At 42.0% G+C, this 144,179-nt stretch overlaps 3 protein-coding genes across 4 annotated transcripts; 2 read left to right on the top strand and 1 right to left on the bottom strand.

Moving 5' to 3' along the window:
- Positions 1 to 53,590: 53,590 nt before the first annotated feature.
- On the top strand, positions 53,591 to 96,455 carry EFCAB14 (EF-hand calcium binding domain 14). Of its 2 annotated transcripts, XM_041738564.1 has the most exons (11): positions 53,591 to 53,777; positions 55,263 to 55,411; positions 61,115 to 61,260; positions 71,724 to 71,822; positions 75,973 to 76,083; positions 78,584 to 78,688; positions 79,640 to 79,831; positions 81,268 to 81,354; positions 83,660 to 83,771; positions 84,805 to 84,930; positions 94,411 to 96,455. In XM_041738564.1, the coding sequence occupies exons 1-11, from the start codon at positions 53,596 to 53,598 to the stop codon at positions 94,584 to 94,586; spliced, it is 1,485 nt and encodes a 494-aa protein (XP_041594498.1). In that variant the 5' UTR covers positions 53,591 to 53,595; the 3' UTR covers positions 94,587 to 96,455. The 2 variants fall into 2 exon arrangements, with proteins under 2 accessions (XP_041594498.1, XP_041594499.1); XM_041738565.1 differs by lacking the exon at positions 79,640 to 79,831.
- A 3,553-nt stretch (positions 96,456 to 100,008) lies between these two features.
- TEX38 (testis expressed 38) lies at positions 100,009 to 101,084 on the bottom strand. Its single transcript, XM_041738087.1, has 2 exons — positions 101,048 to 101,084; positions 100,009 to 100,601 (listed from the first exon to the last, which is right to left on the bottom strand). Exons 1-2 carry the CDS (start codon positions 101,082 to 101,084, stop codon positions 100,009 to 100,011), a joined length of 630 nt encoding a protein of 209 aa, XP_041594021.1.
- Positions 101,085 to 105,059: 3,975 nt separating this feature from the next.
- On the top strand, positions 105,060 to 135,045 carry ATPAF1 (ATP synthase mitochondrial F1 complex assembly factor 1). The gene is made up of 9 exons (XM_041738606.1): positions 105,060 to 105,367; positions 108,386 to 108,494; positions 112,954 to 113,004; positions 113,817 to 113,879; positions 116,572 to 116,622; positions 117,774 to 117,821; positions 122,054 to 122,149; positions 124,062 to 124,169; positions 132,213 to 135,045. The coding sequence occupies exons 1-9, from the start codon at positions 105,060 to 105,062 to the stop codon at positions 132,405 to 132,407; spliced, it is 1,029 nt and encodes a 342-aa protein (XP_041594540.1). The 3' UTR covers positions 132,408 to 135,045.
- The last annotated feature ends 9,134 nt before the right edge of the window (positions 135,046 to 144,179 follow it).

Raw genomic sequence — 144,179 nt, 5'->3', positions numbered from 1 at the left:
CAGGACTATAATAGAGCCACTTAAGTTAGGGCCCCATGTCAGTAAACTAAGATTTAATACCTAACCTAACTGTAATTTTCAACCCCCTCAGAAATGTAAACTTCAATCAGCCAAACTGGGATTTCCTAGAGGCAACCCCCTCAGAGACCCTTTCCCCCTTAGGAAGGCTACCTTGCCTAAACAACGCATTCCTTGCTCACAACTTTTTTATGACTTCTCTCTGCCTTAGAAACCTTTCCTTTCCTGCAGTTCAGTTGAGCTCCCCTCTGCTTGCTGGATGGGACACTGACTGATTCACGAATCATTTAATAAAACAAATTAGATCTTCAAATTGGCTCAGTTGAATTTTGTTTATTAACAGTACATTGTTCCTGAAAACATGGGATTTAGAGGAGGGGGGTATGGAGAGTATAAATGGGGAAGGCAGGAGGGTCAGGAAGGAATATAAAGCAGCTGGGCCAAGCAGAAGTTGGTTTCTCTGCAGCCTCTGTCCTGAGCTGAGACTCTAAAGAGGATAGGGGCCTCCTTCCAAGGTGTTCTGATTACCACAAGGGGAGTTTTGCCACAAGGATGGCTAACCAAGGACATAGCATGATGGGAGAGAATGTGTCTCAGAATCCCTGCCCTTCTAGGGACACCGGATCCTAACCCTTCTACCTAGAATGGTGTGATACTTAGGTGCCAAGTAAAATGGTGAGCTGTGTAACTTCTGATGGAAGTTGGTAAGAAATGGGTCCCTGGGAAGGATAGGTACAGTCTTGGCAGATGGAAGAAGAAAGGGAGATAAGGGAACAGAACAGATAAAACCCAGCAGACCTGAGTGATAGTAAGTGAACAAAGACACATCAGTGCTCATGAAGATACACATCAAAGTGAAGATTACCTTATTCTGCAGAAAAGGGGAGAGGAGCCAGGAGTGGCACCATGTTTCTCCCATCAGTCCTCAAATTCATTCATTCATTTATCAACACATATGTATTGAGTATCTACCATAAGCCAGTGTTAGGTTGGATACTTGAAATAAAATGGTAAACAAAACAGACAAGGAGTTCACATTCTAACATTGTTCTGCCAAAAACAGACTTCTCCCTGCATTCCCAGGAGCTTGGGTCCAGAACACCGGCATTCCCCTGCCTGCCAGGTGACCCATTCCCTGAGAAGATCACTGCTATATAAGCCCAGGAAAATTAAGACATTGGGTGGTGAGCCCCAGGAAACGCATTTTTTGGTTTCTAGTCTTGTGGCCCACTAGGTGACCTCAGATGAAACCCTGCTGCTCTCAGCTCCCAGTGGCTCTGTCTGTCCCACATCAGTGGATCAGATGATGTCTAGGGGTCAACAGGGTTGTGGTAAGGGTCCTGAGAACATCAAAATGCTCTATGCTCTCCAGCATACAGACTACAGTACATCTGCTCTGGCAGCATTTTTGTCCTGTCTTACACCCTCTCTACCCACATTTTTATTCCAACCATTCCTGCAATGGCCAACTGCATGCAGGTGTAGCCTGTAGCACATCACGTTACTTCATGTCTCTTGTTTTCTGTCCTTGGACTTCTCTGCTGCTACAGGTACTATACCTGGTAGGGCCTGAGAGTTGACACCCTTGAGGCAAGTTTTGGCCAATGAAGAACAGGAACTAGTGGATCCTCTCCTCTCCCATGCCCTGGGCAAATGATTGTGAGGTGCATTCTACACAGTTCCCCAGAGGGTCTCCTTAGCTGGACTGAGCTGGTTGCCTCCAGTAGTAACCAGTTCAATAGCACACCTTGGAGCTGCGTTGCCTCCTCCCTTGTTCACTTGTCCCAGGCAGGCCCCTCCTATGTTCTGGGATCAACTACCTGCAAATGAGCCTTTCCCAATAAGCTCTGCACTTTGGGGAAACCCAGGCTAAGACATATGGCTACGTGACTTGTGGTGATACAACTCTGTGTGGGTGGAGGGTGCTGGAGCAACAGTGGTCAGAAGTGAGGGTGGGGTTTACATGTGGATGTTACATGTATGTGCTAATCCCATTTTATTGTACTTATTAGTACAGTAGACCCTGAGTCCAAGGACAGCTCTAACAATCTGGTCCTGAGGAATCATAAAGCTTAGAAACCCCCTTGTAAATACATGGGGGGAAAAGGTTATATTGACTCCTACAAATATAATTGTAAAGTGAATTTTTGCTCAAGTGTCGTTGAGAGTATACCCTGAAAATAAGGGGAATCAGTGAGCAAATCCGCCTATAATAGCAAATACTGCTCCCACTGAGAGTACATAGTGGAAGTGGGCTACAACATAATATGTATCATGAAGAACAATGTCTAGGGATGAGTTAGCTAAGACAATGCCTGTTAACCCACCTACTGTGAACAGGAAGATAAACCCTAGAGCCCATAGTGTAGTGGGAGATCATTTGATATTTCCTCCATGAAGTGTTGCTAATCAGCTAAATACTTTAACTCCTGTTGGGATAGCAATAATTATAGTAGCAGATATAAAATATGCTCGTGTGTCTACACCATCCCTACAGTAAATATATGGTGAGCCCATACAATAAAGCCTAGGAACCCAATAGATATCATTGCTCAAACCATTCCTATGTAGCCAAAGGGCTCTTTTTCCCCCGAATAATATGTAACAATATGAGAAATTATTCCAAACCCAGGCAAAATTAAAATATAGACTTCAGGGTGCCTGAAAAATCAAAATAAGTGCTGGTATAGAATGGGGTCTCCCCCTCCAGCAGGATCGAAAAATGTTGTATTCAGGTTTCGGTCCATTAGAAGTATTGTAATTCCAGCAGCTAGTACAGGTAATGACAACAGCAATAAGACTGCTGTGATTAGCACAGATCATACAAATAAAGGGGTTTGATACTGAGACATAGCTGGGGGTTTTATATTAATAATAGTAGTAATAAAGTTGATTGCCCCTAGAATAGAGGAAACTCTGGCTAGATGTAACGAAGATATTGTTAGATCTACTGATGCTCCTGTGTGGGCTAGGTTGCCGGCTAGTGTGCAGTTCATCCTGTTCCTGCATCTGCTTCTACCATAGAGGGTGCTAGCAATAGGAGAAAAGATGGAGGGAGCAGTCAGAAACTTATGTTATTTATTCGGGGGAATGCCATGTCTGGGGTGCCAATTATTAGTGGAACTAGTCAATTTCCGAATCCTCCAATTATAATGGGTATAACCATAAAGAAAATTATTACAAAAGCATGGGCAGTTACGATTACATTATAAATCTAGTCCTCTTCTAATAGGTTACCAGGTTGACCTAGTTCGGCTCGAATTAGGAGGCTTAAGGCAGTGCCTACTATACCGGCTCATGCTCCAAACAGTAAATATAAAGTACCAACGTCTTTGTGGTTAGTAGAAAATAATCATCGGTTAATGAACATAGGTAAAATGGCTGATAAAAGCATTAGACTGTAAATCTAAAGATAGAGGTTTAAGTCCTCTTTTTGCCAAGTCTGGTGGTGAACTATTCATATTGAATTGCAAATTCAAAGAAGCAGCCTAGACGCTGCCGGGTCTTCTCCCGCCTTTTTTTTTTTTTTATAAATTAATTTTTTATTGGTGTTCAATTTACCAACATACATAATAACACCCAGTGCTCATCCCATCAAGTGTCCCCCTCAGTGGCCGCCACCCACTCACCCCCACCCCCCGCCCTCCTCCCCTTCCACCACCCCTAGTTCGTTTCCCAGAGTTAGGAGTCTTTATGTTCTGTCTCCCTTTCTGATATTTCCCACACATTTCTTCTCCCTTCCCTTATATTAGAAGGTAGATTGAAGCCAGTTGCTAGGGTATTTAGCTGTTAACTAAAATTTCGTGCGGTGGAAGCCCACCAATCTAGTAAGGACTTAGCTTAATTAAAGTGTTTGATTTGCATTCAATTGATGTATGATAGATTCTTGCAGTCCTTAGTGTTGTTAGTCAGGGGTTAAGTGGATAACACTTGCTTAGAGCTTTGAAGGCTCTTGGTCTGATTTAACCTAAACTCCTAGTCCAAGACAGATAGTATGGGTGTTAGTGGGAGTAATATAGTAGAGATGATAATTAGTGGGGGTAAAAGGGTTATCTTTTTTGTACATTCAAATTGTCATTTTATTTTTATATTGTTTGTGGATGGAAACATGGTGAGTGCTGTGCTATATGTGAGTCATATGTAGAAGTATAGGTTGAGTAAGGCGGTGATGGCTATTAGTGTTGGGAGAATAATTATATTGTTTTTTGTTAGTTCTTGAATAATTATTCATTTGGGAATAAAGCCAGATAGTGGAGGAAGTCCTCCTAAAGATAATATTAAAGTTAAGATTATAGAAGTGATTAGGGGGAATTTATTTCATGTATGGGAAAGGGATAGAGTTGTGGTAGATGAGTTTAGTATGAATAGTATAAATGTTGATAGGATTATTAGGATGTATAGGGCTAAGTTTAGGATTATTATTGTAGGGTTGTAAACAATAATTGTGGTTATTCATCCTATGTGAACGATAGAGGAGTATGCTATGATTTTTCGCAGTTGAGTTTGGTTTAGTCCGCCTCAGCCTCCTACTAAGACAGATGTAAGGGCTATTAGTGTTAAGAGATTGATATTAATGGATGGTGAAATCTGATAGAGAACGGATATGGGTGTAATTTTTTGTCATGTTAATAGGATTAAGCCTGATGTGAGGGAAATTCCTTGCGTTACTTCAGGGACTCAGAAGTGGAATGGGGATAGGCCTAGTTTTATTGTTAAGGCAATGGTGATTATAATAGATGCGGCAGGGTTTGAGATTTTTGAGATTATTCATTGGCCAGAGTAAAGGTTGATGGTGACTCCTATTATTAATAGCATTGAGGCGGTGGCTTGTGTGAGGAAGCATTTTGTGGATGCCTCTATGGCTCGTGGGTTAAATTTTTTTATGAGAATGGGGATAACAGCTAGTATATTTATCTCAAATCCAATTCAGGTTAATAATCAATGTGAGCTTAATATGACGATTATAGTCCCGGTTATAACGGTTGTTAAGATGGCAATGAGAATAGGGGGCTTTATTAGTACGGGAAGGATATAAACTAACATTTTCGAGGTATGGGCCCAATAGCTTAATTTAGCTGACCTTACTGTAGAAGATGGTGTAAGTTTGGTAGCATGAAGATCTTTGAATTCTTAGGATTAGGTTCAAAGCCTATTATTCTAGAAATAAGAGGACTTAAACCTCTATTATTTACTCTATCAAAGTAACTCTTTTGTCAGACATATTTCTTATGTTTGGGGTGGAATGCTTGCAGTGATAATGGGTAGGGCGACATGTCATATACATAGGGCTAGGGTTAATGGTAGAAAGCTTTTTCATAAGAGGTGTATTAGTTGGTCATAGCAGAATCGAGGGTATGATGCTCGGATTCATAGGAAAGAAATGGTTAGGAGGAGTGTTTTAATGATGAAGTTGATGGAGTAGAGCTCTGGTATGAGTGGGTTGTGAAATGCACTGAAAAATAAGATTGTTGTAAGAATATTTATTATAATAATGTTTGCGTACTCTGCTAGAAAAAATAGAGCAAATGGGCCTGCTGCATATTCTACATTAAACCCAGAAACTAGTTCAGATTCCCCTTCGGTTAGGTTGAAGGGGGCTCGGTTTGTTTCTGCTAGGGTAGAGATAAATCATATTATGGCCAGGGGTCAGGCGGGGAAAATTAGTCATATGTGTTCTTGAGTAATGATAAGTGTGGATAGTGTGAAGGATCCATTTATTAGTAACACGGAAAGGAGGATAATTGCTAGTGTGACTTCATATGAAATTGTCTGGGCAACAGCTTGGAAGGCTCTGATTAGGGCGTATTTTGAGTTTGAAGCTCATCCTGATCAAAGAATGGAGTATACGGCGAGGCTTGACATTGCTAGCATAAATAGTACTCCTAGGTTTATATTAATAAGTGGATAAGGTATGGGAAGGGGGACTCATATGGTTAGGGCTAGTGATAGGGGTAGGATGGGTGCCAGGATAAATATAGATATGGAGGATGTGAGGGGTCATAGGGGTTCCTTTGTGAAAAGTTTTACTGCATCAGCGATGGGTTGAAGAAGACCATATGGGCCTACAATATTGGGGCCTTTTCGGAGTTGTATATAGCCTAGGACTTTTCGTTCAACAAGGGTAAGAAAGGCTACGGCGAGGAGAATTGGAACAATTAATGAGATAATATTGATAAAGAACATGATGTTAGGGAGAGGAGTTGAAACTCTGGGGATAAAGGTTTAAGTTTTATGCAATTACCGGGCTCTGCCACCCTAACAAAGCCCTCCTTTCTTGGGCTTATGGGGAGATAAACTGGTTAGATTGAGCTTAATTTCATCTATTAGTTTTAAGGCACTTTTGTAAGGTGGGCCTTATTTCTCTTGTCCTTTCGTACTGGGAGAAATTGTTAAATAAATAGAAACCGACCTGGATTACTCTGGTCTGAACTCAGATCACGTAGGACTTTAATCGTTGAACAAACGAACCGTTAATAGCTACTGCACCATTAGGATGTCCTGATCCAACATCAAGGTCGTAAACCCTATTGTCGAAATGGACTCTTGAATAGGATTGTGCTGTTATACCTAGGGTAACTTGTTCCATTGATCAAAAACTATTGGATCAATAAATGATATTATATTTTGACTGGTAAGTCTAAATTTTAATCACTCGGACGTTTTTTTATATTCCAAGGTCACCCCAACCTAAATTGTTAACCCATAATAATGGTGAAATGTTATGCCTAGTAGGTAAATATTACCCATGAATTTGGGTTAATTAATTAAAGCTCCATAGGGTCTTCTCGTCTTATTATGTTATTCCCGCCTCTTCACGGGAAGGTCAATTTCACTGATTGGAAGTAAGAGACAAAATAATAATAATAATAATAATAAGGAAGTAAGAGACAGTCAACCCCTCGTGTAGCCATTCATACAAGTCCTTATTTAGAGAACAAATGATTATTCTACCTTTGCACGGTCAGGATACCGCGGCCGTTGAACAAATGTCACTGGGAAGGCAGTGCCTCCAATACTGGGGATGCTGGAGGTGATGTTTTTGGTAAACAGGCGGGGTTTATGTTTGCCAAGTTCCTTTTACTTCTTTTAATCTTTCCTTGGGTGCATACCTGTGTTGGGTTAACAATAGAATTGATAAGTATTTTATTTTTGGGTTAATTTTATCAGGTTGTTAACTATCAGTGGTTTATCCGTTTCTGATATAAACTTATGCAGGGAGAAATAATTCTTGTTACTCATACTAGCATTATTGCTTCTATATTTAAATAGAATAACCCAGTGACATATTAGGAGTTGATTAAATATGGTTGGAATTAAGTCATGTTGTTTGTTGAGCTTGAACGCGTTCTCAATTGATGGCTGCTTTTAGGCCAACTATGGTGATATTAACATGTACTCTCTAATGAAGGTTGTATCCTTATTCTAAAAAGCTGTACCTTTTTAGATTATATTTTAAATTTACATTAGAATTTTAATTTTTTTAGGTAAATTTAAAGTTGAACTAAAATTCAGTTTATGGGTAACCAGCTATCACCAGGCTTGTTAGGCTTTTCACCGCCACCTATCAATCTTCTCACTATTTTGCTACATAGATGAGTTGATCCTTCTAGATTGTTCATAGGTAGCTCGTCTGGTTTCGGGGGACTTAGCTTAAGTTCTCTTTGTTAAGTTATTTCTGGCTAATTCATTATGCAAAAGGTAAAAGGGGTAATCTTTGCTGTTTTGTACTTTTAAAATGTCTTTCATCATTCCCTTACGGTACTATCTCTATAGCTCCAATTAGAATTTCTATCTCCTATACTTTTATGGTTTAACTGAATGTTTTATTTTGTAGAGTTATGGTACTTTGGTTTAGGGTTAGTTGGGCTAGCTTTTGTTCAAAGTGGTCATGGAGTATGAAATCTTCTGGGTGTAAGCCAGATGCTTTAATTAAGCTACACTTTGGTTAATCCAAGCACACCTTCCGTTATGCTTACCTTGTTACGACTTGTCTCCTCTTATGTTTTAGTATGGCTAATATGATTATGGGTTTAGTTTTTACTTGAGGAGGGTGATGGGTGGTGTGTGCGTGCTTCATGGCCCTATTCAATTAAGCTCTCTATTCTTAATTAACTACATAATTAACTACTAAATCCTCCTTCAGTTTTTAGTTTCATAAAAACTTTCGTGAGATATTCTTGGAATAGAAAATGTAGTCCATTTCTTTCCATCTCATAAGTTACACCTTGACCTAACTTTTTTATGCGAAATGATTGTGCTTACTATTCTTCCTTTTAAGGGTTTGCTGAAGATGGCGGTATTAGCAAGAGATGGTGAGGTTTACCAGGGTTTATCAATTATAGAACAGGCTCCTCTAGAGGGATATAAAGCACCACCAAGTCCTTTGAGTTTTAAGCTGTTGCTAATAGTTCTCTGGCGAATTATTTTGTTGTAGAATGATTTATGTTTAGGGCTAAGCATAGTGGGGTATTTAATCCCAGTTTGGATCTTAGCTATTGTGTAGTCAGAAAATTTTAAAGTCACTTTCGTAGCATATTTTATGGTAACTGTAGCTTTTTACGGCTTAGTTAAGTTTTAACTTTAGTATTGTATTATCTTAAACACGCTTTACGCTGTGGGCCTATTAGTTTGGGTCAATCGTATGACCGCAGTGCTGGCACGAAATTTACCAGCCCTCTTTAGTGTAGCTTAGTCGAACTTTCGTCCATGGCTTAATTTTTATCACTGCTGTATCCCGTGGGGGTGTGGCTTAGCAAGGTGTTATGAGCTACTTAAGAGTGTGCTTGATACCCGCTCCTTTAGATCATTAGTGATTTTAAGGGCATTCTCACTGGGGCGTGGAGGCTTGCATGTGTAAGCTTACTAAGGACTAATAGGAAGGCTAGGACCAAACCTTTGTGTTTATGGAGTCTTATGACTCATCTTGGCATTTTCAGTGCCTTGCTTTACTAATTAAGCTACATTAACAAATGTTTATGGCATTGTATGCTATATTAGGGAGTGTGTGGGTATGGGTTGTGTTATAAATAGAAGGGGTAAAGTTAAGGAAACCCTATCTATAGATAGACTGTGAGATAGGCATATAAAGTCGTTTTGTTGAATTAACTGGGGTTGTGATGTATAAAATTTAGATAAGGCTTATGGATGTTGCATAGACTTAGTCCTGTTTTTGGGGTTTGGCGGGACATAGATAAGTATATAGTAAATGACATGAGTTTATGGGGAGTAAGGGGGTCTGGATTAATTTAATGTCTCGCGTGTGTGTGTGTACGTGTGTACGTGTACGTGTGTACGTGTATACCTGTATAAAATCTGTATTTCCTGAAACCATTGACAGAATAGCACCTTGAATTGTGCACAGAGTTGATAATGATAATGAATAAGTCCAGCTACAAGTTATTTGACTGCGTCGGGGCGCGACAGGCATGTTCCCTGAGTGCAGATATATATTAGAGTTAGTGCCGTTGCGGTCATAGTTGAGTGATAGCAAGTCCCCCCCCCCCGAAAAATAAAAGATACCAAATGCATAACACCACAGTTATGTGTGATCATGGGCTGATTAGTCATTAGTCCATCGAGATGTCCCATTTGAGAGAATTAGTAGGATTGGAGTGAATGAAAGTATGGCCCTGAAGTAAGAACCAGATGCCAGATATAGTTTCAGTATAGAAACCCCCACATGAATATGGGCCCGGAGCAAGAAGAGGGATATTTCGTGCAAGGATTGATGGTTTCTCAAGGCATGGTGATTAAGCCCTTACTGGACTAAGTGACGTGCAGTCGAACACATCCTGATAGGAAATATGTGCTAGGTGTGGTAGACAATACATGTCTTTATGTAAAGGTATAATAATATGTACTTGCTTATATGCATGGGGCAAAACAGTAATGCATGATATACATAGGGGAGGGGTAAAAAGGAAATTTTGGACATACTGACATAGCACAGTAGAGTTGTTGCAATATATGAATAGAGGAGGGTTTGTTTTTTTTTTAGAGGAGGGTTTGTTATCAGGGAATAGTTTAAAAAGAATTTCAGCTTTGGGTGCTGACGGTGGGGCGTGTGCCTCTTCCTTGAGTCTTAGGGAGAATAATTAGTCTCCATTTTTGGTTTACAAGACCAATGTAATTAGTATACTACAAAGACTCTTCACTTTAGGAGATTATTTTCGATGATACTGATAGTTGGTAGCAGGACTAAGAGGATAGTAAAGTATAGGATAGAGGCGATTTGGCCGATGATGATAAAGGGGTGTTCTACTGGCTGTCCTCCGATTCAGGTTAAGGTGAGGAGGTCTGCGGTTAGGAGTCAGAATAGGCATTGACTGAGGGGTCGGAATATTATTCCGCGTTGTTTTGAGGTGTGGAGGTGAGGGATGAGTGCTAAGATTAGGATGGAGAATACTAGGGCGAGGACTCCCCCTAGCTTATTAGGGATGGACCGGAGAATAGCGTAGGCGAATAGGAAATATCACTCGGGTTTGATATGTGGAGGGGTGTTGAGAGGATTTGCAGGGGTGTAGTTGTCAGGGTCTCCTAATAGGTCTGGTGAAAATAAAACTAGTGACATCAGTACTAGAAATAGAAGTAGAGCTCCTAAGATATCTTTGATTGTGTAATAGGGATGGAATAGAAAAAAGGTTGGGGTGAAAAAGGGGAAAAAATACCCCATTTCCTAAGTTCCAAGAGAAAAAGATATGGGTATTTCTCAATTGCTTTAGAACCCACAGGGGAAAGGTGTGTGCTTGGCATATCAGAGGAAACACTGACATTCTAAAAGGACCTATTTGCTTGTCTCTCCCCCTCCCCTTCACTTCTTCCCTCTTTTTCTCTTCTCTCTTGCTAAAAGATAAACTTTGAGACATATGAAAAATTCTAAGAGTTTATTTGAGCAAAAACTGATTAAAATGGGGCTGCTAACCATCTAGCAGATGGCAAGAATCCCCAAGTATCTGTACAAAATGGAAGACTTGTATAAGTAGGAGGGGACAGGACAAGGAAGATAGGGACAAAGAGTGGATTGTTTATGGCAAGGTCACTTTCCTTAGGGGACAGTAGGGATATCTCAGGCAGATTACCTCATCAGTGCTGGCCAGTTGATTCCAAATTGACTTGTCTAAGATTCCACTCCTGGGAGAGATTGAAACTGATTTAAGTTAGGCATTAAATCTCAGTTTGGTGATGTTGGCTCAGCACAAATGACTCCATTTTGAGCCTGTTGCCCCTTTTTTTAACACTCTCCCACTAGGGATGATGACTCAGCACTTTCTCTGATTGGCTCCCCCTGGGGGATGGCTAGGCCAGTTGGCAGTGTAAGCTCAGGCAAACAGGATTTCTGTTCACCTCTGGAGGAACCCAGGTGGAAAGGTGTGTTTCCCCATAGGCAATGGTCTCCAGTATGTGGATTCTTACATCCCTCCCTTCGTGCCCTGTTCAACTCTGCCCCACTTGGTATTTCCCAAACGTAAACTTCCAATAGTTTCTGCCCTCAAGGGTCTGGCTAGGGAAAGGCCAAACCCTTACCCTGGCATTCAGGCCACTCACCATCTAAGCCATGCTGGCCCCTCTACCTCCTCATCAGACACACAAGCTGGCCAGGAGTTCCGTCATCTAGGGTTTCTGAGTGGCCTGAGGCACATATCCAGCCCTAGGAGAGTTCCTTAGCCTCTCTAGCTCTCTGGTTGCTAATCTGTAGAACAGAGGTTACAATAGTATCTATCTCATTAGATTATTTCTAAATGAGATAAAGTGTATAATACACCCAGCTCCCACATTGAGTACTCAGTAAATCCAAGCTTTATGTTCTTACAGTTTTTGGATGGATATAACCAATGAAAGGAGAATGGGTGGGACAACCTCTAGGCTTTGTCTTCAGAATGGCTTGTCCCACTGAGATAGATGTGCTTCCAAGTAATCCCAGCTGCCTTGGCTGGTGTTTAGGCCCAGGTAGGTACAAGCCCAGGGAGGCAGCTCAAAAGCTATGGAATGTGGGCAGGGCAGGATCAGGAGGCCTGGCAGCCTGCCACGTTCCATTGGGGCACTACCCATAAGAGAAGCCAGGATTCTGCCTCTGGAGTGGCCTGAAGGCCTTTGGTTGAGAATATAGGATCAGGTGCCTAGAATCATTGATTTGGAGTGCACTGGGCAGCCTTTTGGGCTAGGAAGCTGAATTCCAGGTCAATCTCTGCCATGGAATTATTGTGTAATCCTGAGCAAGTAAGTTTCCTCTTAAGTACTCAATCGGTCCATGTGTTCAATGAGAGGGTTGGACAAAGTCCCATCTTCCTCTACAACATCACAACTGAAAGACCCTGACACCTGAAAAAGAAAAGAGAGTTAGCCCCCAAGTCATGGGTGAGTCTGGAGGCAGCTGGGAGAATTCTAGAATTAGAAGAAAGAGCATGGAGGAGAAACCATTTGAGTAAGTAATAAGTGAGAATTTTCAGAACTAATGAAAGACAATCCTTAGGAACAAGAATTTTAATAAATTCTAAGTGGGATAAATGAAGAGGAAATCCACATCTCAACACATCACAGTGAGTCTGAAGATAGTATTCTCCATCTTCTGTGCTTTATTGTTGCTGTTGAAAAGAAAGTCTTGGGACGCCTGGGTGGCTCAGTGGTTGAGTACCTGCCTTCCACCCACAGTGTGATCCCGGGGTCCTGGGATCGAGTCCCACATTGGGCTCCCTGCAAGGAACCTGCTTCTCTCTCTGCCTGTCTCTGCCTCTGTGTGTGTGTGTGTGTGTGTGTCTCTCATGAATAAATAAATAAAAATTTTTTTTTAAGAAAAGAAAGTCTTTAGGGGCGCCAGGTGGCTCAGGGTTAAGCATCTGCCTTCGACTCAGAGCCTGATCCCAGGGTCCTGGGATCGAGTTCCACATGGGGCTATCTGAGGGGAGCCTGTATCTCCCTCTGCCTGTGTCTCTGCCTCTCTCTCTCTTTCTCTCTCATAAATAAAATCTTTTAAAATTAAAAAAAAGAAAGTCTTTAGTCTAATTTCCTTCCTTCATTGGTAACCACCTTCTATCTCTGCTGTTCCACAAAATATAGGAGAAAATAACCATCAACCTAGATTTGAATACCTAGAGAAATTATCTTTCAAGAATGAAGCGGAAATAAAGATATTTTCAGATAAACAAGAAAATATACTTCAAAACTAAGGAAAGTTGATCCCAGACAAAAAAGTCTGAGTTGCAGTAGTGAGTAGAGGAAGTTTACACTTACATGGGTAAAAGTAGATAAATATGGACTGTATAAAACAACAATAGTGTCTCACAGAATGTTTAAAAAAAAGATATTGCCAAATAAGCTGATAGTAATAACATTAGTGGAGGGGAGGGTAAGAGTAAAGTGTTAAAAGGTCCTTTGATTATTCAGGAGGAGATAAAGTATTAATTTTACTTTAACTTTAAACTGATGTGTTAAGGGTATATGTTAAAATTTCTAGATTACCACTTAGGAATATATTTTGACAAATTCTAAGCATGGTAGAAAATGAAAGGAAAGAAAATGTTCAATCAGTCCAAAAGAAAGCAGAGATAAAGAAATACTAAAAAGGCAGGGAAGGCCATTTTTTATAGAAATAGAAAATAGCACAAAATAAAATGGAAATAAGATGCTAGAACCCCCGTGGGGGAGGGCTGAGGAAGGGGCAGTGTTGCACCTGGCTTAGAGAGGGAGCCTAGGGAAGTCTGCAGATGCTTACTGAGAGCACTTTCCTGCCTTTGGCCCCCTGACCCCCAGGAATCCAGGTGTCCTTCAGAAACACAATGGAAGTAAAAGCAAAGCACTTGTTTATGTAAATGCAGAAAACTAGTGCTCTAAGTATTCTCTACTCCTCCCCCAGACACTTAACACCTATTCCAACTGAGTGTTCCCTGCACATTGAGGCTAAGGTTTAATTTGCATATGCAAAGAAGATGCTCCAGTCAATTTAGTGGGCCTTTCCTTGGGTTTCTCCTGAGCTACAGGACAGTGCTGAGCCAAACATAGGAGCTCATCAAAAATATAAGAGGCTTGGAGGCACCTGGCTGGCTCAGTCATTGGAGCATGCGACTTTTGATCTCAGGGATGTGAGTTCGAACCCCATCCTGAGTAGAGACTGCTTAAAAATAAAATCTTAAAAAATATATATGAGGCTTGGTATCAGATCCAATGGGGGAAAACTCTTGGACATGCAATGCAGCCCGGAGATAGGAAAAGAGAACAGGAGCTCACTGTTACTGAACTCTTAACTTTCTAGGCCCATTATACAACCAGGCACCTTTGAGCTTTGAGATGGTAAGCATCCCAAAGCTGGAAGTGAGCCAAAAGAGCTGGGATCACAGTTGGTGAGGGAGAGGAAGAAGGGCCGAGTCAGTGCCCTCAGAAGCTCCTTCCTCTCCAGCCGGGAGAACAGGGCTCCACTTTAGCGAAGCAGGCCTGTTAGTGGCCCATTCTCTGGCAGGGACAACACACAGGCTGTGGCAGGTGCAGGTCAGGGCAAGTGATCAAGTTATCAGGTTCAGGTTGCATGCAGCCCCACCCTCCTGTGGGGCCTGCCCTGTGGCAGCTCAGGTAGTTAGGCAGTGCTTAGGGCTAGGACAGCTTCCAAAAACTCTGCAAGCTTGCTGAGTACCTTTGTCTCCTTGTGTGGTCTCCAGCCCTGCCCTGGGAATGGCTGGCTCCCTTGTCTGTGGTCAACAAACATTGCCTGGCCCTCAGGCCTGCTGAGGAGAAACCCAACAGGTTTAGAAAAAGGGCTGGGCTCAGAGAAAGATCCTGTGGTCAAGTGGGAACAGGGTAGGGTTGTGCCCTGGTGACCTGGGCCAGAGCCATGTCAGGGGAAAAACACTAGGGCCAGAGTCAGAACACTGCAGATGGAGGAGTGAGTAGGGAGGGAAGAATGTGGACAGCGAGGGGCAAGGCTCAACTGAGCATGGCTGGGAAGACGCAAGGAGCACCGAAGGGTGTTTTTCTTTTAAGGTGGAGACACTTGAGCATTTTTTTTAATGGGGGAGGAAGGATGATGGAAGAGAAGAAGCTTGAGAATGCAGGGCAGGGGCTAAGAGATGGACCCACAGGCTGAGAAGGCAGGAGGACACGGGTCCTACAGTACAGAATTGGCCACGCCAGGTGGAGAAGGTGCAAAAGAGTGGGTGGGGTGAAGGGGTGACCAAATGGATGCTAGGTCCTTCTCAAGGCAGCAGCCATGTTTCAGGCAGAGGGGAGGCTAGCCTGAGTAGAAAAAATGAAAAGGAAATGGTGGCCACCCAGAGAAGCTCGGGAACAATCACAAAGGAAGGACACAGAGCAGAGCATGAGCTGGGGCCCAGCATACTGAGGGCAGCTGAAGAAGAATGGAATCTGCCTAGAGTAGGGGTGCAGAGTCTGTGGAGGCTACAGCCCCCACCCCACCACCCAGATAGAAAGCTCAGTCCTGTGGTTAGCACTGATGGGCTCTGAGGACCGACCCACACTACCCTGACTGGCTCCTCTTCAGGAGCCATCCTTCAAGCCTCAGCCTGGGAAGCCTTCCCCAGTCCACGGGCACCCAGGCAGAGTGAACCCCTCCCTCCTGAGAGTCCCCACAAGCCTCTCCCAACGATTGCAACTTCTGCGGTAATGCCTGGAGTGCTCAGTTCTTTAGATGTGTTGATTTTCTTTTTCTCTTTTTAAGATTTTATTTATTCATGAGAGACACAGAGAGAGAGAGGCAGAGACACAGGCAGAGGGAGAAGCAGGCTCCCTGCGGGAAGCTGGATGCAGGACTCAATCCCAAGACCCCACGATCATGACCTGAGCCAAAGGCAGACGCTCAACCACTGAGCCACCCAGGTGTCCCCTGATTTTATTTTCATTTAACCTCATAACACACCGCCTATCCGCAGGAATTACTGTCCTCATTTTACCTAAGGGAGAACAGAGGCTAAGAAGATCGGGACAGTTGCCAGAGGTAATTCAGCCAGGACTCTGACTTGTTCATTCTGGCCATAAAGCCCATCCTTTCCACTTTGCCAACACTCTGCCATGACTCTGCCCTGCTCTGATCTGTGGGCTCTATGAGGAAAAGAATAGGGGCAGCAGAGCCAGCATGGTGCTCAGTAATATTTGTTGAGAAGACCCCAGAAACAGATGGTCTAGCATGATCCTTTCAGACTGATAAGGAAACTGAGGTCAGGTGAGGGAGAGGGACTCACCAGGCTCGCCCAGCAAATCGTTACTCGTGCTAAGTTTGGACACAGATATGCAGACTCTGAGGCCAGAGCTAGGCCCACAGAACCCAGAATTAGATTTGGTTCCTTTTCCTGGGGCCACAATCTCACTTTTAACTAATTATTTGCCCACTAATCCTATTATATACTAGGTTAGAAACAGACTCCAGAACCTGGGAAGGCTGCCCGCCATACCTCCCTTCTCCTTCTACCCAAGGAAGCCATACCAGGAAGCAAAGCAGCCACCCTGCCCAGGAAATCTGGGCTGGGAGCTGAGCCCACAGGCCAAAGTTTAGGCTGGGGCTCCCTTGGGGACACTAGAGAAGTCACAGTTCAGAAACATCTAAGTAAAGGGGGCCAGACATGATTTAGAAAAGTAGCAACATTGTCAAGACCTTAAGGATATGGAAGAGATAGCCAAACACAGAAGGGTGAAAAGTGGAAAGAACATCACAGGTTCAGGGCGGCTGCAATGAAGTTGCCTCGAAGGACATAGTGTTCCCGAGTAAGTGGAGAGGATAGAGTGTACAAGGCTGAGGGAGGCCAGAAATGCTTCTCGAGCAAGGAAAAGAATGGCACTGGGGCCCCCAGGTAGGGAGAACGGAATGAGCAAATGCCACAAGAGGGAACAGAGAAGAAGCTGTTTCAATTACAGCACTGCTCAGTCTAGAAGCTACCAATGGGATCATACCAGTCGCCCTCAGGATGGAAACCAAATTCTTTCCCACTCAGGCCTGGCACAAGTGGATTCCTGCAGGTCACCTGGCGTCCCCCCCTTGCCTCCTGCTCCTCACACCTAGGACAAACTCCACAGCTCTGCTCATGCGGTTGCCTCTGCCTGGAATGCTCTCCTAGTTCAAATGTCACTTCCTCCAGGAAGTGACAACTGCAACCTGATTTTCCCCGATCTCTGCCACAAGGTCCCTAGTGCTGAGTCTACCACAGCTCTGTTTACACAGTTTTGTAATTATATAACAGGAGAGGGGACTTAAAAGTCATCTGCAATCTGGGCCAATTGGGCTTAAGAAGAAGGTAGAGCTGTTCTTAGGGGGGAAATGTTCTGGTTGGAGAAGGGCCCTAAGGAGGGCACTTTTGATGAGATGCCCCAGCCAGGCATTAGATGTGAGCTGAGTGGACAAGTTTAAGTGGCTTCGTGAGAAGTTTCCTTCCCGGAGCTCTGCTGTCTCCCCTCCCCTTGCAGTTAGGAAAGGGCTAGGCCTGGGCTTTTGCGATCAGATTTGGGAATTCTCGATTCCCAAATTCCAAATTCTCGATTTGGGAATTCAAACGCTGAGAACTTTAATTGGAAAAAAAAAGCACCCAGGTTTTGAACTTCAAAAGCCTAAGCCCTGTAGGATTGGAGCATCAGCTCTAGAACATAAAAACAGTAGATCTGGAGAAACACGTGATCGGAGCCACTTTCCAGCAGGGGAGACTAGAACTGAGCTGAAGGAGGGCAGCAGGGAGAGAAAAGGCTGGGTGAGGAAGAGACGAGACTCTGGTGAGTCCCTGGGAAACACAAAGGTCCTTGTGTTGTCAGTGTGGGAACTCAGGAGAGAAAAGAAGGAAAGCAGCAAAGCCAAGCGTTGCTTTGGAAAGGTGGCAAAGAGGGGGGTGGCATGGTGCTTCTGGGCTCCTGGCTCTTAGCCCCGCAGCATGGGAGCAAATGAGTGTATTCTGTGCACCCCAGGGTGGGGGGCGGCACGGGGCAACCGGGAGGGAGATGGAGCTGGAGAGGCTTGTGGTTGGGAATAAGGGAAGACCTGGCCACCCTCTCAAGCATATACAGCTCAGGACATGCCCCCAAGATCAAGCACCCCAAGCCCCAGACTCCCCACCACTGCCATGACTCCTAGACCTCGACACGCACCTGGCAGAAAGAAGGAGGAAACCCCGAAGTCACTGGAACATGTTTCTGCTGCCTGGAGGGCGGGCATCGGAAGACGAGCAAGAGTTTAAAAGTAGAGAAGTAAAATTTCATTTCTGGCAGCCCTCCCATTTATGGACTAAGAATCTAGCTGCTGGGTGGCTCTGGCTAGGAAAACAGGACTCATTGGGGCTAAGGAGAGATAGGAGGACTGAGGGTGGAGGGAGAGAGGCCCAGATGACAGCCTGGGGCCAGCAGAAATCCCCTGCGACAGCAAGTGCCTGCGAACCTCCACTGGCGTGAGTCTAACTCTCAAATTTGGGTTCCCACTTGTCTAGTCTTTCCTGCAGCTCCCCTCCCGGCCCCAAATCATCAATCTTACCCGCTGCAGACACTAGCCTTACACTGGTGTTGCTTTGTGAGGATGAAGGAGGGGCAAAGGCGTGTGTGGAACCTGAGCAGAAAGAGGACCGCCCCCCCCCCCCCCGCCACCGCCAGGACATAGAGTGGGTGCAGCCAGCCAGTGGCTGGGGCGGGGGTCTTCTCGAAGGCTCCCTCACTCGCATGCACTCACATGCCACTCCTATGTCACCTGGGATGTCAGCGGAGGCTTTTGACTAGAACACACACACACACACACACACACACGGCCTCACACATGTGGAGGCCACATGCAGAAGAGAGTTTGACAGAAGCTCTGTCATCATGTACGGTCTACACTCAGGAATCCGGCTGCATCACTTCCGCCTCATTCTGTTTTTTAAAAACACATCACTGAGGTCATCCCATACTCTAGGAGAGGAGATTAGATGCAACTTTTTGATGGGAAGAATATCACAGAATTGCAGACATGCTTAAAACCACCACAAAAACCAAAAGGTCGGGGATCCCTGGGTGGCGCAGCGGTTTAGTGCCTGCCTTTGGCCCAGGGCGCGATCCTGGAGACCCGGGATCGAATCCCACGTCAGGCTCCCGGTGCATGGAGCCTGCTTCTCCCTCTGCCTATGTCTCTGCCTCTCTCTCTCTCTCTCTCTATCATAAATAAATAAAAATAAATAAAAAAAAAAAGGTCACCAGGAGAAACACAAGACCCTGGGAATCTCTGAAAATATTGGTTGTGAGGGGGTCAGAAAAGGGTCTTAGATTATTCTATTTGATAGCAAAGGGCAGAATGACCTAAGAGGCTAGAGGACTTTAAGGAACCAAGGGCAGGGACACCAGTTTGCCTGAATGACACCCTCAGCAGCAGACAGTACATTCATTCCCTGCCCTCTGCCCTGGGCATTGGACTGTGTGGGCGAATGAGCATCCCAGGGCAACTGGAATGGCTCAGGGTTTCAGCTTCCATGGGGCATATGCTTGCTTCAAATCTGATAAACATGCAAAATGCATGATGTTCAAAGGAGCATTGCTACAAGAGAGGGTACAACACTTTCAGACACGAGAATGAGCATCTGGAATTGACTCTGGGACTAACCACAGTCTCACATCTTCTGGACACACCCAGGGGTGGGTGATGGTTCCTCCAGTGATCAAAACTCCCAAACTAAACCAGGCAGTTAAAATCAGCAGAGCTGGATTGCAAAATTAATCCCTCCACAACATGGTTAGTGTCTAATAATAAAACAAACAGACCATATGCAGCGCAAACATGTCTGTGAGTAGGAGAGGACAAGACAAGGGCAGAAAATGTGAATCAGGTTCTGCCAAAAGAAAAAAAAAAAAAGAAGAAGAAAAAGCCTGGGGCTTGCCAGCCCCCCCCCCTCCGTTGCCTCTGAGGACCCTCCCCAGGGGAGATGCAAAGGATCTTGACAGTGAATCGTTCACCTCCTTCCCTGCCACAAGTGCCGAGTGCCGATGAGGAGAAATTATGTCTGCTTACTCAGTGCTTGCCACTTCACCCAGAAGAGGAAGCCCTAGAACACAATATGTACATGCTACTCCACCTCTCCACTTTGCCCTCTCCCATCTTTAGGCTCACCTTCTCCCTTGTCCTCTCTCCTGATAAGCGACAACAGGCGATGAGTAATGTGGAGGCCAGGAGCTGCACAGAGACTTCATAAAGACTGTGGGCAGGGACACCTGGGTGGCTCAGCTGTTGAGAGCCTGCCTTCCTGCCCAGGACATGATCCTGGAGTCCTGGGATCGAGTTCCATCGGTCTCCTTGCATGGAGCCTGCTTCTCTCTCTGCCTGTGTCTCTGCCTCTCTCTCTGTGTGTGTCTCTCATGAATAAATAAATAAAATCTTAAGAAAGAAAGAAAGAAAGAAAGAAAGAAAGAAAGAAAGAAAGAAAGAAAGAAAGAAGAAAGACTGTGGGTGGAATTTCGGGGGGGGGAGTGGTTGGGGAGAAGGAAGAAGGAAATGTGCCTCCAAGTTTACACCAAGGTAGAACTCAAAGATAGGATCTGCCTGTCACCATGGTGGGTGTGGGAGGTGTGGGGAGGAGTTGGGGTGTGGGGAATGTGCCCTTATTGTGCCTGAGGAAGGGGGAGCCTGCCCAGAAGGGACACTGAAGCCAGCTCTTTCTTCATACCACATGGCACAGTTTTCCCAAAACCTCAGAAGAGTTTGGAGCAGAGAAACCTAAAGCTACAGACCTGAGCGGGGACACCATCTGAGGTCAAGTTCATACATTCAACAGACACCCACTAAGGTACTACTGCGTGCTGGACTCAGTGCTGAAGGCTGGGGACACAGTTATCTCAGACATTGCCACTGGGGTGAGTGGAAGAGGAAGACACAGAACAAATTAAGCAGTCAGGTATTTTCAGGGTGGAACCCTGGGAGGGGAAGAATTTGTTCTAGCTGCGGGGCAGAGAGAGGTCACAGGAGCCTTCCCAGGCAGAGGTCACTAGAACTGAGTCTGGAAAGAAAAACAAGCATTCCCTAGCAGAGGAAGTAACAGGGATGACCAAAGCCACAGAGGTGGGGGACCAAAGCCAAGTTAGCAAACCAATTGAACCCACGAAGGGGGTCATTGTAACTTTCGATCTATATATAGCCAATTGGTCAGAAGGTGGGGGACCAGCTGTCAGATTGAGATTGAGATTGCACTAGTTAGAGGATGGGGCACTGACGGAAGAGCCTGGAGAGGCAGGCCAGGCCCAAATCATGCCCAGCTTTGCAGAAGTCGGAGAAATTGGAACTTTACCCTGGGGACCATGGGGAGCTCTGGAAGACTTGAAGGGAAATGAGGCATCGCCAGCAGGGTGCACTCTGGCTATGATGTGAGGATCCGTGCAAGAAGGCCTGGAGAGTGGGAGATCAGTGGGGAAGCCTGACAAGAGATGGTGGAGGCTAATACCAGGGCAGGAGCTATTGAGCCCGAATGCAGGATGAGCGGCAGCAAGGCCAGGACAATTGATGAGGCCAGTGGGCAGGATCCAGCCTTGTTCAGTGCCCCAGATTCTAGCCCCAAGCACCTTTTTCCAAGCCCATCTTCAGATGGAAAGATGATGTGATATTGTGATTTATGATAAGAAATATATGTATGACTATGTCCTTTGGTTCCTGGCATAGAGCTCCTTAACACTTCTAGTAAAATCTAAGTAATAGGAGCAATGGGAGCCTCTTTTGTTCTCATCTGTTGTTTGACTCTGGTGTTTCTGACACAGGGCTCCTGAAACCCTTGTAATTCACTGGATGATAGGAGTGTCTTTTGTTCTAACCAGGCAACTCTGGGCAGATCCTGGATGGCACCTGGATGAGGGCTAATTATCAGAAAAACAAAGCCATAATTGGGAACTTAGAATTTTCAGCCTTGCCTCCTATTCTCTTGAGAAGGGTGGAGGGCTGTAAGTGGAGTTAATTATCCATCACGTCTACAAGATAAAGCCTCCATAAAATTCCAATAGTACAGGGCTCAGAGAGCTTCCAGGTAGGTGAACATATCCATACCAGGAAGACAAAAACTCTTAAGCTCAGAACCCTTTCAGACCTTGCTCTATGTTCCTCTTCACCTCGATGTCATCATATTCTTTTATAATAAATTAATAAACATAATTCAACGGCTTTTCTGAGCTTGTGAGCCAAGTTAGCAAACCAATTGAACCCACAAAGGGGGTCATTGTAACTTTCGATCTATGTATAGCCAATTGGTCAGAAGCACAGGTGAGAAACTGGACTTGTGACTGGGGTCTGGGGGCAGGGAGACTTACACAACTGAGCCCTTAACCTGTGGGCTATTTCCAGGCAGATAGTGTTAGAATTGGCTAAAATTGTAGGACACCCCACTGGGTGGGAGCTTGATGTGAAGAGAAACCTCCACACATTTGGTGACCAGAAGTGAGGTGCTCTGTGTGAGCAGTGAAGGAGACTGACTGGAAGGAAATGCACAGAAGGGAAGAACCCAGCTTTTCCTGCACAGATAAAAAGCTGACAGTTTGTCCATTTTAGAAGGATTAGGGCCAGCTTCAGAAAGAAAAGAAAGAGAGAGGAAAGCACCATGGAATACGCAGAGCAGTAACAGAATCTGGCAGGGGAGGCAGCGATCTGGGGATATGCGCTCAGCCCTGTGTGATGTTGACTTGGAACAGCAGGATGGCTGGGAGGGAGGAGGATCCTTCCTTGACTTCATTTAACAATACTTTTTTTTTAATAATAAATTTATTTCTTATTGGTGTTCAATTTGCCAACATACAGAATAACACCCAGTGCTCATCCCATCAAGTGCCCCCCTCAGTGCCCGTCACCCATTCACCCCCACCCCCCCTTCCACCACCCCTAGTTCATTTCCCAGAGTTAGGAGTCTTTATGTTCTGTCATTCAACAGGCATTTGTCCTGGGCCTGCTAAGAGAGATGCACTAATCCTCTGGAGACAGCAGACCTGCTTCACAACCCACTTACGAACTTCGTGGCCTCAGGCAAGGGACTTAATTTCTGAACCAGTTTCCCTATCTGGAAAATGGAAATGGTCATCCCTTCTATGCATAATTGATTTAAGGATTAGAAATGATAAGAATAATATTTTTGTATATTTTTTATTGGAGTTCGATTTGCCAAAACATAGTAATAATACCCACTGCTCATCCCATAATAATTTTATGGCACATCGCAGGTATTCAGTAAGTAGCAGTCATTGCTATTTGCCTAGAACTCAGGCAGAGGTTCTAGTCATGTAAAGTGAGGCCGAACCCAAACAGGTCGGGGCTTTAGAAAATCCAGTATTTCTGTGCTTCCCTCTGCCGGCCAAAAGGGGCAGACTCCACTGAGAGAATAGTAGGATGCTAATACAGAGTTTTTGGTCTCCCATCCAGAGTAGGAATCCCTTTGCACGGAGCATCCCCTGTGGGAGGACACCAGCCTCAGTGTGGTGTCACCTCCAGAGGTGACAGATGCGGTGCAATATATAGACTGCCCAGCACTGTGAAATTGGATACATCCCTTCAACCTCTCTGAGCCTGTTTCCTTGGCTACAAAATGAGGTAATATTCCCTGCCAGGTTTCACAGATTTTCTGTGAACCACAAATAAGGTTATATCCGTAGATGTTCTATAAAACACAAGCTATCCCACAAACATTAATGGTCAACACCTTCTGATGCCCCTTGCCCACCATGCTGGGTGCTGGGGGTCCCAGGAAGATGTAAGAAGCTGACCCTGCCTATGAGGAGCTCCAGTCTGCTGGGAGAGACAGCCATGCTTCAGGCAGGTATCAATACGGTAGGTTGGAGACTGTGCATGTCTAGACAAGTCAAGGTCAGTTAGTTAGTTCAGCCCTGAAAGGGCAGAGGTTAAAGCCAAATCCAGGATGACCTACAGGTTTCCAACTCTTGCATCTCTTGGCATGATCCTTCTTCCTACTCCTCAAGTCCATCTCCCCCAAAGCAGTGAACAAGGAAATGTAGAAAGAGGTCACCAGAGTCAACTGGCAAAATCACGGCTGCCTCTGAGTATAAACCCAGCTCATACTTGGGTAAGGCTCTCAAGACCTTACTGTTCTTTGTACTACCCTCTCACTGGAATTCTTGGACCAACTCTCAAGGAAGATACCCTCATATCCAAAGTTTTGTTTTGACTTCACCTCAGTGACCTTGTTAGATCACCCAAGAAATGCATTCTGGATGCCTAAATCTGTAGACACTTTTGAGGTACGGATACTGACAAAGAATCACAGGGGGAAAGTTCCAGACAGACAGACAAGGACAAATTGGCAGGGAAACAGACATATACTCGGCCCTACCTTCTTTTTTTAAGATTTTATGTATGTATTTATTTGAGAGAGAGCATTAGTGGGGGAAGGAGCAGAGGGGGAGTGAAAAGGGGAGGAAAAGAATCTCAAGCAGACGCCAGCACAAAGCCCAATACGGGGCTCAATCTCATGACCCCAAGATCATGATCTGAGCTGAAACCAAGAGTCAGATGTTTGACTTAGCCACCCATATGCCAACATTTTTTTAACTTGGCAATACTTTAGAATTTAACATCAAGAAAAAAATTTTTTTGCCTGATGAGGAAAACTATATAAATGACCATTTTCCAAACTGAGCAACTCAAACTGATTCTTTACAAGATATTAATAAATTTTCCATGAGAAAGGGACTCCATGATAAATTAAATTTGGGAAACTGTGCACAAAAAGAATTTGATTTTGTTTCAAGAGGTCTCAGAGCCTTCAATGTTTAATGCTACTAAAATTTTCAAACAGGATGTGCACTGTAGTATATGCCATGTTTCTCAGTTTATTTGACTAAGGAGCTGTTTACTAAAGGTACACTTATTAACATCTTATGAGACTCAGTTGATTTCGTGAAATGAAATGCTGATATCTGTTGTGATTCCCTTTATGCCTTGGCTTCTAGGGAGCTCAGTGCTAACCATAACACTCATGTGTAATTGCAAGAAGTATGTTGCTTAGATTTGAGACATAATTATCTCCCCCAACAATATTTCAGGACTTCTGTATAAGACATAGATGTTTTTCCATAGCAATATAACACAGATGCTACTGAAGATAATAGAATAATTCCTCTCGCCCCTGATAAGTTTGCGTTTGAATGACTTCAGTTCCTGTAGTTTGCATTTGAATGGTGTCAGTTTATGTCCACTTTTCAATTTGACCTAAGGAAGCACTACTAGGTTTTGAGTGTGCCTAAGTGTTTGAGAAGCCTAAAGTCATTAAGATAAAATCTAACATCAAAAAATCGGAAGCCAAGTAACTTGTGCAGAAGGAATACACAGAATACTTGGGGTGGTTTGGTTAGAGTATAATTAGGGGAGGGTGTGCATAAGGTAGATTTTTCTGGTTTTCAGAAATTGTAATTTTTTTTGATGTGCTATTTCAATTTTTAGTAGCAAATGTGTATGTAGAGGATCTTATTAAAATTGAGACTTATTTGAATACTTTAAAAAAAGGGGGGTGTTTAGACCATGTTCACCAACATAAGTCCCTGAATCTTAGGTCTGGCTACTCCCAGGCCTGCAAAAGCTGCACAGCCTGAGACTGAGAAGGCAGCTTCAACTGAGCTTTCCAGCAGGAAGCCTAAAAGCTAAGAATGGGCCCTTAAGGGACTGCCCCCAGGAAATTCCTAGGCTGAACACTTACAGGCCATCTGCTGCCAAAGCTGGGGACAACCAGGATACATGATGACCCCATGATCCATGAGAAATCAGAGTTATCTGGCCATCCTTTGGGACAATGGAAAAGCCTTAGCCCTCAGCGGTTTAGCACCGCCTTCAGCCCAGGATCTCTCCTGGAGACCCAGGATCGAGTCCCACGTCGGGCTCCCTGCATGGAGCCTGGTTCTCCCTCTGCCTATTTCTCTGCCTCTCTCTCTCTCTCTCTCTCTCTCTGTATGTGTGTGTGTGTCTCATTAATAAATAAATAGAATCTTAAAAATTAATAAAAAAAAGAAAAAAGAAAAGCCTTAGCCCATCTCTTGAATGGCTTGAATTGGTAAGAGTTGTCCCAGGATAGCAGCCCCTATAATATCCCTGCTAGATCCTCAACCGCTAACATATTTCTGCTCCCATGGACAGCTGGAGGGACTCTAGAATGTAAGATGGGTTTCACTATTTTATTGGGGAGACCACTAGGGCTTCCAAAGGTGACCTAGAACCAATAAGCCTCAGTGCTCAAAACTTTCCAAAGAAACACAGATCCCAAGAGACCTTCCAAAACCCCTGGACATGGAAGGAGGCACCCCAATCCTTCTTCCTACCCATTTGCTCATTAATTCACTGGGGAAGCTATAAACAATAGTGATTAAGAGGAAAGTATCAGGAATTAGACGTGAGTTCAAATCTAAGCTCACCTTTTTCTGACTATGCGGCCTTTGGTAAGTTGCTTAACCTCTCTGAGTCTCACTTTTCTCATTTAAAAATGTAGAAAATAGGAGGACCTAGGTGGCTCAGTGGTTGAGCCTCTGCCTTTGGCTCAGGTCATGATCCTAGGGTACTAGGATCAAGTCCCACATCAGGCTCCCTGCATGGAGCCTGCTTCTCCCTCTGCCTGTTTCTCTGCCTCTCTGTGTGTGTCTCTCATGAATAAATAAATAAAATGTTTTTTAAAAATGATAAAAATGTAGAAAATAATTGTACTCATCTTGTAGTGTATTGGGAGTATTAAATAAAATTATTTATGGGGTACCTGAATGGCTCAGTCAGTTAAGTATCTATCTTATGCTCAGGTCGTGATCTCAGGGTCTTGGGATTGAGCTCCATGTCAAGCTCCATGTGTGTAAGGCTCCTTGTTCAGTGGGGAGCCTGCTTCTCCCTCTACCCTTCCCCACCCCTGCCTGCTCGTGTGCTAGTGCTCAATCTTTCAAATGAATAAATAAAATCTTTAAATAAATAAATAAATAAATAAATAAATAAATAAATAAATTTGTGTAAAATACATAGCACAGTGCTCTACTATGGTTATTATTCTCAAATATTCACTCCAGGACAAGACTTGTTTGAGTACCATGGATTCAGAGACAAATCGATCTATGTCCTTAAAGAATTCTGAGGCTAATAAAGGAGACAGAGAAGTGATTGGGCAATACTAATACAATCTATCAGTGCCAAGAGTGAGGGAAGCATAGGGCTGAGAGCACAAAGGCAAAACTGCAGCCCTGATAAGTAAAAGAGACATTCAGGTACAAACAATTGAAAAGGGAGAAATAAAGCTGTTACTATGTACAGGTAATATAATTGTCTTCATAAAAGAAACAAAACAAAAAATCCACAAATTATTAAGATTATTAGGTAAGCATGGCAAGGCAACTGGATGTAATGTCAATACACAGAGATCATTGCATTTCTATACACCATCAACAAACAAATGCCATAGAAAACAATGTTTTTTTTAAAAAAAGAAAATAATATTTAAGAAAGGGGAACAAAATCATAAAGGACTTAGGCAAAATTGTAACTAGAAGTTGTATAAGATCTATATACAAAAAAACCACAATACATTATTGAGAGATACATCCTCCACCAAGTAATTAAATCTAATGTTACCAACAAATACACAAATAGCATTGTGTCTCCTGAGATGTGAAACTTAGTGACACAGTAGTCTGGCCAAAAATGGTTAACTTGAGTCTAAGCATGAGGAAACAGTCATACAAAAAATTGCTGGCAAGGGATCCCTGGGTGGCGCAGCGGTTTGGCGCCTGCCTTTGGCCCAGGGCGCGATCCTGGAGACCCGGGATCGAATCCCACATCAGGCTCCCGGTGCATGGAGCCTGCTTCTCCCTCCGCCTGTGTCTCTGCCTCTCTCTCTCTCTCTCTCTGTGACTATCATAAATAAATAAAAAAAAATTGCTGGCAAAAGTGTACGTCAGCACAATCATTTTAATCTAAATTGAAGGATTTCAATTTGCAAATCAACTAGCCTATATTTTCAAATATCATGAAAGATAAAATTCACATAAGTCAGTGACAGGCTGAAAACTGTCATTTAAAAAAAAAAGTTGGCTACAAAACACATTAAGAGAGCAATTATTCACCATGATCAAGTGGGATTTATCCCCGGGATGCAAGGCTGGTTAAACACTCATAAAGCAATCAATGTGGTAGATCATATCAACAAGAGAAAAAACAAGAACCATATGATCCTCTCAACAGATGCAGAGAAAGCATTTGACAAAATACAGCACCCATTCCTGATCAAAACTCTTCAGAGTGTAGGGATAGAGGGAACATTCCTCAGCATCTTAAAAGCTATCTATGAAAAGCCCACAGCAAATTTCATTCTCAATGGGGAAACACTAGGAGCCTTTCCCCTAAGATCAGGAACAGGACAGGGATATCCACTCTCACCAATGCTATTCAACATAGTACTGGAAGTCCTAGCCTCAGCAATCAGGCAACATAAAGAAATAAAAGGCATTCAAATTGGCAAAGAAGTCAAACTCTCCCCCTTGCAGATGACATGATACTGTACATAGAAAACCCAAAAGACTCCACCCCAAGATTGCTAGAACTCATAGAGCAATTCGGCAGTGTGGCAGGATACAAAATCAATGCCCAGAAGTCAGTGCTATTTCTATACACTAACAATGAGACTGAAGAAAGAGAAATTAAGGAGTCAATCCCATTTACAATTGCACCCAAAACATAAGATACCTAGGATTAAACCTAACCAAAGAGGTAAAGGATACCCTCAAAACTATACCTTAAAAACTACAGAACACTTCTGAAAGAAATTGAGGAAGAAACAAAGAGATGGAAAAATATTCCATGCTCATGAATTGGAAGATTTAATATTGTGAAAATGTCAATGCTACCCAGGGCAATTTACACGTTTAATGCAATCCCTATCAAAATACCATGGGCTTTATTCACAGAGTTGGAACAAATCATCTTAAGATTTGTGTGGAATCAAAAAAGACCCTGAATAGCCAGGGGAATATTAAAAGAGAAAACCAGAGCTGGGGGCATCACAATGCCAGATTTCAGGTTGTACTACAAAGCTGTGGTCATCAAGACAGTGTGGAACTGGCACAAAAACAGACACATAGATCAATGGAACAGAATAGAGAATCCAGAAATGGATCCTCAACTCTATGGTCAACTAATATTTGACAAAGCAAGAAAGACAATCCACTGGAAAAAAAGACAGTCTCTTCAATAAATGGTGCTGGGAACACTGGACAGCCACATGCAGAAGAATGAAACTAGACCATTCTCTTACACCAGAAACAAAGATAAACTCAAAATGGATAAAGATCTAAATGTGAACAAGAATCTATCCAAATCCTAGAAGAGAACACAGGTAACACCCTTTTTGAACTGGGCCACAGCAACTTCTTGCAAGATACATCTATGAAGACAAGAGAAACAAAAGCAAAAATGAATTATTGGGACTTCATCAAGATAAGAAGCTTTTGCACAGCAAAACAAACAGTCAACAAAACTAAAAGACAACCTACAGAATGGGTGAAGATATTTGAAAAATGACCTATCAGATAAAGGGCTAGTTTCCAAGATCTATAAAGAACTTATTAAACTCAACAGCAAAGAAACAAACAATCCAATCATGAAATGGGCAAAAGACATGAACAGAAATCTCACAGAGGAAGACATAGACATGGCCAACAAGCACATGAGAAAATGCTCTGCATCACTTGCCATCAGGGAAATACAAATCAGAACCACAGTGAGATCCCACCTCACGCCAGTGAGAATGGGGAAAATTAACAAGGCAGGAAACCACAAATGTTGGAGAGGAGAAAGGGGAACCCTCCTGCACTGTTGGTGGGAATGGGAACTGGTGCAACCACTCTGGAAAACTGTGTGGAGGTTCCTCAAAGAGTTAAAAATAGATCTGCCCTACGACCCAGCAATTGCACTGCTGGGGATTTACCCCAAAGATACAGATGCAATGAAACGCTGGGACACCTGCACCCCCCGATGTTTACAGCAGCAATGTCCACAATAGCCAAACTGTGGAAGGAGCCTTGGTGTCCATCGAAAGATGAATGGATAAAGAAGATGTGGTTTATGTATACAATGGAATATTACTCAGCCACTAGAAACGACAAATACCCACCATTTGCTTCGACGTGGATGGAACTGGAGGGTATTATGCTGAGTGAAATAAGTCAATCGGAGAAGGACAAACATTATATGGTCTCATTCATTTGGGGAATACAAATAATAGTGAAAGGGAATAGAGGGGAAGGGAGAAGAAATGTGTGGGAAATATCAGAAAGGGAGAAAGAACATGGAAGACTCCTAACTCTGGGAAATGAACTAGGGGTGGTGGAAGGGGAGGAGGGCGGGGAGTGGGGGTGACTAGGTGGCGGGCACTGAGGGGGGCACTTGACGGGATGAGCCCTGGGTGTTATTCTGTATGTTGGCAAATTGAACACCAATAAAAAATAAATTTATTATTTTTTAAAAAGGAATATTACTCAGCCATTAGAAATGACAAATACCCCCCATTTGCTTTGACATGAATGAAACTGGAGGATATTATGCTGAGTGAAATAAGTCAATCGGAAAAGGACAAATATTATATGATCTCATTCATTTGGGGAATATAAAAAATAGTGAAAGAGAATAAAGGGGAAAGGAGAGAAGATTAGTGGGAAATATCAGTGAGGGAGACAGAACATGAGAGACACCTAACCCTGGGAAACAAACAAGGGGTAGTGGAGAGGAAGGTGGACAGGGGGTTGGGGTGACTGGGTGTCGGGTACTGAGAGGGGCGCTTGACAGGATAAGCCCTGGGTGATATGCTATATGTTGACAAATTGAACTCCAATAAAAAAAGAGAACAATCAGAATTTTTTAATATGGACTGTATATTCAAGAATAATAATGTACTAGTGTTAATTTTCTAAATGTGATCATTATATTGTGCTCATACAGAAGAATGTCCTTATACTTGAGAGTTATATGTGGAAATATTTGGGAGTAAAAATTCCTAATTTGAATGTAAGCTACTCTCAAGCGGTTCAGAATAAAAGAACATATTAAAACTTATGTAAATATAGAGAGCTAAAGTAAATGTTGCAAGGTTACACAGCTGCTAATTTACTACTCTTGTTGATATTTTATATAACCCTGACATTGTTCCAGAATAAAAAGTTGGAAAAAAAAAAAACCTTATAAGAGCTATTTGTTTTTAAAACAAACTTTTTTTGTAAGATTTTATTTACTTATTCATGAGAGACAGAGAAAGAGGCAGAGGGAGAAGCAGGCTCCATGCAGGGAGCCTGACATGGGACTTGATCCCTGGTCTCCAGGATCAGGCCCTGGGCTGAAGATGGCAGCAGTAAACCACTGAGCCACCCGAACTGCCCCTATAAGAGCTATTTTAAAGGATCTAGGTAGGGGCAGCCCAAGTGGCTCAGTGGTTTAGCGCCACCTTCAGTCCAGGACCTGATCCTGGGGACCTGGGATCAAGTCCTACGTTGGGCTCCCATGGAGCCTGCTTCTCCCTCTGTCTGTGTCTCTGCCTCTCTCTCTCTGTCTCTCATGAATGAATAAATAAAATTTTTTTTAAAAAAGATCTACGTAATGGAGACAGTATTTACCCGTCTTTCTAAATAGGAATACTTTAATATGATTACTATAGATTCAATGGAACCCCAATCAAAATATCACAGGGCTCGTTAAAAATTAAACTTAGGCAGCCCAGCTGTCTCTCATGAATAAATAAATAAAATCTTTAAAAAAAAACTAAACTTAATAAGCTGATTGTAAGGGCCAACAATATCCTAGATATTTCCAAGAAGAATAGGGAGGAAGGATGTGTCCTACCAGTTATCAGAACATATTATGTAACAAAAGTAATTAAGACAGTAGGATGTTTATATTAGCCAATATGGTTTAGAATAGACAATCCCAAAGCATACCTATCATATAACATGACAGAAATGAAAAATGTGGAATTGGATCCATATTTCCCCATACATATAAAAAAAATCCACTCAAAATGGACTAAGGACCAAAATGGAAAATGTAAAACTTCAAAGCATTTAATATAAAATGCAGGTTAATATTTTTATAACTTTGACGTAGGAAATCATTTCTTAAACAATTTACAAAAAAAGAGATAGAAAGAAAAAGAATAATAAACTGAACTATGTTAAAATAATTACTTCTGAACATTAAAAGACATTTGAAAGAAAAAGAAGCAATAATTTACAAACTGGGGGAAAATAATTGTAACAGATAACCAACAAAGGATTTATATCAAGAACCTATAAAATGCCTCAAATCATTCAGAGAGGGAAAAACAATAGAAAAAGAACAAAAGTCATGATTGGGCACTTTACAGAAAAGGAAACCATACCTTCAATAAACATATGTTCAATTTCATTCATAATTGGATAAATGAAAATAAAGACTAAATGAAATCCCAATTATTCCCCCTCAATTTACAAAGATTAAGAAGTCTAACAATAACAAATCTTAGAGAGAATGTGAGTCAACCATTCTACTATACATTGAATATATACTAGGAGTGGAAGTGTCGATTGGCACAAACATTTTGAAAAACAATTTAGTATTATCTTAAAAAGTTGGATTGCCATAAACTCTACAACCCAGAAATTCCTCCTCAAGATATGTATGTATAAGTGTGAGTGTATAAAAGGAGACATGCACCAAGAGGTATATATAATAATATTTTTAGCAGTATTGTTTGTAATAGCAAAATAATGGAAACAACTCCAATGTCCATTGACAGGAAAATGGATAAATAAATTGTGATATAGCATTTACATAAAGGAATATGTATAGCAGCAAAATTGAATGAACTATGGTCCATATTAAAATTTGGATGAATCATAGTAACATTTGCATTGAAAGTAAAAAGCAAGTCTCAGACTGCATACAGCATGATACTCTTTTTATAAATTTCAAAAACAACTAAAACTAAAAAAACATGGTGTGTGTATGTGTGTGTGCATACATATAAAGAGAGGGAAAGGTGAGAAGGAGAAAGAGAAAAGAAGGAAAGAGGGAGAGAGGAGTGGGGATCTGTGCAAGGACTAATGATGACAATGTTATGAGCCAAGATTATAGATAAATCAGTTATGTATGACTGATGTCAATTAAGAAAAAGAAGAGGGGGCACCTGGGTGATTCAGTCAGTTAAGCAACCGACTCCATTTCCGCTCAGGTCATAATCTCAGGATTGTGAGATTGAGCCCCGTGTTGAGGTCCATGCTCAGTGGGAAGTCTACTTGAGATTCTCTCTCTCTCTCTCTCTCTCTCTCTCTCTCTCTCTCTCTCTCAAATAAATAAATCTTTTAAAAAGAAGAAGAGGAAGAAGAAGAGAAAGAGAAACCTAAGCAACCTGGGAGGTATTGGGGAAGGATTTCCAGAATCAAGTACACCTGAAGAACACTTAGGATTTACCCAGGTGAAGGAGGTATAAAAGGACTTTTCAGGAAAAATTAACATGCAAAGTCAACAAATCAGAACGTTTGGGTCTACAGGTTGCTAAAAATATCTGCATGGAATAAAAATATGAGTGGGAACTAGGCTACTGTGAGAAATGAGACTTAAAAACTATGAAGGTTTTAACCCACCTCCAACAGCCTCAACCACAAGGGGTGAGGTAGGACCTAGGAATATGACTGGGTCAGGGTCCTCCATTCCCTAGGTATAAGTTTTTCTCAATCTGTTTGGCCAGCAAGACTTCATCAAAGCAGCAAGACTTCATCAAAGCAGCACCTGAGGGATCTGAGCAGAGGTAGAATCAGGCACACAATTCCAAATCATCTTTTATCAGAACCCAAGGCCTCTGAGCCATGTGACAAAACATGAGAGACTCCTAACTCTGGGAAATGAGCAAAGGGTAGTGTAAGAGGAGGCGGGCGGGGGGGATGGGGTAACTGGGTGACAGGCACTGAGGAGGGCACTTGACGGGATGAACACTGGGTGTTACACTATATGTTGGCAGATTGAGCTTCAATAAAATAAAAAAAATTAAAAATTAAAAAAATAAAAATTAAATTAAATTAACCACACACACAAAAAAAGAGGAGGTTGGAGGGAGACTAACAAATCAGCACCACGGACAGAGGCCTCAGCAATAAATTTCTTGTCAGAGTGCAGGCCAAGCCTGGAAGACCTAGCTGAAATCTTTGGCAGACAAATCCCTGAAGACTCTGACACTTCAGGCTGGAGGAGTCCACTGACTGGAAGATCCAAGATCAAGAAACCATCATCCCTTATCTTTCCTGATATAATGGCTTCATGATTTCTCTTGTCTCCTCCCTGGTCTTCCTGCCTGTAGGCTCACACCACCCTAACCTCCATTTCATCCCCTCAGTGCTACCAGAGTGATATTTCTACATCTTGAATCTGACTATGACTCTAGAAACTTCCTAGCCTGGCATTCAAGGTCCTTTATGATTTCTCCTGCCTATATTTCTGACATGATTAGTCACCCCTGCTCCTACTTTGTTCATGACAAAGCTTTTCCTCCTACTTCTCTGATGACCCCCCCCCCCCACCCATCCTCCAAGCTCTACATGTTGGAAAATCCTTAAGACTCTGTTCTTGGACATTTTCTCCTTCTATTTCTACTCACCCTATTAGTAATCTCATCCCATCCCATGGCTTTAAACATATCTAACCTAGACCTCTACCATGGACTTCAGATTCATAACTCCAACTAACTACTTGATAGTTCCACTTGGACATCCAATAAACATCTCTAACAAAACACTTCATGCCATTCTCACAAAATGACTCCTCCCACCATCTTCCTCACTGCAGTAATTAGCAACTTTGTCTTCCAGTTTCTCGGGCCTTAAATTCTCCCCCCCCTTTTTTCCCCCATTCATTTCCCATAGCTAATCTATCAACAAATTTAGTCAGTTCTACCTGCAAAATGTGTCCATAAATCAATCATTTCTCCCTACCTCCACCTTGACCCAAATCACCATGACCTCTGTATTATTGTAGTAGCCTCTAAACTGACTCCCTGTTTCTGCCCTTGCCCCTTTCATTCTATTCTGATCATGTTACCTGGAGTGATCCAGTTAAAACATTAAGTGGGAACATACAATTTCTTTTATCAAAATCTTCTAATGGCTCCCTAATTCACTTAAAGTAAAATTTATAGTCTTCTCAACAGCCTACCCAGCCCTGAGTTATCTAGCCTCCTACTGCCTGTCTGATCTCATCTCCTGCTACTCTTGCATGGATAATTCTGCTGTAGCCATAGCAGTATCTTTCACTGTTCCTCAAAGGTGACACACATGCTCCTACCTTACAGCTTTTGCACTTTCTCATCTCTCTGCTTGAATACTTTATCCCCAGATTTTCACATGGCTCATTCTCACTTCTCCCCCAGGTCTCTGTTACTGCTGCATTCTATTGTCTTAGAATCAATAGTGTAAATCTTTCAACTTTGCCTTCAAAAAGTTTTCGGCTATTCCAGGTTCTTTGCATTTCCATGTATATTTTAGAATCAGCTCATCAATTTCTACCAAAAAAAAAAAAGGGCTGCTGGCATTTTGCTTAAGTCTGCACTGAATCTATACTCAATTTGAGGAAAACTGACATAGTAACAGTATTATCTTTCAACCACTGAACATGGTTCATGTCTTAATTTATTTAGGTCTTATTTTGGTTTCAGCAATAATTTGTGGTTTTAGTGTACAGATTTTACACATAACTTGTTAGACTCATTTATAAATATTCCATGTATTGTATTGTTGGATTTTTTAGTTATATTTTCTAATTGTTTGTTCCTAGTATATAAAAATACAATTATCAGGGCACCTGGGTGGCTCAGTCAGTTAGGCAGCTGCCTTCCACTCAGGTCATGATCTTGGAGTCCTGGAATGGAGCCCCAGGCCAGGATCCCTGCTCAGAGGGAAATCTGCATCTCTCTCTCTCTGCTCCTCCCCCTACTTGTGCTCTCTCTCTCTCTCTCTCTCTGAAATAAATAAAATCTCTTTTAAAACTACAATTGTGGGATGCGTGGGTGACTCAGTAGTTGAGCGTCTGCCATCGGCTCAGGGCGTGATCCTGGAGTCCCAGGATCGAGTCCCACATTGGACTCCCTGCATGGAGCCTGCTTCTCCCTCTGCCTGTGTCTCTGCCTCTCTCTCTCTCTCTCTCTCTCTCTCTGTCTTTCATGAATAAATAAATAAATAAAATCTTTTTAAAAACCCTACAACTGTGACCTTTTATCTTGTGACTTTGCTAAAGTAATAATTATCTCTAATAGTTTTTGTAGATCCCCTATGATTTCTTATTTATAGGCTATGATCATATAACGTGTATAAAAAAGTTTTACTTTTTTATGTCTAACTATGTTCCTTCCTTGTCTTTTTTTTTCCTCTTTGCTTATAGCACTGACTAGGACCTTAGTACAATATTAAGTAGAAGCAATGAGAGCAGGTATCCTTGACTTCTCCCTAATCTGATAGTAAAAGTATTCCATCTTTCATCATTAACTATATTAGCCATAGGTTTTTCATAGATGCCCTTTATCACATTAAGAAACTTCTCTTCTACTCTTAATTTTCTTTCAGAGTTTTTCTTAAGAACAGTGAATACTTTTTTTGCATGTATTATGATAATTGTACAGCTTTTCTCTACTTACTGTATAATATGGTAAATTACACTAGTTTATTTAGGTCTGGATTTTCTTCTTTATTATTCTTTGGCAGGGAGAGAGGAAAGAGATTTTAATTATAAATTTCATTTCTTTTATGATAGAAGGCTACTCAGGACATTCCTTTTTTCTTGAGTAAGCTTTGTAGTTTGTACTTTACTTTTTTAAAGATTTATTTATTTGTTTGTTTGTTTGTTTGTTTATTCATAAGAGAGAGAGAGGCAGAGACATAGGCAGAGGGAGAAGCAGGCTCCCCGCGAGGAGACCAGTGAGGGATCTGATCTCGGGAATCCAGGATCATGTCCTGAGCCAAAGGCAGACGCTCAACTGCTGAGCCACCCAGGTGTCCCTGTAGTTTGTACTTTTCAAGAAATTCGTTCATTTTATCTAAATTGTCAAACTTATTGACATGAAGTCTTTCAAAATATTACCTTATTATCCTCTCCATATCTAAAAGATGTGTAGCTATGTTCTCTCTTTTCTCTTGACCAGTCTAACTATAGATAGATCTCATTTTATTGATATTTTCAAAGAACCAGCCTTTGGTTTAATTTTTTTCTATTGTTTGTTTTCTATTAAATGATTTCCATTCCTATCTTTATTATTTCTTTTCTTCTATTTATTTTAAATTTAATTTGCCTTTCTTTTCCTAGTATGTTAAGGTAGACATTTATATAATTAACTTCTAACCTTTTTTCTTTTCTAACATAAGAATTTAAATTATAAATTTTCTTCTATATAGTATTAGCCACAACTCTCAAATTTTAGTGCCCTTTGTTCTCTTTTCCTGCCTTCCTTTCAGTAGAGTTTTTGTTTGTTTTATTATTTCATCATATTTCCACCATTAGCCTGTTAGCCACACATCTTTTAATAGTAACTTACCACAATCAAATAATATTATGCTGCTTAATTCATATTGAAAGAAACGTAATAATATGCTTCTGTCTTCTTCCTATCCTTTGTTGTCACACATTTTACTTCTACATATGTTATAAACATCATAATACATTGTTATTTTTGCATTAAACAGTCAATTTAAATTTTTTTAACTAAGAAAAAATTTCTATATTTAACATTCCTGGTGCTCTTTGTTCCTTTGTAAAGGTCCAAATTTACAGCTGGTATTATTTTACAATTTCTTTTAGCCTTTTTATAGTGAAAAACTGTATGAATTCTCTCACTTTTTGTTTGTCTGAAAATGTCTTCACTTCCCTTCACTTGTGTAGAGTATTTTCACTGATGTATAAAAAGATTGGCATCTTTTTTCCTGCTCTTTCTGTTTGTAAAAGAGATTATCTCTTTGTCTTTTAGCTTGCATTGTTCCTAGTGAGAAATCGATGATAATTCTTATCTTTATTCTCCTGTATATATGTCTTATTTTCTGTCTGCCTCAAACATTTTCTCTTTAACTAGGTTTTTAGTAAATTTGTTATGGTGTACCTTGGCGTGGTTATCCTGCTAGAGTTTACTGAATTTCTTGGGTCTATTGTTTATAGCCTTCATATTTTAAAAAAGTTTGGCTCCTATTTCTTCAAATATTTTTTTGCCCCTACACTCCTGAGGCCCTGGTTACATATTTATTATATCACTTGCAGTTTTCCACCAGTAATGAGGCTCTATTCACTTTTTAAAGTCAAGTATTTTTTTTTCTTTCTCTGCTATGGTTTGGATTTTTTTATTGCTGTGTCTTCAAGATCACTGATGTTTTCTTCTTCCTTATCTAATCTAGTTTTTAAGTTATACAATATAATTTAGTTCAGATATTATACTTGTAAACTCTTAAAGTTCCATTTGGCAACTTCCACTTCTTTCCTCATACATTCATGTTTTCACTTAAATCTCTCGATAGATAGATAGATAGATAGATAGATAGATAGATAGATAGAGATATATATATCTTTATAAATGTATATATATTTACATTAGCTACTTCAAAGTCTATGTCTGTTAATTCCATCATCTTTGTTGTTTCTGGGTCTATTTCTATAGATTAATTTCTTTCCTGGTTATAGGTCATACTTTCCTGTGTCCTTTCATTTCTAATCACTTTTATTGAATGTTAGATATTGTGAATGTTCCATTGTGGAAGGTCTGAATTTTGTTTCCTTCCTTTAAAGGATGTTAAAAGAATGTTGAAGTTTTTTTTGTTGTTGTTTGGACAGGCACTTAAGTTACTTGTGGATCAGTTTTATCCTTTTTTAAGCTTTATTAAAGTAGCCTTAGAGTAGCCCTTACTTTGAGGCTATGTTAGCCTACTACATGATCCGTTTGAGGTCTCTACTGAATGCCCAGGTGCTCAGCAAGTTTTCTCCCCTGTAGCCAGCCAGAATTTGAATGTTTCCCAGCCTGGCTCAGCTATACCTCTCCAGTAGTTATGATCTGCCCATCTTCATGGAGTTTCAGCCTGTGCGTGTACAACTTAGGATTTAGACAAAGACTCAAGGAAGACTCCTACATAGCTTTCTGGAGCTCTTTTCTGAGTGGCTTCTTCCTCTCAGATATTCTACCCTCACACTCTACTTGAGTTTCCTCCCCCGGGTCTGCCAGAAATTGCTTTCAGTCATAGAGCTAGGGTGATCATTAGACTCTCCTTGTTTGCTTTCTTTCTTTCAGGGAATCATGGTCCTGTGCTAGCATTGTCCAATGTCTGAACAATTGTTTCATATATTTGTCCAGTCTTATAGCTATTTATGCAGGAGAGAAAGTCCTTTACAACTTACTCAATCATATTCAGAAGTGAAAATTTATTTCCCTTAGGTCCATATGCAGGTGTTACTTCAAAAGTTGCAATCACTCCAACGATGCTCCCTGTCCTCTTTTCCTGCTTCATTTTTCCTTTTTTTTCCATTTTTCCCTTTTAGTACCACCTTGCAACACTATATATATTTACCTGTCTTATTTTTGCATTATTTCCCTTCATTAGACTGTAAGCTCCATGAAGGCAGGGATTTTTGTGTATTCTGTTACCAGTTGTAGCTCAAGCACAAAGACTAGTTTTTATAAGACATTAAGAACTCAACAAATACATAATGGATGGATGGATAGATGAAAAATCACCTCTTTTCAAAAACTTTCCTTAATGACATTTCTACCCTTTCTGCATCTTGTATCATGGTGCTGATACACTTTTATTGTTTACCTATCTGTTTCTCTCTCCCTCTCTTTCTCACTGCGTGTGTCTGTCTCTCTCTTACACACACACACACACACACACACACACACATCAGGAGTTCTTGACTAGCAGGATGTGATTTCGTCTATTTATGAGTTCCCATCTCCCAACACGGGGCTGGTCAGGAGAGATAATTACCATTTGCGTAAATGGAAATTCTTCCCATCTTAAAAGTGCAGTTTTCAGGACACCAGCAGAGGGCAGCACAGGGCCACGCATGTCTTTACTGTCTCCCGCCTGCTTCTCTAAGCAGGGTTTGGTCTCAGATGGACCTGGACCTTCAGCCTTAGGCGGAGACACTCGCTCTCGCTCGGAGTTAGTGCTATTCCCCCAAAAGGACCCTGGGGGGTGGGGCAGGAAGCCTCTCCTAGACTGTCCTGTCACATGGCTTTGCTGGCTCAGCATCTCCCATCATTTACTCCTTCATCCATAAACATCCTGCCTCTATTGAGGAAGCATAAACACACACACACACACACACACACACACACACAAAGCGCCCTCCTTTCATGATCCCATCACCTTCTCTCCCAGCCTGTGTGCTATTTAAGTTTCATGGTTCAAATGGGATTTCTCAGAGGTCTGTTTCTTGGTCTCCCTGTTCACTTATTGCACTTAGCAATTCCCTTGAAGCCTGTTAATGCATACCATTTAAATTTAATCCTTACCACAGGCACTGTCAGGAGGTAAGTTTTGTTAGTTCCAATTTATTGATGAGGAAACAGGCTCAGAGAGGAAAAGCAACTTGCCTAAGATCACACAGCTAGTGGGTGGAAAGGGTGAGATCTGACCCCAGCTGTGCTAGTCCAGGCCTCCTGGGGCTACTCCCAGCCCCTTGTTCAGCTCAAGCCCCAGGGATAGGGGGCAGGTGCACTGGAGACCACAATGCAGGTTCTTTCCTCTCAGGATTATTGTTCTCATCCTAAACATAAACCCAGTCACTCCACACTTGCTGCCCGACCCCCCCCCCCCCCAGTATAGACTTCTTTTGTGGCATTTGCCCCCAGGGCCATTTCCTCCTTCCTGGGAACTCTTGCAGGGCTGGGCATGTACTCCAGAGCTTCAGGCAGCAGGCTGCAGGGGCTCCCTCAGAGCAGAATTGCTGGATGGATGGCTAGATGGATAAAGGAACCAAAAAAGAAGGACAAGGACTGAAAACTCTAGGATTTCATCTACTCCTCTAATAATTTAATTCAGCAAATAGTCCCTGAGGTCCTCTCAGCACTGGGTCCTGTTCTGGGGTCTAAGACACAGTTGATAGATGGGGAAACTGAGGCTATTACACAGCCAAGACACCAAAGCTGGCAGCAACTCAAAGGAGGCTGTGCCCAGAATAGAAGGAGAATCCCAGCGGGGGCAGCTCTCACCCCTGCCCACAATAATGCTGGGAACCAGTTGCTGTTTCCGGCTGCCTGGGACCCACCAGGAGAGAAACCATTGTTTAGCTTGGAGCTTGGCCTCTTTCCTACCACCCAATCCTTCCCCTTCCCATTGTCCTGAGGCCTCTCATCAGGGTACAGGATGCAGCTGCTAGCAAATCAGCAAAAAGAATAGTGGAAAGGGTTGGGGAAAGCAGATGAGGCCATCCCAGGAGTGGAAAGATACTTACTGGTGGTCCCTTTCCAGATGAGCTGCAGACAAAGGCCTCAGGCAGCAGGCTCCCTGGGTGCAGAACTCAGGCTTCAGAGGCAGACAGATCCAGATTCAGGACCCAGCATCTGCCACTGATGTGCTGTGTGTCTCTGAGCAAGACTCTTTTTCTGGGCATTGATTTCCTTCTTAGTTAGAGCAGGGGAAGATGCTTGCCTAGCAAGGATTGGCTTATTGTGGTGAGGACTAACACAAAAAAATCCCTAATAACTATTTATTTATTTATTTATTTATTTATTTATTTATTTATTTATTTGAAAGAGAGACAGAGAAATAGCATGTGAGGGAGGAAGGGAAGCGGGAGAGGGAGAGGGAGAGGGAGAGAGAGAGAGAATCTCAAGCAGGTTCCACACCCAGCGTGGGGCTTGATGTTACAACCCTGAGATCATGACTCAAGCCAAAATCAAGAGTCAGAACCTTAACTGACTGAGCCACCCAGGCGCCCCCTTAAGTATTTTTTTAAGGTTTTATTTATTTATTCATGATAAATAGATAGAGGCGCAGAGACATAGGCAGAGGGAGAAGCAGGCCCCATGCAGGGAGCCTGACATGGGACCCGATCCCGGGTCTCCAGGATCAGGCCCTGGGCTGAAGATGGCACTAAACCGCTGAGCCACCAGGGCTGCCCCCCCACCCCAAGTATTTTTAAATGTTCATTTATCTTCCTTCTCCCCACTTTAACCATAGCAAACCACCAAGAAATGTGATGATGGCAAAGAAGCTTCTTATAGCAGATGGCAGCAGCGCTTTCTATTAAGTAAATGAAGATGTATTGCCAACTGAGTCATCATCAAAATCAAAATTTAAGAATCTGTAATAAGTCACATTTAATAATTAATAATGACCTTAATGGGACAGCTGACATTTATTGAGACATTTATTAACATTTACTATGGACAGGCATATTCTTCACAGCTACTCTGAGCCTCATGGATGTGTAAGCAGTGCAGTTGTACAGAGCCCTCCACTCAGAAAGGTGCTCTGTAACTGGGGTTCAATGCTCTGTGATTAAAATTGAAATTCTTAACAATTTTATCTTTGAATTTGTGTTTTGTAAGTGAAGTCTGGTGTCATAATGGGGCATGCACTGGGGACTTGGAAACAGCTGATTGTCTCTGGTTGTCTCCCCCCAGGTTCTCCCCAGAATGGGTTCTCGGCTGCCTATTTCCTGGCCTCTGGCCCAGGCAGGGGCTTGGATGCAGGCATAGGGAAAATTGGGTTGAGGATGCCTGCCAAGTCGTGAGGCAGGGCCCCATGCCCCTGTGAGTATCCCCATGCCCAAAGGAATGCAACATTAAATAGTGAATAATAAACAAGTTGAGTGAGAAATCACAGAAGAAAGGAAATAAGCTCTTTTCCTGCTTTTTGAACAAGGAGCTCTGCATTTTCATTTGCACTGAGCCCCATAAATTATGTAACTGGTCCTGGGTATATTACCATCACCATTTTGCAAAAATGGAGGCTTGGAGAGGCTCAGTAATGTCCCCAAGATCACATGGCTACCAAGTGACAAAGTTCAGGCATGGACTTAGATCCTAGAGGAGAAGATTCTGAGGTCTTAAAGAGCCAGAACACAGAAAGGGTCTCAAGATTTGGCATTATCACTTATACAAGTTGGGATTTTGATCACAACTTGTATAAGTGATCAAAATGTCATCTTTGCCCACCTTTCTGACAGAGCTACTAAGAGGATACAGTAAGCATCACCCATCCAGCATGATACTTCACAGCGTATAAAGCGCTTTCATTCCACTCCCTCCTCTGAAAAGTACTGAGCAGAAAGCAGGACCAGGACTATTCTTTTTTTTTTTTTTTTTATGATAGTCACACAGGGAGAGAGAGAAAGAGAGAGGCAGAGACATAGGCAGAGGGAGAAGCAGGCTCCATGAGCCCGACGTGGGATTCGATCCCGGGTCTCCAGGATCGCGCCCTGGGCCAAAGGCAGGCGCCAAACCGCTGCGCCACCCAGGGATCCCGACCAGGACTATTCTTATTCCCATTTTACAGACAGGAAAGTTGAAGGACCAGAGCTGCAGAGTGCACCATGGACTTCTCGGTGCAGGAACCCTTGCTCTGAGGAGGTTGGCTTAATCCCTGGCTTTGAGAGACCCAGGTATGGGTGAGGAGGCCAGAGAAGTACCAAGAACTCCTGAAAGAAGACACATGGCCAGCAACTTTCAAAGGTCCTCAGAATCCTTTGGGTTGTCTCCCCAACACAGGACAGCTGTTATCCATTGATCAAAAGACACACAGGACAGCTGTTATCCATAGATCATCCCACAGGTGGACAGAGGGACCAAATGACAGATGCAGCAGAAGTATCCCCTTAGCTCTCTGCTCCATTCCTCAAGCCTCCCTACCCATGACTAGTCAGTCCACTGGCTGGTCCTGGGGGAGGGCCCCATCTGCAGAGAGGGTGGGGTCTGACCACCAGAAGTCATTGCAGCTAGGTCATGCATCCTTGGCTCTGCCTTACTTCCCTGGGTTCCTCAGCCCCTGGTTCCCAGGGTGAGGATATGACATCTACAATGCAGGAAGGCCTGTCCAGGGCTATCCTGGGCTATCCATTTCTCTTCCCTGAGGCTTCACATGGCCCCAGAATGTGTTTGTGAAGTGGTTCCTGAAGTCAGGACCCCCTTCCTGTCCATCCTCAGACCTTCCAGGAGGAACTAGAATGGAGCTGTCCAATAAAACATTCAATAGTGATGGAAATGTTCTGTGGTGCCTGACAGCCACTAGCAACATATGGCTACAGAACACAGTGGCCAGTGAGACGAAGGAGCTAATTTAAACTTTTTTTTATTATTAATTTATTAATGAGAGAGAGAGCGGCAGAGAGAGAAGCAGGCTCCATGCAGGGAGCCTGACATGGGACTCGATCTCGGGTCTCCAGGATCAGGCCCTGGGCTGAAGGCAGCGCTAAATCACTGAGCCACCCGGGCTGCCCTAATTTAAACTTTTAATTTCATTTTAATTAAGTTAAATGTCAGAATTGCCATGTGTGGCTAGTGGCTACCATATTGGGCAGTACGGTTCTAGAAACAAAAGGAAGCAGCAAAAAACAATAACTGCACAATAATTGAGGCTTCAAATGCTTTCACAAGCATCTTCTCATTTGTCTGATCTGTGAAACAGATGTCCTTTTTTTTTAATATTTTATTTATTTATTCATGAGAGACACAGAGAGAAAGGCAGAGACACAGGCAGAGAGAGGAGAAGCAGGCTCCATGCAAGGAGCCCGATGTGGGACTTGATCCCAGGTCTCCAGGATCATGTCCTGAGCCAAAGGCAGACGCTCAACCACTGAGCCACCCAGGTGTCCCTGTGAAACAGATGTTAATCCCCATTTTGCAGCGGGGAAAACTAAAGCTCAAAGTAAATAGCTTTTGTGCTGACAGAGCTAGTACTAGAAGCATGATTTCATCCCACATCTCTTGATTCCAAAACTCTACTAGTACCTCTATTCAACACTGCCTATTTATGTATGCATTGCATATTAATTGGGTCATTGTTACTAGATGCCTAGTCCTGGGCTAGACATAAACAGACAAATAAGAGACAGGCCCAGGCTTTGGGTGGGTATCTCAGATAAAGATAGAATAGTTACAATTAAATGTGGGCATAAAAATGACTTCAAGTGACTTTTTTCCAAGTAGTTCAAAGAACTTTGCTTTATTCTTTTTTTAAAAAGATGTTATTTATTTGAGAAAGAGAGCATGAGCAGGGGGAGGGGCAGAGGAAGAAGCAGACTCCCCACTGAGCAGGGAGCCAGACAAAGGGGCTCAATCCCAGGACCCTGGGATTATGACCTGAGCTGAAGATAGATGCTTAACTGACTGAGACACCCAGGCACTCCAGCACTTTGATTTAAAATCACCTACATTTGATAGTTCTCACATTTTTATTTCAAGCCCCAGCCTCTGTCCAGAACTCCAAACAGACATAGGTATACCTCATTTTATTGTGTTTCATTTTATTGCACTTCACAGATAGTGCATTTTTTTACAAGCTGAAGTTTTGTGGCAACTCTGAGTCAAGCAAGACTACTGGCACAATTTTTCCGACAGCATTTGTTCACTCTGTGTCACATTTTGGTAAGTCTTTAAAAGTATTTCAAACTTTGTCATTATTATATTTGTTATGGCGATCATGATCAGTAGTTACAATCACTGAAAACTCAGATGATGGTTAGCATTTTTTAGCAATAAAGTATTTTTAATTAAAGCGAGATTGGTTTTTAGACATTCTATTACACTTAGGAGCTGATAGTATAGGGTAAACATAACTTTTATATGCACTGGGAAACCAAAAAATTCATGAGTCACTTTATTGAGAAATTTGCTTTATTGTGGTGGTGTGGAACTGAGCCAACAGTATCTCCAAGGCAGGCCTATATACCAAGCAGCTCATTTGAATGTTGAATTGGCTTCTCAAGTTTACCCCCAAACAGCTCTTTCCCTTCTCGGTAAACAGTGATTTCCTTCTTCCATTTGTTCCACATTAAGATTCTGGAGTCATATATCACTCCTTTTTTTTTTTTCATACCTTTTATGTAATCCATCAGCAAATATTGTTAGCTCTGACTTCAAAAAGCCAGAGTGCTCTTTTCAAAATATGAGCCAGAGCATGATTCCTCTTAAGTTTTTAGAATCAAAAACAAATAGAGACCAGCCTTGAAAATTCCCTGAGCAGACAAAACCAGTTTAATCATACAAACAAAGCTTCATTTAGCTTTAAGTTAGCAAGATTAATTTGATCTGGGTTATTTCTTGCTTATGCCTCTGGAAATCATAAGAAAAATTAAACTGTTTCCCAAGGTTGACATGAGGTAACCACTGGCCAATTCCCAATCACTTAAGGAAATTCTATTATAACCAATCACTGTGAAGAATAGTCGCTGCTTTCCTACTATTTAAACTGCCTTAGGACAACATAACCCTGAGCCTCATTCCATATTTTGGTTTGAGTGCCCCAGTTTGCAAATTGTCTTTTTGGTGTATGCACAGTATACTTTTACTAATTATGACTTCTAGGATCCATTGGTTTTACTTCTGTTATTTTTGATCTTCTGACATCAGAAGGGGGTCCCAAAGAAGACCTCCAGCAATGCCAAAGCTGGTGACCCAACAGGTGCTGGTACCCATAGAGCCCACTGCGCTCAATGCTTTCTCACCAACCCTGGAGCTTGACAGTGAGTCTGTCTTGCATCCAAGCTCCACTCTGTGCTTTGAGCTCTTCAACGTTATTGTACATACCTGTGTTTCATTTGTTGGAGCTTCTTGGTAAGTCACCCTATTGTGTTCAAAGGTGAGGGGGGGAATACATGATTCTCTGTGTTTTAGAACAACTGTTGGAAAATATGGCACCTCGTCGTTAGGACATCTTCAAGAATCGAAAGCAAAGATGATTTCCACCTGATCTATGGACCACAATCTTGTGCCATTTTGAACAAAGGGTGAACTTTTGGAATCCTTGTGAATCTTTCGCTAAGTCCATCTTAAGAGGGTACCCTTAAAAAGAAATGTTTCCAAACCTCTTAAAGATGGTAGGATGCATTCTTCAATAGATATGTAGAAACTTCTAAAAGACAAAGACTCCAAAAACAACTCTAAAAGGATTCTTTCAGCAGGCAAATAAAAAATCTTTAGTAAAAAAAAAAAAAAAAAATCTTTAGTAAAAACTCTTTTGTCATCTGAACAGATAGCCTTAACTTGGTCCATCTCCCAGAAACACAATTTGGACCCAACTATTCATTTGAGTTCTGTACCTGAAACATGGCTAAAATATTTTAAACAAAAGCAATAAGATCTCTGTTTGTGTTTGTCTGTATGTATTTTGTGATATTTTTCAAACTCCAGATGATACTGCCAAAATTAATATGTAGAGAGTTCTATTTAATTGGCTTAAAGAAAACTAAGCATTTATACAAATCAAGTATACTCTCAGAAATATAGAAACTAATCCAAATGTTTTTCAAGTTCATGTGATTTGAGATAATCTTTGATAAATAAAAGCTGGTTTAATTTGTGGGTTTAACAAAAGCAGGCCTGTCCTCAAAGCTTGTCAACAAGAAAAATAACTTAGGATGATTAGTTGTTTAATGTCTAATCCAAGCATAACTGTTAAAAGCAATTGTTAAGTAAATATAAATAAAAGTTTATACAAAGTTAAACTAAATAATGGATATTCATTGAATACGTAAATCATCTGCAAATAAGCATTAAATGCCAGATGTAAGTTTATCTACTTTTGACTTTTTAATTTTTTCAGAGGCAAAAATACTTGGGTTTATTAACCATGTTTTGTGCCACATTTAAAAATTTATTATGAAAAAGAATATACTTCTAGAAATTTATAAAATGTGTTTATAAATTTACTATTCCAACAAATACTAACTTCTTGGTTTTTACTAGGAGTTAAGGATCTTAAGGGCTAAGAATTTTAATTAATATATGTAATAACAACTACTAGAAATAGTAAGAGTTAAAAAAACAACTGTCTATGCAAAGTAGAATGTATTTTTTCAATAAGGAAAGGTATGAAGGACATAGGGTTTTTTGGGTTTGGGTTGTTTTGTTTTATAAGAGAAAAAAGAATGTAATTTTGTCCTAAAGTAAAACCATTATTCCTAATTAAGAAAGGTAAAAGATAAGACAAAACCTGAATAGATAACAGAAAGTTTTATAAGGTGTGTGAAAAAGGAATCTTGAGAAGGTAATTTTGGTCAAGCTGATTAAGATTGAAATGGATTTATCTATGTTTTTAAAAAAGGAGAGTTTTAATATCAAAAGTACACCAATACAAAATTAGAATTTTGTTTTCTCTCTGTTAAAAGGACAAAGGCTTCTTAGATCATTAGTTGGCTCTTAATAAAAAATTATAAAGGTTTTTCTTTACCTTTAATATAACTGGCCTAAAAAAGAGTCTGTGTTTTGTCTTTATCAATTCTTTGATTATTTAGAAAGAAATTTAAGTCTTATCTATTAAAAAGCTAAGGTTTGTTCTTTTTTTCAACTATATAACTTTCTGTATTTGTTTTTTATTTTTTAATTTTTTTAAATTTTCTTTTTTTAAAAGATTTTATTTATTCATGAGTGACACGAGAGAGAGAGGCAGAGACATAGGCAGAGGGAGAAGCAGGCTTCCTGCAGGGAGCCCAATGTGGGACTTACTCCCAGGACCCTGGGACCACGACCTGAGCCAAAGGCAGATGCTCAACCGCTGAGCCATACAGGTGCCCCTGTATTTGTTTTTTAAATCTTTCAAATGTCACTTTGGTTTAGTGGATAACTAAGTATTGTTTCACAGTAATCGATGATTGTATTTTATCAAATGTTTTAAGTCTTTTGACATTTTTAACAAACTTCCCCAAATGAAATTCTGAATAAAGTAATAAGAGAAATGTTAATTTATTTAGGGTCATTTGAAGTGTTAAATTACATGGGAAGCATTGCCAAATGAGAAGTAATTCTAAACTTTCTTTATTCTTATACATGTTAACATAAGTGTTCCAGAGATGGTATGAAATTCCTAAAAATCTATGTCCTGGTATAATGTTATCAGACATGATTTTAAAATCCATGTCACAAAAATAACCAAAGCTAGTTGTCAATTTCATCACTCTCTTTGCATGTTTATGTGAACAGATCTTTCTTTTAAAGTCTTTTGTCACTTATAGACAGTTATTGTTTTACTCTGATGCTTTTGCAAAAGTATTCCTGCAAAAATGTTTCATCTTCAAAGAGATTTATGGAAAAGACCCTGAGAAGTACTCTAAAATTCAGGTTTCTGACTTTTTAAAAATTTTTATTGATTAATGAGAGACACAGAGAGAGAGAGAAAGAGGCAGAGACACAGGCAGAGGGAGAAGCAGGCTCCATGCAGGGAGCCGGATACAGGACTCAATCCCAGGACCCCAGGATCACGACCGGGGCTGCCCGGTTTCTGACATTTTTAAGATCATAACACAATATAAAATAAGAATTTCTAAAGCTCCAATGGAAAATTGATTGATTCCTAAAGCTGCTAACTCAAGATGAAGCAAAATTAGGATTAATTACATAACACAAAATGTACTGATGAGATTATAATTTTTATGATTTCAGTTAAAACATTGCTAATTCTTTAATGTTTTATTTTCCACTTTAATGAGCCCTTTTTTTCCTCCTCTCTTTTATGCTATTTATAACTTATAGCAATTTGGTAAAATGTGACAAATGTTAAGACATTTATCTTTTTTCTTCTTACCTGATCCCTCCAGTATTCAGAAACTCTTATTAAAAATTCTTATTTTTATGATAAAATATATATTTGCATAACTTCAATAAGAACCTGTTCTCCTTGTAACAGGACACGAGTGAATAAGCCCTTGGCTTGGCTTCCTAGTCTCCGGAGGCTTTGGAAAGTTCAATCTGAGATGCCTTGTGACAAGTTTTAGCAAAGCAGATTTAAAAGAGCCTATATGGTCAATCACTATTCTTGCTGAACTTATAATTTTTTAAGATTTTATTTATTTGAGAGAGAGAGAACATGAGCGGAGGAAGCAGAGGGGTAGTGAGAGGGAGAAGCCGACTCCCTGGTTGATTCCAGGAACCTGAGATCATGACCTGACCAAAGGCTGATACTTAATTGACTGAGTCACCTACCTAGGTGCCTGTATTGCAGCACTTATGTAAATAATCAGGCCCAGTTTATTGAAACTACTTAATTTGTAAACAAACTAGTCTTACTATGGTTATCCTTGATAGAAATGGGAATGATTATAGGGAGAAAAATTATGTTCTAGTCATACATCTTTGGGGTTATCAGATTCTAGTGCTGTTAATTGTTTTGGAAGTTTTGTTTTCTACCTCTGAACTGGACTGGATCTTGAATTCTTCCATTTTCCTCCAATATTTGGCGAACTCTCCAAACAAACATTTTCCATTTTCTCCTACTCTTTTGACTTGGAATCACTATGGAACTAAAACTATGTGTCCACTCAGAAAAATCACCAGAGACATTTACACTGCAAACCAGGAAAATCTGTCTGATATCCATGCTTGCCCTCACTCCACCTAAAGATGCTTCAAATTTGGTATCTAGAAATTTTCTCAACTGGCTGCTCTCCAGACTCAGTATTTATAATTTACTTGAGTAAATTTGAGTAACCTTTGTTTTTCTTTTGTTTCCATAGAAATCTCTCATTAAATTACCTGATTCCTCACATCAATAGAAGCCAAAATAGGTGGAAGTTCACCTGTAACATTGCCTTCTGAAATACAACATCCTAAAGTTCAACCTGTCCTAACTAATCATGATGGTATGTGTTTGCTAATATGTCATGTTGTGCCTATATAAATAAATAACTCAAAAAAATAGAAACCCAACTGCACATTATTTTTAAAAAGTGTAGATTGGCTTAAGTAAAATATGAATTGATTATAACCCATCTGAATTATTTAGTTAGTTAAATCTTCACTCCTGGGAACCTCTGCTCTGGGAAATTTCTCAGTTTGGGTTTTGTTTTCCTTATAGTCAACATACCAGCCTCCCTAGTGTATTGTACATGCTAGAGGGTTTTAAGTGCCTGCCAGCAGCCACTCGCATGCCAAATGGTAGCCTCCAGGATCAGAAAACTGGATGAAATCAGCAATAATCACATAAATGATGAAGGTAGTAACTACATGGCCCTCCAGCCTGATGACTCAACTAGTGGAAACATAGAACGTGTGATTCTTTGGCCTGACTACAACAATGGTAGTAACCAAGAATATTGCTATACTGTTTGGTCATACTCTCAGCATGCTGAAACAATGACCAAGGCAATGGGGGGCTTGGGGGGGGGGGGATGTTATTAAAATAAAGAACAAATGGAGACCAGCCTTGAAAATTCCCTGAGCAGACAAAACCAGTTTAATCATACAAACAAAGCTTCATTGAGCTTTAAGTTAGCAAGGTTAACTTAATCTGGGTTATTTCTTGCTTGTGCCTCTGGAAATCATAAGCAAAACTTAAGCTGTTTCCAAGATTGATATGAGGCAACCACTGACCAATTCCCTAGCACTTAAGAAAATTCTAGTATTTATAACCAATCACTGTGAAGAATAAACAGTCACCACTGGGTGCTTCTTTATAACAAGATACCCCTGAGCCTCAGTCCAAGTTTTGGTTTGAGAGCTCCCAGTTTGCAAACTGTCTTTTTGGTGTATGCATAATACACTTTTACTAATTACGACTTGTAGGATCCATTGGTTTTACTTCTGTTATTTCTGAAATTTTGACATAGCCTTCAGCACCAATGGTTTCACAACATCTCGCCCATGCTCCATAAAGCCCTACAAGATCTGGCCCCTGATGCTTGTTGGCCTTCATTTCCTACCGCTCGCCTCCTTGTTCTTTAGGTCCAGCCACACCAGATCTTCCAGGTCACTTCTTCCTCAAGGCCATTGCACAAGTCCCTCCCTCTCTTCCAGGACCTAAGGAAGAAATGTCCCCTTATCAGGAGCCGCTCCCTATCCTCTTATCATATTTCAATTTTCTTCATAACATTCATCACCTCCTGACATTTAATATACTTGCCTATCACTGCTCTCCTTCACTAGAGTATAAGCTGCAGAAATGGGGTTGACAGATAAAATATGGCACACCCAGTTAAGTTTGAATTTCAGATTAAAAAAAGAATGAACTTTTCAGTATGAAGATGGCCCCGATGTAATATATACTTTGAATACAAACCTCGGGATATAATTATACGTTGAAAGAAAACCTCGTTGTTGATCTGAAATTCAAGCTTTCCTGGTGTCCTGTATTATTTTTATTTTGTTTTACCTGGCAACCCTAAGGCAGGTGGTTATTTAGCTCATCGCTGTGTCCCCAGGGCCAGAGCTGCTCCTGGCAAGTAGCTCTCAATACATATTTATGGGATGAATGACTGTCTTCAACTAGATCGTTTCTCTGCAACACGCCTAGTCTAGGTGCAGCCGGCGAGCCGGGGGCGCAGCCCAGAGCACAGCCGGGGGTCCAGGCAGGTCGGGCAGCCGCGCGTCTCGCCGGCCGGTAGCCCCGCCCCCGGCGAGAGAAAACTCCGCCCCGCGACTGGCGAGCGGCGGGTCCCAGGGGGCCGCCCTGGGGGCGGGGCCTCCGCAACCGCAGGCGGGACCCCGCCCCCGCCGGAGCCCCGGCCCCTTTAACGCCCCGCCCCCCGCCGCCACTGGCGTCCCTGGTGTGACGTCACCCGGCGGGCGGCCAATGGGAGCGCGGGTTACTGGCAGGCGGCGCCGGCGGCTGCTGCCAAAGGGGAAGTGAGCTGGGGCTGGAGCGATGGCCCGGGTCTGGAGCCCGCGGCCGCCGCCGCCGCCGCCGCCACCGCCAGCGCGTTGGGAGCAGCTGCGGCTGCAGCCGGAGTGGGGGCCGGAGTCGCGGCTGGAGTGGAGGCGGCGCGTGTGAGTTGCCGAGTGTCGCCGGAACACCTCAGACTCCGGGCGGGAGCGCTTCAGGTGGGCTGAGCCGCGGTCGCCCCTCCGCACCCCCCAGACCCGCGGCCGAGACAGCGGGGTGGGGGCTCCCAGGTGCGGCGCTGGCACCTGGCAGGCTGGGCCCTCCGAGCCGGGCTCTGGGCCTCCCTCGCTCTCGGGCCGCCTTGGCGCCCAGGCTGTGTCGGGGTAGTAGCGGCCGCGGCCCCTGCTGCTGCCGCCTCCAGCTGGGGAGCGACTGGCGCCTTCCCCCCGGCTGGCTCTGCACCTCCGCCGCCACTCCCATTCAGGAACAAGTTTCTTTTCGCTCTCTCTTGGGAGTCCTGCCCCGGAAGGGCAAAACACCCATCTGTGAGTCCTTCCCCAGCTCCGGGAGCGCACTTAGAAATATTACCTACTTACCGGGAGGTGAAGGTTGCTCCCTTTTCCACTCCCTTACCTGGGACTCCATGCCCCGAGCCTTACCCGTTTTGATCACCAGCTCCCTGGCCGTCTCTATGTGACTTTCCTCACCCCTCTGAGTTCCACTTTCCTCTGAGCTCCGATCTCTAGCCCCCAGCGGATCGGGTCAGTCCCACCCCTGGGTGGGAGTGACCCAGGGCTCTGGCCCAGATTCCCCACCCTGGAAGGCAGCTCCAAGGCAGCGAGAGAATTGGGCGTTGGGTACGAACCTGGCAGCTCAGCAGTGGGTGCTCCGCTCACCCCACACAAAAAGATGAAGAAGCGCAAAGAGCTCAATGCATTGATCGGCTTGGCTGGGGACAGTCGGAGAAAGAAGCCCAAGAAAGGCTCAGGCCACCGCCTCCTTCGCACTGAGCCTCCTGACTCAGACTCTGAATCCAGCTCGGAGGAAGAAGAGGAATTTGGTTTAGTTGGAAATCGCTCTCGTTTTGTCAAGTGAGTGATGCAGTTGGTGGGATGTGAAAAAGGCATTTCCTTGCACTTAGCAATGGGGACATTTTAAAGGAAGGAGAAGGGTGTTCCTAGGAAGGAAAAGGATGTAGGCCTTGGACGGCAAACAGGAAGAAAAGGTGTTAGGGAGATGAGCTCAGGTTCTGAGTGAAGGGTAAGTTAGGGAGATGAGCTCAGGTTCTGAGTGAAGGGTTGTCTCTAAGTGTATGAAGAACTCTGAATTCAGGGTGGAAATCCACAGACTTGGGGAATGTGCCAAGAGCCCAGAGCGACCAAGTTGGGAGTGGCAGAAAAGCCAAGAATAGGTATATGGGAGCAAACAAGCCTTTGGGGCTAGATCTTTTTAAAAAGTGCAGTAGGGACAGGGACTTTAAGACTGTAGATTATTCTTTGCACTCTCAATGAGTCCGAATCTTGGAGGTGGGGGGATGCGGTGAGGAACTTACAAAGTATGAGCCTCCCAAGTAGGTGGAGGGTGGGAAACAAAAAGAGACAGCTTCTCCCCAGACCACTTTAGGTGGTGAAGCCACTAGGCAAAATCCAAGAGTGAGCTCTGAGGACCTTGGGAATTGGGGCTCAGGGTGGGAAAAGGCTGAAGGGAAACTTGAAAATGTCCTTGGACCCTCTCAGGGAGCACACTGAAGGAAAATAATATTGTGCTGAAGAGGTGGAAGCAGGGGCTGGCTAGGCAGAAGGTTGGGGTGCTGAAAGAGTTTAAATCCTTTGAGATTTTGTTTGTTTAGAGTGTCTTTGTCCTTTTATTTTGTTAAAGAAGTTTGGTATTCTAATGAGCTTTGTCAGATTAAGTAGTTAAGGGCAATCTTAGATTTGGGAAATGAAGGTCTGATGAAATGGAGCAGTTCCAATGGAATAGTTGCCCTGTTGAGGGAGTTTAGACATTGAGTGTTGAAGTTTGGTGTGAAATCTAACCCCTTTCCATGTTTCCTGGCTTCTGAGCCAATAAGCTAGAAGGCACACCAGGTGTCCGCTTAAACCTACAGTTCCTATTTCTTCCATTCTATTTGCGGTAAAACTTACTCAAAGGTTTATGAAGTTTCAGTAGTCTGAAACAGGGTGCCCTGGGAGGGTGGGGGAATGAGAAATAGGTAAATTACAGTGCTGTAATGGACTTTCGCAGAAGCTCTAGTCCTGACACTTTGCTAACCCGAGCTTGTCCCCAAAGACCTGAATCCTTGATGACTTCTGTGGGGTGCAGTGCCCATAAGATCTGTGTTGTGGGAAAAAAAAAAATCTGTGTTGTGTATGTGAAGTTCTGAAACCTTTGTGTCCAAAATATGAACTCTTCATAGGTCATGTTATTTAGTCACTTTCAACCTGTTGTTCACAGTTAAGAATGTGTTGCCCAGTGGTTCCTGGTAAATAACTATATGGTGACACGTGTGCTATTTTTAATACAGCTGTACTCGTAATCACTTTTGTACTCCTGGTTGAATTTGTTCTTATGATCAGGGGAGACTATTTACGATGCTGCAAGATCTGTTATCCCCTCTGTGCTTTTGTCATCCTTGCCGCCTGTGTTGTGGCCTGCGTTGGCTTGGTGTGGATGCAAGTTGCCCTGAAGGAAGATCTGGATGCCCTCAAGGAAAAATTTAGAACAAGTAAGTGTTGCCCTTTTCAGAGTGTTATGTTGTTTCTGGGTTCTGGATCCACAAATTGGACCATACTGAGTTAAGAGTTTTGCCCACTCAGATGAAGCAATTATATATTCCTTCCAGCCTTATAACTCTTTCTTAGCTGTCTTGAATGTGGGAACAATTGTTTGTTTGCTTGTTTTTAAACCTACAAATAAAAAATAGTGCTTATGCATCATCAGGACAAACACCATCTGAAATAATGGCTCTCTGGTTGACACTTAAGGTGCAGGAAGAAAGTGCTAAGGTCCAGGAGACTGGAACCTTGGTTAACCTCCACTATTGCCAACCTCCACTTTATACTTAGGGAAGTATAAAGTAGCAGTAGCAACACTGGGCTATTTTCTTCCTTCTCACGGGGCCATTTGAGAAAGAATGTGGGAGCATTTGTCAATTTCCTCCTTAAGAAAATCTGTATGGAATGAGCAGTAATAATAGCTAGCATTTATGGAGTGCTTACCATGTACCAGATCACAAATAAATATTTGTCTCACGAATGAGTTTTAAAGTTTGAGACTTACTAAGTTGAAGAGTTTTCTATGTTCTAAATTACAAAGTTGTATTTTGTCATATCCAGGGTACTTTATCTGAACAGTGTGTTTGCATCGTAGCTTCAACCAGATTTGACCTAAATATCTTCCTTTAGCAATGCAGATCTTTGGTTCTAGGTTTCAAGGGTTAATTTTCTAAGCTAAAGAACCAGTTTCAAGTTAATCACAAATGGCTTAAGCTTAGCAGCATTAGCACATGGGCAAACTGACCACTAAGCTTTCTCAAGGTCATAACAAAACCTGACCCCAGAACTGGAATTAGAGTTATGTTCTTACTTCTCACCTTAAGCCTTCGGAGATCACAACTTCCAAGTGTTCCTTCACCCCAGCTTCTTTTTGCTCTCTGTAGTTATTCAGGTTCTGAACTTGACCTAGGAACAGCTAATCCTTGGTTACTGTGTTAATGATGTTCTTAGGGATGTTGTTGAAAAAAAATGTTGAAATACTAATTTTGGTTTTCTTTTGAATCAAGGGAAGGAATTGGGTAAACCATAATTCTGTGTCTGAATCATCTTGACTTGTATGTTTAATCAATTGGTGGAATCAGAGTACAGTATAATAAAGAAGGAGATTTTGTATTCTAGTTAATCTCCTTTCTTAGTGGTTGTCTATCCCAGTATTGGAAAATGTTTTTAAGGCCAGTGTTTTCTTTGTAAGTGGTAATCATAACTTGGAAATGAGGTTCTAAGAAACAATGCCTAACTGTAGGTAACCACTAAAGATACCCGTCTGTGCCCTCATCTCTCTGTAATTAACTGGGCCTCCTAAGTTTGTGCTGCAGCATGTTTTGATCACATATAGTAGTTATTTATTTACACATCTCAAAACATTGCTCACTTCTACCCTCCAGGGACTCCTTTCTCTGACTGTTCTGTACCTGTGTTTACAGGACACCCATGTAACTTACACCTTAGCTGAGCTTTTCAGGGAATTTCTTTTCTTAGAAATGTACATTTGAAGTGTATACAGGTAATAGACCTAACAATCAATCAGTCAACAAAATTTTGTTGAACATTTGTTAATACCAATCCCTGGAAATACTATATTCAAGAGATGCCAAGATTTATACCCTGAACTATGAGACCTGCTTTCTACCACTGAGCAACAGTCCCCTGGGACTCTGACTGCATTTGTCAGCCAGCTGAATGAAGCAGATTTGGAAATGTCAGTCTAGCTGCTTTGTTGTCTTTGGTTTGCTGCAATAGAAATGCCAGCCCTGTAATGTCTAAATGGTATTTCTAGAGGGTGGAACCTGGGGCATAGTCTGTCCATTGGCTGAACCATTGTGGACCACTTGCCCAAGAGTTTTTTGTGAAAACCATTATTTTGAGTAAATGAGGTCAGTCTTGTTAAGCTTAAATAGCCTTTCTTTGAATTACATCTTCTTTCCCTTAGACATATTTCAATAAGTTTATTTTTATTTCCTGTTTTTCAAGAGAATAGTGGAAGTCACTGTTTCAAATAAGACCACCTCTGCTGGTCTGGCTTTAATACCTTTTCGAGAAATTTAGAGCTCTTGTTCTTTATTTCGATAAATTTTCAAAGACACTCATCAAAAAAGGAGGCAGGATTCCTGAAATATCTGAAATAGAAAGCAAAGCAGATAGACTTGGTATTTTTTCTTGCAGTCAAGGAACAACTTGGTCCTTACACTGAAGACTGAGTGGCATTGAAACTTAATTCAGTATTCTTTCCAAAACTGAGTACTTCAGAAGACTGCACAATTATTTTAAGGAAAATTCTGTTCTCAAACCATCTTTCCCTGTCACTCAACAATGGAACACAAGAGTGGAGGAAGAGAATTTGGAAGAGAAGGAAAGAATAAATCAGGCTGTTTCTTTTTTGGTCACACAGGCAGGGTAACAGTTTGGTCATTTACTACAGAACTTAAAAATGGTATTGTGGTGATGAGGGCATTGGGGTGTTAAGCATCTGACGGCTGTAGTATACTAGAGAGAGTGTTGGTCCTAGGAGCAGAAGGTTTGACTGTCAAATCCTGGGTTGCTCATTACTAGCAGGAAAATGTGGATAAGTCACTTATTCTTTCTGTGCCTTTATTTTCCCATCCACAAAACCCAAAGACATATTTATGCTACCAGAGCACTTTGGTCATCTCTGTCATACCATCCATCACACTGTGTAGTGGTTCTGTGATGACACCTTGCCGTCCCCCACTGCCCCCACCCCCAAGTGAAAGGTTCAGGGTCTTCTGTGTACACTGGTGCTAAGTGCAGGGCTGGGCACATGATAGGTACCCAATAACAAGTTGAGTGATTACATAAAAGTTTATTGCAAACTGAAAAGATATTTAAATATAAAATACATTGCTGTTAGCATTATATGTGTTCTATCTAAAGAGTGTATGCAGATATCTCTACTTCCTGATCTTAGAGACCAGGAAGAGAGCTAGGTAAGTTCTTTTAAGTATTAATATACTAAATTTTAAATGAGTTGTTTTGAAAGAACGTAAATTAGTAATCGTAAGTTGTTTGCTGTACTTCCTCTCTTGTTTTTTTGTTTGTTTGTTTGTTTTTTAAGATTTTATTTATTTGAGAGAGAGAGAGAGAGACCGAGCATAAGCAGTGGGAAGGAGGCAGATGGAGAGGGGGAAGCGGACACCCTGCTGAGCAGGGAGCCTGACTCAGTACTCGATCCCAGGACCCCAGGATCATGACCTGAGCCAAAGGCAGACACTTAACTGTCTGAGCCACCTAAGTGCTCTTACTTGTCCCATTTATAAGTAGCCAAAGTGCCTTGACACAGGCTACTCTCTCCTAAAAAGCCCCAAATAAGATAATGAAAATGATCCTCCCTTGGCTCACACAATCCTAAGTATCCAGAAGGTTTTCAGGGCTTGTAAGCTTTATATGTTTGTTAGTTAATAACTGTAACCCAGGTTATTTATGTATTCGTCTTATTTCCTCTTCGACGTCTACTTTCTACTTCTTTCATATAGACTGTAGGACAGAGACCCCCCCCCTACACACACACATACACAACCACCTGAGAATGGCAGACATGTGTGGGATAGGTTTTACTTTACAACCTCACTGAAAATGTAAAAGAAAATCATCGAAATGCTGTATTAATTTAGACTGACATAATGTTCTTACTGTTTGAGATGGATGTATTCCTGTAAACTGATGAAAATCAAATGTTAAAGTAAAAGCACTGAGGGAAATCTTTCATTTATAAAGAGATCCTTTCACACTTATTTTATTTATTTATTTTTAAGATTTTATTTATTCATTCATGAGAGACACAGAGAGAGAGAGAGGCAGAGACATAGGCAGAGAGAAGTAGGCTCCCTGCTGGGAGCCTGACCTGGGACTCGATCCCAGGACTCCAGGATCACGCCCTGGGCCGAAGGCAGGCGCTAAACCACTGAGCTACACAGGGATCCCTCGCACATATTTTATATCTCATTTAAAAAAAAAAATTTCTGAATTTTGAGAGAGTGGGCTTGTTTGTAGTAGGGGTACCACCACCTCCACCCTACTCTTTGATTTTTGTGGGGATTTTTTGTTGTTGAGTTTGATTGAATTTTCTTTGTTTAACTTAATAGGACAACATTAACTCCATTTCATACCCTACAATTATTTCCCTGGAGAAGCATTAGACTGCTGACACTGTGTTGGAAATACATGACAAAAGATCTGGTCCCCATCCTTAAGCAACTGTCTCTCACTTAATCTGGTAGAGGAGACAGATGAGTAAATAATTAAAGGACAGTGTATTAAGTGCTTGGTAGAGTTTGGAGTGGTGAAGTGGTGGGGGTCCAAGCTGGGAGCCCAACTATTTGTGGTGAGTCTTGAACTAACTAGGCTAACGTAACAGAAATGGAGAAGAGGCAAGCCAAGGGCATCAGGGCAGAAAGAATAGTGTGTACAGAGTCACTGAGGCTTAAAGAGATTGGTGTGTCTGGAAACTCCACTTGTCTAGAAAATAGATTGAAGAGGAAGATTATGAGAAATGCGGTTGAGAGGTAAGCAAAGGCCAGATTTACTCAGTCAGTGATACTTACCAAGTGCCTATAATGTGCCAGGTGTATTCCAAGTGCTGACCCCACAGAGAGGAACAAAAAAAGTCATAGCACTTCAATTTTAGTAAATTGTTTCATATCTGCCCTGTATGCCAGGTTTTTTTTTATTTTAAACAAAGTATATAATAACTAATTAGACAATCTGTGGCTTTAAAGAAAAATTATTTGTGGGTTTTATTCTGGAGGACCAAGCATGATCAATATTTTATTTTTCATGAAAAGGAAAAATACTCTTTAAAGACGGAAGAGAAAGCATTCTTTCAGGCCTCTGCCTTCAGGTTGGCAAATCTCTAAACCAGTCAGGAGATAGTTTCCCAAAGGAAAAGCCAAATATCACCTTATACTTCACCTGACATGTTCCTTTATCTTCTATTTCACTTTAAGCTTTTGAGTTGATTTAAGACTTAGGAAAACACCATTTGCTGCTTATGAAAAATTTAAAATCATAGTCCACATAATAGCACTTGAAAGGTGGTTAAGAACTCATCTTGCATATGACCAGTTTGAGATAGGAAAAAAAGTATATTTAAGCATTTAGAGAGAGAACTTTTGATGTCACCTTGAGCATTAATGGAGTGAAGTTTATAAATCTTCACTGACTAATCAAAAAGCTCCTTAATTGCTCTGGTTATTACTTAGTATTTATTTATCACATGTTGTATGCCTACTGAGCCCTTTTAGTACTTTACAACCATTCTTTCACTTAATTCTAAAAATCCTGTAAAGTATATTTTATCTCTATTACAGAAGAGGAAACAGATCTCAAAGAATTTGAGTAATTTACTCAGGATCACAGTAACTTACAGAGTTGAGATACAAGTTCACTTCTTTCTGCTAATACTTATCATTTTTAGCCATCTGACTTTTAAAAGTTATACTGCCAGTAGTGAAATAGCCCCAGTAAAAATGGTGCTTTAATATTAAAAATGTACATTTACATAAACCATGTAGCTGGTAGATAGGAATTCAGCCGTCCTACCAGGATCACTTCTATTAATCTGTCTTCCTTCATACTGTAAGATAATTTTTTCATCTTGGAGTCAAGATGGCTGTTATCATTCTTGTTTTTGCTTTTAGTGGAATCTAATCAGAAAAGCTCATTCCAAGAAATTCCCAAACTTAATGAAGAACTACTCAGCAATCAAAAGCAAGTTGAGAAGATTGAATCTGGGGAGCTGGGCCTGAACAAAGTCTGGATCAACATCACAGAAATGAATAAGCAGGTAGCATATGTGTGATTTTATTTCTGTGTAAGCTGTGAATGTTTAGTTTTGTTTGTTTAGTATGCATTTGTAGGTATAGAGCACTCACTTCTGATTGTTTTACTTTTTGAAATCATGTTTTGCATACTGTGATCCCAGCACATTAAGGTCAGGTAAAATGGGTAATAGTTGTGCATTTACCAGATATATAAGATGTTAGCCCTTTCTGCAAAGAAACGATCTTATCAAGTAGAGTAGTTTGGAAGGAGTTGGAAATTCTTGAGTCACCTTTTCCTTAGGAGCAGTGTAGGATAAAATAAAGAGAAAGAGTGTCATTCTAACCTCGAGGAAAAATGGGTAGTCTCTTTGTATTAGATAATGAGAGCTTACTTGTTTAATAGAGTTCACAAACTTACAGCCTTGGGTATAATGCTATACACTGGAGTAACACAAATCTGTAAACCATCCATAGCTAATGATAGTTATTCTAGAGTACCACAGCAGGAGGAGCAGAGTTGGTTAAATACCTTGGCCAGGCAAGCAAGCCTAGAGCAAAAACTTGTCCAGTCCCCAAATTGGCCAGATCTCAGTAGGCATTGATTCCAAAAGAGGGATTCTCCCAGAGGGAAAGGGCTAATGCAAAGGAGATTGATCAAGCATCTCCTGTGTAAAAGGTGCCAGAGTTGCCATGAGGTACTGTAGCCGCTGTTCTCGGTTTTTGCAGTTTAGTTAAAAAAGATGTGTGTTGGGGGCAGCCCAGGTGGCTCAGCGGTTTAGCACCGCCTTCAGCCCAGGGCCTGATCCTGGAGACCCAGGATCGAGTCCCACATCAGGCTCTCTGCATGGAACCCTGCTTCTCCCTCTGCCTGTGTCTCTGCCTCTCTCTCTCTCTCTGTGTGTGTCTCTCATGAATAAATACATAAAATCTTTAAAAAAAAAAAAAAAAAGGTATGTGTTGGCAAGAAAACTCGAGTACAGAAAGAATGGTACAGCTGCAGAGTGCTTAAAAATAGATGCACCATCTTCATTGGGGCTAAGAAGATATTCTTTTCAGAATGGAGTGCCAAAGTTCAGAATCAGCCATTGGCAGGGAGCACTGTGCTCTAATAAAGTGCTTACCCACATTTCTGAAGCTATTGCCTGCTTTCAGCAGCAGTGTGGGAGTGGGGCAGGTCAGCACTTAAGTCCAGGGGTCAGTGGTGTGCAACAGTGGCCTGCAACAATGGCTTTCAGATTTTGCCGGCAACCCACAAAAAGAAATGTTTTATGTCATTACCCACTAAACACATACCTACGTACATACATGTATAACTGAAATAAAAGTTTCTGAAAACAGTAACTTACCCTTAGTATGCCTTATGATATCTTCTATTAAGTTCTATTTCCCTTTAAAGTTACTCAAAGAATAACTGACAGGTTGTAGCACTCAGTATCTGCTCATTATCACTTATCTTTGAACTCCAAGTAATTAGAGAAAAGCGAGTAGTCACTCCCTTTTTATAAAAAGAATAGGATAAATTGTGGACTTGCTTTTATTGACAGCAAATTAGCAGTTTGGTCAGAGATTATATTAAGTGAAAACAGACCACAGTGAAGCACTGAGAAGTAATTCATTAGCATAACCTCACTGGGGCAAGCCGTGGATTCCATTGAGTCTGTCATGGAGAATGCTGTTCTGACGCAAGGATGAAATCTTTCGAGATGAAGAGTCAATGTCAGCTCTGTCTCATCTTGTTCATGTAAATCAGCATTGTGGAAAGAATCAAAAGGGGAAATTGGTACTCGGTGTGAGAGGACACATAGGTTTTCAAGTCTTTGCTACATATTTTGGCTTTTGAGTTCTTATTAACCAGGAATCTAACAACAAAGGAATCATTTTGTTCTTGGCCTGGCTCTTTTAGTGCAAGAAGTACATGGGAAAGCAGGTATACAAGAAAAGTTTACTCTAGTTCCAGGACTTCTTATATATATAACAGGGAGACATTGAACTGAAACTCTTACCATTTTAGTCTCCGTAGATCTTCACAGATGAGGGGACTGACTGCTGAGACCAGCCTGAAGCAGAGGAATTCTCTGCTAGTGTGGGCACAGGAGGGTGGTGGTAGTGAAGTAAACTTTATATTGGTCCAAGGGGAGCTCATCACTCTGAGTGATTTTCTGAAATTAATGTCTGTGTATATCTGATGGTCTGTTCAAGGAAAAGGGATATGTCCTAAATTAGAATAGCTATAAAAATAAAATTGGTATTTAACTATGTTACTATGTCTAAGGGTAACTGTCAGCTAAGATGGCTTTTATTGGCAAATTATGTTTAATTTTTTTTTGACAATGGATTGGCAAATAATGTTTTAAAGAGTAATTCAAAAGTGACTTAAACAAACAAAAAAAAAAGTGACTTAAACAGGGATGCCTGGGTGGCTCAGTGGTTGAGTGTGTCTGCCTTTGGCTCAGGGCATGATCCCGGATTCCCCGGATCGAGATTCACATCGGGCTTCCCGCAAGGAGCCTGCTTCTTCCTCTGCCTATGTCTCTGCCTCTCTCTCTCTCTCTCTGTCTCTTGTGAATAAATAAATAAAATCTTTTTTTTTTTTTTTTTTTTTTTTTTTTTTTTTAAGTGGCTTAGGGCAGCCCAGGTGGCTCAGCAGTTTAGCACCGCCTTCAGCCAAGGGCCTGATCCTGGAGACCTGAGATCAAATCCCATGTCGGGCTCCCTGTATGGAGCCTGCTTCTCCCTCTGCCTGTCTCTCTCTCTCTCTCTCTCTGTCTCTCATGAATAAATTTTAAAAATCTTAAAAAAAAAAAGTGGCTTAAACAATAAGAAAATGGATTATATCACTTAATGAGAACTTCCTTATCCCAGTGTAAAGTTGAAATTAATGCCACCTAGGGGGGGGAAGCCATTAGTTAGGAATAAGTTAAAATCCAATTTTGCATTGAAAACCTTTAATAGCTAAAATTTCACTTTTCTGTTTTATTCATGAAACCTCTGATTTCATACCTGTAGCCATTCTCAACCACTATAGGGAGTCTCTTCTCCCTTCTTTGAAGACTGTAACTCAACAGTTGTTTAATGAGCTACTTGTATGGGCCTTGGATTCAAAGCCAAAAATGATAATTCCTGCCCCCAAGGCTCTTACAGCCAAATAGAGGAGACAGAAAAGTAAACAATTGTAAAATAGCTTGATGAGCAATAAGAGTCAGGTCCAGATGAGTGCTATGGGGCATTTTTAAGGATGTTTTTAACCAGAGGTCAGACAAGCTCACATATCTTGAGCTGAGTCCTGACCGGCACATAGTGTTGGCCAGGTGAATTCTGCAGAAAGAGAGAAGTGCATCATCGTTAAAGCATCAATAGAATTGATCCTCATTTGCAGATTCCATATTTGTGAATTTGCCTATTTGCTAAAATTTGTCTGCAACCCCCAAATCTATATCTGTGGTGCTTTCATAGTCATTCACTGACAGGTGTACAGTGACAGAATATTTGAGTCACTCAACACAGACATTTCCAATGGATGTCAAGCAAAGTGACACTCTGCCTTGTTTCGACTCTCCTAGTATTAACAGGTTTCCTTTTCAAATTATATTTAGTGTCATGTTTTCATACTTTTGTGGTTTTTTTTTTTTTTTTTTAATGATTCTACTGCTTGGGGATCCCTGGGTGGCGCAGCGGTTTAGCGCCTGCCTTTGGCCCAGGGCGCGATCCTGGAGACCCGGGATCGAGTCCCACATCGGGCTCCCGGTGCATGGAGCCTGCTTCTCCCTCTGCCTATGTCTCTGCCTCTCTCTCTCTCTCTCTCTGTGTGACTATCATAAATAAATAAAAATTTTAAAAAAATGATTCTACTGCTTGAAATGTCCCTCAAGTGTAATACTGAAGTACTGGTTAGTATTCCTAAGTGCAAGAAGGCTGTGATGTGCCTTATATAGAAAATATGTGTGTTAGATAAGCTTCAGGCATGAGTTCAGCAATGCACACTTAATAAGATGTCTTTAAACAGAAACATATAAAACAAGGTTATATATTATATTGATCAGTTGATAAAAATGTGACCAGACAGTTCTCAAGAACCTAAGCCTATACTTCCCTTAGGAGTAGTGGTTCAGTATTCACTAATTCAGTGTTTGCTGCCACTTTCTAGAGCATAACTATTGTGAATAATGAGAATTTACTGTCCAATGAGAATAATGAGAATTTACTGTCCAAAAAGATAGAAAAATGAAAAACAGTGTGTTCAGGGAATTTTAGTAGTTCATTATAGTTATAGTTTGGTGAAAAGAGGCTAGAAGTACGGATATGTCAACAAGAGCCATATCAAGAAGGATCTTGAGTGACCTTCTATAGTATGCTCTCTATCTCTTGGCACTCAGTCCTGATACCCTTTTTTTTTTTTTTTTAAGTCCTGATACCTTATAGTTATTTGTATATACATCTAATTTTACTAGAAGGTTATATACTGTACTTGTGAGCTTTAAGCATGATGATGATGGTGATAACTGCCATTCATTAAATGTTTTCTTTGTGTAGGCCACTGTTAGATGCACTTACATGTGAGATCTCCTTTTTTGCTTCTATAACCCTATGAAATAGGAAATGGTCTCCATTTTACAGATAAGAAAACTGAGGCTCAAAGAGGTTAAGTAGTTAGCTCAAGGTTGCACAGCTGTGTGGCATTGCTAATATTAAAATATTTGAGGCATAGGAGCCTGTTTTCTTTTCAGTTTTCTATTCTGCCTTAAATCTTTGTATCCTCTATCGGATGCAGTAGGTGCTCAGTAGATCAAGTTGAAAGGCTGCGATGTCAGGTCCCTACTAAGGCTTGTAATCATTCATCATTAATGATTAGCTGTTTTAGTAACTCTTTTACTTACTATTTAAAGAATCCTTAATTTAACCCCAAAGTAAAAAAAAGCAGCATTTCAGACTTTATAGTATAAAATGGTCTAATAAGCAAACGGTCTACAGTGGTTATTTTTAATTCTGCTAATGAAAAGTCATGTAATATGCATAAAAGTCGTGATTCATCTTTTGGCTGGAATGTAGGGTTTTTTCCTAATAATTTCTACTTAATTCAACTTTTTAGACTCTTTGAACTACATTGTGTGACTTTTAGAGATAAATTCTGTAATGTTTGAATCTGATCTGACATTCTAGAATGTCTACCCAGAGACTAGAGCAGTGCCAGAGATAGTAAAAGGAGAGTGCCCCTTGTCTCTCTGTTCTAGTTCCATATGTAGCTTTGCTGTACTTTTCTATAGATATTGACATTACTCTCAAAGAGGAATGCCAAAAGATGGAATCCAGTTTTGCAGTTTTATGGGAATGTAGCTGAGTCCTAGTGACCAGTGTGGAGTTCAGGTCTTGTAAATGAGTAAGAAGGCCTAAGTTATGTTTGGTAATTGGAGAGCTAATTGTCAGCTCTCCAGGGCATACTCTTTCATGGAGGCAGCTTATCCCCTCCCTGGAGTGTTTGGGGCATGGGGAGAAGTGGACCGGTATTTCACTTTATCCTACTTTCATCTGCTCCTCTGGTTTTGGGTGACGTGGTAGCTGCCACCAGCCACAATGGCCATTACCATTCTTGAGATGCTTCTGATTAGCCTCAGGATATTGTAGTACCTGAGAGAATAGTTTCTACCTCGATCACTCCACCCAAAACATGGCTTGCATCTTTTAGGAACTGGCCAGTTATCAATGGAAAGAGTTTACTCCCTTAGGTGGCCTAAAGGTAATCACACAATTGATAGGGCAATTGGAATAACCATATTCTTGGCCATCAAGTTGGTATTGAGTCTTTCGTATACATAACTTCGGCGCACTGAGTTAAAACGTACCTGAGGGAAGGCCTCCTTCCTCACACTTTATGACTGAGCATGTTAAGATAGTCTTGGAAGGCCCAGTGAAGGGCGTGGAAGAAAAGGCCAGCCTAGGAAATCTATTAAACGCATCCAGAGTCTTGTCTTTTTCCTATATATATATTTCTTTCCCATCTTTTGTCTTTGAAATTTTGTGAATAATATGTGAATGTATTCTTATATAAGATTTAAACAATAAAATATATAACGAACTCTTATGAAAATTCCCCTTCAACTTCATCTCTGTATGTTCCCCCAACACACACAGACATTTCTGGTCCCCATAGGTGTCCACTGCCATGAGTCTGGGCTGCATTCTTCAATGATTTTCTATCAAAATCATAATAGCTTTTCATAAGAATTAGCTTATGGGTAAGTGTGTGTGTGTGTGTGTGTGTGTGTGTGAGAGAGAGAGAGAGAGAGAGAGAGAGACACCAAATGGATAGAGTCATTCAATATATATTGTTCCACAAGATGCTTTGTTCACTCTGAATATATCTCCACATCCTTAGCAATAGACACTTAGATGGTTTCTAGTGTTTTGCTGTTACAAATAGGGAAACAGTAGATACTCTTGTGTATATATCTTTGTGCACTTGAGCAAGTAATGTGTAGATAGATTTCTAGAAATGAAATTGCTAAATTAAAGAATATAAACACTCAAATTTTGACAGATACTCCTAGATAACAGGTCTTCTCCAATTTACATTCCCATTAACAGTGCATAAGAATGCCTATTTCCTTTGAGTCCTTTTCAGAACCTCAGTATTATATCTTTTTAAAGATATGGATTAAAACAACCTTCGTGATACAATTGCTACTCTTAGGAGGCTTATAGTTTGCTGAGAGTATCTCTCTGTGGGGTGAGATTTCTCACCCATTTTGTTTTTAAATGCAGAGTTGGAATGTTGAAAATTAGTCTGAAGATTTTGGAGCATTTTGGAGAAGTTACATGTTTAAGTACTTATTAAATTTCACTATTAAGAAACTAACACTAATTGGTATTTTTGTTTGTACCACGTACTGTGCCAAGAGCTTTAATTATATATCTCATTTAATCCTTATGGCCTGTATGAGTCATCTGTCACCATTATTACATTCATCCCAGAACTTTGTAACTTAACACAACAAACATTTATTGCCTCACAGTTTCTGTGGGTCAGGAACCTGAATGCTGCTTAGAGTGGTTCTGGCTAGGATCTCTTTAAGGTCTAGGCCAAGGCCGCATCAACTGAAGGCTTGCCTGGGACTAGAGAATCTTCACCCACATGGGTATTGGCACCAGATGTTAGTTCCTCACAATGTGGGCTTCTCCATGGGGCTGCTTGAGTGTTCTCATAACACAGCAGCTGGCTTCTACGAGTGAGTGATCCAAAAGGAATCCAGGATGAAGCCCTGGTGCTTTTAATGACCTAGTCTCTGGCAGCCCAGGTGGCTCAGCAGTTTAGCGCCACCTTCAGTCCAGGGCCTGATCCTGGAGTCCCGGGATCGAGTCCCACATCAGGCTCCCTGCATGGAGCCTGCTTCTCCCTCTGCCTGTGTCTCTGCCTTTCTCTCTCTCTGTGTCTCTCATGAATAAATAAATAAAATCTTAAAAAAAAAAAATGACCTAGTTTCCCGAGTTGCCCATTGTCACTTCCACTTTATTATGTAGGGACAGGCCACACTCAAGGGAAGGGGGGTTAGGTTCCAACTATTGAAGGGAAGACTATCAAAGAATTTGTAGACATATTTTAAAACATCCCTATGGGATCCCTGGGTGGCGCAGCGGTTTGGCGCCTGCCTTTGGCCCAGGGTGCGATCCTGGAGACCCGGGATCGAATCCCACGTCGGGCTCCCGGTGCATGGAGCCTGCTTCTCCCTCTGCCTGTGTCTCTGCCTCTCTCTCTATCTCTCTGTGACTATCATAAATAAATAAAAATTAAAAAAAAATAAAAATAAAACATCCCTATGGATGATTGTTGTTAAACAGTTTTTATTGTTTAAGCCATTTTACTGGGGAGAAAAATGCATTGACTGCTTATTTATGCTTTTCTCCTCCTTCCTGGTGTCTACCCTCTACTCTGCTTGGACTAGTCTTCTCACTGTCCCTCCTAGACAGTGTTCTTTCTCAGCCATACATTCATTCAGTGAATACTTAACTGGTGCATGTCTGTATGCCAGGTAGATGATGGAAGATGTTTAAACAGAAAAGGTCCATGATGTCATGGAGCTTATGGTCTATTGGAAGAGAGAATCCTTAATCAAGTAATCACACAAATAAATAAATCATTGTCACTTGGAGAAAGGTCATGAAGATAAGATATTCTTGGGCCTGTTCATGCTTTGTTCCCTTCTTATTTCCTAATGCCACACTCACCTATTTAACCTAGAAAGAAAACCTGCTTTACTTTTTATATGTATAAAGCTTACTTACTTCTCTATCTATTCGAGTCCTACTTCAGTGAAGCCTGTCCCATTCAGCCTACACAAATATTCTTTCCTCTGAACTTTTTTTCAGCATCACATCTAGTACATAATTATTTCTTTAATGTTACCTATCTCTACCTCCCTCTCTACCCCCCTCTCCTGGTCTCTCCCTCCTCTTCTCTCTTTCTCACTCCCATTATATGTTCCTACCACCCAGCCTTCTTCCCATTCTTTAAATATGCCAAGCTCTTCTTTGCACTGGGGCATTTGCCCTAGTAGTTCCCCCCGTGTAGTAAAGCCTTCTCGCGGGGGGTGGGGAGTAGCTACCTGGTCACTCATCAGGTCACCTTATTTTAATTTTCTTCTAGTGCACCCAGTTATCCAGTATATTTCTTATATGAAATTGTCTTTCTCCTTGCACTAAAATGTAAATACCACAAGATCATTGACATCTGTATTAATTCACCACTGGTATGGAATAGGTCTCATTTGTTGCAGTAATGAATGAATGAAAAAATGTCCTGAAGCCCCTGAATATACTCTTCCTAACAGGAAAGAGGGAAAGAGGACTAAGTTCCTGGGCTCCTTATTAGACTTCCTGGTTCAGAACACTCTGCTTTTTGCTCCAGGAACTCTGTTGAACTTCTTTGCTAGTGCTTAATCCAATACTTTTCTTTGTTTTTCTTTCACCTTCTACTAGGATGTAAGCTCCTTAAGAGCAAAACCTCATGGTCTTGTTTGCCACTGTCTCCACAATGCCTGCAGCAGTGCCTAGCACGTAGATGCCCAGCACTGGTTGAAGGAAAGAATAAGGGATCAGGTTTACTTTGTGTGCTGTCCATCTGCCGCCTGCCATGATGTTAGGCACATAACAGAATGTCCAGAAACTTTAGTGGTTACTGTATGAGGCCATTCTGAATATAACTGCTACTGGTAGATTTGTGTCCCATCCTAGAATTCAGGACAGGAAAGCAGCTTGGAACTAAGAATTTTTCAAGACTGTTTTTGAGCCATACTACAAAGGTGTTAGAATATGATCTCTGCAGCCTGAAATTGTGTATTATATAGGTTTCCTCAGTCCTCATTCCAGAGAGAAGTCAGGCTTTTTAGAATTCTACCCCTAAATAGCAGAAGGGAAGATATGTTTTATTTTTATTCAATTCCTATTTTAATACATGTACTACATCAGTCAGCACATCAGTGGGTATTTATTGGGCCCCTTCAGTACAGAGTAATACTTTGGTTGAGCTATTGAGTTTGAAATATTAATCACATTGTTAAACCAAAACTGAATCCCCAAGTAATCTAAAGTGTTGTACAAGTTCCTGTAGACTATATTTTGTGATGATGGGCTTTTACTTAATGTATGTTCCCATTTGGTCAGGAACAAAAGTTTAGTAAATAACCAAGGTGTTATTTTTTATCAAAATGAAATCTTTCAGGGGTCCTTGATCATTAGGTTTCTCCCTCCCTGTCCAATTGTTGAAGGATTGTGTTGTAATCTCTGTAATTTAAGATTTTGAATCTGGTAGCTGTCAGAAGTAAGGTAAAGAATGATACTTGCCTTTCTGTCTTTGGCACTGGTGTTTAATTTGGGCAGGGAAAGGGGCGCCTGAGTAGCACAGTTGGTTAAGTGTCCAACTCTTGGTTCCGGCTTAGGTCATGATCTCAGGGTCCTAAGGTCATCGGGCTCCATGCTCAGCACAGAAGCTGCTTGGGTTTCTCTTTCCCTCTCCCTTTGTCTCTCTCCTCCCATTTTTTTTCTCTCTCTCTCCCCCTCTCTCAAATAAATAAATAAATAAATTTTTAAAAATGGGGCAGGGAAAGAAGAGGTATTACTGCTGTCTTCCAGATCTCCGTTCTGTCCAAGGGTGTTGTTTTTTTTTTTTTAAAAGATCTTATTCGTTTATTCATGAAAGAGACACAGAGGCAGAGACATAGACAGAGGGAGAAGCAGGTTCCCTACAGCGAGCCCAATGCAGAACTCGATCCTAAGACCCCGGGATCGCAATCAGATCCAAAGGCAGATGCTCAACCCCTGAGCCACCCAGGCATCCCAAGTCCAAGAGTATTGTAGTTCTCTACTCTTTGAGCTGACAGGGTATAATGTCTGGATCACAGAAACCATAAAAGCCAAGGGTGCCTTGATATCATCAGCTAGAGTCTGTGCAGTAAGCGTTCATTCTCCAAATTCTCTTTTCATTATTAATCTCTTTCAGATTTCTCTGTTGACTTCTGCGGTAAACCACCTGAAAGCCAACGTTAAGTCAGCCGCAGACTTAATTAGTCTGCCTGCTACTGTAGAGGGACTTCAGAAGGTAAGTGCTGCATGTGGGCACTAAGATTAACCTGTTGCTGTCATTTTAGCTTCTAACAAATTTTTTTCTGAAAACATGGCATTTGAAATTAGCTGTTCCAAGAAGGCAGTAATAGAATATATCATTTTGTTCTAAGCAGTTCAGAACCTTTTTGGTTTGGTTAAATTGGGCCTTTAATTTGCAACAGGTGAGTTTAGTTGTGGTTTTCATGGATTTACATCTTTTTATTTGGCTCTCTGAATCCCAGAATTTCTCTACTAGGACTCTTAGGTTAACATACATGGGTTTGCTTCTCATCATTTGCCTTCTCAGTTCATCATCCAAAATGTCTTCATGAGGGCACCCCGGGTGGCTCAGCGGTTTAGCGCCGCCTTCAGCCCAGGGCCTGATCCTGAGACCCGGGATCAAGTCCTATGTCAGGCTCCCTGCATGGAGCCTGCTTCTCCCTCTGCCTGTGTCTCTGCCTCTCTCTCTCTCTCTCTCTGTGTCTCATGAATAAATAAATAAAAAATCCTAAAAAAAAAAAAATGTCTTCATGAAAGCAGACCAACTATAGAAGAGAATTGCTCTAAATTGCTATTTTTTTCATGTTTGAGAAAGTGGTTTTTAAAAAAATAATAATTGGGGGAAGTGCAAAAATTAAAAGTTTAGGATATGATAAGTGTTGGCAAGGATGTGGAGAGAAAGAAAGAAACTTTCAAACACTCCTCCTGGGAGCATAAATTGGTAAAAACCATTTTGGAAAACAATATATATTATTTTATAAAGGTAAAGGTGTACATTCTCTAAGCAGTTCACTTTTATGTACCCTAAACTCTAGGGCCTAGGCAAGAAATAATTTGGAATTTCCATTTACTTGATCCCTAGGATTCTGGACCAAAGCAGGAGGCAGTGACCAACCAAATAATCAGCAATATGTAGAGCTGGATGGGGAGAGTGGATAGGGATAGGAAGGAATAAAAAGATGCCTAATTGGGACACAAGCAACATTAACCTTCCTGCAGCAGGAAATGGAAGAAGGGATACTGGAGGAAAGGAACCCTAAAAACTGGGTGTCAAATCTAAGGTCTTTGACTTTTCAAATTTAGTGTATAAAAAGTTTGATTTGACTGTATACCAGGTTCTATAAACATATAAATTGTTTCCACAAAGAAGTAAAGAACTCCTGTGCCACTTGCAGAAACAGAACTTGGTATTTTGTAGCCACACCATCTGTGTGTGTCAGTCTCCATAGTTTGCTGTTTATCCAAGATGGTCATCTGCTTAAAACTTAAACGGCGGGGGCGGGGTTGGGGGGGTGGCCTGAGGAGGCGGAGAGATAACTGTGATGAGGCAAAGTCTTCTTGCCATTATTCCCAAGGGTCAAATGGAAAAAAGGTAGGCTTCTGTGGTCTTTAATGCAGAAGCAACTCTGGCAGTCTAGCATTAGAAAAAGGACATTGGTTTATTGCATTAATTAATTCAGTAAACATTTGTGGCACTTCCTCCAGTTTGTGCCAGGCACTTTGCAGTTGGTGAGAATACTAGTTTCAGGGTTTTGCTCTAGAGTTCACATGGCTCTGTCAGCTGCTTCCTTAAAAAAAAAAAAAATCTTAAACAAGAGCTTACTATCTTGCATCCTAATGGGCTCATATATCCAGCAAGCGAGGATCATCTAACAGTAGATGTCTTTGAATGCATGTAGCTTCTGTAGCAGCAGAGCTCACATAGATAACATCCCAGCTTAGAGACTTCTAAGAGTGTGTGTTTTCACTTTGCAAAACTGTGTGCTTATAATGTCAGATTCTACTTTTAATACAAGTGGCTCCATTTTGAAGTGGAAGATCATCCCAAATACCTGATCTCAGTGTATCTCATGATTTTTTTTAAGTGTTGAAAATGTCATCTCTTGGTCTTTTGGGTTCTTAGCTGTCACTATAATAGAAACAACCTAGGTTAAAAATACTAATGTATTTAGTATAAAACTATAAAACCGTCAGTAGATCTTAATGAGAGGCCAGCACCCACCAAATAGTAACACTCTTTTAGATGTCATCCCTTAGGGCAGGCCTTTTTAAAATGATGGTATCTGAATCATATTTCCCCAGTCCCTAGACCAGTTGGACTCCTTAAACCTAATTGAAGACAAAGTAAGCCACTACTCGCATCCACTCAGCAGTTGCTGGTGGGATTCTAAAGCAAAAGAGTAACAAATGCTGCCAAATGGAATTTTTCCTTCATCTCTGAAACACTGGGCTTCCCAAAGCCAAAAATGGTTCCACTCATTGTCATTCAGAAGTCATCATTTGTTCCTGACGTGATGACGGTCTAGTGTTAGCTGTGGCCTTCTGCTTGCCTACCATAGGGCTTGGTAAAGGCAGTTGTGGGAGACCCTTATCTCTGGGTCCCAAACTTAGGAACTAATTTTTTTTGTTTCTTTAAGAAAATTTGTTTTTTCTCTAGGAAAAGTCCTTTAAATTCAGAAAATTATTTGTTATATATAATTTTATATATACAGGTGACCCTTGAACATGATAGGTTTGAATTATGTGGTCCACATATGTATTTTTTGGTTGTTGTTGTTTTTTTGTTTTTTTGAAATACAGTACAAACTGTAAATGTATTTTCTCTTATGATTTTCTTAACATTTTCTTTAGCTTACTTTTTGGTAAGAATACAGTATATAATACATACACAAAATATGTGTTAAATGTTTATGCTATTGGTAGGCTTCTCATCAACAGGCTATTAGTAAAGTGTTTGGTGAGTTAGAAGTTATATGTAGATTTTTGACTGCAAAATCGAATAACTGTATTATTGAAGGGTCAACTGTAGATAACCATAAACATGTATAGTTTCCTGTTAATTGTGTCTGCATAAGCTATGTGAAATTCAATTTGAAGAAACTTGAAATAATTAAAAACACTGACCTTCATTAGGTCAGTGTTTACTATAAAATAAAACACAGTGGGATCCCTGGGTGGCGCAGCGGTTTGGCGCCTGCCTTTGGCCCAGGGCGCGATCCTGGAGACCCGGGATCGAATCCCACGTCAGGCTCCCGGTGCATGGAGCCTGCTTCTCCCTCTGCCTGTGTCTCTGCCTCTCTCTCGCTCTCTCTGTGACTATCATAAATAAATAAATAAAATTTAAAAAAAAATAAAAATAAAAATAAAATAAAACACAGTGATAAACCACTGTACTCCTAAAAGAATGGCTAAAAATAAAAAGACTGAGAAGAGGAGTTTTGATGAGGATATGAAGGAACTGGAATTCTACACTGCCGGTAGGAATGTAAAATGGTACAACCATTTTGGAACACATCTTGGCAGCTTTTAAAAAATTAAGCATTGGGACTCCTGGGTGGCTCACTGGTTGAGTGTTGGCCTTCAGCTCAGGGTGTGATCCTGGAGTTCCGAGATCAAGTCCCACATCCGGCTCCCTGCAGGGAACCTGCTTCTCCCTCTGCCTATGTCTCTACCTCTCCCTGTGTCTCTCATGAATAAATAAGTAAAAATCTTTAAAAAAAAAAAAAAAAAAGTTAAGCACATATCTACTGTATGATCAGCCATTCACATCCTAGACGTTATGCTGATGAAAAAGCATGCAATGAAGGGAAGTGAAAACATATGCCCATGCCCACATAAAGACTTGTACATGAATGACATGAGTGTTGATAGCAGCTTTATTTGTACTAGTCAAATACTGGGAACAACCTAAATGTCCATCAACAGGTGAGTAGTTAAAACTGTGATGTATCCATATAATGGAATGCTTCTCAGCAACAAGCTAAGTGGCTACAGCCTGTATAAATCTTAAAAGATGAAGCCAAGTCAAAGAAGCTATACCCCAAAAAAGAAAACAAAAAACCTCCACATACTCATTCACTGATTCTATTTATACAAAATTCTAGAACATGCAAACAGATATGTAGTGGATCGGTGGCTGCCTGGGGGCAAGGGACGGAAAAATCACAAAGGGGTCTGAGGAAACTTGGGGTGATGGACGTTTATTATCTAAATTTTGCTCATGGTTTCCTAGATATATATGTCAAATCTTACCAAGCTGTAACTTTTGAATATGTGCCCCTTCACTGTGTCAATTACATCTTAGTAAAGCTATTACAAATCTTAAAAAGGAAAAGACACTGGTCTTATGACATGTTTCTTTTCAGAGTGTAGCTACCATTGGCAACACTTTAAACAGTGTCCATCTTGCTGTGGAGGCAATACAGAAGACTGTGGATGAACACAAGAAAACCATGGAGTCACTGCAGAGTGACATGGTAAGGAAATCTAACAAATGCTGCAGGAAATCTGCATTCCGCCTATCCTCTTCTCTGCAGTAGGAGTAATGCCATCTGCCCATTCATCTGAACAGACCCTACCGTGCACCTTTTATAGTGGAGGAAATAACAGCAGTAAGATACAGTTCCTAGATGGAATGGATAGGAAGGAAAATGGAGAAGAAAAGGGAAGTGTGGGATCCCTGGGTGGCGCAGCGGTTTAGCGCCTGCCTTGGCCCAGGGTGCGATCCTGGAGACCCGGGATCGAATCCCACGTCAGGCTCCCTGCATGGAGCCTGCTTCTCCCTCTGCCTATGTCTCTGCCTCTCTCTCTCTCTCTCTGTGTGTGTGTGTGTGTATGACTATTATGAATAAATAAATAAAATCTTAAAAAAAAAAAAAAGAAAAGAAAAGAGAAGTGTCATAGGATTAATAACAATCACCCTAAACTTAGTGGCTTAAAGCAACATGTTATTTCTCACTCTTCTGTAGGTCAGGAATTTGGACAGACTCTCAGACTTTGTAGCGAAGAGAAGCCAAGTAAAGAGGACTCTATAGAAATACAAGGCCAACTGGATGTTCCAGCTCCAGCCAGACTCCCAGTTGAATGCAGCCGTGTGTGTGTGTGTGTGTGTGTGTGTGTGTGTGAGAGAGAGAGAGACAGACAGACAGACAGACAGAAACAAACTTCGGCACCACGTGAAACAGAAAAATACCGCCACCCCACTGAGCCAAGTGAACCCACAGAATCTTGGGAAATGAAAATTGTTTTAGCCACAAAGTTTGGAGATGATTTGTTATGCGGCTGCAGATAACTGAGACAGAAGCAAACCCCTGCAGTGATCAAAAAATGTTTTCAAATGTTTCTTAGTGTTATGTGAGTGTAAACAGTCTCTAATCAGAGGCCTTAATTAATTACCTAGTGAGTACTCCACTCCATCAAAGATTTACGAAGGGTGAACAGGATGGCACAATCCTCCCTGTCTTGCTGGGGAGAGGAGTTATATGTACAAATCAGGACTATTCAAGGCACACAACAGTTCCCCAGCTTCTTCACTAATTTCTAGGTCTATCCTGCATGCTCTTTTCCAGCCTTGGAGTTTTGAGTTTAAATTGGGCAGTTTGTACCTAGGAGACTTGGGCTATGTTAGAGTTCTAGAAAAGGACGGTTTTTCTTTTCTTCAAAACAAATACCCCTCACTGGTATTTAATGTGGCTGTTCTGGAGAGATACTGAGCTAGGTGTTCAGATACCCTGGATTCCAGTTTCACTTCTGCTGCTGAGTGTCTGTGGGATCCATAATAATAAAGACCTCTAACTCAGCAGTTTCTCCATTACTGCTATGTTAATATCTTGAGCATTTTCTCAAAATAATAAGTATTTTCCAAAATACCTGTTTCCTAAGTCAAAAATTCATGCTTTAGAGAACCATGGGGCTTTTTTCTCCCACCTCTCTTTTTCTTTATTGTTGCCTTTTGTTTCTTATAAAAGCAGGTTGATAAATGTCTGGGATTTCAGATTTCAGGGAAAACTGGTTATTTTCCCTAATTGCATTCTGTTATAATTAAATCTGCCTCTTTTAAACTTCCATGGTTGCCGATGGTAATCCTCCCCATTGGAACATTTTATACTAAGTCATAGATATAGGCTCTGAAAGATTAACCCATGCAAAGTTTTTCCACTAGAGGGAAAAAAGTTTATGTAAATATGTTATACTTCAGTCTCTGCAAAGAGACTTGAGCCAGTGGGAAGGGGATGGGAAAAGGAAGAGTAACCTTTAGACATAAATCTTGGCATATGCTGTTAAAACTGAAAAATAAGTAATGTGCATGATTGGTTGTACTTAAAATAAGGCTAGCGGTTACATGACTGGCTACTCTTTGAGTGTACAGACCTCTTTAGTCCTGGGGAAATTATGACACTAGCCAGGTCCAGACTGAGTTGGCCCCTGAGAAGTTAAAGTGATCCTATAGTTTCTCTGGGAGTACAGGTAATGGAGGAGAGAACTGGTTTCTGGGGAGTTCATTCCATTCCATTCAGAGACTGAGAAACAGACTGGGAGGACCTCAGCTCCCTGATGTGTCTGGGTGCCGTTGGTCCAGTTCATGCTTCCCCAAAAGCACCTGGTGCCCTCGGGGCCAAGTACAAGACTGGTCACACTGTAAGCTCCTGGGAAATAATTGGGTTTTTTTTGTTTGTTTTTAAGATTTTATTTATTCATGAGAGACAGAGAGAGAGGCAGAGACATAGGCAGAGGGAGAAGCAGGCTCCATACATGGACCCCGATGCGAGACTCAATCCTGGGACCCTGTGATCACAACCTGAGCCGAAGGCAGGCACTCAACCGCTGAGCCTCCCAGACGTCCCTCCTGGGAAATGATTATTGATTAATCTGTGGATACCCCCTGTGGGAAGCTAGAATGTTCTAGGACCATCCCAGATGGTTAGGTAGGCCTGGTAATTAGTTGTTGCCTATACTAATCTCCATTTCTATTAACAGAATCAACACTTCTTGAAAGAGACCAGTGGAAGCAACCAGATCGTTCCATCACCTTCAGCTACATCAGAATTTGACAATAAAACTCACAGTGAGAATTTGAAACAGGTAGTGGCTTAACTCCCTGTGCCCACAATGGACTCTGGGGGCTGCCTGAATAGCTGGGCTTAGTGTTGTGGTGCCTCATCCCATGCCTGCCTGAGAGCTGAGCAGAGAGCAATATGTATTACTATCTTAGGAATCCAAGATGCCATCTTGGCTCTTCTTTGGCACTCTCCTTTTTTTTTTCCCTGTATGTCAATCAGTGAAGCAAATTCCTTTTCACATCTTGGAAGGCATAGAATAGCCAGATTATCCTGAAGAAGATATTCATGAGAAATAGCAATCTGGGCAAATTAACATTTCTAAAATGTTGGAAAGTGTATCCCTAGAAGTCAAGATGTTCTAAAGACAGGAGGAGGAAAAAGGCTATCAAGTTCAGAATCACATTAAAAAAAATAAAGGAAACCTCCATGGAGCAGAATTCCTGTCCTGAGTTTAATGCCGTCTAAAACCTGTAGTCATCATTCGTTTTTAAGTAGCAATCAGTACTAGAGGATGTCAATAAAAATAATTGAATCTTGTACTAAATAATGCACTACTTGTTATGGTTTTGCTACATGAGCCAATTCAGTAATTGGTATTGTTCCTAAGGTAGTTTTGTCCTGACAAATTAGGTTAACAGGCGTTTCAGTTAATAACCCAGCAAGCTTTCCCGCCAGCAGGTGAGGTAAACATTGGGAAATCAATTCCCAAGCTCAGCTTTCTGGAACCAGAGAGTGAATCATGTAGGTAGACCCCTTTCCTCTCTTGTCTAGCTGAGATCAAACAATTCCAGAGGGAGCAAACTTGGAGCAATTTAGAGTGGAGGGACAAAGCCAAGACAGACAATCAATGGTCTAAACCAGGAAGAGTTTACTTCAGTAACGTGACATAGTAATGGTTGTTTAGTGCTGCTGGCCGGCTTGTCTAGTGTATGTCTTTAGCTGGATTCCACAATTTGATTTATTTCCACTCCAGGATATCCTGTACCTTCACAACTCCTTAGAGGAGGTAAACAGTGCCCTAGTGGGGTACCAGAGACAGAATGATCTTAAACTTGAGGGAATGAATGAAACAGTCAGTAACCTTACCCAGAGGGTCAACTTGATGGAAACAGATCTGGTTGCTGTGGGCAAGGTAGAAAAGCAAGCGAACCTGTCCCTCAGTGTGGTAAGCCTTTTCAAATCTTTTGTGGTATGTTCTGTGTTGCAGTGTGTTTTGTCTCTACGTGGATGACATTCCGTAGACTTTTTGGATCCAGTCCCCGGCATATTGGAGGGGCTGTTTGTACCAAGCTTCACACTAGCTTTGTGATGTGAATGCCATGGGCACAGTTAGCTCTGATCTGGAAAGGGAGACGTAGAGGTGTTCATTTGCTTGCCTGGCCTTCCCCACAAGTGGTTGGCAGAAGTGACAAGCTTTCTATCATGTTACCAGTGACCCATCTGGTAGGGAAGCTCTGGCACATATTTCCGAGGGAGGTCTTCTTGCTCTTTTTTAAGTTGTTAAGAGTGGAGCAATGACAATGACAATAACTGAAGAATCTTGTGCTGTTTCTTTAACCCTGAGCTTGACTTTCAGATTTATCCTGCTATGTCTGCATGTTAGAGTGATCCTTTTTCATCTAATGCAAGAAAGCCATTTAAAACAGACCAGCCAGACCAGCTCCTCAACTTGAGAGATCATTGAGTCCATCCTCCCATTTTATGTGAGGATACTGAGTGACCTAAGTCTTTGAAGCTTGCAGACTATGTGTTTTACTGGTTTGCATGTTATTGTCAATAAAATTTGTGTTTTTAAATCCCCTTCGTATATATGTTGTGCTGGGATCCATGGGGAAATATTTTAATAGCTGCAAGCCCCATCCTTAACGATTTCATATAACAAAGACACAGGCATATGTAAGAAATGGAAGCCTAAAACAGGAAATTGTATCATAAATTCAAGTAAACAGCAGGGCCAGAAGCAAGCGCACAAGTAAGGTTGAACTCCAGCACCTGGAAGTCAGATTTTGAACCGGCTCTGCCACAGTGGAGCCTTGGCAGCTTGCCTGACACGGCTTGGACGGTAGAATCAGAAGACCAGTTCCCCCTCCCGCTTTACAAGGATGTGTGATTTACTACAAAGCTGTGAAGATTAAAGGAGCCTTGTTTAAAAAAACCCTTTTGAACTTAGCTAAGTAGGGGCTAGAAATTTGGGGTGATTTGAGGAGTTGTAGGCCTTGAAGGTTTTAGTGAAAACCGAATAGTGAAAACTTACTGCTGCAAACTCCCCATACCGTCCCTCTCCTCTCCCCGTCCTTTTCCTCCAGAAGAGGAAATTGTTAGTAGAACCCTCTGTCCTGCTGTTTCTTCCAGCAGCATCCTCCCTACCATGCTTCTGGGTGTAAGTCCTCTCGCCATCTATACTTCAGAAGTTTTAAGGTTTCTGAGGCACCAGTTTTAGCTTTGTATCTCAGCAGCCTTTCTCCCTCTCCTCTTGTTCTCCCACTGGTATTTCTGTTGAAGGTGCTCTGAGAACCTTTAAATAAGTTTGACCAATTTGTCTTGAAAGTGTTGTTTAGGCTTTAATATTTACCTTTAATCTTGTTGTTTTTACCCTTTAAGATGGATAATAGAGCTGCCACTCTGAAAAGAGAGTCCCTGCATCAAGTGACCAACAGAACAGATACATTAAAAGCCCAAAGCATAAAGGTAAATAATAGAGGGCTGATTTTGAAGCAAAAATAATGCATCTGAAAAAAAAATAATAATAATGCATCTGCATCTTTGTGCTTTTGAGGGGTGCCTGGCTGGCTCGGTGGGTAGAGCATGCAGCTCTCGATCTTAGGGTTGCAAGTCCAAGCCCCATGTTGGAGGTAGAGATTACTTAAAAACAAACCAACCAACCACAACAGCACCTTTGTGCTTTTGAGCTACTGTTTCTTTCTCAAAAGGAGCATTTTGGTTCCCATTTGCTGCGACTTCAAGACAAAGTGATTAGTAAATTAATGTATTAGTGAATAAGAGAGTACTTTATCAGGCACCTACCCTGTGCCAGGCCCTTTGCAAGGAGTTGGGGTGACCACAGTGAGCAGGACAGACAGGTGACCCTTATTCTGGTGGAGCTCAAAGTCAGAAAATCATTAATACATAATTGAACAGATAGTTAAGTGTGAGTATGATAAGTGCTACAAAGGAAGAGTATAGGGTATGATGAGGATGTTACCAAAGATCAGGAGAGCTTCCCTAAGGAAATGACTTTTAAGGTAAAACAGTAAGTTATCTGTACTAATGATAGTGAACAGAGGCAGAGATCATTGAAAACTGGTGTCTAATCAGCATTTATTTTTAGATCACAGTCTCTGTACATACATGGTCCATTTAAGTCCCAGCATGTTCCTTTCACCTTGTCCCTTTCCCTGTTTTTTTTTTTTAAGTTCTTCCCTGACATATTGTCACTGTAAGACAGTCTGTGATATGCTTTGATATTCCAAGAAAGATAGTTTATTTGCAACATTCTCTGTGACTAGAATGTTGTTTAGTATTATAAGATCTGGGTTAAGATAAAACAAGGAAGATTGTGGCTGAGTGGCTAAAATACCATCTCAGGTGCCCAATGTGTGTGAGGAGCTCAAGGGTGTGAGGTTCAGAGGAAATGCACTTAGAAATGAACCATAGTATAGGCAGTTTTCAGTTTTAATACTTTCCACCTATATTTGTTCTTCCTTAATTGCTTAGTATAGTCTAGATATGTTAAGATTTTAATGCTTTGTGAGCTAGACTTCTGTTGACTTTTCTAAGTGCTTCTGCAAAATAAATACATAAATACCCCACCTGAGGGATGACAAGAAAAACCAAAGATCCGGATATAAATGTTGAGCCCAAAAAGTAACAGATGGTTACTGCTAGAGATTTGTAGTGTTTTCAGCAACAATCCAGATTTTAACAGTAAACATCAGAATCAAATGCAACTCATGCACATTTTGGCCTAAGCTTCCTGGTTTTGCTTTCAGACCCTTTGTGTTTTTACTGTCATCCTGGTGTATTGGTCCCTTTATTCCACTTCATCTAAGCATCCTAACTATATGTAATTTCTCCCTAATTTATTCATAAGTTCTTCAAGTGTGTAGTACTTAGCTTTAGTCACCTGTGTCCATATATTAGCTCCTTAATAAACCAAGAGTGATTTATATGGTAACTATTTAAAGATCAGAGAGAAATAATTGAATAAAAGAAACATGTAATAACTTGGTATTCTAATTGAACATAGGATCAGGACCTTTCACACTGGCTAAACAGTTAGAAAATAGTAAGCCTCATAGAAACCAGACTTCTCTCTTTTTACAATTAAATGTATTTTTTTATATGCCACTCTGGGTCATCCTGGGAATGAAGAAGGTCATAGAGAAGAAACTTTTCAAAAAGATATAAGCAAGTAAACAAATTAGAAATTTTACAGCTCCTTCTGCGTGTTCCCAACAGTTCCTGCCACCAGTTGAGTCCTCATCGTGGGAAGAGAGAAGGAAAAGCCAGGGTTGGTTCCTTTTTTTTTTTTTTTTTTTTTTTCAAGTGATAAGAGTATAACACTCTCTCTAAATTTGTTTAGTCACAAGGTGAAGTAAGATATCAGGAAAATTATTTAGTGTGAAATAGTTACTAGAAAATAGTATCTACTCATTTAGGAAATGGGTGTTGCATGGGCACCTGAGCAAGGGTACATTTCCTTTACTGCTGACACATACATGCCTTCCGGCATCAGCCAAATGTTCGCAGTGAATCAGGTCATCTGTCGCATAATGTTCCCCTAATGGTCCAGCTTCAAATCCCTCTAGACCCTTATCAGGCCTGAGTACCAGAGGTATCTCTAGTATTTTTTGATTCATTCCTTCATTGCCTGTAATAGGGAACCTACTGGAAGTCAAACACTACATGCTAAATAGGCTCTAGAAATATAATAAAGAATCAGATAAGGTCTTAACTTCCACCTTAAGCCTTATGTGATCTTTGTTTTGGACAGAAAGAAGATAGTTCAGATACTCAAGTATCCAAGCTAAGAGAGAAACTGCAGCTGATCAGTGCTCTCACAAACAAACCTGAGAGCAACAGGCCTCCAGACACCATTAACAAAGGTGAGATACTCAGGGCTGGCTGCTGAATATTTCACGCAGGCTTGGGCAGCTTGCCTCCCACACAGAGAGTGGGGAAAGGTGTTCCAGCAGGACTGATCAAACTGAGGGAATGATGCCTGAGTGCACCGAGATGAAGCTGATACACTTTGGTTTCATTTAGAAAAAGCCCATTTTGTACATGATTTGTATTCCAGTCTATTAAGGAAAGAATGGGTAATGTTTAGCTTGAAATAGACTTCTCCATGCTGTCTGCATCCAATTATAGGCAAAAATGTAACTGTCATAGTGTATATTAAACCAGCCCTAAATGTTGTTTATGGGAGTCTTTTCATTACTCTAAGTGCATAAAATTTACTTAAAAATAAATATTAGTCCTTCTGAAAAGCCATTAACAAATAATAATAGGATCATTGAGTTGGAAAGGCTATTGGTTCTAGGTAGGGACATATCTAATCAATATTAGCGAATGTCTCAAGGACATTACCAAAGCACTGGATTGGGTTGGCTTTGACCCCTATTCCCCACAAATATTTCTCATTTTGGGGAAAGCATTACAACCTTCCTTACTCTCTTTTGGATAGGGAACAGACTACAGTGGGAAGCCTTCTCCTAACATAATGCTGCATAATTGTATAGAAGCCCTCTTTCAGCACCAGTTGATCTGGTGACGCATACCCCAGATCAGGCTTATAGGATGGCCCATAGGATGTCAAATATCCAATGTTCTTCTTACTTGCAGCTTAAACTCTTAACATCTAAATCTATATAATGCTAACTTGTACTGTAAGAGCTTCCCATGGGCTGGCTTCCCACAGCTTAAACCTTAATGTTACATCATATAGATTGATCTTCACTTACCCACACTACATATCTCAGACCATGCCTTTAACTTCATATAGTCACTGTGCTACTTAGTTCTCAACTGTTTCTCTTAAATTAAGTACATATGCAATTGCCCTAAAATGTGACCTTTGGTACTGGTTGAATTTGGTGTCAGTTTTGATAACACTACAATGGTATGTGTTTGTTGCAGAGCATGTACAGAGTTTCACATCAAAGCCATCAGCATTGCCAAAATTTCCACAGTCTCTTGGAGATCAAATTGAGAAAGCTTCCCAGCTAAGACCTGTTGCCCTACCAGGAATTTCTAGCATCCAAGGTAAATTTTTATAACATTGAGTAATAAGGAACAGGTTTAAAGCTGAAACTTCTTCGTTTCTTTAACTTAAAAGAAAAAGAATTCTATCATAACATTGAGCACTTCCTGTGAGCCAGAAATTTGACGTGATATGCATTACATCATATAGTCCTGTTAACAATCCTGGGAACATAAATATTTGTGTATTATACCCACTTTATCGATAGGGAAACTGCCTAAGTCCACACGGCAAATACTGGGCTGAGGGAGAATTTACACTGAGGTAATCTGACACCAAAGTTTGTACCAATGCACTAGAGAGTCTTCATTCATTGAGTGAGTGCCTAATTAGACCCAGTGCTAAGCAGTAAAAATACAGCATAAGATACCATCTCACTTTCCTCAAGGATGTGACCGTCCAGTGGAGAAGGCAAACAAGCAACCATAATACTGTGAGATTAGCAAAATGGAAGTTGACCCTGTTTGCTAAGGCCTTCCAAAAATAAGGGGTCCTTTGGCTGAAAATCAGCAAGATAAACATTAGTAAGAAGGATATGAGTCACAGTAAAACATGTTTTCCTTGCTCCCAGCAGTGTATATGCTATGTTTCATTGTGAAGTTTAGAGTCTTCTGATTTTGCTTTCGCTAACTGCCTGTAAAATCACCATTGCCATCCCCCCATCTTTGCCTGGCTCTCTACCTTAACTTAGAAACTATTCCACTAGGAAACAGTTTCTTACCTCCTAGGACTGGATTAAGGTGCTTCCTGTGTGTGCTCTTTAATAATTTATATTTGCCCCTGTTTAGCACGTCACTCTGTTGTAATTTCTTGGGAAGGTAGAAAATTAACTTTACTTCCAAGCCCCTAGCATAGTACCTGGTACATGAATATTTGTTAACTGAATGAGTTATCTGCAGGCTATAATAAATGCTTAAAGCATAGAAGACTTAAATTTATATTGCCCATATAAATGCAGTTATTTTTTCCCCTTACCCCCAGTTTTTTTTTCTTTCTATTTTCTGGGGAGACAGGAGAGTCTTAAATTATTTATTGGCAACACCACTGCCTTCTCCCACTTTCCATTTATTACATCAAGTATTGATGAGAATTAACATAGGAACGACTATTAGAGCAGATTAAGAAATGGCCATCTTAACATTTGTACTTCAATCTTTAACATAGGCCTTACACACTTTGGATGACTACACTTTTGAAATGATCCAAAGCAGCAGTTAAGATTTTTATTTAAATACTGCTGCCAAATTCATAGCACATTTTATAAGCTCATGCCCCATATACAAACAAAAAACATTTTCCAGCTAGCCACTTGGTGGCAGGCATTGAGAGCAAGTGTCCCACCTGCTTTTTTCTGGCTTTCAGAGCTTTTGAGACTTTAGCTACTTCGCTGGGTCTGTCTCAGGACTCAAAGTAGGACCTTCTTCAGAAGCTCATCTGCAAAATTCCTTGATGGACCTTGTATTGCACCGCTTCCCCTTCAGGGAATTTCCTTTCATCCCAAGTACCAGGCAGCAGGAGGCCCATAGAGTCTAGATGTGGGGTTGACTAAATGAAGAGAGGAAGAGGATTTAGGAAGACTTCTAAAGAAACTGAAGCCTCATGACTGTCTTCAGCTATTAGAGACTAAATCTATGAAGTTCTTCTGTGGGGGGACACAATCAAGTCCTTTTAGAATATTATGTAAGTAATCAGCCCTCCTAGGTGTTCATTACAGGGCCTTTGAGGAAATACCAGAAGAGACTGGTGATAGAAACTCGCCAATCCTATTGGCTCAAATAATATCATAGAAATATTACTACTCTCTCTTAGCTGGGAGAGCGAGCACATAGGTGCCTGATGCTTTATATATACTATATATGATATATATATATATATATATATATATATATATATATATATACACACACACACACACATATATACAAAAAAGTGTATAAAAAGATATATATATGTATATCACTTTAAGGAGATCTGTAGTCTTCTGCTTTTTTTATTTCTTTTTTTTTTTTTAATAATAAATTTTTTATTGGTGTTCAATTTACCAACATACAGAATAACACCCAGTGCTCATCCCATCAAGTGCCCCCCTCAGTGCCCGTCACCCATTCACCCTCACCCCCCGCCCTCCTCCCCTTCCATCACCGCTAGTTCGTTTCCCAGAGTTAGGAGTCTTTATGTTCTGTCTCCCTTTATGATATTTCCCACACATTTCTTCTCCCTTCCCTTATATTCCCTTTCACTATTATTTATATTCCCCAAATGAATGAGAACATACAATGTTTGTCCTTCTCCAATTGACTTACTTCACTCAGCATAATACCTTCCAGTTCCATCCATGTTGAAGCAAATGGTGGGTATTTGTTGTTTCTAATGGCTGAGTAATATTCCATTGTATACATAAACCACATCTTCTTTATCCATTCATCTTTCGATGGACACCGAGGCTCCTTCCACAGTTTGGCTATTGTGGACATTGCTGCTAGAAACATTGGGGTGCAGGTGTCCCGGCGTTTCATTGCATCTGAATCTTTGGGGTAAATCCCCAACAGTGCAATTGCTGGGTCATAGGGCAGGTCTATTTTTAACCTGGTCATAGGGTCATAGTGAGGTCTTTGAGGAACCTCCACACAGTTTTCCAGAGTGGCTGCACCAGTTCACATTCCCACCAACAGTGCAGGAGGGTTCCTTTTTCTCCGCATCCTCTCCAACATTTGTGGTTTCCTGCCTTGTTAATTTTCCCCATTCCCACTGGTGTGAGGTGGGATCTCATTGTGGTTTTGATTTGTATTTCCCTGATGGCAAGTGATGCAGAGCATTTTCTCATGTGTATGTTGGCCATGTCTATGTCTTCCTCTGTGAGATTTCTCTTCATGTCTTTTGCCCATTTCATGATTGGATTGTTTGTTTCTTTGGTGTTGAGTTTAATAAGTTCTTTATAGATCTTGGAAACTAGCCCTTTATCTGATACGTCATTTGCAAACATCTTCTCCCATTCTGTAGGTTGTCTTTTAGTTTTGTTGACTGTATCCTTTGCTGTGCAAAAGCTTCTTATCTTGATGAAGTCCCAATAGTTCATTTTTGCTTTTGTTTCTTTTGCCTTTGTGGATGTATCTTGCAAGAAGTTACTGTGGCCGAGTTCAAAGAGGGTGTTGCCTGTGTTCTCCTCTAGGATTTTGATGGAATCTTGTCTCACATTTAGATCTTTCATCCATTTTGAGTTTATTTTTGTGTATGGTGAAAGAGAGTGGTCTAGTTTCATTCTTCTGCATGTGGATGTCCAATTTTCCCAGCACCGTTTATTGAAGAGACTGGCTTGTTCCAGCGGATAGTCTTTCCTCCTTTATCGAATATTAGTTGACCATAAAGTTCAGGGTCTACTTCTGGGTTCTCTATTCTGTTCCATTGATCTATGTGTCTGTTTTTGTGCGAGTACCACACTGTCTTGATGACCACAGCTTTGTAGTACAACCTGAAATCTGGCATTGTGATGCCCCCAGCTATGATTTTCTTTTTTAAAATTCCCCTGGCTATTCGGGGTCTTTTCTGATTCCACACAAATCTTAAAATAATTTGTTCTAACTCTCTGAAGAAAGTCCATGGTATTTTGATAGGGATTGCATTAAACGTGTAAATTGCCCTGGGTAACATTGACATTTTCACAATATTAATTCTGCCAGTCCATGAGCATGGAATATATTTCCATCTCCTTGTGTCTTCCTCAATTTCTTTCAGAAGTGTTCTATAGTTTTTAGGGTATAGATCCTTTACCTCTTTGGTTAGGTTTATTCCTAGGTATCGTATGCTTTTGGGTGCAATTGTAAATGGGATTGACTCCTTAATTTCTCTTTCTTCAGTCTCATTGTTAGTGTATAAAAATGCCATTGATTTCTGGGCATTGATTTTGTATCCTGCCACGCTGCCAAATTGCTGTATGAGTTCTAGCAATCTTGGGGTGGAGGCTTTTGGGTTTTCTATGTAGAGTATCATGTCATCTGTGAAGAGGGAGAGTTTGACTTCTTCTTTGCCAATTTGAATGCCTTTAATGTCTTTTTGTTGTCTGATTGCTGAGGCTAGGACTTCCAGTACTATGTTGAATAGCAGTGGTGAGAGTGGACATCCCTGTCTTGTTCCTGATCTTAGGGAAAAGGCTCCCAGTGCTTCCCCATTGAGAATTATATTTGCTGTGGGCTTTTCGTAGATGGCTTTTAAGATGTCGAGGAATGTTCCCTCTATCCCTACACTCTGAAGAGTTTTGATCAGGAACGGATGCTGTATTTTGTCAAATGCTTTCTCTGAATCTAATGAGAGGATCATATGGTTCTTGGTTTTTCTCTTGCTGATATGATGAATCACATTGATTGTTTCACGAGTGTTGAACCAGCCTTGTGTCCCGGGGATCAATCCTACTTGGTCATGGTGAATAATTTTCTTAATGTGTGGTGGGATCCTATTGGCTAGTATCTTCTTGAGAATTTTTGCATCCATGTTCATCAGGGATATTGGTCTGTAATTCTCCTTTTTGGTGGGGTCTTTGTCTTGTTTTGGAATTAAGGTGATGCTGGCCTCATAGAACGAATTTGGAAGTACTCCATCTCTTTCTATCTTTCCAAACAGCTTTAGTAGAATAGGTATGGTTTCTTCTTTAAACGTTTGATAGAATCCCCTGGGAAGCCATCTGGCCCTGGACTTTTGTGTCTTGGGAGGTTTTTGATGACTTCAATTTCCTCCCTGGTTATTGGCCTGTTGAGGTTTTCTATTTCTTCCTGTTCCAGTTTTGGTAGTTTGTGACTTTCCAGGAATGCGTCCATTTCTTCTAGATTGCCTAATTTATTGGCGTAGAGCTGTTCATAATATGTTTTTAAAATCGTTTGTATTTCCTTGGTGTTGGTAGTGATCTCTCCTTTCTCATTCATGATTTTATTAGTTTGAGTCTTCTCTCTCTTCTTTTTAATAAGGTTGGCTAATGGTTTATCTGTCTTATTAATTCTTTCAAAGAACCAACTCCTGGTTTTGTTGATCTGTTCCACAGTTCTTCTGGTCTCGATTTCGTTGAGTTCTGCTCGAATCTTAATTAACTCTCTTCTTCTGCTGGGTGTAGGATCTATTTGCTGTTTTTTCTCTAGCTCCTTTATGTGTAAGGTTACCTTTGTATTTGAGTTCTTTCCAGTTTTTGAATGGATGCTTGCATTGCAATGTATTTCCCCCTTAGGACTGCTTTTGCTGCATCCCAAAGAGTTTGAATGGTTGTATCTTCATTCTCATTAGTTTCCATGAATCTTTTTAATTCTTCCTTAATTTCCTGGTTGACCCTTTCATCTTTTAGCAGGATGGTCTTTAACCTCCACGTGTTTGAGGTCCTTACAAACTTCTTGTTGTGATTTAGTTCTAATTTTAAGGCATTATGGTCTGAGAATATGCAGGGGACAATCCCAGTCTTTTGGTATCGGTTCAGACCTGATTTGTGACCCAGTATGTGGTCTATTCTGGAGAAAGTTCCATGTGCACTGGAGAAGAATGTGTATTCAGTTGAGTTTGGATGTAAAGTTCTGTAGATATCTGTGAAATCCATCTGGTCCAGTATATCATTTAAAGCTCTCGTTTCTTTGGAGATGTTGTGCTTAGAAGACCTATCGAGTATAGAAAGAGCTACATTGAAGTCACCAAGTATAAGTGTATTATTATCTAAGTATTTCTTCACTTTGGTTATTAATTGATTTAAATATTTGGGAGCTCCCACATTCGGGGCATATATATTGAGGATTGTTAAGTCCTCTTGTTGGATAGATCCTTTAAGTATGATATAGTGTCCCTCTTCATCTGTCATTACAGTCTTCGGGGTAAATTTTAGTTTATCTGATATAAGGATGGCTACCCCTGCTTTCTTTTGAGGACCATTCGAATGGTAAATGGTTCTCCAACCTTTTATTTAAAGGCTGTAGGTGTCCTTCTGTCTAAAATGAGTCTCTTGTAGACAGCAAATAGATGGGTCCTGCTTTTTTATCCAGTCTGAAACCCTGCGCCTTTTGATGGGGTCATTAAGCCTGTTCACGTTCAGAGTTACTATTGAGAGATATGAGTTTAGTGTCATCATGATATCTATTCAGTCCTTGTTTTTGTGGATTGTTCCACTGAACTTCTTCTTAAAGGGGAATTTTAAGAGTCCCCCTTAAAATTTCTTGCAGAGCTGGTTTGGAGGTCACATATTCTTTCAGTTCCTGCCTGTCTTGGGAGCTCTTTATCTCTCCTTCCATTTTGAATGAGAGCCTTGCTGGATAAAGTATTCTTGGTTGCATGTTCTTCTCATTTAGGACCCTGAATATATCCTGCCAGCCCTTTCTGGCCTGCCAGGTCTCTGTGGAGAGGTTTGCTGTTACCTTAATACTCCTCCCCATAAAAGTCAGGGATTTCTTGTCTCTTGCTGCTTTAAGGATCTTCTCTTTATCTTTGGAATTTGCAAGCTTAACTATTAGATGTCGAGGTGTTAAAAGGTTTTTATTGGTTTCAGGGGGGAATCTCTATATTTCCTGGATCTGAATGCCTGTTTCCCTTCCCAGATTAGGAAAGTTTTCAGCTATGATTTGTTCAAATACATATTCTGGCCCTCTGTCCCTTTTGGCGCCCTCGGGAACCCCAGTTAAACGTAGGTTTTTCTTCCTCAGGCTGTCGTTTATTTCCCTTAATCTATCCTCATGGTCTTTTAATTGTTTGTCTCTTTTTTCCTCAGTTTCCCTCTTTGCCATCAACTTGTCTTCTCTGTCACTCACTCGTTCTTCCACCTCGTTAACCCTCATCGTTAGGACTTCTAGTTTGGATTGATTGCATTTCATTCAGTTGATTTTTAATTTCTGCCTGATTGGATCTAAATTCTGCAGTCATGAAGTCTCTTGAGTCCTTTATGCTTTTTTCTAGAGCCACCAGTAGCTGTATAATAGTGCTTCTGAATTGGCTTTCTGACATTGAATTGTAATCCAGATTTTGTAACTCTGTGGGAGAGAGGACTGTTTGTGATTCTTTCTTTTGAGGTGAGGTTTTCCTTCTAGTCATTTTGCTCAGTGCAGAGTGGCCAAAAACAAGTTGTATTGGGAAAAGGAGAAAAAGAGAGGAGAGAGAGAAGGAAAGAAAAGAGAAAACGAAAAAGGCAGAAAAAAAGAAGAAAAAGAAAAAGAAAGAGAGGGGAAAAAAGAGTGGGGGAAGCAAACAGAAATCAAAAAGCAAAAAAAAAAAAAAAAAAGAAACCCACGGGGGAGTATGTTCTGATTCTGTATACTTTAAGTCCCTTGACTTCCCCTGGAACTTGTCCGTCTAGTTGGTCTTCTGGGGCAGGGGCCTGTTGTGCTGATTTTCAGGTGTTAGCACTTGGGGGAGCTGTTCTGCCCCCTGCCTGGCGCAGGGCTCAGTGGGGGTTGTTTACCCTGTGAGGCTCCTGAAGGAACAACCCCAGTGGCAGCGGCCAGCTCTGGAGCCCTGGATTCAGCTCCCGCAGTAACTACAGAGTAACTACGGAGCTCTCCGTCTGCAGGGCCTGGAGGCTCCAGGGCGGGGCAGGAGCGTCCTTGCTGTGCTGGGCCCTCCCGGCCTCTGCCTGTCCTGGGGGCAGGCCGGATCCAGGGCTGTGTCCCAGCGCCCTGTGCTCCGGGCCTGTGCTGTTGGATTCCCGCTCCAGGCCGCGCAGCCCCCTCCGCAGAGCCGCCGCCCGAGCCCCTCCAACCTGCTCCGGAGCCGCGCAGACCCCTCCGCACGGAGCCTCTTCCTCTGCCGGAGCCTCCTTCGAGCTGCTCCCGGCCGCGCAGACCCCTCCGCGCAGAGCCGCCGCCCGAGCTCCTCCAAGCTGCTCCGGGTCCAGCCGTGGGCGCTGCAGTCTTTTAGGGAGCTCCGCCGCGGGGTATGGTGCACTCTCCCTGGCGCTCAGGTGTCTGTTAGTGTCCCAGGGAGCCCGAGGGCATCCCCGCCCTACTGGGTCCTGCTCTAACTCCCTGGGAGCGCCTTTCCACCCGGGAAGATTGGTGGTGCAGCTCCTGCTTCTCCTGGACGGAGCTTTCCTGTCCTGGGGGCACGCGCCCCGGCCTTAGCCCGGCTCCTCTCGGGGCCCCTCCCCCTTGGATGCCTTTTGTTTCTTTATTCCCCCCCGCACCCCCGGCTTCCTACCTTGATAGAAGTACGAACTCTTCTCACTGTAGCATTCCAGCTGGTCTCTTTAAATCTCAGGCCGAATTCGTAGATTCAGGATGATTTGAAGGTTATCTAGGTAATTTGGTGGGGACAGGTGATTTGGGGACCCTACTCTTCAGCCATCTTGCCCCTCCTCCTGCTTTTTTTTTTTAATGGAGCTATAATCCACATACCTTAATATTCACCCTTTAAAAATGTATAATTCAGTAGTTTTTAGTATATTCACACATTTTACAACCATCACCACTATCTAATTCCAGAAATTTTTTATCATCCTGAAAAGAAAACCTGTACCCATTGGTGACTCCTTGTTCCCCTAACCCCTAGCCCCTGGCAACCACTAATCTTTCAACCAAAATATTTGGATTTGTCTGTCCTGGGTACTTCATATAAATGGAATTATATGATCCATGACCTTTTGTATATGCTTCTTTCAGCATGCTTCTTTGACTTAGTGTAATGTTTTCAGGATCGATCCATGTTGTCGCATGTGGTGGTATTTCATTCCTTTTTAAAGGCCAAATAACATTCCATTGTATGGATATACACTACATTTTATCCATTCATCAGTTGATGGACATTTGGATTATTTCTACTTTTTGGCCATTAGGAATAATGCAGCTATGAACATTCATGTACCAGTGTTGATGTAGTTTATGTTTTTATTTCTTTTGAGTACATACCTAGGAATGGAATTGCTAAGTCATATAGTAACTCTGACCAACAGTATACCATAATCTGTTTTATGGCTCAGCTCCTATCATTAGCTCTTCAGGCCTTTCCAGTCCTTTTTTGCCCATTCAACATAAGAGTAGAATCTGGCGGGGGCATCTCGGTGGCTCAGTGGTTGAGCATCTGCCTTTGGCTCAGGTCGTGACCCCAGGGTCCTGGGATTGAGTCCCATATCAGGCTCCTCAAAGGGAGCTTGCTTCTCCCTCTGCCTGTGTCTTTGCCTCTCTCTCTCTCTGTGTCTCTCATGAATAAATAAATAAAATCTTAGGAAAAAAAAAGAATAGAATCTGGCAAATTTGAAAGGAAAGCCTTGGACAGAAAATGCCAACCCATTCATTTCTGTTGTAATATCTGTCACTGCTTCTATTTTGGATAGAAGGATAATGCCAGTGTTCCTCTCATTCTTAAAGGATCAAGAATCTGTCTTTTTAATTGAGATACTAAGCCTTACCTTTTGGAAACAAAGGCTGCAAAATAGGTTTTAGTGTTCTGAGTTCAACTGAGGCTACTTTTTTAAACTGATGAGTAAATTTACCTTTATATATGGACTTACACAGTTTTTTGTATTTCCTTTTCGACAGATCTTCAGGATTTATTCCACAAGACTGGCCAGGACATGAATGGGAAGCTGACCTACCAGGAAATCTGGAACTCCTTAGGTTCTGCTATGCCAAGACTAGAGACCTTGAGACCGTTTGATTCTGATGGCGATGGAAGATATTCTTTCCTGGAGCTAAGGGTAGCTTTAGGTGTCTAGGCTCATCAGGCATATTTTTAGAAATGGGTATATACCTAGGACTACCTAATACCTACTCATCTAACAAAAACAATCCTTTTACTTACCTATCGATCCTCTGGTCCTCCAAACTACTGTAGCAGACACATTGCCATCTTTTAACTTGTTTGAAAAAGCTATAAAAAAAAGTTATTTTTTTAAAAAAGAAGGCCATTTTACTTATATTCAGAAATCTATGATTTCCTAAAACCAGAAAGATCTTAATTTCAAAAACGAGAAAAAAAGTCAAGCCCTCATTTTTTTTTTTTTTTTTTTTTTAGGGAAGGAGACCTTATCTTTTAAAACTGGAAAATGTATATAGAGAGTAAGCCACCTTTTATATTTCACATAAATTTGCCTTAAATTAGCTGCACTTTATACAGACTCAGAAAATGTCTTTCCTTTAAAAGCTAGACCTTTTCTGTTTGTAAATATTTAAAATGAAAGAAAGAATTGTGCATATTTTGTGGGAGGTCGGAAGAATGGTTTGAAACAGGCTGTGAACAAATGACTTGTTATTAAAAATCACTAACGTGTTAACGGCTGAAACTATGTCCATGTCTCCTTAAGGCACCTCCTTCACATGCTACCTCCAGGCTCAGGAAAGTAAGATTCTGGCAAAGGAACAAAGGTTCCTGTCCACCTCAGCTGGTCCCAACCTGTGAATGAGAGAAGTTTTGGTGGGGGCCTTTCTCACTTTTAATCCTATTTCAGGGTTTATGAGCCTAGAGTTATCCAGTGGGGAGCTACATTTTCTCCACCAGGTGAGCTAGGTTGTCTCCCCCCACTCGCCGACCCAAGCCTCTCTTAGAACTGTAGCCAACTCTCAGCTCTGGTCCAGGTTCCATTCTGCATGGCAGGGCTGCATCCTCTGCTATGCCAGCCCAGCTACCCAGGAGGAGCTGCAAGGGATGGCTTGGCCCCTCATTTTGACCCGAGGAACTCCTTGAGATTTTACCGGAAGGCTTACCAAAAAGTATCTAGTACATTCCTCTGTGGGCTGACCCCAAAGAGGTGGTAAAGTGCAGCATCTGAAATCATATCAGGTTCCCTCACAGTTGTCAGCTCAGAAGCAGCCAGAAGCCTTCTGTCCAGAGGATGCCAAACAGTATCAGGCAGGCCTGGAGCAGGGGGCATCACATGATGGCAGCAAGTTTTTTTCATAGCTCATAATAAGCAAGCACAATACTCTTCCCCTTAAAGACTTCTGTAGACCTGGTACAAAAGGTCCCCAGACTGGAAGGAATCACACACCCATGTTACACATGTGTGTGTGCGCGCGTGCACGTGGGCACATGCTATTCTTTGAAGAAGGTTTTGGGCAACATGAAAGGAAAAACTGAAATGTAACTGTTTTGTAGGCCAAGTCAGGGAGAAACTAGAGCTTTCATGGCACAGACATCGTTCGTGGAGCTCATTCACATTTTAACTTTGTCCAGGTTACCCTGTTACCCAGGGATTCTGTCAAGCACCCTTAAACATTTAAGGGCTGTTTTTTTCTTTACGTGATATTCAGTTCGGCCACTGGCTAACCTTGATTTGTTTTTTTCTGAAAGTATTCAAATTTAGTTAAAACAAGATGAGGTCTTTTCCTACTAATGTGTCTATTTACCTCATTATGGCTTATGCTTCTCTCTCTTTTGTTTTAAGACAATACTTCCTTCACCTATCTGAACTTTTTTTCTTTCTTGGAAAGGTTAAAATATAGCATAAAATTCACCTGGCACTTTAGGTAACTTGAAGACAACTCTTTTTCTTCTAGCTACCTTCCATGCTGCCCTCCCCCTTTTGAAATCTATATACCCTTACAGATTTTGTAACAACCAAATAAAATTCTAACAATAAACTGAATTATACTGCTATATTTATATATACTGTACCATAAATAGCGTGTCTGTACCTGGAAGGTATTTTTTTAAGAACTGATTTATATGAAATATACTTGAGGGTAATGTAGCTTGTCCTTTTGAGTTTCAAATTCTTATTCACAGACACTCTGAGGACCCCTTAACTCTTTGTTGTCTGTACTTTTCTTTCGTATCATATAGCTATACCTGGAGAAGTCAGTTTTGTTTTTCAGTTTATCACCTTTCGTCCCGCCGCAAGCTCACGTGGCTCCCATCCCAGCTGTATTGGTACCTCTCCCCTACCACATTTGGCAGGTGTTCCTGCAACACTCTCAGACTGTGAATACCCTTGCTGTGCTGCTGTCCTATCTCCCAGGCAGAACGAGGGTATCTGGAACTCTTTTGTTCCAGGTTGAGGAGATTCATTGACTTGAGTTTGATGAGCTTGTTCTTCAGTGTTAATTTGGGTGTTTTATTTGGAAGTTGTCTTACCCGACGTGTGACTTTTGAGCTGTACTCAAGCCTCCCTAGTCTCAGCTCTAAGAGGAAGATTGGATTTTGGGGTTTGTTTCAAATACTTTTACCTTTTCACCTTGGCAGCTCCTATTGCTACTTTCCTGTTACCCAAAGCAGTGCTTCTTGGTCCTTTTCTTTTGCCTTTATTATCTGGGATAATGTTTATTATTATTATCCTCCCTAAAAATCAGAGGACCAAAAAGGTGTTACAGGAAGAGAAGAATCAAAGGAATAAAGAACCTGGTTTAGGGGTAAGTGTATTGTCATCTTAAGGCAGAGAGGGACCTGGCACTTAGGGATGTGTCTGGTACAGCAAAGCTGAAGAGGACACCCCTCACCTGCTACTTTTCCTTCCATTGGTGTTTCCTCACTTTATGTTGCTTTGCTGGACATTACTCTGTTGCCCCCACTTCCACTGCTGGTCTTGCCGGTCACAGTTGAAGACTTTGACTGTTGATGGGCTCATACTCATACTGGCTTGCTGTTGAGTTGTTTTTAGTGACAGCTTTTGTTTGCTACACACCTCATTGGCTTACTTACCAACACCAGCTAGATGTGGTCCCTTCTTTCATATCCAAACCAGAATGCATTTGGATATTCCTGAGACTTTATAGAGTGTGTATTGTTTGTTATACGAACCTAACCTACCTTGTTGTTTTCTCATATTAAGAGACGTAAATCTACTTTGCTTTAGTGGAGCTATTTTGGTAATGTATGAGCAATTTTAGTTCCCTTTGGGAAGTGAATGAATTCAAAGTCTCTATGACTTACGCTTTGCTTATTTCATATCAGTAATACAGCTATTTTAATTTATCTAAATAAAACATTTCCTTTTTCTCCTACTGTGTCTGTGACTAAAGGTTCCCCCCACCTCATACCTTCAATTACTAAGAAAACAAAAATCTGCTTTGATCCCTATTTTTATAGACTCCTTTATCCTTTCAAAAGCAAGAACTAACAGATGGTGAAGAATCTGCCTTAAGAACTGCAGCATCTAGCCTGAAGAAGTGAAGGCTGCTGCTTGGGCATCTGCCAGGCTAGAGGCAGTGGGATAAAGGGAGAGGGAGTCCCTTCGTCTCTCTGTATCAGCCAAACTCCACTTGGTCTCTATTAGTGTTTTGTGTTTTAGGTTTGTTTGTTTGTTTGTTTGTTTGTTTGTTTGTTTGTTTGTTTTTCGTCTGGTTGGTTGCTTGGTTGGGTTTTTTTGTTTGGTTGGTTCTTGGAGTTTTGTTTTTTTTTTAAGGTTCAGTAGAAAAGCATGTTTACAAGGAATGTTCCACTGTCTTTTATACAGGTGGTGGGGCGGAGAATGAAATCCATTACAAGAGAGAGGTCATATAGGGGCTAGGGCTTTTTCACACAAGGGAAAAAAAAAAAGAAAAATTCTACATATTTACTAGGATTCTGGGATTACACACACATAAGCAAACATACATGATCTGGGGGGGCCTTTCCCTTCAGGGGTGACTACATAAAGCTTATCTCATTTACAAATATGGTGAGATGATTTCTTCATTCCCAAAGTGAAGGGGAAAATTTATATCCTAGGGTGGAGCTGGGCTTCCTTTAAAGTGGAACCAGGGATCCCTGGGTGGCGCAGCGGTTTGGCGCCTGCCTTTGGCCCAGGGCACGATCCTGGAGACCCAGGATCGAATCCCACGTCAGGCTCCCGGTGCATGGAGCCTGCTTCTCCCTCTGCCTATGTCTCTGCCTCTGTGTGTGTGTGTGTGTGTGTGTGACTATCATAAAAAAAAAAAAAAAAGTGGAACCAAATAGCCAATATTCTCTTTGTCTCTGCTTTTAGGATTGTTTCCAAACTGCACAGAAATTAATATCCCCATATAGTGGATATTAACTTTCGGAAGGTCCATGGATCCCTTTGATAATTTAAAAAGAAAAAAAAGGGATCCCTGGGTGGCGCAACGGTTTGGCGCCTGCCTTTGGCCCAGGGCGCGATCCTGGAGACCCGGGATCGAGTCCCACATCAGGCTCCCGGTGCATGGAGCCTGCTTCTTCCTCAGCCTGTGTCTCTGCCTCTCTCTCTCTCTCTCTCTCTGTGACTATCATAAATAAATAAATAAATAAATAAATAAATAAATAAATAAATAAATAAATAAATAAATAGAAAAGAAATGGATCTGTCCCTTTAAAAAATAAAATAAAATAAAATAAAAATAAAAATAAAAAACATTTTGTATGTAATTTTAGAGGGTTCAGTGACCAGCCCTTCTCCTAAGCCAGTCTATCGACCACATTAATTACACCCTGCAGACACACACACACAAACACAATCATTTGCCAAGTGTTTTCTAACGACTTATCTTTAGGGAAGGGACACCATGGTGTTTGCTGAGAAGACCAAGAACTTTGGTGCTAGACAGATATAAAATTGAGACCTGGCTCTGCAACATAAAAGCAATATAGCAAATGCCCTTGGAACCTGTCTCTCCCCTTATAAGAGGAGGATTGTGAGGTCCATTTGGCAATTTTTTTTGTATTAATGTAGAGACAATCATAAAAGATCTCAGTGCATCATCAGTAAAGAATGCAGTTCAGCCAGCAATGCAGTGTGGCTCGTGGATCTCATGACTTGTTTTGCGTGTGACATGGCCACTGAATTGCCATAGCTCATGCACCCCCAGCAGCTCTCTGGTGGCAGCAATTTTTAATGTCCCACAGAACAGCAGTGCCCCTGGCTGGATACCTGGCCCACAGTCTGGAATGTGGGGTTTTTTTTTTTTTGGTCTTAAATACTGAATAGAGGGATGTTGCTGATTCACTCTTTTCCCACAGCCAACCCTCTGGTTCCTTTTTATGACTTGGTGAACTTCAGCTCAGTTTGCAAAGTGCCCCCATCCAACAGGGGAGGGACATTGCCTTCTAACAACAAATGAGACACAAAGGAGCCTTGAGCTTTTTTTTCAGTCTTTCATAATGTGACATCCAGATGGGCTCTGGCCTCTGTTAATACCACCTCCCTTGGGTTAGCTCCATTTTACAGCTCTGCCCCTGATACCTCCAGCTCCCGCCGTCAAAGCAGGCTACAACTCTGAAGCAAAAGGCTTGGCATTGAAGCAGTGGTCTCCATGGGCCATCGTGGGTAGGGAATGGAAGTGGATGTTCCTTTCAGGACAGGTGTCCAAAGGGTAGGAGACTGAGTGGTTCATCACTGGAGGCAGGTTGCACAGGGAAATGGAAAAGGGCACCTCCTGAAAGATGGGAACTGGAAGTGGAGAGCTGGTCTGGGACCGCAGCATTGGGGAAAGTAGGGGCTGCAATGCAGGTTGTAGCAGGGCAGGGCCCTCCACCTTGGGGCTGCTGTCTTCGGCAACAGAGCTCCTGCTCTCAGAGATGTCCAACTCCCATAGAGGATCTGAATTCTGGACCTCAGTCTCAGTCTTGGTGGCAGCAGGGGGAGGCCCCGTGTTGATGGCTGTGTTCATGCCATAATACCGACGCTTGTTAATCCAGTACAACAGTGGGCTGTAGGTGAACGTGGCGGCTCTCATCACCTCCACCCATGCCTGGGCACGCTCTTCCCGCCTCAAGTTCTTCCTCCAGTGCAGAAAGAGAATGCAGCCACCAGTTGCCACAGAACACAGCCCCAGGAATCCAAAGTACAATGAGACCCACACTAAGGCAAGAAAGAAAAAGAGGCAAGGCAAGATAAGGAAAGCTAGGTCTAGAGAAAGCATGACCTGTCCAGACTCAGTCGAGCCTCTTGCTCCCAACCCTGGACCCATCCAATCCGATTTGAGAAACCTTACTAATGGCAAAGCCCATCAAGGAAGCAAGAGTTTATAGGTGACAGGGACACCGGTGTCCCATCCTATTCCATCATACCCACATACCCATTCAGCTGTGATGGCCTGGGGTATTCATAGTAACCCCCTTCTGGTTCAGCGGAGAAACAATGATTCTCTGCCACCGATCCCTAGTTTCCTAGAGGAAACAATATCCTAACTGCTTAGCACTCCTCCACGCAAGCAGCCACCACCCCATCCATGTAAAAGGTCTTCCCTGAGTATCTGCCCCAAGCTAAGGTACAGGGTAAGGGACAGAGACTGAAGGGGCATTTACCACCAGGGAGGCTCAGATCCTCCTGCTGGGAATCCATAAGGTCGAGCCTTGGTACCCAGCTGATGGCTCTGGGGAGAAGGAGCTCACTTACCCATCTGCCCAGCCAATAGAAGGCCCTGGAGTGCTTAGTCCCATTGTTGGGACTAAAGCTGAGGTCACTGGGTTCTGAGCATTAAACATTCTAGGGGCAGTGCTTATGAGGTCTTGGGTTAACAGAAGGAAGAGATTCCATCCAATGGTGTCTCCTAGGCCTAGTGTGTCTCTGCCTGGGACTGATCCCCCCACCGAATTGTCTGCCCTCCACCCCTTATGGTGAACTCTCAGAGAGGCCCCCATGTGTCTTAGAGGTCTATCCATGTTGCTGGGCTTTAAGAAACAGTTGAAGGACACCTGTCACCAGTGGGGAGCAGGGCAGGGAGCACACACAACTTTGGGCAGCCTTGCCTTCAAGACTTCTATAACCAAGCCACAGGAGAAAATCTGCTGAAGGCAACTAAATGATCAGCACCTCCATCCTTCACTCTTAAAATCTCTTGTTTAGTTACCTTCCTTCAATAGGTGTTAGTCAATATTTCCTGGGCCTCAGGCCCTGTGGGAGCTCCCTGCCAGCCAGCCCTACATCTCTTTCCAGCCTCACCTTCCTCCCTATCCTTCATACACCTTATGCTCTGACCCAGCCAGACTCTTGAACATACCTGGCCTATTCACATCTCTGGCGTTTTGCTCATACTGCTCCTCTACTTAGAAGTGCCCTCCCCGCTACCCCCTGGGTGAACACCTGCTTGTCTTCCAAGCCCAGCTCAGTCCTCTTACTCTGGGACAGTTGTTTCTATTGGCCTCCCCAAATCCCATCATCTCCAGTTTGAAGGGACTTTGAGAGTTGGGGGGGTAGATCTCCCCTCCTCAGCAGCTGGCACCACAAGACTCCCCTGAGTGGGAGACTCGCGGCACATCCTGAGGTGGTCCAGTTAGAAAACCCTTCCCTAGTGAAGCCCTGGGTTGCACCCCTGGGCCAGCTCAGCTACTGGCACCATTTTATTACTTCTTCTCTGCAGCCCCCCACCCCCGGCGTGTGATGTGGGGCACTATTCAGTGTGGATTTTCCTCCAGGTTCTGCTTGCTTGGCTCTCCTATCTCATTGGCTCCTGCTTTTCAGTCTCATTGCTGATTTCTCTTTTCCCTGCTTTCTAAATCCCAGCGTGCTCCAGGCCTCAGCCCTCCCTCCACTTTCATTCCGTCAGTGGTCTCATCCAGACTCATGGCTTTAAGTGTTACACAGGCACTAACAGCTCATGCCTTCTATCTCCAGCCCAAACTGCTCCTCAGGACTTTGGACTCATTCACCTCACAGTCAGGTTGACATGCCTACCTTTAAGGGGATTAAGTTTATCAAGTTATCTCAAATGAACATGCCCAAAGCCAGACTCCCAATCATCCATCCTCCAAAATCTACCCCAGCCTTCCTCCTCTCTGTAAATGGCAACTCTGCCCTTCCAGTTGTTCAGGCCAAAAGCCTGGATGTCACCCTCAGCTCCTTTCATTTGCTCACAGCCACGTTCACTCTGTTAGCACAATCATTAGGCGTTGCCTTCAACACACATCTGGAATGTGACTACTTTCCCGCCACTACTACTGCATTCTATGCACCACCCTCCCCTGCTTGGAGTACTGGTCACCCTACAGGGAGACCCGGTTGCCTGGGACTGAGGAGGTTTTCCAGGACATATGATTTTCTACACTAAAACCAGGAAAGTCTTGAGTAAACTAGGACAAACTGGTCACCTTGGGAGAGCTTCCATCCTTGCTCCCCCAACACTGTATTTTGCCAGAAGCCAGAATGATCCTTTTAACAAGTAGGTTAAAAAAAAAAATAACATGTTATTTCTCTGCTCAAAACCTACAGTGCCTTTTCCCCTTACTCAGAATAAAAACCAAAATCCTTAAGCAAGGTCTACAGAGCCCGAAGTGATCTAACTACCCCTCCCCATACCTCTTCACATAAGAACCTCTTTGCTAGGGATGCCTGGGTGGCTCAGGGTTGTGTGTCTGCCTTCGCCACAGGGCGTGATCCTGGACCTGGAGTCCCGGGATCGAGTCCCACATCGGGCTCCCTGCATAGAGCCTGCTTCTCCCCCTGCTGGTGTCTGTGCCTCTCTCTCTCTCTCTCTCTCTCTCTCTCTCTCTCTCTCTCTCTCTCATCTCTCGTGATTGAATAAATAAAATCTTAAAAAAGAAAAAAGAACCTCCTAGCTATTCCACAAATAGGGCAAGCATGCTCCTGCATCAAGGCATTTGCTGTTCCCTCAATCCGAAAGGCTCTTCTCCCAGATATCCAGACAGATGATTCCCTCATTTCCGTCAGCATTCTGCTCAAGTGTCCTCTTATCTCCATCTCTCTCAGCCTGCTTCGTTTTTTGGCATAACATGTATCATTATCTAACATTACAACTGACCCTTGAACAACATGGGGATTAGGGACTATGACCTCTGCACAATTGAAAAATCCATGTGCAACTTCTGACTCCCTCAAACTTATCTACTAATAGCCTACTGTTGACCAGAAACTTTACCAATAACACAAGCTGTTGATTAACACATATTATGTATATGTATTATATATTGTATTCTTTTTTAAGGTTTATTTTTAATTTTGAGAGAGAGAGAAAGCACGTGTACACAAGCAGTGGGGAGGAGCAGAGAGACACAGACAGATTTCTGAGCTGAGCATGGAGCCCGTCAAAGGGCTCGATCCCAGGACCTCGAAATCATGAGCTGAGCCAAGATCAAGAGTCTGATGCTGAACTGATTGAGGCACCCAGGCATCTCTTATATACTATATTCTTACAAATAAAATAAGCTAGATAAAAGAAAAATGTTAAATCATAAGACAAAAAATAAATAAAAATTTTAAAAAAAGAAATCATAAGACAAAACACATTTACAGTGTTGTTAAAAGTCCACGTGTATGTGGATCTGTGCAATTCAAACCCATGTTGCTCAAGGGTCAACTTTATTTTTTGTCCCTCATCCCACTAGAATGTAAGATCCATGAATTAGTAAACAAGAAAATAAATACCTAAGCATTTCCGATGGTCATAACTGCTATGAAGAAGATAAAATAACGTAATGGGATAAAGAATATAAAGGGACAGTGTCCATCAAGAAAAATACCTTTGAGGTGCTGACTTATGAACTGAACCATAAATGGCTGATGCAGATCTGAGCAGAGGGATCATCAACCAGTGCAAGGATCCTGAGGCAGGTATAGGTGAGCACACTGGAAGGACTTCCTAGTCTCAGAGTCCACCACACTACTTCCAGCACAGGCCAGGGCCTATGAGTGCAGGGTGGCCTGAGAAAGGCTGGAGGCCCTGGCCCTGGCCCTGCCCCCAGGGAGTCCACCATTCCGGCGGGGTTTCTACCAGTAAGACCCAGACAAGGACTTCCACGAAGGCAAACTGGTCGATGCCACTGCAGTGGGCTTGCCCCAGGGCTGGCAGCAGGTGAGACACAGATGTTGGGGTCTCTGTGTCTGACACCGGGAAATCCTACTTGGTTCAAGGGGATGAAGAAGATGGTGGTATTGGGTCAACAGAGGTGAAGGAAAGAGCATTACAAGAATCAAAAGCAGCCAAAAGAGGGGCGCCTGGGGTGGCTCGGGTGATGATCCCAGGGTGCTGTCGGGCTCCCAGCTCGGCGAGAGGAGTTGCTTCTCCCCCTCCCTTGCCCCGCCTGTGCTCTGTCTCTCTCTCTCTCAGACAAATACATAAATCTAGAGAAACCAGCCAAAATAAAGGCTTGTCCGGGACAAGGAGGATGTCCGGAGACAAGGCTGGCATCTCGCAGGGTTCCAGATGCTGAAGGGCACCCAGAGCGCCGGGAGACGGCTTCCAGGGGCGGACGGAGCGCGGCGGCCTCTGCATCCGGGCGGGGGGCGGGGGGCCGGGGCCCCGGAACCCTGCGCGCGCGGAACCTCGGGGCCGGAGCGCGGGCGCGGCGGACCCGGAGCGCGATGGAGCAGGCGCGCGAGCAAGCTGAGGCCGCCGCGCCCGCGGACGAGGAGGCGGAGGAGGCGGCGGCAATGGCGGCCGTGGCGGCGGCTGGCACGGGCCCGGCCGTGCTGCAGGTGGCCGGGCGGTACCGGGGCCTGTGCGCCGTGCGCAGCCGCGCCCTGGGCTTGGGGCTCGTGTCCGCCGCGCAGCTGCGCGTGTTCCCGGTGCGCCGCGGCTCGGGCCGGGCCGACGGCGGCGGGGTCGGGGCGGAGCTCGAGGCCAACCCCTTCTACGACCGCTACCGGGACAAGATCCAGCAGCTGCGCAGGTGCGGGCGGCGGGCGGGAAGGGAAGGGAAGGGAAGGGGCGGCCGCGTCCGACGCCTGCGGCGCTTCGAGGACCCCGTGCGGCCCGGTGCCGGCGCCCGGAGGGGAGCTGCCCGCGCGGAGGAGCGGCGTGGCGGGCTGACGTCGCGCTGCGGCTCGGCCCTCGGCGGCCCTGCGGGGCCCAGGCTCCCGCCCTGCCCCGCGCCCTGCCCCGCGCCCAAGTTCTCCAGGCGCCGCGGCGGGATCCTGCGTCAGCCCGGATGGAACCGCCGTTTCCAGAACACCTGCCCTGCTTGTAGAATGGGAGCGTGAAGCCTTCCATAGCGGGGCGCGACTTAGGCGGGGTCGCATGCTGAGTCCCTGAGGCCTGGCCGGGAGCTCCGTTTCCAGGCCTCAGGCCGCAGCCCCGACTGCAGGGAAGGAAGCTGGGGGGAGGGAGCAGGGCTCCCGGACTACTGGGCTCACAGTTGGACCGGCCCTTGAAGCCTGTCTTTAAGAGGAGGAAACAGAGTCCGAGACCTGCCAGAGGCCACAGGGCTGCTTGGGATTCATCTGATTTGGGATCCAGGGTTCCTTACACTACCCCTCAGCTTCCAGATAAAAGGACTTGGAGATCCAGAGGCTCGAGGTGGGCGGGTGTAAGGGGGCCCAGGGAGGGTCTGAAGAGTGGAGGTGGACAGAGCTGAAGGAGTGAAAGGGGATTAGAGGGGCCCGGGCGAGAATCTGGCAGGTAGGCAGGCAGCTGTCTTAGGAAGAAAACCGGGAACTGTGCCCTGTAACTTTGAGTTTTGTCTCCTCTCTACTTCCATGGCCTTCATTTACTCCTCCATCATCTTCTGGACTCTTGCAGTCGTCCCCTAGCGAGCCTGCCCCACTTCACCCCAGTCCATCTCACTGCTGCCGTGGTGATATTTCTTCCCTTTCTGAAAAATGTCAGTAAAGGCATGAACGTTTTTTGCGCTCTTTCCAGCAGTATTCAAATACACTCAAGGATTTCCTTCTTGAAAGCCTTTTCTTGACCTACATTCCCCTCCAGGCTTTTCTTCCCTTTCACAGGCAGGCATCTTAGGAGAATTGTCTACTCAGACTCTGAATACTTCCCATTCACTCTTACTCATGAACCAATGAAGGGAATGGTTTTACTCCTCCACCAGATCATTCCCATCAATATTTACACATACTCTTATCTTCTAAAGAGTGAGCTTTCCAAAGCACCCTCACTGACTAGATAATGTCCATCTTCCTTAGTTTCCATACAAGGTTCTTAATCCTGCAGAGTCTGTCAGTCTCTCTATATTCACTAAAACCTGGGCTCTTGGAGCACCAGCCACAGGTTTGGTGTGAATCAACAGTGGGATAAGGCTATGTGCCCTGTTGACCCCTTAAGCCTAGTATCTGGATTTTTGCGTCACACTTTGCACCAGTGAATTGGGAGTATTTGATCTACCTGTAGACCTACTGTATCTAGAGTATGGACAAACTGGAGGGTGTCCAGAGAGCAGCTTTATAGTGAGGAAATATTCACAAATCACATATATGAAGAGAGGCCAAAAGAACTAAGGAAATTTGACCTAGAGAAAAACTTAGGGGGCGACAAGAGCAATTTTCAAGTACTCAGATGAAAGGGATTATACATTTTTTTCTTGTCCTGAGTGTGAAGATATGATTGGATAGATTTAGGCTCAGAACATTTTTAATGATAAAAGATGTCCAAGGTAGGAATGCACAGACTTAGGCCACTCTTCACTCTGTCCACTCACCATGGCAGGCCCAGGTGTGGCTGTGGATGCTTGCAGCACTAATCCTGGTCCTAGCGTTTACAGCCCTAGTGGAGCAGGTGCCACACCCCATAGGACAGGATCCCTGGAGTGACTTTGCACTGAGTTGGTGGCCTGTAACGGAGGGGAGGAAGAAGATCTGCCCATGTAATGGCATGAAGGGAGTAGTGCTTGATGTCACCTCTGGAACTGAGTTTTATGGAAGAGGGGCTCCATATGATGCCTTGATCAGGAAGCAGTCTACCAGAGAAGTGATCAGGATGTCCTTGGATCCTGCAGACCTATGACACTACAGGTCTCATGGAGCTGTAATCCCTGTTTGATGTCTTCCCCAAAGTGTACAGGGCCAAATATCACATTGAAGAATTCTTAAGTATGGCAGCCCAGCCCAACTACACATTAGGCTTGAAGACCAGCTTCATTTTAACATAAAGGACAAGCTCTGATAATTCATCTGCCGGAGCAAATTCTTTGGAGAGAGAGTTAGGGAGAAACTCAGGTGCTAAATCTTATCCTACAGAATTCACTGTTTATTTTATTTTTTTTAAGATTTTATTTATTTATTCATAGACACAGAGAGAGAGGCAGAGACACAGGCAGAGGGAGAAGCAGGCTCCATGCAGGGAGCCCGACGTGGGACTCGATCCAGGGTCTCCAGGATCACACCCCAGGCTGCAGGCAGCGCCAAACCGCTGCGCCACCAGGGCTGCCCCAGAATTCACTGTTTTTAAAACCTCTAAATCATCTGGATCTGGATTAACAGATGTTGAACCTCTGAATGGGGTGAAGATGTCTAAGAGCTAGATGTATTCAAGTAAAAGCTTGACACCTAGTAGGAATGCTATTGGATTCCTGCTTGAGTAGGAAGGATGAGCAAGCAAGATAACTTCAAAGTCCCCTTCCCATCTTGAGGATTTGAATTCCAAGGACCCAGAGTATAAGTACCTGAGGGGCCAAGCTCTGCATCACTCTAGGAAATAACCTGCAAGACAAGAATGTTATACAGGCCCCTTGAAGATTAATAGTAAATAACTGAATTTCCTTGTCCCGTTTCTTGATCTGGAAGATCAAAGGATCAAATCCTTTGCTATTGAATGCCTGTGTCTTCTCTCTCTCTCTCTCTCTCTCTCTCTCTCTTTCTCTCTCTCTTTCTTTCTCTCTCTGGAAGTGGAACATGATGCTTTGTTATTTCCAAATTCAAAATGTCCCAAGTGGTTTCACTTTTGGTTTACCTTTAATCAGGTCTGACCCAGCTGCTTTTGAATCCCGACTAGAAAAGCGCATTGAGTTTCGGAAGCAGCCAGTGGGACACTCCAAGCAAGGTGACTTCATCAGATGTGTAGAACAGAAGGTAAGACCCTCTTTGTGTTTATTGGCTCGCCAGTGTACTGCATCCCCATCCCTCAACCCTATCCTGGGAGTAGACTCACTGATGGGCCAGCTGGATGAACTGAACGTAGCCTCTCTCTACACAGCTCAGTCTCCATCCATAAATGGTATCCTGCTCTTTCTGGCCAGGTACTGTAATCATGGTAGAGATCTAAAGGGATGAAAAAGGCAATCCAAGCTCCGGGGGGGTGCAGTAGGTCAAGGCAAAGCACACATGGCAGTGGGTTCTAGGGATTAGGGGAAAAAAAGTGCTTAATAGCTACTCTTATCCTTAGACAAGAATCAGAGCTGGGGAAAAGCATGGTGCTTTTTTTTGTACAGTGCTTTTCAAACTTTTTGATCATGATACACAGTAAGAAATGTATTTTACACTGCAGTTCAGTACACACAATTGTATATGACTGTAGCTGAAGCAGAGGTTTTTTTTTTTTTTTTTGAAGCAGAGTTTTTATAAAACAATGCTTTTACTACATGCAATGCACTTTTTTTTCCCTTAAAAATCTTTGGCCACAATCCAGTAAATTGATTTCACAATCTATAATTTGAAAAATACTTAGTATTGGTTAGTACACATTTGTTCTGGTACACAGAACGAATTGGAGTGGGAGAGGCTAAAACCAGGAAGTATATGTAATAATCCAGGTATGGGCAGTTTGGGCCTGAAATAACATACAGTGGAAAATTGGGATTCTGCACTATGTTTTAGAAAGAGGGATGTCTATTTAATTTGGACAGTAAGTTTTTTTGCCTTGAGTATTCTAAATTTAAGAGTAGCCACTCAATTAAAAAAAAAAAAAAGAGTATCCACTCAATCTTTTAATAACTGATTAAGTTCATTAGAACAAAAGCAAGTCACTTAATTTGGGGAGCAAATTCAACCTCCTATGACAAACATAGTTTAGAACTTTATGTGAACAAACAAGTCTCTACTACAAATATTTTAATAAATGTAATTTCCTATAATAAACATTTATAGTGCCAATGTTACAATCAGTGGCTCTTGGAAGTATTACTGTATTACAAACTTTCAGTATGACTGGGAAAGCCTTTTGCCCCCTTTTGTAAACAGACTTAGCAATTCAACTTCATAATGACAAGATGCAAACATAAATCAAGATGTAACTTAAATTATGGCAACTCTTGGGTAAATAATGACTTACCGTGTTTCTTACCTAGCTAGATAGAAGGCTGCTAATGACTCCATTTGCAAAGCCTTTTCTTTACTCTGAGTCATTGGCTCCCTACCACATGAGCCTTTCTTATAAAAAAATTTAATTCTCCATTTTGTACCCTCAAGTGAAAAGTAGACAATGTAACCCACTAGTACACATAATTTCAAGGGGAAAAAAATCAATATAATGCCCTAGCTGTAATATAAAGGAAAGAACTTTTAGGTTTTTTTTTTTTTAAGATTTCTTTATTTACTAGAAAGAACACTAGCACTGGTGGGACAGGTCCAGACGGAGAGGGAGAGGCAGACTCCCCACTGAGCAGGGAACCCCATGCAGGATCGGATCCCAGGACCCTGAAAGAGAGTGCGTGTATTTGAGTACACATGAGAATGGAGGAAGGGGCAGAGGAAGAGAATCTTTTCTTTTTTTTTAATTTTATTTATTCATGAATGACACAGAGAGAGAGAGAGGCAGAGACACAGGCAGAGGGAGAAGCAGGCTCTATGTAGGAAGCCCGAGGTGGGACTTGATCATGCCCTGAGCCAAAGGCAGACACTCAACTGCTGAGCCACCCAGGCGTCCCCAGAGGAAGAGAATCTTCAAGGAGATTCCCTGCTGAGTGCGGAGGGTTGATGTGGAGCTCCATCTCAGGACCCATGAGGTCATGATCTGAGCTGAAACCAAGAGTTAGATGCTTAACCAACTGAGCTACCCAGATGCCCCAAGGAAAGAACTTTTTAACAAAATACTTATTTTGTAGATGATATGAGTGAAATTTCTCTATAAGTGAAATTTTTATAAGTGAACTTTATAAAGTTCTTGAGCACAACTATTCTGTGAAACCTAATGCAGTCATCAGAGGCTCTCTCACCTATATGTGAAATTATCGTAAATACATAGACAGCAAATGCTGACTGGTTTTAGGGGTGTTGTGTTATTACTTTTAAAATGGTTTGGCGCCTGCCTTTGACCCAGGGCGCGATCCTGGAGACCCAGGATCGAATCCCACGTCGGGCTCCCAGTGCATGGAGCCTGCTTCTCCCTCTGCCTGTGTCTCTGCCTCTCTCTCTCTCTCTCTGTGTAACTATCATAAATTAAAAAAAAAAAAAAAAGCCTAAACTGGGACAGGATGCTTGGGTAGCTCAGTGGTTGAGCCTTGAGCCTTTGGCTCAGGTCGTGATCCCAGGGTCGTGGGTTCCCTGCAGGGAGCCTGTTTCTCCCTCTGCCTGTGTCTTTGCCTCTCTTTGTGTCTCATGAATAAATAAATAAAATATTTTTTAAAAATTAAAAATAAGAAAAATTAAAATTCCTAAACCATGAGCAGTGTTGTCAGTGCTCCTCATGAGATTCCACAATGTGCAATCTTCTTTTAAGTTATATAGTAGTTGCATTTCTAAAAAAACCTCAGTGTTTGGGGCACCTGAGTGACTCAGTGGTTGACATCTGCCTTTGGCTCAGGTTGTGATCCCAGGGTCCTGGGATCGAGTTTTGCATCAGGCTCCCCACAGGCAGTCTGCTTCTCCCTCTGTCTGTGTCTCTGCTTCTCTGTGTCTCTTATGAATAAATAAATAAAATCTTTTAAAAAACATAATAAAAAATATAAATTAAAAACTCAATGTTTATTAAAGCCATATTTTAAAAAAGAAGAAAAGAAAGGGAAAGCAAAACAGAGTTAGAATGTAAACCCAGATAACTTGAAAAGGTTTTTCAATTACAAGGACATCTGGCCAGACACTGAAAAGTTGTGCAGGGTGGGGTAAAATTCTTCATTATGTGGAATTCATTTTTAAGATTGTAGGTTCTGGTACCACTTCCCCTCCCATAAATACAGATGTCCTTATCTAGTCAACTCTTGTGGTAACAGAAAAGTTGGTTCACACAGATTTCCAAAGCATCTGGAGGGAAGTAGTACTCATTTAAATGTCTTATTAAGTGCTCTTGAGACTTTTGGCACATACTTTCAACTATAATTTTAATTATTATAGTTCATTGGTTTTAAAGCCCACATTTCATTTCTTTTTTTTGTATTTTAACATTTCCAGAGTTGTCTTAAAATTAATGTGATATGAAGATATTTTGTTTTATTATTTAATTGGAATAATTTTCTGATACATAAAATAATGCTGCTTCTTAAGTAGTGTCTTAGGTCAAAATAAAATGCAATAAGCTTATACTTGGAGCTTAAATTTGTTATTTGTATAAGCGCAAATGGGAATAAAGAATGGATTGGAGGGACATTGTGGGAAAAGAATACACCGGGCTTAGAGATTAAAAGGTGAAGGCAGCTATGCAAATGGAGAGTTTCATTTGTTTTATTTTCACAATGCACCTGAAGGTGAGTGATATGAAAATGAAATCAATTTTCTTTTTTCTGCAAAGTTTATGTGTGAAGGACAGACTGCATTAGGATGCTGCCACTACATAGGGATATGACCAAAAAGACGAGGGTATATCCAACAGATTTTTCTACACCAGACTTTTGTCTAATGTATAGGTGCCAATTCTGTGGGCATCATTTAGGAAAAGTTTCGATTCCTTAAGGCACAGAATAACGAAAGACAGGACTTTATATGGGCAAGTTTTTCAGTCTCAGAATCCCAGCTGTAGATTGTACTTCTCTGGAAAGGCTTGGACTTGAACTGAGAAATTGAATGAAAGACTTAGAACAACCCATCCCGACTGTCAGAAACCTCATAATAGAATTTCCTGGCTGTGGCCTTTATCAGAGATAGTGGCCTAGAGGAAGAAATAATCACTAATTAGATAGAGGGAATATTATGAGTAAGTTGAAAAGACTCTAGTCTGGTGAGGATGCCTTCCATCAGAAGTGTGTCACAGGTGAGAAGCCGCCTTCGAAAATTCATTTTTCCATTGCTCACCTCCTTTGTGGCACACCATTGAGCAGATCAGAGAGCAGAGCACAGAAAACCCTCATTCTGGAAGGATGTAGCAGGCCTCACTCTGGGAAGGAGTACTTCATATCCATAGTGGCAGGTATAGAATGGACTCTCAATACCAGTATATGGTAGTTACTAACAAAGAAATCTTCTGTTATCTGTATCTCAAAAGCTGAGTCATAGAAAAGTCTCACAAACAATAACTCCTAGAACAGTGTGTGTACAGTTACTGTATAGGATGGAGAAAAGTGAGTTTTCAAGTGTCAAGTTACTAAATGAGATATTGCACACATGTAGTGGTCTTTTTCTTATGAGTAAGGTATGAATAAATATCCTGTCTCATATATTTCAGACAGACACCTTGGGGAAACAGCCTGTGAGCAGAGGATTCACTAAGGACAAGGTAGGTTGAAAGATGAAAGATCTAAGTCTGAAGTCGGAACATCTGTAACAAGAGACTGCAGATTTGAACATATTTACTGTGGTTCAGTGATTTTGTGATTTTTTTTTTCCGGCTGTGGAGATGAGAAATATTTCTTTTTTTTTTTTTTTTTTTTATTTATGATAGTCACAGAGAGAGAGAGAGAGGCAGAGACACAGGCGGAGGGAGAAGCAGGCTCCATGCACCGGGAGCCTGATGTGGGATTCGATCCCGGGTCTCCAGGATCGCGCCCTGGGCCAAAGGCAGGCGCCAAACCGCTGCGCCACCCAGGGATCCCGGAGATGAGAAATATTTCTAAAAATTTTTATGTCCTTGTTACAACCTCTATCATATTATGTGTCCTGGGGGTGCTAGAGGAAATATGAAGGAAATCCTAGTGATATACTTCCTTCCTATAGGAAGTAGTTTTAAAAGATCAAAGCATGTTTACTCATTTAATTTGCAAATAAGAAGCCACCCCTTTCTAGAATAGCAATTAAAGGTGACAATCAGATTTTCTCCTCTTACCAGCTACAAAGTGCTGCAGTGCTCATTAGTGAGGATAAAGCATTTGGAAAGTACTTACAGATATGCCCCAGGAATAGCACTGTAAAAACCTGCCTGAGTTTAGGGGTTTACTTCTCTGAGCACGCAGGTTTTCTTCTACACATTCTGTACTTATTGAAGATCTGCTCCACTGTCCTGACCTATTGCTTCCCACAAGGCTTACAGATAGTTAAGCTGTTTTATTTTTTTAATTGTGGATATTAATTGCCTTTTATTTTCTCATTCAGACTCTCAGTTCAATCTTTAACATTGAGATGGTAAAAGACAAAACTGCAGAAGAAATAAGACAGGTAATGAATGAAAATGGGTTGGCACACTTTGTGAAAACGTGTGCTCTTTGAGCCAGATCTGAAAGTAGAAAGGAGTGTACACTTCTTGACACCTCTTTCTAGCCAAAATGAAAGGTGGCCATAGAAAGCAAAAGTGATACGTTACATGAAATGTGATGGCATAAGAAAGCTTGTCCTTCTTGATTTTACTCCTATATGTCTAATCAACTCACATTACCCCTTTCTGTTTCATTCCTGTTGCCCAGATCTTATTTAAAACCATCAGTATTGCGTTCCTGCCTTACTATATGGTCTGTCTAAATAGGTTTCCCTGCTCCTCCACCTTTCATAGCCTTACTAGCTGAATCTTCTTAAAGTTCTGCTTTCGTTATGGGAAGGCATAGTGTATTGGTTAAGAACACAGACTCTAGAGTCAGGCCACCAGTTTTAAGTCCTAGCTCTGCCACTTACTAAGTGAATGACTTTGATAAGCTAGTTAACCTCTCTGGGCCTTCATTTCCCTATCTGCAGAGTGGAGATAACTATAGTACTTATCTCATAGAGTTATTTGGGGAATTAAGTGATCTCATATTTGTAAAACATATAGAACCATGCCTGGCACAGAGTAAAGTACTGCATTTGTGTTTTTAAGTAAATGAATAAAAATAAACACTATGTCAGTGACCTGCTTGCAAATGTTCAGTGACTTCCTGTATTCCTTTGCTTTGCCATGCAGAGTCCTCTTATTATTATGGGACCTGCTTCAGGAAGCTTTCTGGATACCTTCCTTCTAAGTACTCATAATCTATCCTATCTCTTTAGTCATTCCATACACCTTGCATTGCTATTTAATTTTGATTTCTATGATTCTTCTTTCTCTAATTAGACTATAATAAACTATTTATTGACATTCCTTGTAATTCCATGAAGTATTTTAGGTATATTGAGGAAAAAATAATAAGAAAAGCAGTAGACTATGTGTCAGGTACTGAGTGCTTCATATGCACTATTGCATTAAATTCTCATAACTACCTGGAAGTGTAGGTACTATTATTTCCAATTTACAAGTGAAGAAACTATGGTTTAAAGAGATTAAGTAACATAAGGGTAGAGCTGGGACTCAAACCCATGTCTGTTTGACTCTGCATCCTATTCCCTGGTGGGAAGTTGTGCCAATTGCCATGAGTTTCCTTTGTGTGCTGTTTTTTGTTTCAACAAAACCATTTATTGAATACCTATTAAATGTCAAGTTGTATGCCAGACACAGAAATAAATGAGAGAATCCCCTACTCTCAAGAATTTTTAGCCTAGTAGAAGGACAAACACAAAAACAGATGAGAATAGCACAGGGTTCTAACTTGTGTTAATAGAGGCTTATGCAAAGTCTCTAGGAGACCTCAAACTATGTCCTCGGGAAGAGATGCCAATAGAAAGTGGACACCAAGCATGTCCTTTAGGGGAGAGAGAAGCCAGGCCCAGGATGCTTGAGCATATAAATATCATTCAGGCCTATAATTTTAGACACAAATTTGTGTTCATTATAATTTTGAGTAACCAATGTCAGTTATGTTAGGAAACATTTGTCTGTCTTACAAATTTCGGTGTTGATCATGAACTATCTATCAATATAAATTAAATAAAAATAGCAGGATATGATCTCCTTAAAATGAAAAGACAGTGTCTGACATGCAAAAAAAAAAAAAAAAAAAAAAAGGCAAAGCAACCTTTGGCTGTATTGACAGTGGTCAGGTCCTGGGAGGTAATAGTTCTGTATCCTGTGTTAGTTAGATCTTACTTTGATTGGTATCTTCAGTTAGGGGGCCCTCCATTCTTAATGAAAATAGTGACAAAGCAAAGCATCTCTAAAGGAGGGTGGCCTCCTTCAAAAGCTCACTCAGGTGTCACCTAGGCTGTGATGCCTTCCCCAACTTCTCTGCCTTTGCTAATGCTGTCATTCTCTGCTTAGAATGTGTGTCTTCTATCCTTCCTGTTTTCTTCCCAGCCTCCTTGTTCACCTGGCTAACTCCTAATCATTCCTCACAATATTGCTCAAGTATTCCCCTCCTCTGGCACTCATTACCTAACTTGGATTAAGTGCCTTTTTGTTGCCCTCAGAGTACCTTGGCTCTGGTTTGCATTGTAATTCTGTTGTATTAAGCACAAACATATTATTTCACCTAGTCTTCACAGTAATCCTCTCAGGTTGATATTATTGCTATTTTACTGATGATTATATTGGTGTTATTTAGTGATTTTCAATAATTTGTCCTAAGTAGTATGACCAGCAGATGACTGGACCTGGGATTTCCATCCAGGTCTACCTGAGTCCAGAAACTCGGTTCTGAATGACTGATGCCCTGGCTGTCTGAGAAGCCCACAGTTGGCTGGGGAATACTGGTTTTGCAAAGGAAAAGAGAAGATATGAGAACGTGTCTGTTACATACGGGCACATCTTGAGAGAACTGATTAACAAGGCCATGAAATCTATTTGTCTGAAAGGAATTTGTTATTAAGAGTTACAGTTTAATCATCTAGCGAGTAGATGGTATAAAATATTTTTGTAATCATATATTAGTAATAAAAGTATTATGTTGGGTTTTCTTCCTTGTTATCAAATAGCATGTTACTCTGAGCAATGAAAGCTGTCACCATTTCTTGGCATAGGTTGAAAAGATTATCCACATGTCACAGACACCCTCTCTTTTTTGTACAGATTTGGCAGCAGTATTTTGCAGCAAAAGATACAGTCTACGCAGTTATTCCTGTAAGTAGTTTGGAGGGGAAAATGAAAGTGTTATAGCATGAAGGTCAGCGATCTAACCTTAGCGGGCAGTTGCCTTTACTTTTTCTATGTTTATTGCCTCTCGAGAACTTACATTTATAGCTCTGAGGGTTTTTATTATGCCCTAAGCACCAAATATTGGAAACTCCATATGGTATATTTATGGCTCTTGTTTTCCGTCTTTCTGGTTTAGAAATGTCTCTGACTCAAGTCTCTGACAAGGGAGCATAGTATAAGCTCATGTTGCTGAGCAATTTCCAAATGTGTTTTACTTCTTTTTGGTGTTTTCCAACCATAGTGTTGGAATTTCAGACAGGGACCCTAACATAGCTTTCTTCCCCTTTCATCTGTAAATGGCCTGTTACTGAGCTGACTTAGAGCCTCCTCTAGGCTTTTTCTGGCATTTCCCATTAGCAAGTGGCATTTTCTTTATTTTCTCCCTTCTTGAAATTGCTGTCTTGGAGATAGTCACTGGCCACTGCTTGGCCATTGAGGTTTATGACTAGGAAGGGGTGCTGCTGGCTTCTTCTACTTTAACGTCCTTACACTAACTTTTGCATAAAGCATTTTATCAGCTAGTTCTGTAATTGCTCTTCTTCCCTGAAGAGGAAGTCATTTAGGTTAAATTTACATCAAGCACTGAGTTTACAAGTATGAGTTTGAGATTAAGGAGGAAAACTTAGAGACAAAAAGGTAAAGTTGGGTCTTTTGTTTGCTCTAAGAGTGTTGCTACCCCACCTCTTACACACACAGACTGTTGTTCAAGAGTTCAACTACCAAAGGATCTGCACTTTCTGTGATATTTGAGATCTCTAATACTGACTCATTGTTTAAACAGGCCTTCTTGGCTCTCCCTGAGACAGCCTCAGGGACCTGAAGTCTCTGACACTTGGCAGAGTCCCTTGCCGAATTTGGAGCATTTGGAGTATCCACTCTTCACGTGTAATTCTGACCTTGAGCAGCCAAACATATATCCAGTTTTTCTCTTTATCGTAAGAGGGATTTGTAAATGATAGAACTTAAGAGATCTTTTTAGTTGTATTTTACTTCTAGAATTCAGTCTTGCTGAATTTAAATATGATTGCAGCCTTATATTTTCTTGGTTTTGAATTTAATTCTTTTCTAACCTACAGGAAGAGAAGTTTGACCTGATCTGGACCCGGGCTCAGTCCTGTCCAACAGTAAGTTTCCAGTGACCAGATGAGGATTGCTTATCAGTGCTGGCAAACAAGGTGTTTTCTAGCCTATCCCTTCATACTCCATACTATCTCATGTTATAGTGCTCTGCTTATTTAACCAAGATGCTCACATGTTAACTGTACTGATAAGAGATTTTCAGCTGTAAGGAGTCATGTGGGTTTGTCTCTCAGTAAGTATCTCAGGATCTCTAGCTCCCTGGCATGGTGCAGCCCCTTTCTGATTTGGATCTCTGTCATTATAAGTGAACATGGGAGGCAACACCTGAGCCCATAACATTTTCACCCTCCTTCAAGCTTCTGTTTTATTGCCAGTTTCTTTTCCATTTTGGCCTTGCTATTCTGCTTGTGTGTGCCTAAGGAATTATGAGTTTGTTGGAGTCCTGCACTGCCAGAAGACCTAAAGGAAAGGGAATTGATGAGGTGGACCAGCTAGCTGACTTGGTGTCAGTAATAATTTCTAGGATTTTTCAAAAAGATTTTCCAAACATCGCTGAGAAAAAATAAAAAGCATCTAAGTAAATGGAGAGATGGGCTATGATCATGGATTGAATGACTTGGTATTGTCATCATTTCTCCCCAAGTTGATTTCTATAGAGTAAATATCCCAATCAAAATCACAGTAGGCTTTTTTTTTTTTTCTTTAAAGAAATTGACAAGCCAATTAAAAAAGAATTGTTTGGATATCCTAAGGACCTAGAATAACAAAACAAGCTTTGTTTTTTGGGCATTTTTGCTTTTGTTTTTGAACAGCAAAGCAAGGTTTATTGAGTGATAGTGAAGCAAAGTTAAGTGAGTGATAATATGAAGCTCCCAAAGAGGAAGGAGACCCACGAGGGTTGTCCTAAAGCAGTTTTGTAAAAATGAATAAAGAGGACTTACATTTCATGATTTCAAGGCTTATTTTAAAACTACAGTAATAGGGCAGCCTGGGTGGCTCAACAGTTTAGCACTGCCTTCAGCCCAGGGCAGAATCCTGGAGACCCAGCCTACTTCTCCCTCTGCCTGTGTCTCTGCCTCTCTCTGTGTCTCTCTCATGAATAAATAAATAAAATCTTTATTTTTTAAAATAAAATATTTAAAAAGTAAAACTACAATAATGAAGACAATATGATTGTGTCATATAGATCAATAGAACGGAACAGAGAATCCAAAAATAGACCAACATGGTCGGTCAGTTATTTGTTACCAAAGGTGCCAAGGTAATTAAATGGGGAAAGGATAATCTCTTCAGTTGAGATATCCATATGTAAAAAATGAACCTCTACTCTTACCTCACGCTGTATCCAAAAATTAACTCAAAATAGATCCTAGATGTAAATGTAACTTTTAGAAAAAACAATCTTGGGCAGCCCTAGTGGCGCAGCGGTTTAGCGCCGCCTGCAGCCCAGGGCATATTCCTGGTGACCCTGGATCGAGTCCCACATTGGGCTCTCTGCATGGAGCCTGCTTCTCCCTCTGCCTGTGTCTCTGCCTCTCTGTGTTTCTATGAATAAATAAATAAAATCTTTAAAAAAAAAAAAGAAGGAAAAAGAAAAAAATCTTAGGTTGAATGTTAGTGATCTTGGGTTTCGCAAAGATTTCTCAAGTATATCACAAAAAACACAAACTGTAAAAGAAAAAATCAAAATCAGTAAATTAGATTTCATCCAAATTAAGCTTTTCTATTTGTATTCTCATGTTTATAGCAGCATTAGTCACAATAGCCAAAAGATGGAAGCAACCCAAGTATCCATGAATAGAGGAATAGATAAACAAATTGTGGCATATACACCTGATAGAGTATTCAGCCCTAAAAAAGAAGAAAATTCTGACAGATGCTACAACATGGATGAACCTTGAAGACATTATACTAAGTGAAATAAGCCAGCCACAAAAGGACAAAACTGCATGATCCCACTTACATATCTAGAATAGGTTTAAGTACCTAGAATAGCCAAATTCATGGACAGAAAGTAGAACAATGGTTGCTAGGGGATGGAGAAATGAGGGAATGAGGAGTTATTTTTTAATGGACATGGAGTTTCAGTTTCAGAAGATTAAAAAAGTTTTGGAGATGGATGGTGGCAATGGTTGCACAACAGTGTGAATGTACTTAACGTCACTGGATTGTACATTTAAAAATAGTTAAAATAAAAAAAAAAAGTTAAAATAATAACTTTTATGCATATTTTACCACAATAAATAAAAAATAAAACTTTCTACTTTTCAAAAAACATTGTTATGAAAATGAAAAGACAACGCACAGACTGGGAGAAGATATTTGCAAGACACACATTGATAAGTGACTTACATCTAGAATATATTAAAAACTCTTACAATTTAAGGAGATAGGCAACCCAATTAAAAAATGGGCAAAAGGGACGCCTGGGTGGCTCAGAGGTTGAGCATCTTCCTTTGGCTCAGGGCATGATCCTGGAGTTCTGGGATCGAGTCCCACATAGGGTTCCCTGCATGGAGCCTGCTTTTACCTCGGCCTATGTCTCTGCCTCTCTCTCTGTGTCTCTCATGAATAAATAAATAAAATATTTTTTAAAAGGGGGGGGAACGCCTGGGTGTCTCAGTGGTTGGGTGGCTGCCTTCAGCTCAGGCCATGATCCCAGGATCCGGGATCGAGTTCCACATCAGTCTCCTGTGAAGAGCCTGCTTCTCCCTCTGCCTATATCTTTGCCTCTCTCTCTGTATCTCTCATGAATAAATAAATAAATAAATCTTAAAAAAAAATGGGCAAAAGATTCAGACAAATCACCAATTAAGTGGAATGGCAGATAAGCACCTGAAAAGATGCTCAATAATATTAGTCATAATGTGAATTACAAGTTAAAACCATGATGAGATACCACTAAAATGACTAGAATTAAACAGACTGGTGTAGTGCTGGAATAAGTGCTGGTGAAGGTATGGAATAACTGGAACTCCCACATACTGCTGACATAATAATGTAAAACAGTATAAGCACTTTAGAAAACAACAAAAGTTTCTTTAAAAGTTAAGCATATGCCTGCCATACTACCCAGTTATTCTACTCCCTAGATGTTTTCCCAAGAATTGAAAGCATATGTTCAGACAACACAACTGTTCATAGTGGCTTTATTTGTAATAACCAAATACTAAAAGATATCTATCACAGGTAAATAAAGATATTATGGGGGAAGAGGAGATTGTGTGTACATAAACATATACAGTGGAATAATATTCAGCAATAAGAAGCAATAATCGATTGATACATGCAGCAACATGGATAGATCACAAAACAATTACACTAAATGAAAGAAATCATACCAAAAAGAAGTATAGCTTCTTTGGCTCCATTTATACAGACTTCTAGAAAATGCACCGTGACTAGGAGTGACAAAATCAATTCAGTTTTCTGTTAGCTAGGCACTGAGGTCATGTCATCTGAGAAAAATAAAATAGAGCCTGAGTGGTTGGCCATAAGGAGATAGTTCCATGACTAACACATACCAGACTGATGATGCTTTGTTTTGTCCTGACACCATTCTCTTCACCACTCATTCCCAAACATCTTAAGCATAAAACTAATCATTTCTTTGTGTTTACAACCATCCTTCAGTATCAGCCTCGGATGATAGAATAGGAAGTGATTATAATTGGAACAGAAGTTAACTCAGTGGCATTAGAAAGTTTAGAAATTGAAAAACTCAAATGTTCATCAATAGAAGAATAGATAAATTGTGGTAAATTTCTATAGTAGCATTCCATACAACAATGAAAATTAATGAATTAGAGTTATACTTAACAACTTAGATAAATCTCAAAAGTATAATGTGAAGTGAAAACAAGTTGCAAAATGGACATATAGTTTGATAAGATTTATGTTTTTAATCTTGTAGTATTTGTGGTTTATGGATATGTGTATGTGCATGCACACTTAAAGTATAAAAACCCAAAACAGACACCAAATGCAGGATATATGTTACTCTGGGATGGGATTAGAATGGGTCACAGAGAAAACTTCTATTGGATCACTAATGCTTTCTTTCTTAGGTGGGATGGAAAATATATGAGTTAAATTATCACTTAGGAATTTCACAATTTAAAAAAATATTTAAAAACCAGACAGATAAAAAATAAATAAAAAAAAATAAAAAAAAAAAACAGACAGATAAAAAATGGAGTAAATGATACAGGCAGTTGGACATGGAGCAAATGATTGTATTTATTCATCTGTCTCCTCATGTATTTGTTTCTCACAGTTTCTATGTGCACTACCAAGAAGGGAAGGTTATGAGTTCTTTGTAGGACAGTGGACGGGTACTGAACTCCACTTCACTGCACTTATAAATATTCAGGTAGGTGGCTTGTGCTCATTCCCTAGAAAAAAGAGGCTACTCTTCTGTGGGACCATGAGCCCTTACTGAGGCTTGAGGACACAGAGTATCTACTAACTCCCAGCAGTATTTGCTTTGGCGTTGATCGATTTGTATATTGGGCTAGCTTTCTAGGCCCTACTCAATACCTATAAATTGGAAAAGACCCCAAAATATATTCTGTGACTACATCTGGTACCTCCTGTTTCTTCCCCAGACCTCTATAACATTTACTGCTTATGCCCCACTTAACTAACATGAGTCAGTTATGATGGTTATCTTTTTAACCCTAAGGTAGGCTCCATGTCTTCCTTGTATTTTAGGAACGGAGTCAACACTTTCTAAGATGCTAAATGCATAGTTTCCATTCCATAGATGTTGTTTTGTTTGCTTTCTTTTTTTTCCTTTTCTTTATTCCCAAATATTGGATTAAGAAGTTCAATCCAAAGCATTTGAAGCTCTTAAAAATGAAGTCAATATTTTAAATCAGATCATAACTAAATCATAACTTTAAATCATCATAGAATGTCATAGATTGACATTTCATGTTTAGAGGCCAAATCTGCCCAAAAAACAAGCATGTGTTACCATGGCTTTGAAGGTGAGGGTAAAGGAAGTGCAAAATAAAATGAGAATTTGTTCATGACTATATCCCATGTGCTTGTATCCTAAAATTGTACTATACTTTAAAAAAAAGAGGGAGGAATAGGATAGAAAAAAAATTAAAAGCAGAATGAGGGGGCAGTTTTTACTTTGGATGCATTATAAAAGAACATTTATTGAGTACATCCCATAATATCTAGCATTTGATGTACTTACTACATGCCAAGTGCTTTATAAACATTATGTCATTGAATCCTCACAGATGTCCCATGAGATAGTTACTGTTATAATTTCTATTTCTAGAGAAGAGCATGGGCTCAGAAAAGTTGGTTCCTAAGGTAGAGGAGAGAGGTAATAGGTGGCCTAGCTGGATTTGATTGATTCCAAAGTCTGAACTGAGCCCTTATGCAGCTGCATTAGAGACAATGCTAGGACTTAGAAACCTGTGAGACAAGGTCCCTGCCCTCCTGAAGCTCATAGACAAGTATGGGAAGAAGATCCAGAAACATAATTATGATCAAAATGATCAACATATTTGAAGTATATGGGGGAGAGTTGAGAGGCTGAACCCTAGCAGTTGTTAGGTATTGATAATTAAAAGGACCTTTGCTGAAATTTAGAGATGAAACTCCGAGATCTTTTTTGAATGTGTAGTTCTTTCCTCCTATACTATATGAGGACTTTCACTTTGAACCCAGCCTCTTTTCCTAGTCTGGACTGAGGTCTGATAACCACTGCCCTGTCCATTCTTCATGAAATTATGATGTTCCCATTCTTCTTTTCCCCCCTATCTCCCACCCAGATTATATTTTAAAACTGCACATTACAAATCTGGCCCATGTGCAAACTCTCCAGCTATTTGCTACAGCTTAAAAGAGCTCAGTCTTCAGAGCCAGCCAAGGGGAGTAGATTTCAACTGTGAAATGCACTAGTCCATAAAAGTGGCAATTACACAGGCATATTGCTTTCTTTAGAACTTGATTTGGTAGCTGCTTGTGCCATTTTGTTTTTAAATATATGGCCATGATGAAGGATTCACTGCCTACTGTAAACATTTTCTGGGAAAAATGCCAAACCTTTTTCAATTGAAGACACAAATAACACTGTGCAAACTGTCAGTTTCACTGTGCCTTGGCAAGCCTGACCATCCCCCACCTACCAATCCTCTGACTCACTAGCCACCCAAGGGGCTGTTAAGAGCCCGAATTTCCTCTAGACTCTCTATTGCTCTGAAATTGCAGTTTTGTGTGGTGGTACCTTATTGAGCCTTGATAAGTGTTTCTTGTTACAGACCCGAGGGGATGCTGCAGCCAGCCAGCTGGTTTTATATCACTATCCTGAACTTAAGGAGGAAAAGGGCATAGTGCTGATGACAGCAGAAATGGATCCCACATTTCTGGTAAGAATTAATTTTTACCTCTTTGGATTTACCTGGTGGCCCTGAAGGTACTATTATTTTGCCAAAGATCATGAGAGGTAAAATCCCAGAGACCTATATGTACTTGTTTTGTAAAGTTGACAATGATTTTGTCTTGCACAAGCTTTTCCAAGTTGAAGGTAGTACAATCATTAACTCAGTCACTCAGTCACAATTTTGAAGTCCAAAAGCTCTGAAAACAAAGTTTTCTCATAATTCATTTGGTCACAAGACCTTATCTGACTTGAACTTACTTTGTAGCTAAATCTTCATTGAAACTGATATAAAGGGGTGTCTGGGTGGCTCAGTTGGTTAAGCATCAGCCTTCAGCTCAGGTCATGATCCCAGGGTCCTGGGATCAAGTCCCATTTCGGGCTCCCTGCTCAGTGGAGAGCCTGCTTCTCCCTCTACCTCCCCTGCTCGTGCTCTCTCTGTCTCTCTCTCACTTACTCTCTTTCAAATAAATAAATAAAATAAGAAAGAAAGAAAGAAAAAGAAAGAAAGAAAGAAAGAAAGAAGAAAGAAAGAAAGAAAGAAAGAAAGAAAGAAAGAAAGAAGAAAGAAAGAAAGAAAGAAGAAAGAAAAAATAAACTGATATAAGGCCGTTTGTAATCCTTATTAATCCCACTTGGCGTGGAATATTCATGCATTTTACTAAGGAAATATTAATGAGTTTGATTATGGGGAGTTACGTAATAGATCTGTCGCCTTTCTAGAATACAGTAATTCTGACTCTGAAACACATCCGGTCCTAGGGGTTTCAAGTAAGAGACTATGAATAAGCAAGCAAATGGTTTCTTAAGCGTAAGGACGAGTTCAAAGTCCGGAATAGTTGTTAATCTTTTTTCTTCCTCCACACTGTTCACATGTACTACATTCATCATACGTAGTGATTTCTCTTCCTCCTTTTCTTTCTTTCTTTTTTTTTTAAGATTTTATTTATTTATTTATGAGAGATACGAGAGAGAGAGAGAGAGAGAGAGAGAGAGGCAGACATAGGCAGAGGGAGAAGCAGGGTCCCTGCAGGGAGCCTGACGTGGGACTCGATCTCGAGACTCCAGGATCATGCCCTGGGCCGAAGGCAGGAGCAAAACCGCTGAGCCACCCAGGGATCCCCACCTTTTTTTTTTTTTAAAGATTTATTTATTTATTCATGAGAGAGACACAGAGAAAGATAGAGAGGCAGAGACAGAGGCTGAGGGAGAAGCAGGCTCTTCGAAGGGAGCCCAGTGCGGGACTCGATCCCGGATCCCAGGATCATGCCCTGAGCCAGAGGCAGACACTCAACCACTGAGCCACCCAGTCGTCCCACTCTTCCTCCTTTTCCCATTCCCTGGTATAGAGCATTGACCATATGTCCATAGGTAATGATGTCCACTGTGTTTGTTCTCCCTGTATATCCAGGGCCAGGAGCAGTGTTATGGTTATTATACAACTGGTTTGTCTAGACCTTGCTCGTTTCCGTCTCATTGTCTGGCAGGATTTAAGTTCAGGATGTCAAGATAGTGAACACTATAGTGTTTCTTCTCCTGAGAATCTTCATTACAGTACCCACTCTTTTTCTTCTCTCTCTTACCAGCTACTTACAGAGAGGGAAAAAGCGACTGACTCTCAGCTAGTATCTTAAAGTAGCAGTTAAGTCCCAAGTCTGGGACAGAATTGGAACTCTTCTTTCCACTATCACACTCAACTGGAAGTCACCAGAATCCTATCCAAGAGAATGGAATTGCTATTAACTGAGGTAGACAAGATTGCAGGAGGAACAGATTTGAGAGGAAGATCAGGAGCTCAATCATGGGCATGTTAAATCTGAGATTCCTATTAGATAGGCAGTAGGCAGTTAGATGTATGAGCCTGGAGTTCAGGAGAGAGATAAATGTAGGAGCTGTCAGCATACAGATTGTTATTTAAAACCATAAGACTAAAAAAAAAAAAAAAACAAAAAGCAAACAAACAAACAAAAAAAAACCATAAGACTAGGGGATCCCTGGGTGGCTCAGCGGTTTAGTGCTTGCCTTTGGCCCAGGGCATGATCCTGGAGTCCTGGGATGAGTCCCACATCGGGCTCCCTGCATGGAGCCTTCTTCTTCCTCTGTCTACATCTCTGCCTCTCTCTCTGTGTGTCTCTCATGAATAAAGTCTTAAAAAAAATAAAAATTAAAAATTAAAAAACCCCATAAGACTAAATAAAAATCGCTAAGGAAGTAAATGAAGATAAAAAGAAAATAGGGGGCAGCCCCGGTGGTGCAGTGGTTTAGCACCACCTGCAGCCCGAGGTGTGATCCTAGAGACCTGGGATCGAGTCCCATGTCAGGCTCTCTGCATGGAGCCTGCTTCTCCCTCTGCCTGTGTCTCTGCCTCTCTCGCTCTGTGTCTCTATGAATAAATAAATAAAATATTTTAAAAAATAAAAAATAAAAATGAATAAAAAGAAAATAGATCTAAGAATAGCCTGGAGACCTGAGAAAGCATCAGCAAAGTAAACTAAAAAGGAATATTTAGTGAGATAGAAGTAAAACTAGGACGATAAAATGCCCTGAAAGCTAAGATAAAATGTTTCAAGGAATTGGGAGTGCTCAACTGGTCAAGTCTCACTTGCTGGTAGGACAGATGAGATGAAGACTGAGAATTTGTTTACTAGATGTCACAACATGGAAGTCATTAGTGAGCTTTCTCAGGACAGTGTCAGAGGAGTGGTGGGACAAAAGCATCATTGGAGTACATTTAAGAGAGGTTGGGAAGAAAACTTACAAAGAGTAAGCATAAACAAGTCTTACAAGAATATTTCTGTGAAAGGAAAGAGAGAATGGGGCAGTAGCTGGAGAGAGACAAGTAGGGACAAAAATGTTTTTTTGTTTTGTTTTAAATATGAGAGAAATAACATATTTGTATGCAGATGGAAAGATTCAGTAGAGAGAGAAATACTAATAATGCGGGAGAAAGAGAAGAGAATTTTTGAAGTATTTTTGAATGGTTAAGCCTGGAAATGAGGGATCGATCTTTGCCAGAAATATAACAATAGGAGAGAAGCCAAAAATATAAGGACACAAATACAGTTTAAATAGATAGAGATGGTGGTATCTTGGTAGAAGTTCTCTCCAGATTGCTTAGTGAGAAGGCTAAGACTTTATCTTAGTGGAAGGCCATCAGCTGAGAGTGAAGATGGAGGAATAAGTGTTGGATAATTGAGTGGAATAGAAAGAGAAGGTGTGAAATGATTTTCTAGGACAGAGTCAGCAAACCACGGCCTGGGACCAAATTCAATCCGTTATCTGCTTTTAGAAGGCCCATGAGTTCTATATCTTTAAATGGTTGGAGGAGGAGAAGCAGAACTAAAGAACAATAATATTTCATGGCCTGTGTAGTGTTCAAAATTCAAGTTTCAATGTCTATAAATAAAGTTTTATTGGAACACAGCCATGCTTATTATTTACATATTATCTATGGCTCCTTTAGGTCCACACCAGAGTTAACAAGTTGCAACAGAGATTGCAGGGTTAGTAGAACCTAAAATATTTACTGTCCCTTTACAGAAAGTGTTTGTCAACATGTCATCTAGGAAAATGGGAGAATGGCTATCTGGGTATAGGTGCAGAGAGAGGTGGGGGCTAAGATTTGGGTTTAACTGGGGTTAGGGTTCAGTGAGTGGCCTAATGAAGTGAGTTGGGACCAGAAAATTAAAGGTGAGTGCAGAAGAATGCTGATAATTCCCAACCGTGGAATGCAAGCTGGATAAATAGGAAAGTGAAAACATAAGGAAGGTTAGGGACTAGAAGAATTGTGAGTCCTGGGGGAGTTAAAGGATTTTTGAAGTTGAGAGTGAGCTTAAAAGATAGGAAATAGCTAGGGTGCCTGGATGGCTCCATTTGACTCTTTATCTCAGCTCAGGTCACTCATGATTTCAGGGTTGTGAATTCAAGCCCCAACTTTAATTTATTTATTTATTATTTATTTATTTATTTATTTATTTATTTATTTATTCATTTATTTATTTATTTATTTATTTATTTTTTAGAAAGATAGGAAATAAATAGACCAAGTATAGCTGTTTCAAATTGAGATTTGGAGGGATATAGTTACGAGTAATGACAAGGTTTAGGATTGGCCCAGAGGAAGGAGGGCGTAACACAGAAACTTTATTTTCTGATCTTCAGCGAAACCCAGCATCTAACTGTAATGAAAGTGGACTCTGGAGGTCACAGAAGGCCCTTCTGCTCTGGCATTTTTACCACCTTACTCTAGTGGTCTCAAACTGCTGCACAGGCCTCATCAATGTGAAAATTTGCTTCCTGGCCTTATAATATCGGACAACATACCAAACAACATACATTTGCCTTATAAAAATTAATTTGACTGTGAGTTTCTTCATTCTTAGAATAAATTCTAACTAGGTATGTTAGAATTTATTGCAGGGGTACATGATTCAGAGATAGGAAACGTAGAAATGTAATTAATATATGATCCCTTGCTACTCATGCATGAATTTATACTTTGGCATAGTACTTCCAAATACACTAAAGCAAATGAATAGAAATATATAGAAACTAGAGGTTTCTTCTGAACTAATAACTTTAATGCTGAAATTTAGGAGAATATTTGAAAACCTTATGTGGTTCCACCTCTGTGTCAGTAGATGATTTCATTGGAATGCAGTCAGTGCTCAGATAGAGTGCTAGGATGCTCTTGCAGGAGGTGTCCCTACCCCATAAAGAGGAAGAAGAGAGATTGTAAAGATGACACCTGGGCTGAATCTCAAAGACGAGCAGGAGTTTAGCCGGATAAAGAAAGGGAGGGGAAGAAGAATGTTCCAGACAGAGGGAATAGCAGAAGTACATGTTAAGAGACATAAAATGACTTGAGATATTCTAAACAGTTTTGTATCACTAATGTATTAAAAAGGTGGTTTGGTGGGTTATGTTTAGAGGTTTGGCTTTATCCTGAGGACAAGAAAGGGTTTTGAACAGGAAGTGACCTAGAAAGAGTTGGACTTCAAAGCCATTAACCTTAATTGTTTGCTTCCTAAATGCTTTTTAGTTTTAGCCTGGTAAGTGTGATCATTTAGAAGACATTTGCAGGGCAGCCCGGGTGGCTCAGAGGTTTAGCGCTGCCTTCAGCCCAGGGCCTGATCCTGGAGACCCGGGATTGAGTCCCACGTCAGGCTCCCTGAATAGAGCCTGCTTCTCCCTCTGCCTGTGTCTCTGTCTCTCTCTCTCCCCCCCCCCCCATCTCCCCATGTCTCTCATGAATAAATAAATAAAATCTTAAAAAAAAAAAATAGAAGACATTTGCAATAGTGTGAGGAAGAGAGAGTGGAGACCTGAAGTAGAGTAGTAAGAACAATAGAGAATGACCCCAGAAATATACAGGGAGTAAAATGGGCAGGACTTGGTAAGGTGATAGTGATCTATAAAGATTGAAAAAAAAGGGAGGAATCGGGGTTGTTAGTATACCTCCTTACTGAGCAGCATAGGAATTAATATATTCATCTTTTCAGGTCCTAGAAAGGGTGGAAACTACTGCTTCATGTTGAGAACTAAGTTGGGGGAAGGGGGCTTAACATAACCCTCTATGAGAGACAAATACACATGTCTCCCTACCCACTATACTAGTGGTCTTTAGTGGTCAGAACCCTTTATCCAAATAAAATCCTTTTTTAAAAAAATTTATTTATTTGAGAGAAAGAGAACATCAGAGTGGGGAGGTAGAGGGAGGGAGAGAGGGAAAGAATCTCAGAAGAGGAAAAGAGTGTGCTCATGTGGGGCTCAGTCTCATAACCCTTAGATCATGACTTGAGCCCAAATCAAGAGAAACAATCAACTGAGCCACCTGGGCACCCCCAAATAAGATCTTATTATGTGAATCCTCTGCTATAACAGCTGAAACAGTGCTGAGGGACCTGAAGCACCTCCACAGAGCCCCTAGAACTCTGCAGTTTGAACAGCACTGTTCTAGAATGAATACAGCTGAAACTACCCCTACCTCCACTATCCTGGAGCCTCAAATTAAAGTTGATTGTCAGAGGCCCCTACAGTTCATGGGCCCAGCAAGCAGTGGTATCTGCTCCAATGATGGCAGTATACTTGCTCTTGAGCCATGTTAGAGTATAGGAAAGGTAAAATTGATAGAGTTATCGCCCTTGATCAATCTTAATTATTTTTCCCCACCAGAAGGAGTATTAAGATGAAGTAGAGGGAGTACCAGTCTAGGAATCCATAGGTCTGCCACTTGCTAGCCATATGACCTTGGGCCCAGCCCTGAACCTCATCTCCTTTGGTTTCCTGGCCTATTAAATGAAGACTGGGTGATCTCTGAGGCCCCTTCTAGGTCTAAAATTCTATTAATTTGAAATAGCCAGCATTTTGGAAAAAGGCTTTTGATTGAAAATCCAGTTTCAGAGATGAGTCTCTGCCTGTAAGAAATGACCTGAAAGCCCTCTGGGAGATAGTGGAAGTAAAGCAGCCAATGATATTTATAAATCTGTTTTCATCATTCTATGGCTAGACATAGCATACTTTTGATAGTTTTAGTGGGAATTTTCCAGTATCTTTTGGGGTTGGGTTTTGGCCATAATGAACACAGTGATAATGAACAAGTGCCTCTGACCAGCTAGGACTAGTGAAATGTATAGGAAGCAAAAGTCATAGTAACTTGAGGACATTCTTTTGTAAGGTTTTGAGACACCCCTCTGTTACACAGAGTGCACCATTTCTCTGTCACTGAGATTTAGAGAAGGTGGACCCTTCTATTTCCTGGAGCTTCGCTGGTAGAGTAGTTAGAAGTAGCTGCATAGCAAATTACTCCTAAACTTAGTGGCTTAAAACAAAAAAACACATTACCTCCCAGTTTATGTGGGTCAGGAATTCGAGAGCAGCATAGCTGGGTAGCTCTGGTGTAGTCTCTCATGAAGTTGCTGCCAAGATGTTGGCTCAAGGGCAGCCCGGGTGGCTCAGCGGTTTAGCGCCGCCTTCAGCTCAGGGCCTGATCCTGGAGACCCGGGGTTGAGTCCCATGTCAGGCTCCCTGCATGGAGCCTGCTTCTCCCTCTGCCTGTGTCTCTGCGCCTCTCTCTCTCTCTCTCTCTCTCTCATAAATAAATAAAATCTTTAAAAATAAAAAAAGACGTTGGCTTAAGCCATAGTCCTCTGAAGAAGGTTGATTGGGCTCATGGATCCACTTCCAACCCCACTCTCATGGCTATTGGCAGGAAGCCTCATTTCCTTGCCACATCAGCTTCTTTGTAGGTCTTCTTGAATGTCCTTATAACTTTGGCAGCAGACTTTCCCCAGTGCAAGTAATTCAAGAGAGATAGCAAAATACAAGCTACCAGTGTCTTTTGTGACTTAGTAGCAAAAGTCATTCTCCCATCATTTCACCATGGTCCATCTGGAAGAAGGAAGTAAGTACAGCCTACATTCAAGGAAAAGGAAACTAGCTTTCCTCAAAGAGAGAAGTTTCACAGACTTTATGGGCAAATTGTAGAACTACAGAGCTGGCTTTAGCACTAGTTTTCTGCCTGAGGTAGTATCAGGAACAGGTTTTATTCAAGAGTATGTCTGGTTAGTCAAGAGCTTAGTACTGACTCACAAACTGCTTCTAGAAGCTGAGTACCTATTGCTCTCCCTCCCCCTTTCCTTGAACATATACTTACCAGTTATTAAGAAACTAAATGAAGAGAGAAATTTCAGACATATGTGTTCCTTTATTCAGCAGACATTGACTAGATGTGACCATATGCAGGGATGTAAAGCAAGCACATACTGGGAGGAATTTATCCTAGGGAGGACAGACAAAAAGGCAAAAGAGAAAGAAAAGGACAGATACAATATAGTATGATACACACTATGGTAGAGGTCAGCGTGGGGTAATTTGAGTGCATTTGGTAAGGTGCCCAGGACTTGGATGTCAGGGAGTCAGAGGAGCTTCTGGAAGCAGTGACTCCTGGGTAAGGCCCCTCCACTTGCTGCAGGACTCAGACCCAGAGCTTTATGGCCCTGCGCAGGGAATGACCTATTTTTTTTCCTTACAGAATGTTGCTGAGGCACAGTGCATTGCCAACCAAGTTCAGCTCTTCTATGCCACTGATCGGAAGGAAACCTACGGCTTAGTGGAGACTTTTAACTTCAGACCGAATGAATTCAAATATATGTCGGTCATCGCTGAATTGGAGCAAAGTGGACTTGGAGCAGAACTGAAATGTGCCCAGAACCAGGATAAGACTTAGAGCTGTAAGGGTTGGCTTACAGAGTCTGCTTAGCCCTGGATAGCTTTCTAAAGCCCACCCACCCCCTTGAACTTTTGGGAGCTTAGCAGCTATAAGGAGCAGTCTCTGATGGGTTGCCCTGTGTGCTTACAAGAAGTAATCATGGAGGTGAGCCCTATTACTTGATATTCAGGAGTGAAGGTACCCAAACATTCTGATAATTATCTCCCAGCATACTTAAGCTTTCGTTTTTAAGTGTTTGAGGCCATAACCAGAGAGCTAAGGATCCACAGGATGGCGACTTGACTTTACACAGTGTAGTAGTGCTATGTATCCTTTTGACCACACAGCTCCCAAATGTTCAGTTCCTCGTATTGATAAACTTGTGACAGGATAGTAAGCTTGAAGGCCTGCTGTAGTTAGATGTGGGCTTTGCATACTCTTCCTGTTTGCCTCTTGGCTGGCCAAAATACCCTGTTTAGACTCTAGGTCAGCCAGATATTGCCATTGGAATTGAGACTTCATCTAGATGTCCCCAGAGTCTGGCTTGGAAGGTCAGTAGATTTCAGGTATAGTTAAACATGCAAGTACAGTGCCTGCATACTTTTAAACCATAGTTCATTATGCCTCACCCTCTAACTCTGCCTATTAGAAGCTATGTATTTGGAGGAGGTGGATCAGTGCAATGTAAATGAATCACAACTTTTTTAAGGAGAGGATCCATCCCAATTTGCATGTTTGGTTTTATTTCATTTGTTTTAAACAACTCTAAGCCATGCCAGTATTATGTGAAAAAGTAGGTAGAAGCAAATGTTCTCAGATTGGGTGTGGGAAAAATGTAGCAATAAAATAAAGTCTGGCTTATGGTCTTTTTACACTAAACAGTGAAATCTAACCTGTGTGCTGCCCCCTTAGTGCCAGTGCACATCAGTGAACTGATTAGAACTCATCTTTGGACTCAGCAATTGGTTAAAATGCCAAAAATAAGAAAAGAGTTAGTTCTTCATTGCTGAAAACTCACTTTTGGTTTGTAGTGTCACTGCTGTGGTTCCAAGTTCAGTGATAGAAAAGGGCAGTGGTTACAACTAGCCTTCTGAATCTGAGGTCCCTGGAGCCCCCCAGTATTTTTGTCAACCCCCATTTCTATGCCTTTCCTTTTCTTGATCTGATGTGCTCCACTTTGCTGCTCCTGCCCAAGGTCTGCTTGTGTTGGCACTGAATTGGTAAGTGGGAAGGTAACCAGTAGTTGCAGTTTGTGTGTTTGTGTATTTTCTTTATTATGGAAGGTTATTTATAGGTTGGGCCTGTCCCCAAGCTCTTTAAATGGGATTGGACCTCCCATTACTTTCTGGGCTGTGTCTATTTTGTTGTACTTCTGAGTCTGTGTGTAGAATGAGATAGTGTTTAACCTGGAATTGCTGCTAGCCTTTCACAGTTTCTTTAAAGGTCGGACTGTTTCCTAATGAAAATTCTGGACCTGCCTGTGGTTCTGACAGGTCCTTTTTAAAGAAACTTCGGTCTGGATGTTTTGAGTCCCAGGAATCTTTGACATCAGGTGGAGTTGCTTTCATGGGTATACGCTTATTTTTGCTTTTCTCTCCAGATGGATCCAGTTCTTGGTCATAGTACATTTTTATAATACCTCCACCAGAGGGTGAGAAGATGATGGGAGAAGAAATAATAATTGGCCTCTCCTTCCTCCCAGCTTTGCCCTAAATCCCCACTTTCCAGAGAGGGATGTACACATGGACAGTTACATTGGACATGATCAAAATGCCATCTGGATGTTCTTTATATTTACCTGGTGCAATTTCACAGAGAACTGAAAGAAAATTGTAATAATCAGTAAATTTGTACCCTGGTGCAACATGGTGTTATAGAAAGTAAACAAGCTTTAGAGTTAAATGAATCTAGATTCAGATGTCACTGTTGAGATTCATTAACTCTATGATGTTGAACAAGTTACTTAAACCCTCTGTTTCTCCCCTCCATCTGTAAAATGGGGATAATAATAATAATAATAGCTACCTCATAGGATTATTGTGAGAATTAAATAGGCTTATACATAGACTATGGTAGAGCTTAATTAATAAATGTCAACACCCTTCCTCTTTTCTAATTCCCCTCCTCTCATTAAAGACCAACACAAATTAGCATTTCGGACCTACAGATCATTCTTCATTCCTGTCTAAAGAGCAGACTTTATCTCACAAGTTCTCAAACTTTAAGTTGCTATAGAATTACTTATAGAGCACTTTAAAAATGCAGATCCTCAGGTCTCCAAACCTGCTGGATCATAATCTTTTCAGGTGGTGCTGGGAATTTGCATTTAATATGTGCTCCAGATGATCTGAACATGGGTCAATCACTAGTCACACTTTGCGAACCATTGCCTTATCTGTTCTTGAAGGAAAAAAAACCATTAGATCATTCTTTCCTATGGACAAATAACCTTAGGATTGATTCCATTGCTCTTGCCTCCCTTAGTGGTCTCCCTTTACAGTATAATTATGTATGTATGTATCTTCTTTCCCCACTAGACTGTGAGCTCCTTGAGGGACAGGGTTTATCTTCATTCCACGTGCCAAGAAAATGGCCTGGACATAGAAGATACTCAGTTGTTTGTTGAATAAATAAATGACATGGATTTTAGCCAAAACGTTATCTTGTGTATGTACCTATATTTAAATACTCTGAATTTAAGAGAATCTCTCAACATGCGTAGATTAGAGCTTACTAAGTCGTAATATTTGCAAACCAAAATGCCAGCTATACACAATCTTGCATCTCTCCAGTCCACTGGCATGACCTTGGCAGGCTGTCGGCTCAGGGCAAGTCAGCAGTCACTCAAAAAGCACTTACTCCAACCACCCCACGTTAGGTGCTGACACAGCAAGATGAGGAAGATGATCCCTGCTCTCAAGGTCTGTTCTGGCCACTGCTTATGTGTCTCTTCCCTCGGACCTCACATCTAGCACCTGGTCATAGTTTACCTTGTCTTGTTCTCAGGATGTTTATGCTGCTGCTTCTTTCCTCAAACAGTTTGGAAGTGGGAACTTCATGTTTTGGGTATTTTTGCACTCTCTGTAATATCGACCTTTAGTTCAGTCTTGGAGAAGAGGTATAAATGCCCACCCCCAGTCATTTGGTTTAGCATTAATTTAGCATTCATTCATATTTGTTGAGCGCTTATTTTATCCCAAGCACAGTTGTAGGAAACAGGAATACAGCAATGAATAGGACAAATAAGACCCCTGTTTTCATGGAGTTTATGTCCTTGTGGAGAAAACAAATGAATAAGCCAATAAGATTGTTTGAAGTACTACAGAGCCATGAAAATAAAATAGTGTGCTAGAATGTGGGGTGGAGACAATAACTTTGTGGTCAGGAGAGCCATCTCTGCAGAGGCGAGGTGATACCTGAGGAAAAGTGCCAGGTCAAGCAAACTGCGAGTGCTGAGGCCTTTGATGCAGGGCCAGCTGAACACGCGTGTTTCTAGGTACAGATTTAAAGGTTTATTCCTTGCCCTCCAGGAGCTCACAGCTCAGCCAGCAAAACACTGATGTGAATAATTATAGTGTAAGGCACACTGACCAGTACCATCTCAGAAGAGGGGCAAGGAGGGCTCAGGAACGCTGCCGGGTATTTTGGGGAGGCACATTCTTGCCAGACCATGGCACCCGCCCCCTTCCATGAAGTGCATATGTTTTTTTTTTTAACAGGATAATTATGTATTTATTTTTAAAGATTTTATTTATTTATTTATGAGAGACACAGAGAGAGAGAGGCAGAGACAAAGGGCAAAGGGAGAAGCAGGCTCCATGCAGGGAGCCCGACCTGGGACTCTATCCCGGGTCTCCAGGATCACACCCTGGACTGAAGGCGGCGCTAAACCGCTGAGCCACCCGGGCGGCCCACGTATGGTTTTAAAAACAAATACAGGGATGCCTGGGTGGCTCAGAGGTTGAGCGTCTGCCTTTGGCTCAGAGCGTGATCTTGGAGTCTGGGATCGAGTCCCACATCGGGCTCCCTGCATGGAGCCTGCTTCCCCTCTGCTTGTGTCTCTGCCTCTGTGTGTGTGTGTGTCTCTGATGAATAAATAAAATCTTAAAAAAAAAAAAAAAAACAAATACAGGTAGATAATATCAAAGTCTCAAAGAATTTGTGCTCCATGCAGAGAGGCCTGGTGAGTTCAGAGCTGGCCTCACAGTATATAACAGATTTGCAGTAAACACTAGCATTGATTACTAGAAGCTCACCGTGTGCCAGGCGCTGTGGAAGCCCTTCATGTGGATTATTTCAGTCCTCACAGGCCTCTGATGTCAACAGGAACCTGCTGGTTGGTGAGATGCATGGCTGCTCTCCATGTGCCAACCCTGTCCTCCTCATCTTCCAGCTCAGAGCAGATGGCAGCCTCGCAGCTACCCCTAACCCTAGCTCTGGCCTCCCGCTCAGGCCCTGAGAAGTCATCAGTGGCCCCTGAATCAGCCCTTGCTCTGAGACACAGGTGTGCCAATTTTCCTGCTGTCAAATCAAGAACAAAATGCATGCGTTAGACATTTCTGATTCCTCCAAACTTTATTTCAAAAGGCATCGTGTTCTAACTAAGGAGAACTTGTTTTGTGTTTTGTGCTGCATGGAACACTTTGGTCTTGGCAGTTCTCCTAATGTGGCAGGTTGGTGGCAGCATTCTTTATCCCTTTCTGCTGAAGGAGAGACTTGGTACACAAAAAGGAAAGAGATGACTTAAAGGTCGCTGCCTGCATTAGGAGCCAAGCCAGGAATAGAAGGCGACTGTCTACGCTCCAGATTTAATGGTGTCATTTGTAACCTCCAATGAGCAGGCTCATCTCTCACATTCATAGGACTACCTCTTAGCCCTCCAGACCTCAGGAAACTAGAAGGGATTCAAGAAAAATTGGTTTGGACCATTGTGAATTCTCCCAGGCTCCCCCGAGCATTCAGAAGCAAGTTCCCTTGGATCAGCTCACAGGACAAGGAACTTCAGGATCTGGTCAACTTTTCCAGGCTCCTCTCGTGCTAGGCCCCCACCCACTCCCTTAGCTCCAGTCATTCTGGATGACCAGCAGTTTCCTGAATACACTGTGCTCTTCTTACCTCTGTTCTGGTCTTCAGGGATATTTTTGCCTACCTTGAATGCCTGCTCTCCCTTCATCAAGTTAATTCTTTCAAATTAACATGTCTTTCAAATCTTCACTGAAGCATCCAGACCCTTCCTTGACTTCTACCCACCTCCCTACTTCCCAGGATGTGCTCCTCTGTGCTTCCCCAGCATTTGGTGTTCCACCTTTATAAGGCTGCCTCTCCCATAGACTGGACACTTTCTGGAGACAGAAATCATATCTTAATGGACTTTATCTTCCCAGGGTCCAGCATGAAGCCTACACAGAGAGAGATAAGATACCCAGCAAATGTTAAATTCCTCCTGGATGATTGCTCAACTCAGACCACCTGTGTCTATAAACATCCCTTGCATAATGAGATCCAGCGCCGCCAAAACGCGCTGTGATTATGTCCCAGCCCGGGCAGTGGGCATTTTGCTTGCTCCGCAGCTGGGAAGCTGCATGTAGAAAACAAAACCATGGGGCCATCAGAGAAGGCAACCAGATTCGGGATATGTAAGCAGGAAAAACTGAGAGACAATATCCAAACGTTTGGAGCAGGACAATTATTATAAAGTACCAGCCCAGCATGTTCGAGCTCCTGTCCTAGCTTACCAAATCTTAACATTACAAAAGACCTTGGAGACTGTCCAGTCGCTAGTTTTCAACTGTGCTTCAGGAAATGCCAACAGTTCTTAGAGGTGGGGATCCTGGGAGCCTGGTCCTTACCCCAACTCAGCCAGAGAAACAGTATGTTATTTACTGGGCTTCCCCTAACTGTCATTTGAAGAAACAGTTTCCAAGAAAGACTGAAAAACCCGGTCTGGTTTAACCTCCTGCCATGAAAAAAAAAAAAAAAAAAAAACCTCCTGCCATGAAAGCAGCCTTCTCTACAGCATCCCCTGACCAACTGGGCAACTATTGGAAAACTCCCAGAGCCTGGGAGCTGTCCACCCTGCTGGCTGACCTGAGCCCTCCTGAGACAGCTCTGAGCGATAACATGTTCTCCCCCACCCTGCACTGAGACCTAGCCACCCGGCACTCCTCATCTCTCTGGGCTTCGTTCTGCCCACCACAGCTGGAGCCTCCCAGAAAGTGTTCGCTGTTCCACCCCATATGCCTCTCCTGCGGGCATACAACAGAAGCTCTCAAGTTGCCTTGTGGTCTTTGCAGCAGAGTCAATCAAGGGTGGGGGTTGGGTGACTGGGTGACAGGCACTGAGGAAGGCGCTGGATGGGATGAACACTGGGTGTTATACTATATGTTAGCAAATCGAACTTCAATAAAAACAAATTAAAATCTGGAGGAACTTGGTCTCAGATAAGCCATCCACAAATAATCAGGCAGGCCTTGCACCTTGGCCCAAAACTCCTAAGTGTCACCTGGTTTCTGACCCTGTCCTAGGTATGGGCACTGGGTCCAGCCAGCTGGTGATCAGGAGAGATTAATAGTGCTCATTCTAACCTGAATGCTCTGGTCTGGGCTTACCCAGCCTTCCCCTCCTTGCTCCCCACCTGCCGGTTTGTGAATCCAGCCTTGAGATCCCCAAATTCTGTGACTTTTTTTTTTCCAGATTTTATTTATTTATTCATGAGAGACACAGACAGAGAGGCCAAACACAGCCAGGCAGAGGGAGAAGCAGGCTCTATGCAGGGAGCTCAATGTGGGACTCGATCCCAGGACACCGGGATCACTCCCTGGGCCAAAGGCAGGCACTAAACTACTAAGGCACCCAGGCGCCCCCCTTCCACAACTCTTTGTTTGTTTCCCAGAGTTAGGAGTCTCTCATGGTTTGTCTCCCTCTCTAATTTTTCCCACTCAGTTCCCCTCCTTTCTCTTACATAGTCTCTTTCACTATTTATATTCCCTGTATGAGTGAAACCATATGATTGCCCTTCTCCAACTGACTTACTTCACTCAGCATCCTACCTCCAGATTACAGATCTCTGCTTTCTTAGTTCACTAGATAAAACAGCTTACAGGTTAAAGAGACCAAAGCCTATCATTCCCACCTGGCCGAGTATCAAAAACACCTAAAGAACTCATCACAGATGTTGATCCTTAGGCCCCATCACAAAAATATGGATTATTTTGGTCTGGGGTGAGGCCTGGGATACTATTTATTAAAAAAAAAAAAAAAAAAGTCTGGTTTGGGGACTTCTACAGTGAGTTAATGATTTTATTTATACCTGAAGAAGAAGGCTCTAAACCAGGCGAAATGATTTTCCCAGTGTCACACAGCATATCAGTAGCAACATTCTTTCTATCTCTTTGTTGTGAATTTTCTCTGCACTTTGGTTCTGGGGAGCCCCACTGTAAAATATCTGAAAAACAAGGGCTGGCTTATTGTCTGCCTTCAGGAAAGATTTCTGGGATGAGATAGCTATTTCCAGCATGTCCCAGGTAAGGACTTTGGAGGATAAGAGAGGAAAGTAGAGGTCTTCCCAGACTCTGGGAATCCAGATGGCTTCCCTGTCTGATTGCAGAGAGCTGAGAATACCCCAGCTCGTGAGCCCCGGAGCCAAATTATCTGTGCCTGGCCCCTGCAGCTGCACAGAGAATTGTGTGTTGCCCGTGCTGGCTGAAGCTCTCCATCCATCCTGTACATATTTGCTCTTGCCTGTGGTGAGGGAGCAGAGGGGGATGATGTATGGAAGCTGGGCAGGCAGGGGGATCGATGGGAACTCAGCTACGGAGCTCGGCTGGGAGACTCACACCCCATTGGAGCTGGGATTGATTGACTGGAACTTCCCAGTTTGTCTCAGGCCAGCAGCCTGCACTCTCCTCTGGGCACCCCTGTGGACAGTGGATTGCTGTCAAGGTCAGGGAAACTCTGGGTATCTCGCTGGTGGTCCACCACGCACCTTCTTCCTGAGGCAGAGACCCTCCACTCTAGGAACCAAGTGACCCTCAGATGGGCCTTCTGTTCTGACCCCCTTCTCTGTGTTTGGTCTCCTTGTGTCTTTCTCCTTTTCTACCTGCAGCTCACCCTAACGACTTTCTCTCTTGGGTGCTTTCTGTAGGATGTATGGAATATGACCTGTACCACCAGAGTCTGCAAGGCTATCAAGAGTGAGCAGGGAATCTAAGGCGGTGCCAAGGTTACTGAGGATGGTGGATGAACTTAATGCTATTAATTGCTTTAACATGGATCCAAGTACACACGCCTGTGTTTTCATCTACTTTCCCAGGAGGCCATTTTTAGAAAGTGTCTAGCCAGCCGCCTTGCAAGCCGATTTGTTCTGCTTCGCCTGACTTACCCCTGGGTCGCATGAGACAGCTCCTCAACAGCGCATCTGCTAAGTGCCCAGTGTGGGCCGGCGGCGGACCGGTGATTGGAGTTAGGAGGCCTGAGTGTGAGTCCTAGCTCTGCTGGGTTTTTTCAGGCTGTGCCTCTTGGCCAAGTCCTTTTACCTTCTGGAGCTAGTATTTGGGGTTGTTACAGGACTCAAAAAGTGACCAGAGGGGGGAAATCACTTTGTAAACCAGAAAGTTCCTTACAACTGTCAGTTGTTGCTACGGGGTTCCAGGGGAGGAGGTAAAATAAGTAAGAGCCGGCTTTTCAGGGTTTCCTGTCCAGAGGGGAAGACAAAGGCAGGGGCTTCACCGGGAAGCCGGTCTGCAGGCGCGAAGGACTGTGCCAAGAGCTCCCCCGTGAGGAGGCTGCGTCCGGCGGCTGGGGTAGGAAGAAGGCTCCCTGGAAGCAGAGAGCGTGCCCTCATTTCTCTCCGCCTTTGGCAAAGCTGAGCTCCTCCAGCTGCTTTTTGAAAAAGCCCTAAACCCGGTACGGCCCCCCACCCCACCCTGAGGAGCCGGAAAACAAGTGCGGGAAGTCACGAGCCCTGCTGGCTGTGGAATTCAGGCTCCGCAGCGCGGCACCCCCACCCCACCCCACCCCCAGCGCCTGGACACTGCTTTCTGGCTGGGCGGGGATGCAAGCTTCCTTGCTCCCGGGAGCGAAGCCAAGATGGGACCTAGGGCTTCCCCCCGGAGGGAAATGTAGGGCAGACTTGGGGGGGGGGGGGCTCATCCTAATTGCACACATCCAGTGCCTTCTTTCCCCCTTAGTGTAACTGCTTGTTCTCTTGCCCACCCCTGCATCCCTCCCTCTAGAGGGAAGGACAGTTTAATAGCTCTAGAAAGATAAACCTCCCTCCCTCCCAGGGTCAAAGAGAGGAATGAAGGAGAAAATGCATCTCAAGCAAGGTGTATAAAAGGTTCACTGAAGGGCTTTTATTGTCCTTCTTTATCTTTGGGCCCATCCTTTTCACTCCCCATGCCTCATTTTACCCATTGACTCTGAGGAAGTTAGACTGAGATAGTTACTGGGCCCTTCCCCTTCAAGAGCCAACCCTTTTGTGACTGGTTGGTTGTGAAGATCTTCTGTAGCCTTAGGTTTTTTGGTTTGGTTTGGTTTGGTTTGCTTTAAAGTAAGCTCCAGGGCAGTCCCGGTGGCTCAGCAGTTTAGTGCCGCCTTCAGCCCAGGGTGTGATCCTGAAAACCCAGGATCGCGTCCCACTTCAGGCTCCCTACATGGAGCCTGCTTCTCCCTCTGCCTGTGTCTCTGCCTCTCTCTCTCCTCTCTGCATTCCTCATGAATAAATAAATAAAATCTTTAAAAAAGAAAGAAAGTAAGCTCCATAAATAAATGAATAAATTCTAAAAAGTAAGCTCTTTGCCTGAGTAGGGCTTAGTCACCACCCTGAGCTCAAGGGTCTTGTGTTCTATCAACTGAGTCAACCAGGTGCTACAGGGCAGCCTCAGTTTTATGAGCTGCGAAATGGGCCACCTGGGCCACCCATCTGCCCTGGGCCTGCACAAGATCTGCAGAAGACCGAGGCTTTTGTCATCACCAACAAAGCAAGGCCAAGGTCTGCATGGGGGCCACATACCGTGCCTGCCAACTGGCGAACCCTCAGTAAATACTCAGAATGAAGGAATAAATGAAAAAATGAACGAGACAGGCGTAGTGTCTCCATAACATGTTAAAGCTACACTAATTTACTACTGTTGTGACTAGAAGGCATCTCCCGCCCTCTGAGAGGCCCTCCAGCTTTACCCTGCGCCACAGGTAAGCCGGGAACAGGAAGGTTGCCTTGGGCTGCTTGGGCTGCTGTAACGGAATGCCACAGACTGGGCAGTTTAAAAACAGCAGATATTTATTTTTCCCAGTTCTGAAGGCTCGGCAGTCCAAAGCCAAGGCATCCACGGTTTCAGCGTCTGGTGAGGACCTGCTTCTGCTACCTAGACGGCCAGCTCTTTGCTGTGTCCGCATTTGGTAGAAGAGGCGAGGGTGTTCTGTGGGGTCTCTTTCGTAAGGGCACTAGTCTCATTCCTGAGGGTTCCATCCTCATGACCTCTTCGCCTCCCAAAGGCCCCACCTCCAAACACCAAGACACTGGGGATTAGGTTTCAACATATGAATGTGCAGGGGAGGCGTATCAGCATTCAGTCTATCACGGGTGTTTTCAGATATTTTCAGACCTCATTCTTCAGAATAAACATCACTGGGGAGCTTGCTAAGCAGCAGATTCATGGACACCCCCACCCTCCTGAGATACTGAAACAAAATCTCTATGAGAGAGGCCGAGAAATCTGCCCTGGTGTGTTTCCTTTTTTAAACTTATTGTTAATAACTTTACTTATTATTGTTAATAAGTAAATACTTGTTATTTAAAATACTAAGTAATACTTATTGTCGTTAATAGTTTACTTATTCTTATAAGTTTCAACTTTTTATTGAAATACTAAAACGTATACAAACTATAGTGTAGAGCCAATAGTGTAAGAAACCACCAAATGCCTATTACTCAGCATAAAAAATTTTCAACACATTAACAATCTGGTTTCATATATACCCTCACCCACTTTCCCTCCAAATCCTGGACAAATATTGTTTCATCTATACATATTTCTGTTTATATTTCTAAAAGACAAGTACTTTAAAAAATCCTAAAGTAAATAACAGCAATTCCTTAATATTATCAAAAGTACAGTCATTCAAATTTCCCCAATTATTTCTTAATTTTTTTAAAGATTTATTTACTTATTTATGATAGACATAGAGAGAGAGAGAGAGAGAGGCAGAGACACAGGAGGAGGGAGAAGCAGGCTCCATGACGAGAGCCCGACGTCCGACGTGGGACTCGATCCCGAACTCCAGGATCGTGCCTTGGGCCAAAGGCAGGCGCTAAACCGCTGAGCCACCCACGGATCCCCCATAATTTTTTTTTATAGTTTACTTGTTCAAATCAGGATCTAGAGAAGATCTGTACCTTGTAACAGATAAGTCTTTTGGTCAGTTTTTTTAAAAACTTATTTTTAATAATTTTGGACTGTGGGATGCTGGGTGGTTAGCAGTTGAGTGTCTGCCTTTGGTTTAGGGCATGATCCCAGGATCCGGATAGAGTCTTGCATAGGGCTCCTGTCCCACATCGGGCTTCCTGCAAGGAGCCTGCTTCTCTCTGCCTATGTCTCTGCCTCTTTCACTGTGTCTCCCATGAATAAATAAATTAATTAAAAAAAAAACTTGGGGATCCCTGGATGGCTCAGCAGTTTGGCGCATGCCTTTGGCCCAGGGTGTGATCCTGGAGTCTCGGGATTGAGTCCCACATCGGGCTTCCTGCTTGGAGCCTGCTTCTCCCTCTGCCTGTGTCTCTGCCTCTCTCTC

The sequence above is a fragment of the Vulpes lagopus genome, chromosome 23 (assembly GCF_018345385.1).
Source record: "Vulpes lagopus strain Blue_001 chromosome 23, ASM1834538v1, whole genome shotgun sequence".
Classification (NCBI taxonomy): Eukaryota; Metazoa; Chordata; class Mammalia; order Carnivora; family Canidae; genus Vulpes; species Vulpes lagopus.
The sequence above is the reverse complement of the archived record's forward strand: the minus strand, read 5'-3'. Positions and strand labels throughout refer to the sequence as shown.

Coding starts and splice junctions, on each gene's coding strand:
- ATPAF1 (XM_041738606.1), top strand. CDS start 105,060: ATGGAGCAGGCGCGCGAGCAAGCTGAGGCCGCCGCGCCCGCGGACGAG. Junction 105,368..108,385: donor AAGATCCAGCAGCTGCGCAG/GTGCGGGCGGCG, acceptor ACCTTTAATCAG/GTCTGACCCAGCTGCTTTTG. Junction 108,495..112,953: donor TCAGATGTGTAGAACAGAAG/GTAAGACCCTCT, acceptor CATATATTTCAG/ACAGACACCTTGGGGAAACA.
- TEX38 (XM_041738087.1), bottom strand. CDS start 101,084: ATGGATTCCCAGCAGGAGGATCTGAGCCTCCCTGGTG. Junction 100,602..101,047: donor GGATCTGAGCCTCCCTGGTG/GTAAATGCCCCT, acceptor TTCTTGCCTTAG/TGTGGGTCTCATTGTACTTT.
- EFCAB14 (XM_041738564.1), top strand. CDS start 53,596: ATGAAGAAGCGCAAAGAGCTCAATGCATTGATCGGCTTGGCTGGGGAC. Junction 76,084..78,583: donor AGTCACTGCAGAGTGACATG/GTAAGGAAATCT, acceptor TTCTATTAACAG/AATCAACACTTCTTGAAAGA. Junction 83,772..84,804: donor TCCAGACACCATTAACAAAG/GTGAGATACTCA, acceptor TGTTTGTTGCAG/AGCATGTACAGAGTTTCACA.